This window comes from Caloenas nicobarica, chromosome 3 (genome assembly GCF_036013445.1).
Source record: "Caloenas nicobarica isolate bCalNic1 chromosome 3, bCalNic1.hap1, whole genome shotgun sequence".
Taxonomy (NCBI): domain Eukaryota; kingdom Metazoa; phylum Chordata; class Aves; order Columbiformes; family Columbidae; genus Caloenas; species Caloenas nicobarica.
Window position 1 is genome coordinate 26,394,577 of NC_088247.1, and position 111,549 is coordinate 26,506,125.

Below are 111,549 nucleotides of genomic sequence, written 5' to 3' on the forward strand. Positions count from 1 at the left end.
CAGAAAGCTGAGCACCACAACCTTGATGGTTTACACATCTCAACAGCCTCAAGAGTGCTCAGTAAAAATGAAGTTGCTGCCTTTGGGGTCCAGAAGCGGAATGAAGAACTGACTAAGCTAATGAGCAGATACTGCTGAAGCAGTTTTGGAAGATTTGCCAAAGAAGAAGGCCCCATGCAGCTGGAATTCACGCCACAAATTCCTTTGCGAACTAATTTTTTTGCAGTCTTAGGCACAAAATGCAGTATTGGTGGTAAAAGGTAATGATGTCAGCGTTCCCTTTTACCTAAAAAGCTGACTGTTAAAGACCAAGATGCGATAACTTGGGGTTCAGAGCAGCTTGAGGGGATTACAGCCCACATCTCCCACGAGTTCTTCAGCCATTAAGCTAATGGCCTTCATAATCAGAAGCATATTTTCTCTCCTACACAAAGATTTAAGTATGCTACTGAAAGAAGAACAATCCTGTCAGACAATTTTAAGACCACTTTATCCTAAAATATCCTTCATAACTGAAAGCCACCTTGCAATACCTAGTTAAGGCATATATAGCTGAGAATGACAGGTTATATGCTGTGTACCTGGGAAAGCAGAGAGGCTGAGGTGGAGCTGCAGGAATAGTCCATGGGTGGAAGATGACGGTGGCTGCCCAGACTCCCACAGGGTGGAGGCGGCTGGGCTGGATGCTCAGCTAAGTCTGAGGAAGATCTGGCACTGTCTGCTTCAGTTCTTGAGTCACCTGCTACCACAGAGACAGTTCTGGATGTGCAGTAGCTCATGTGATACAGTCAGGTGATTTGATCTGCAAACGGGAGTCCAACTTAAACTTCTCATGAGCAAATAAAGACAGATGAAAAAATAAAAGTGCAAATCTTCCACAGTTTAAGTGACTAGAAACTGAACCTTCGCAACTGCTGTCGTGGAGAGAACATCTTTGTTCCTGTGTTCTTTATGTGGTCTAATCCAGCATGCTCTGATGCTGTGTTTCCACAGCGACCTGAACTAGCTGATGGTCCTGCCTGCCCTTTGCTCTTGCTCTTTCTACTGCACTGACTTGAGCATTTGACCAGCATTATGTTGAGCACAGTCAGCATGCTGAGGAAACAGCTGCCTTTTTTCACATCCATTTTCTGTTGGATTTGCCTGCTGAAGTGACTCAGCCAGAGAGGTCCAAATGAAGTCTGAAAGGGAGAGGCCAGGACTCTGGCGAAGGGTGGGACCTTGGTACCCAATAGTTATGTCAGGTTATGTTTGCACACCAGCCCGTTGAACCAGCCAAGGAAACAGGTAGGGATTGCCTGGGCTTTGCTGTAAGTGTAAGGCATCTAGCTACTAAGCAAGTGTAACCAGTCCTAGAGCTCTCAAGGGGAGTTATTTAAGCACTTTCAGGGAATTTCACCAGAAGAAATCGGACTTCAGGCAACCTAAGGATTCAGTGATGCCTCAGCTGACATTTTTCTGAAATCACATTGGGATGAAGATGTTTTTTGTAGCAGTTAAATGGCATTTGGTGTCCTAGATCAATCTGAGGTTTCTAACTTCTGGTATCACAGCGACTTTTAAAAATATTATGAGTATCGCTATTATGCATAAGTATCTTTCAGAATTTTAGCCCCTATATTTCCAAACCATTCAGGGATAATTGTAAATGCTGTAATAACTTCTGTGTTTTACAGGTGACTCCTGACTCCAAATGCAGTATTGCAGTAAGTACCATATTACGTAGTATTCAGCTAGAGCTGTCTTGGAAGACAGGTTATGATTGTCACAAGTTCCTCAGAGTAGTCTTTTCTGATATCTGTCATTACTATAGTGCTAGAAGAAGCTGCTGAAAAAGATCTAGCTATGAATAATTTTTTAATGATATAAATTATAGTATTTATTTTATTAACTTACTCTCATATGACTGTGTTTCTTGCTTCGTAAGAAAGAAATTATAAAAATCCCAATCTGTAATGTCTTATTCTCTGTAAGGCACTTTCATCCAAATCTTGCGTAGATGTCTCTCGCTTCCTGAGATCCTCCCTGGGCAAAGGCTGCAAGGAGCAGAGGCAGCCAAGTTTGCCATTCCCATACTTTTATGGCATACTTTTACTTTTTTATACTTCAGAACTTCCTGAAGAAGTTCAAAATGCAGGTATAGAAGTCACAGCACAAATGTGGTAGCCAAAAGGACAATAGAGGATCATATGTTTATGCATTTTCATGCATTGTAATTTATTATTAATCATATCTTCCTGTGGATGTCCGAGCCTCGAGAAGTGAGAAAAATTCTAAATATCAGGTGAAAAAACATAAGAGGAGGGATTCTACCTTCTCAAAATCTATTTCAAGAGCAGTAAAACAGAAAAATTGATGGGACCCAAAGAGAGAAAAGAGTTTATACTTGGATTCTAATCAGATTTCCATCACCTAGTAAAATTTTTAACTTATAACATATATAGCCTTTTATCAAACAACAAGAGTAAATTTAGAAATCATAGAATTAAAGACTTTTGATTGCCAGTACTACTCATGGGATTAAAATCTTGGCTTTTTGCATCTTTCATTATTTGTCATGGAGATATATTCTGGTTGTTGGATAAATTCCAGATCCAGGTTTCCTTTCTGTGTGCACAGTATTGTCATGGTGTGCTGTGACGTGATAGCATTCCTGGCCAAGGGAGGTGACTGTCACGCTCTGCTCTGCACTGGTGCGGCCTCACCTGCAGCACTGTGTGCAGTTCTGCATGCCACAGTATAAAAAAGATATAAAACTTCAGGACAGTGTCTAGAAGAGGGCTACAAAGTTGTTGAAGAGTTTGGAGAGGAAGCCGTATGAGGAGCAGCTAAAGCCACTTGGTTTGTTCAGCCTGGAGAAGAGGAGACTGAGGGGAGACCTCATGGGGCTACAGCTGCCTCACAAGGGGAGGAGGAGGGGCAGGCACTGATCTCTTCTCTTTGGTGACCAGTGACAGAACCCAAGGGAATGGCAGGAAAATATGCCAGGGGAGGTTTAGGTTGGACATTAGGAAAAGATTCTTCCCCCAGAGGGTGGTGGAGCACTGGAACAGGCTCCCCAGGGAGGTGTCACAGCTCCAAGCCTGGCAGTGTTCCAGAAGAGACTGCACAATGCCCTCAGACACATGGTGTGACCTGTGGGGTTGTCATATGCAGGGACAGGAGTTGGACTCGATGATCTTTGTGGGTCCCTTCCAACTCAGGACATTCTGTGATTCTATGACATGGGAAACCTTCATTTTTCATTGCTGCAGTGAGATGAGAGTGTCAGATCTCCAGGTGATAGCAGTCAAATATAATAAAGCTGCTCCAAAATGCACAAGATGCAGATATAGCCCAAGGACCAAAGCTTTGTATCTTATGCATGACACCTCAAAGTAAAGTCATATCTGGTAGTAACAAAATACAATCCAAACACTGTTGTTTTCATGCAAAGACACTGCTGCCTTTTGACAATGTGAATTGGAACTGATACATGTGGACCAAATGCCTGTGCTCAGCGATCCCAAAATAAGAGCAAAACTTGTCTGAAGGAGAACAGGGCAGATATAAACCCTGTGCTACATGTGTAGTCCTTCAGGGAGAAGACTTGTACCTTTGAACACGCTGTGCTGCATACACTGTCTGGGAGAAGCCACAAATCAGCCAAGCACAGATGCATTGTCCAGGGTGACCTGGATTTTTCCATCTGACCTTTACCTGTCTTCCAGGGAATTCAGAAAGATGAGAACTAAATGTAGAGCTTGAGACCATCACATTGTGTTCTGGCCTTTCCAGTAGTATGCTGAGTCCACAAACCAAATAATTGCACTCAACAGCACATTGTTTATTTGATATAGATTGAGTGAAAAAAAGCTGATGTGCTTTTCAAAGGCCAATCTATATCCTAACAGGATACATTTTCTTTATTTATACATGCAAATAAAGCACTAGAACAATAAACACCACATGTAAAAACACACATATGCAAATACTGAGAACAAATGCTAACAAATAGATACCTAAAACCATTTTGCAACAATAGTGTGTGAAGAGGAAAATGAAAGATGGCAGAGCAAATGGTCATTCCTGGAAGGGTAAAATCAGTAAAGGGAGAATGATCATGACTTGGACCTTGTACCCAATCTCTTGGCTTAATACGATGTAAATACAGAAGTAAGTTTTCATAAATATTCCGCGATATTTTATGACAGACTGATCTAGAAGAACAGACGCTACTGTAGAGAAATGGATGTCTGCATTGCCACTCTGCATATGATAAGAGATGATATTGCGTTTTCTCATCTTCATCCTCTCTTGAACTTTGTACTGCTCACAACCCACTGGTTTTACCTTACCTCTATAAAGCTTAGCTTGAAGAGCAATTTGAAGGAAACGGGAAGCAGATTTGTGGATCAGGTCATGGAGGACTGTGATTAGAAAAGGTACAGGGATATTCATATGAAAAGCAGGCGGTTGTACAAGATTGCCTGCAAGGTTGGCCTCTTAACAGCTAGCGTGAGGAGAGATGTGCTAAGAAACAAGAAGACACTGGTCAGACAAATAACTGTTCAAAAAGGCCCTAGTATGGAAGGTGGTGATTTTTGATTGCCAGTTCAACAGACAAATGACCTAATGTGTGCTAGTGCAACAGACACAGGTGCAGACTGGAGGCCTTGATGGTGGTGGGGTTGCACTTCAAGTGCTTAGATGTCCATGCATGGTAGATTCCCTAATGTACATGTATTTAAAAGACATTATGGTTCACTGATATTAACAGAGTTAGAGGCTGGAAAGTTAAGAAAATTAAGACAAAAATGTTTCTCAGGGCATGTCTGATCTTCCTTAAGGGCTTTTGGTCCCTTAGGATGTTCTGAGTCTACCTTTTGTTGTGCAGGAGATGAAACAAATATGTATATCTGAAAACCCAAACGAGAAATAAACTCATCTGGGGATATCACCTCACCAGTGTTTAATCAAATAGTCTTCTTGCTCCAAGCTATTTTAAGATAGTTCTCCTCTTTCTCATGACCTTTTAGATGTGGTCTACAGATACATCTAACTTTTTTTTTTCAAAAATAAATGAAGGAATGGGAGCAGTGAGTATTTTGATCCAGTAAGTTCACCATGATTTTGGAGATATGCTTCCAAAGCGAAAAATTGTGTGTGTGCGCATAAGCCCCAAACCCTTCAGTTTCTAGTGATGCTCAATAAATACCCCAACGGAGCTTTACAAAAGAATATTACTATAATCACCCATATTCCTGTCTGGCTTATTCACTCATAGACCAGTGTCATCAGAGAAATAAAGATCAGCACCACTGCAGTGTATATTTAGGCATTTATTTCTGTTATTTAATGTGCCTTGCATTAGCATGTGCACGTCTCTAAAGAGTTCTGCAGTGCGATGAATTACCCCAATATGTCACTGATTAGACAAAATTCCTCTCAGTTTCAGTAAGCCATCAGCTCTGCATGTTATGTTTCTCAGACTTTTTCACAATATGTTGAAAATTCAGAGAACAAGAACGGTAGCATTTCAGATACTGGAGAAAGTCACTTGAAAGGAATTAATGCAAAAAAAGTAGGTAGCCTGAGCAAATAACCTCATTTGGTAATTACTAAAAGAGTTCTTTAGGATGGAACAAAATATTACTTTGAATTCAAGTGAGCACATCGGGCAAAAAATCAGAAAGGAAGAGTCCAGAAAATATATCCTATGGCATGGATATGCAAATAACACATACGCACTTACATGACTACAGATGTATCCGCGTGCCTCGTTATTATTCAGGTATTTATCCTCTTAGTTCTCCTATGATGTTGATAAATGTTGTTATTATTGTATTACATATAAGAACTGAACAAAGTAAACCTATCTTTGAAGATTTTGGCCTATCACAAAAAGAAGCATATGGTAGACTAGAATTCAGAAACAAACCACCAACACCTAATGCCAAAAAACCTGGATCTGCTCTGCTCAACAGATTTGAATGTCAAAATGTCTCACAAACCTAATTCATTCCACTCGTCCTTTATAAATGCATGACATAGATATGGAATATTTGTTTTCCAAAGTTTAATAGTGAATCAGTGACAGAAGCAGGGAAACAATCCAGACCTTCTGACCTCTTCTCTTTCTCTTGTACAAATGAAGTACATGACTCTGGTTTTATGCCCTTGAAACTATATCTTAAGTTTTAATAATTTACATGAAATGAACTGGGTATGTGACTTCAAATATCAATCCACAACCTTTCCAAAATTAATTGACTGAATAGTTTTGCTAGTCAGCTTCCAGTCACTACTGTTTTTTCTTTACTGTCCAGACAAAAATGGGAAGCAAAGACCCATGTGTACTAGAATATAGCCAAGGGTTAAAGCAAATATGATGTGAAAACTATGCAAGTGGACTCCTCTAGGAAAAAAGCTCCAACCATTTTTGTTGACTTGAAGGTCAACATCTTTGTGCATAACGAAGAAAAGGTTAAATAAGCTTAAAACATTACTAGCTGGACTGTATTTATCCTGTGGTAGACTCTTCAAACTATCTAGCATACGATCTTGACCTTAGAAAAGGTTAAGAAGACAAGTGCTGTCGGTGGCTCTTACTCATGCAAAACTTAGCCAGCATCAAAAATGTCAGTGGAACCTTTTCTATTTTCATTTAATTCTCTCAGCGTTTTCATTGGAAATATGTGCACATTTCAATATCAGGTTGCCAACGTTAATGAATTCTCAGCTCTGCACAGATTACTGTACTTCTCAGTATCTAGCACAGTTAATCACTGCACTGTGTCTTCAGAGCAATGCACGAAGCAGAGGAGCAGTCACCTCTTCGCAAAAGTAGGTCCCTCAGAGCTGCAATGGATCAAAGATAAAAACACTCCTGACAGGACATTAGTCAGAAGATGGTGCTATTATAACAGAACTTCTAAGGCAGCTGGGCCTCTACAGGAAACCAAAGCATACAAGTCAGGCTCAAGAGAAAGGAAACCCCAAGTGTAAATTGAAATTTTATTTCAATGTGAGCTGATGCTCATCATCTTGCTGAGTACACTGTACAGAAATGTTCTCACTGAAATGAAAGACCCTTTGATTTCATGCTTTGGCTTGCTTGCACTATTCACACCAAAGGGGAAATGCAGAGAAAAACACAGATTTCAAGTTGCCATTCATGAAGTTTTTCAAAATGTTTGGATATTGCCAGCTCACTTCAGGGACAATCCAGCTCACTTCAGTGACCCTTGAATTATCAACTACCATTTAGTGTACTTTGATGTCAACATAAAGGTTCTGACTCAAATGCTGCTGGTGTTGCAAACAACCTGGAATTATGCAGTAATACAGTTGCACTGCCTCTGGAGCAGGATTAGCTCCAGTAGAACTCCTGTTCGGTGTCACACAGAAGTAGCCTTAGAAATACTTCCTTTTCTCTTTTTAAGGGAAAAAATGGAGGTTGCCCAACTTTTCATGAACAGAATACTACATTTTCTGCAATGTAAAAAGGTTAAAGTGTGATTGTGAAGGAAAAAAGGCTGCCGTTGGTAGGAAAATGAGCAAACAAGAATATAATTACCAAAACATCTGATTGCGTGTAAATGAGTGCAGTAATTACCCACATAGCAAATAGGTGGTTAGAAATGCATGAAATTAGAGTAGTCCACAGGAAAGTTAACTGCAGTAATTGATATGATGAACAAGATGAATTCTGCAGGCTTTGGGCAATCGTGGAAAGTAGATTGTAGAGAAAAAGGCAGAAACATTAAACAGAAAACACCACAGATGGGTTTTGCTCTCTGACAGAGTTCTTTTCATTGGTAGAAAAGCCATAGTGTTATTTTTAATATCTAGAATATAAAGAATGTACATAATGAAAATCCAGCTGGGGACAGGTGTCCTCATCACAATCCAAGTATGTTAATGAAAGAGGTTACCATTCCTGGCTGCAATCCAGTACCCTTCTGAAGGATGTTACTGGGTTGAGTAAATGTTTAGTGGAGCAATATCTTTTTAAAAAATGCATAAATACTATTTGTGAGCTGAAACTGATTGATTTGTGTGACATTGCTTGAACGCTCAAGCAAACCTTTTTCCTGGAAGGTTGATGGGCCACAGTGCTCTGAGTCAGGGCAGTGTCTTGTAACTAATGACTGTAAGGAGTGGGATATAATAGCTGTGTATTACATTTAGTTACTTAATTAAAAGAATGTAAATACATGCATGTCACCTGCTTCCTGTCTTGACAATTACTGTTTGGCTCATTTCTAATAGCTTTTTCAACAGCAGAGGTCAGTTAAGGGAAAAGATTCGGAGGAGTGAGAGGAAAACTTTGTAGGAAGCATTTTGCAATGCTACTTATCTATTCTAGAGTAAATCAGGAGGAACACTACTGCTTCTACTGCAGTGTGTATTTATACCATGAGAAAAACTAAGAGAATGGCAAAAAACTTAGAGACAGTCAGTGGAAATGGGGTGTTACATGTCTGAAGAGAGGGGTCAAATTCTTTCCTGCCAAACATGAGCAAGCCCCTGTGAAAATGTCAATGAAGCTTCACTCAGAAATGTCAGGAGAAATTTTAGCCAGTGTGGGCATTTCACAATTAATATTTTTCTGTTGTTGAAATAGAGCCATATCTTTAAGCACTTGTCTGATTAAATGCAGGCATTTTCAGCAGGCTCTACTGTACATCATTCTGCCTGACACCTCTCCTGTTTGCCCACCTTGGATAGAGAGATGCAGAGCTCCTGGACAGCCCCTGTGTCTGAACTGTGTCAGAGAAGGGAACTCAGCAGCTTCTAGGCTCCTTTCCATGAATGTGGGAACTCGCAGTCCCCAGGGTGGCTGGCTCCCTGGCCAGGTACATGGGTGGCCCGTGGCAAGGCCCCTGTCCAGCTGACAAGGCTTCTGCAAGGTATAGACACAGTCTGGGCTCCTTTGACCCAGTGGGCACTTCCATGGCACTGGTGTGGACTCTGCAGATCAGCAATGATCTCTTTTTAAACCTTTTGAAAACTGTTTCCATTTCATTTTTTAAAACTTCAACTTGAAGTTTGGAAATTTCTGCATTCAGTTCAATTCCAAAGCATGAAATTATTTCCCCAGAATTTTAAGTCATGAGCTTCAGCCATTTTTTCTTGTAGACGGGTGAGAGGAAAGAGTAAAAGCATAAGGACTTGTTTATAAGGAGAAGAAAATTGAGAATTAAGCAGTTAGTTGTATTCTGGCATGAATAACATTCTCATTACCTCCCTGTCCAATACGGATAAGCAGAAAGAATCAGAAATATGTTCATGAATATTTCAAGGGCACTGTTAATTTTGATAGTTTTTGTATTGACACCAATGTATCTGAGAATAAAAATCTGGTCCGTGGATATATGTCCTGAGGTAAGCAATGTAGGTCCTGCTAATTAGCATCTCCTTAATTTTGACTAAATTAATAGATTTCAAAACATGAAATATAACCAGGCTCAGTAGTTTGCTAAAAATTCTTTCCTTAAGGGGAATGGAAGTTTTTTACTAGGTATATCAATTCCATTTTTAAAAAGGAAACCAATTATGATGTTTTGTTTCTTGCTAAATGTGCAAATACTTTTCACAGGAAAGTTTTGTAGAACTCTATGCACCTGCCCACGTATCTTTATCCATAAGAATTCATACCAAGATAGAAAGCAAGAAAAACCCCAAATGCATGTGAAAGAGAAAGAAAAAGTGAGCAAAAAAGATTTCTCAAGGATTTACATCCTAATTAAACAAGTGACTGACTTGGCATGTCTTGTCTTTGTTACATCTCTGCAGCACAGTCTAGGAAAGAGCATTCCCTGGGGGAGCTGTTAGTCTTGAATAATAAAACAGAGAACATGCAGGGAAGGCTGAAAAGAGCTGCTGCAGAGGTTAAGGGAGAAGCACTAATTTTGAAAAGGAATCCCAGTGATGGATGCATAATTGCCCCGAATAAAAGGGAACAAGCTTTCTTGTGGCAAGTTAATATGAGCCAGCTAAGCAACCAAGAAAATAATCAGGCATGAAAAGCTTTGCTTCCAGCTACATCAGTTTAGGGAGTCTGATATACATGCCATGTTTCTCCATCACGTCTTGTCCAAATTTTGGTCTCTGTACAGTTGAGTAGCTCTGGGTTTGAGCCTGGATTTCTCTATTGTGGAAGGACTTATGAGGGGCAGAGATGCCAGAAGGAGTCCCCTCCAAGTCTTCTCCTCACAATTTAATTAAAGAGCTTTCTCACTCTTACAAATGTTTTTGCTCACAAGCCAGCTGGAGATCCAGAAGAGACCAGGACAAGTTATACAGAGGAGATCCTGCTCCTACATCTCTTCTTCGATGTTACTCTGCTAGAGAGCTGTTCCCTAGGAAATATGATGCTTTCATATCCCTGGCCAACATCTGCCCTGAGATCCCCTGCTACACAGATGTTAACACAGTCTCAGCCTTAACGCATTGCTGAATTTCCCACAGAGCAGGGGGAAAATGTAAGAAAAGCAAAGGATGTGTCACTGCCTTGAGCTCTACTGGTGCAGATTTATGACACTGTTGAAAAGGTGCTCCAAGATCTGATTCAAGTACATCTTGGTTGGTTCCATAGAAGTATCACCCCACACAGGAAAGGTGTGGTCTGCATCCTGCACATGACCCAGTTTTATCAGTCACTGCCCAGGTTTCCACAAACAATCATGAAACTGGAAAAGTACTTGGTAACCCCTAAGATTGTCTATCATTCATTAAAGTCATGAACTGCAGGGACAGGAGTGTCGAGTGTAGGCGTCACGCCAGCAACAGTGTGGGACAGGCTAGAGCATGGAGACACTAGAGATCTGGTTGTCTCCCCTATACTGCCTCTCATCTGCTTTTATCTTAGGCAACTCTCTTGACCTTTCTGTACCTGCAAAGTTGTACTAACAACACATACTTCTTTTGTAAAGCATTAACATCTGCTAAAGCAATGAAAATATCTTCATTCATATTCATAATAATAATTGATGGCGCCCATCTGGAAGCAAAAAAAAAGCGCAGGAACTGAACAGAAAGTATTTATCTGGATGTATAACAGTCAGGAGAAGTGCCTATGTCATGTGTTGTAAATATGGAAAACAGAACACAAAAGGCCCATTTAATTCACATGAGATTCCTAATCCCTCATGTACCATGTTTGGTGCTGATTTATTTGAATTAAGATGGCAAGAAAACTTTCTCTTACTGTTTTTTGTTGGATTTTTGTTTAGCTTTCTTTTGTTTTTAATCAAGCTCTTGCTCAAGCCATGTGAGTAAGAATTCAGTAACACGTTGTAAATCACAGTTTGCAAGTTCCGTGACTGCAGATCAGATAGTAAAAGATAATGCTGTATAATTCACATGTGGCTTGTTCGTCATTCAGGCACCACATGTCAAATTCTCCCTATGCACAGCAGAATGTGTGAGCAGAAAAGTTGGTAGAGATTGCGAAGAACATAATTTTAAATTCCCGGTGTTTAAAATCCTTTGGTTATTGGTGAAACAATTCACAATCTTATGAGTACAAGCCTAAACCCTTTTTTAACCATCTTTGAGTCAAAGTCAATTTACTATGAAACTGTTTCAAAAGAGGAGTGACAAAAAAAAAAGCAGTCAGCAATATAATATTTTCCAATTAAATGGTAGAGAAAATATTTCAAAATTGAATTTTCTGACATGCCATCACGATAACAAAAGATTTCTCAGAGCTCTGCATCCCAATTAAACACCCTGTTAAACTTTTTCAACAATGTAACATTATTTTAAATTTCTCAGCGATTGTAACTTGCTACAGTTGCTCAGACAAGGTCTGTGGCAGAGCTATTGTTCTAAACCCACTTCATGGTTTTTGGAGAGAAACAAATGAATTGGAATCCAAAAGTGCAATTTTTCTATGTTGTCCCTAAAGTCTTAGTTCCAGTGTCTACAGCATAGATGTAATTTACAGAACTCATGTATATAGCATTTAATAAAATGAGGCCCCAAATGGTCTGACATTTGACTCCTATCATAATATAAAGACTGAATACTGTTATATAGTCCTACAGGTGCCAACATACAAATAAACAGCTGTGCAGTCCTGAAGATACCTGAGCTCCTCATATGGCTCCATTTATATTACCTACCCAATTAATCAACACAAATACATATTTACCTAAAAGCCGAAACAGGCCACCTCAGGATGAAGAGTTATGGGGTTGTAAAGGGCATGTGAGTCAGATGTCTCTTCAGATACCCTTTGAATACCCTTCAGATGGATACACAACAGAACAAGGAATGATCACCCTTTTTGTTTGAAGACACCAATGCCAGTGTTTACCTGAGATATCTCTAGCTGAGTTTTGTACTGATCAGGTGTGTTGCTATGTGGTCAGCTACCAGCCAGCTTTATATGAATTTAATTTTCAGCTTTATCTCATATCAAAAAAAGGGATAATGCAATCCGAACAAGCATGTTTTTGACTATTAGCAAATGTCTCCCACCCCTGATCCCTAATTAATGAATGTGAAACCTTTGGTGAAAATCAGAAAATCTTGACCCCATAAATACTTCATGGAAATGGGCATCCAGATAAAGGAGAGATGCCCATCAGGTGGTCTAACCAAAGGAAAACTGTTAAGTGGGTTCACAGCTTAGCATATCAGGTAACTTAAAAGTGCCCCATACTTCAGTCAAAGCTCACCTTGTCTTGGACATCAAAATCACACTCGTAGAGCTACATTCTTTTAAAGGAGATGAAATCATTGCTGCAATATGATTCAACTCTTAATTCTGACTTCCATAGGGTGAATGCTCCTAAGTCATAGAAGTTGTCGCTAGTAATTTCATCTAAACATTTGATTTTGGCCCAGAATGTGTAGCAATGGTGTTAACATTGAGTAAGTTAAAGACTTAGAAGCTCTGACCCATAATGTAATATTAATTCTGTACAGAGCTGCTTCTGTTTTTCTGGTCTTAGTCCTTTAGACTTTCCAGTTTTAAGGATGCAGGAAGCTTAAACAACTTTAAAAAGAATAAAACTCTTACGTCCTAAACAATAATGGAATGGTCTTCATAACTATAGAAATAGATATAGCTATATATACGGGTAAATATTTAATATGAATTAATATAATGGCATACATGTTAATTATATATCATACATATGTCTATATTATGTATAAATATATAAAAAATAACAGGTATTTTTTAGGAACTAGCAAAAGAACAAAAACCCCTTTATTAGGCACTACTAGAGAAGGACTTACCTGAACAATTTTACGTGAAAACACACATATATACACCTATCCAGAGCATGCAGAGGGTGTGGTGCCACTGTCACAGAACCACAGAATCACACAGAATGGTTGGGGTTGGAAGGGACCTCTGGAGACCATCTAGTCTAATCCCCCTACTAAAGCAGGTTAACCTAGAGTAGGTTGCACAGGATCACATCCAGGCGGGTTTCGAATGTCTCCAGAGAGGAGAATCCACAACATCTCTGAGCAGCCTGTTCCAGTGCTCTATCCTTCCTTTCAGAAGATGAGTGACCAGTTAGGGTTTTGTGGATATTTGTTAAAACTATTTCTACTTCTTAGTATATTTTGAGTGGAGTATTAACATTTGGAGGTATGATTTGGAGGTATGACTTTCATTAATAGTGTAGATGGCTCAACAGCTGCAACTTAAGAAGTAGTTAAATTAATTTTGCAAAATGTCTGTATGAACTGCAACAAAACCTATCCATAACTATTAGTGATCTCTTGCTTTTACCTTTACAAGAATATATGAAGCCAGTGTTAGTTCGTCATGTGTCTCAGAAGCAAAATCACAGCAGAAGAAATAGTATTACAGGTTTATTATGTCTCAAAATATAGAAATATATTCCAACAGCATCTTTTAAAGAATAATATAACAATAATCTTCAGTTTCTTATTCTCAAAATGGTACACCATTATTTAAAAATATATTACTTAATGTACCCAAAATTTAGTTTCCATCAAATTCCATTTAGAATAAATTGAGTTCAAAAAAACATATCCACCTATGCAATTTATACAGTAACCGGCAAATTTTTTGAAGGCAACCCAGGAATTCAACTGTTCCAAAATGGTAATTCAGTTGGAGACATCATATTTCACTATATACCCTTGTACATGAACTGCAACTACATGTAGATATGTAGGTAATGTCAGTATAAAATAGAGATGCAAGTGTAAAAGGGAACTGTTGTATTAGGGGAAAGAGTTCACAAAACTGAAATCAGAACTGTTAATTTTTTAAAAAATCTGAGTGTATGCATAAAAAGGATTTATGTATTACTCCAACAGCAAATAAAATAAGTTAGTTCCTGTAAAAGGACAGTTGCACATTCACATGCATACGTACAGTCACACACACATGCTAATTTTATCAGTCTGTAACAATCTGTGTTTTCTGAAATATGCTTTAAATAACAGGAAAAGACAGATTTTATGTGAATAGACTGTCTAAGGACAAACTGATATATCCTATTCATTTTTTACCAACAATCTGAACTGTCTAAATGAACCATTTTTAATCAAGGCAATTCATGATAAAAGCATATATTAGAATTAGCCATGTAGTAAAGAGAAAACAGAGTTTCTATTTCCCATTTCAATAACACTAAAACAACAGGATATCCAAAAACATTAAATGTGATAAATTCAAAATAAACATATGGATAGTGGTGGTGAGAATCATAATCTGTAATTAATTGTGCAATTCACAACCACAGGATTTCATTTGAGGCCAGAAATTAAGGGAGATCAAAAATTGTTTATACGGATTTAAGAATTTTCGAAGTTATGATAGTTAATGCTAAAAAAAAGGGAAAGATAACCCATCTTACATCTCATGATTTAAGCCAATTTCCAGCTGATAGAAAAGCAGATGGGACAGAAAGTGGGCTGCAAATTACCCAGTGGCTCACTACAAAAGCAGGTTTTCATCTTTGCCTGAAAACAGCCACCATCAGAGACAAGAGTTTCAATTAAGCAGGTGACAACTGCTGCAACCCCTGTGCCTTCCCTTGCAGACTCAGAAAACATGTTCAAAAGTGGAAGCTAAATAGATCAACGCCTGTCCATACCCTGTCTTCTGTGTATTTTGTGTGTATCATCACTTGTGTATACAATGAGATGGCTAGTGTGGTTTGTTTGTTTGATTTCACCTCATGCTGTTATTATAAAAATATTTGCCAGAGCAGTCTAATAGATAATAGACTGATATGATTTGAGGTAAGAATGTTGTAGTTCAATTTTTAGTGTTAGCTTGGAAAGTCATAGAGGTGAGAGTCTGTTTCCACATAATTCCCAAAGCTTTGAGCCTTTTGCGAACTCTGCAGCCCACAAGCCAAGAAGTAACATACTCCTCCAGTTACACTCATCTTGCTACAGAAAATAGTTATAACAATTATGTGCAATCTTTTCACTTCTATTTTCTACCTACTATTTATTTACTTAAACACTGTTCAACATTTCACTTTTTCTACTGGAGCAGAACTTCTAAAAGAAAAAATATATTTAGCCAAGAAGTTTTGTTTAGTTTTTTTTAAATTTTTTTTTTGCGGTTGTTGTTGGTGGTTGTGTTTTGTTTTATTTTGTTTTTTCCTGTGCCTCTTTCTAAATAAATACCCCACCACAGTTTTCATTGGCACAATAACACCAAATGTATTTTAGTTCCTTTAACAAATGTATTTTAGTTCCTTTAACAACATGAAGCAGTTACAGAAGTTCTGGAGTTTCTAGCTTTAAAAAAGTCTATACAAAGGCTTTACTTAAAAATATTGAAATGGGATAAATTAAATTCCAGTATGGTAAATTGGAAAAATTAGTTTGTGAAGTTCTCTTGCATATTAAGGTGACCCATAGCATAAATGATCTTGAAATTTTTCTCGTACAAAAAAAACCTATATACTTTTAAATAAATAAAAGCTACTATATACATTATACTGTACATTTAAATGAGAGATGACATGAAATGGAATAAATTTAGGACTGTGTTTTCATCAGCAGGGCTCATATCTTGACTTTATTACAATTGTGAATAAAACCCTCTGCTTTAGATTATTTTTTTTTATTCTAGTGGCAGCCACATGAACGCACGACCATATTCCTGTATTTTTTTAAAATAACATTGGAACTGTCATCAAAGTAGAGCACGGAGATTGCGTTCAGTTTTGTTGGTGCACAGCATGGCTTTGGTACATGATCAGGGAACATCAAATGAACCTGAAAGACAGATAAATACATAGCTCATATATCAAACAGAGAGGTACAAGGACGTCAGTGCAAAACATGTCTGCAATTCAGAGAGTGCTGTGCTCGCAGATTTTCCTCTGTTGGCAACTTGAAAGCACAGCTTACCTCCAGAAAGTTGCTCTGATTTCAATCGCGTGGGCAGATATACAATAATAGCAGATGCAGAGATAAATGAGGAAGAGTGGCCAAGAGAGAAAGCTGGTTTTCAGATGAAATTTAGAAAAGGATTGGAGTTCGGCAGCTGCTCAGGAAAACACTTAAACATATTGCTAGGACCATCTCTGCCGAGGACAGTGCTTAACACGGAGCACAGGCTCAAGTCCCGAGTCCCACCGGGACCCCAGCATGTGCCAAAGTGCTTTCCTGTGTCAGGGTCTTGGTGTGAAGGAAAGTCTGTCACAGACAGCAAAGGCTGTGCAGGCAAAGGCTCATCCTGAAACTGTTTTCCGCCTATGAAATGATACAACGTGGGTTCTTAGACAGCGTGAATGTATCTTAAGGTCTTATCTAAGTATCTGTGGATCCAATCCTACTTCTACTGAAGTCAATTCATAAGGTGGGTGCCAGCTGGACAGAGGGACTGGGGAAAGGACTGAGGCAGAGAAGGCTTTGTGTACACTAGGCTGAAATATATCAATGAAAGGTTAAAGAGAAAGAAAAGAGTTTTGAACAGCATCCCAGAATGAACAAGATCTAGTGGAAATATCTGAAAATGGGGGATATACAAGTTCTTCCTACTTGAAAGAAGGTTAAATGTAATATTCTACACATGCTGAAGACTTGGAAACTGGGAAGCCCAGAAAAGAGAGAGTAGTAATAGAGAGGGCAAGAGATTATTAAGGCATGGATGAAGACTTCAGCAGTAATAGGTTTCATTTGTATGTTAAGTCTTTGTAAAACTGTTAGAGCCATCTGTCTTGCAGTGATATAAACCCAGAGCCTTTGCCAGACAACAGAGAACAGTCTATCAGGAAACGATTTTTACATAACTGTTACCATGAGAAGGTCTTTTGAAATGAGCAATAATAAATCCTGAAGTAGCAGTTTCGTAAGGGTTTAGACACACATTTAAAAACAGTTTAACAAATGAATAGCAAAGCACTGGAGAAAAGAATGATTGTGCCTCGTCTAGGCAGATGTTTGCCCTGCTGTAACTCCTGGCCCCACCGGCCCCTGCCACCCCGCTGGGAGCTTCATGGCTCTGCTAGCCCCGCATGACAGCGATGCTCACAGCCTGTTCAAGAGTGAGCCTGGAACTCAGTGCAAGCCAACCTGCTGATCCACTGACTTGCATGACCAGGAGGTCAATGCTGCTCTAACACCTGCTCAGAGACTGACGAGAAACGAGAGAGGAGAGGAAAGCTTGTATAACTCATTAAACACATTCTATTTGTATTTATATGCATCTATATCATCTATCTGCCTAAGTTCAGCCTCAGAAAAAGGAGAGAGGTATTGGCCCAGCATTTCTCCTATTCTTGTTACAAAAGAAAAAAAAAATGCGTCAGTAAATTTGGAGGGGTACCAAGGAACAGTTACTTCCCAACCCAAAGACTGGGCTTTCTTAAAATGGTGTAATCAGTATGGCTGGGAGATGATTACATTTGGATTAGGGTGGGGTGTATGAATAATTGTTTCCCAAGCCATCCCCATGTGCACACCTTGTGCAAATCTGAATTTTGTATAATTTAAACCAGAAAGCATTCGACTACTGTTATCTCATTTAATTTATGTGCAGTTAAAATTTAATTAGCCTCATGATTTTTTGGCTGCACAACTGAATGCATGTGTAGTACATGCAGAGGGAGACACACAATTCCAAAAAGGCCATAAAAAAGAGGGAAAATTTAAGTATCCATTTTAAAAAATAGGACAAACTAAACGAATTTCTGAACAATGTGAAGTTAACAATTTTTGGAAAGGATAGACACACAAGAGAAAATAGTACTGGACCACTTCTTTTTAACAGTCCATAATTATAGGAAGGAACTCTAACCTGGGGATCTCACTGATATTGGCAGCTTTTCTGGACAATGTTTGCATAATGCTAAACTATTGCTTTGCTGACCTATTTCTTTTCAGCTCAAGGCAGCATATATGCTATTCTTCATTGTCTCCCAGGCACATTGCTATATTCTTTGCCAACTGGCATTTGCAGTTCCCTTTCACCTGAACCCCTTACCACACTTTTATTTATTTCCAGCCTCTGACATTTTGCCTTCTTTTTGTAAATCTTGCTGATTCAAATTATAGTATACAGAAATAATGTTGCACTGGTGGCTGGACTTGGAGAAGGTGAATAACTGAAAAGTTGAATGGAAAGGAAAAGGCCTCAGCACATACTAATGTTTTAAAAATGTCTATCTCATGTAGAAATACCTGGCAATTTTCATAAGCAGAATTTGTTCTCTTTCAGAAATCAATTAAACTTTGTTTCTTTGTTTCTGAGGTTTTTTTGGTGTGAGGTTTTGGGTTGGTGGTTTTTGTTTGCTTGTTTCTTTGCGGGCTTAGGGTTGTTTGTTTGGTTTGTTTTGTTTTCCCAGGAGGGAAATAGCTACACTCATTTCTGAAGGGGTAAATTTTTTAAACTGATGACAGGAAAGTATCCTGACCATCAGACTGTGTTGAGGAGTCTTTCCATGGATGGTGATAATTTTCTTTGATTTTTCCCATTGAAAGACTCCTCAGCACAGTCTAATGGTCAGGATACTTTCCTATCATCAGTTTAAATTAGAGGGAGCCTTAAACCCTTGTTTCTCTAATTGTAGCCTAGTGCCTTGACCTTTCCAGAAACTAATTAGTGATAGCAACCCTTTCCTGTTCTGATTTCATACTCCTACTCCCTCCTAGTGTACTATCTCTCATTCCTCTGTTTCTTAATCATTTTGCTAATACTGATGCTGTTCAGAACCAGTTCTTCAGCTGGCACAGGTGAAAAATCATGGCCAGATACTGGACTCTCAACATTACACTTAGGCATAGTCTAAAGGTCTTGATTTCTGTAGATGCTGTGTTTTCCAAACCATAGCTGAGTGCTGCTGGGGCAGAGGAGACCTAGCCAGCTGTTTCAACTAAGATCATCTTTTTGGCTGCTCCAGCTGATGTACAGGACTAACATAAGAACTAGTGGAGGCAGAAAGCTGGCTGCAAATCCCCTTTTACATGTACCAGGCAGAGCAACAGATCCAAATACACTTATTTATAGATTGCATTTGTTAGCCAGGCATGACTGAACACAATTTCTTAGATGTAAATGCATCTGCATGCAAAGCTTCACATTAAATTACAGTTTAACTATCTCTGCCAACAGTTGACAACAGAGGTCTACAGAGTGGCCAAGTGTCAGTATTTCTGGAAGGTATAGCATGTAGATGTTAACACAGAGCTTCAATAAGCTGCAAAATGCTCTTGGAAGTGGGACCAGGGGCCCCTTTGGTTCCTGTCTACACAATTCTCCAGTAATATGACACAGTTTTCTCATGTGTTATTGCACTTGAAATGGAAGGGAAACCTACCGCTCTGGTCACCAGTCACTCTCCAGTGTAATCTTCAACACATGTCTTTGAAGTGGCTTATCATTTAAATAGAAATAACCAAAATCCAATAGTATCAAACAGAGAGGAAGATACAGCCCCTGTCCCAAGAGACTTGCAACTGCAAAATAGGCAAATAGAAAGTAGGCAGAGGCATACCAGAGTCTGAACAATGGCATGGTTTGTTGCATTCATGTGGGCATTGAGGGGGAAGGAACACTCTCCGTCGCAGTAAAATGCAGCATAGCCCTCTGGTGCAATAATCCAATCCTAAAACAAGAACAAATAAAAACTCTTGTTTGTTTGTTTGTTTGTTTTTTCTCACTCAGAGAATTTAAAACTCTATCAAACTAAGTATGAGTTGTCCAAGGACAAAATGAACTTCAGAATGTGGCATGTTAAATTACATTTTCTTTGCCAAAAAAAGGAAGTATTTGTTTTGTTCATGCAAAATTCAGACTAAAATTAAATTAAACTTAGAAATCTGTACTGAATACCAACTAATGAGGCTGTAAGGCAAATTAAAGGTCCAAATATGGTCCAAATATGTTTGTCAGAATACTTTTCTTCCTAGGCTAAAAATCTTGAGCACTTCTTGGTGCAACAAAACTAATGCAAATGCATCTTCTTTCTTCAGCATTCTCAATACTAATAATTATATTATTGTGTGAGACTGAGGCTTGCTAGAAATTACCCATTGGAATGTCACTGAATAAGTCATTTTGAATATTTCTGGCAACACAGCATGGGGAAAAGACCACAAGAGGGGAAATATTTTAAAATGTTAATGAAAGCTATGTCTTTAGTTTGCTGAATTCTTCCTTTGACAGGCAAAGGTAATGGAGGCGCTGTGGGAAGCGCAGAGAGGATAAAGTACCTACTTCTTGCATTTTGTTTCTTTTTATCTCATTCGACTATGAGTTTCACTGACTCAATATCATATGGTGCAGCTCTGGCTTTCAAACCAAAACTTTGAATTCTTCAAGTTTTTTTTTGTGAAAAAAATAGTTTTTCTTTTCTCTGTGGCCAGCTTGAATGACTGATCTGAGAGCCTTTCACATCTTGGGGCATATCAGAATTTACTGTTTCAAAAAATGAAAAACCTGGTGATACCTGGAAAAATCTGTGATCTGCAGAGAGACAATGCTTCACTTGTTCAGTAGCCTGAGTTCAAGGCGATACCACAAGCCTGCTCTGTGGCCATGCACAGGGTGATTATGCTCTGCAGACTTGGGAAAACAGTCTCTGCCTACTTCTTCAGGCTGCTGTGAGGATAAACATACTACAAAAAGTCAGGCAGAATAATGAGGCCATATGAGAAAGCTATATTTGTAAAGGATGAGCTGTCACTAAAGAGATAGCACACTTTTTCTCTTCATGGACTTGTTCTGCTCATGGAGAATTGTTTTTAAATCTTTCAGAGAAATGTGAAATGCACAGCCAGCCATCTCTGAGTTCTTACCTACATATGCAATATGTCTAGGTTATAGGTTGCTGATAGCCTTCTTTTTCTTTCATTATAGAGAGATCTTTGCTTTCTGGAAAAAAGAACCCCTAGGTTGATTGCTATTTGCTCTTAAAGCCCTGCCTCCCTCTTTACAACCTTTTACTACAAGTACCTTCTTTTTTTGTAACTGTATGGCAGGACGAGTTTTTCCTAGAAATGATATAAACTTAGCTATGCTGTTATAAAGACCACTAAGCAGTGAATTAATTTCTTATGGACCCTACCCCACTGAAACCTTTCTGACCTGCAGCAGACTGCACTGAATGAAGGAGAGCTCAAGTGCAAATTTCAAAAGTTCCATTGCTCAGTTGTGGGGGTTTTGGTTTCATTTACAACAGACCTGGTCACATCTTGAGTAATAGTTCAGATTTACCTTTATGTGAATGAATCAAGATCGTAAAGCTATTAATTTATGCAAAATCTTTGAAAGAACAGCAGACAAAAAAGATAAACCAATAGAGATAGGGATTAATTGCAAAATGCACTGAAAGAATGTCTCTCTTCAGTGAAATACTAATTACCATGAGGAAAATAAACTGTAAATAATGAGGGACTGTAAAATAGATTATCCTAATTAGAATTTATAGGAAACAGCATTTATAACCATACCTGCCATCCTAAGTCTCGGAAACTCACGTAAAGTTCATGTTTCTTACATGCTTGCTTTTGCTCGCTTGTGTTATAATCTACAGGAAGAAAATGATAACAAAAAATTGTTTAGAAGCATTGTTAGAACTAACAAGATTTAGGTATTTTTGATCTCCTGACCAAACTGTACAAAGGAAAGGAACAAGCATACTGTAATTTCTATTCCTAGGCTTGTCATTTATATTCCTAGGGCTAGTCATAAGGGCAGTATAAAATACGAAATTCAGAATCAGCAGTGCCAGCCTGATATAATTTGTGTGCACAGACAAAATGATACATTCAGCATTAGGGAAAATGGGTTTACAAGATACCTGTTTGCTGGCTAGCTAGATAAAACCTCTGATAATATGTAGACAGATAATCAAAGGAGGACAAGTCAGATCTTGATAAAAGAGATGGGGAAGTCATCTATATGTTGGCACAGGTTTAATCGCCAGGTAAAGAAAGTAGTCCAATTGTAAAGATAAATTAGCAATGAAAAAAATTGTCCTGAAACAACAGAATTTCCAAGTCTGTTATTTAAGCATTAGCATATTTTGTACTCTTTCATTTGTTACCGTATTTTCGGAAATATTCACCACTTAATGTTCTTCAGTTGGTAACACTAATGTAAACAAGTAGACTAACAGATGCTTTTTAAAAGCCTGAATGTTTCTGCACTGTCAGAGGACACGCAAAGCCTTTCATACATGCTTCTCCAGAACAATCTTAATTCTTGAGAAAATGAAGTGCCTGTTCCTTACTGCCCCTGAGTAACACGAAAGGAAGGGAATGGGCTCATGCCTTCACCACATCAGCACCCCAGCGTTGGTTTTTAGTGCTATTCTAGTGATGCCATCAGTGAGGTATGTAATGGAGCAGAGAGAACAGGCTATTTCCTCTGATTCCATTTAAAAAAATGCTGAAGTGTTTTTTTTTGACAAAAATAACCATTCCAGAAGGAAAAAAAAAAACAAGAACAAGAACAAAACAAACAAAAAACCCACAAACAAACAAACAAACAAATAACAAACCAAACCAACAAACAAACACAACAACAAAAACCAACAAACCAAACCCCAAACAAACAAAACCCCACTCTCAGCTGAAGCTCACCATAACAAAAACAAACAAAGAAACAAACAAGACATGGAAAAATAAACAAAATCTTCAATTTCGTGAACAGCATTTTTTTAGGAACATTTTTTTCTAAGTTAAGAGCCTGGAGGCTGGGATGGTGTCATGTACTGATGAGGATAATGGCCAAAACACTGTGGCAAAACCAGTTCATGCAGCCACAGGAGATGATATATTCAGTATAGGGTGAATTGCAATTCACATATCAATGACAAGCTAACGAGCCACAGCCCAGGCCGGTTGGCCAATACCAGAGGTGGGGAACGTGCCGGAGGGCACACAGCTTCACTTTCTGATACGCCCAACATGGCACAAAGGGAAAAGCTGAGACCCTTCAACATGGCCCAAGACTTGTCTATCTTTCGCAATCACCCCTTCCCCCAGGCTTTTCTCTCTTTCAGAAGAACACCTCCACAAAAGACCAAAAGTTATGCAAGCGGGCAACCCAGAGGGCTATAAAGGCCCACCTTGTGCAAGCACTGGCGGCGCCCACCCACCATCCTGAGGACCACTCTGTCCACCAGTCTCATCACATGAACTGAACAAGACACCAGAGGATGCCGCATATCACTGGACCCGAGACTGTGAACTCCATCACACATAAAGTGGAGCCATAAGGATGGTGAAAACTTTCTCTCTCTTTTCTTTCTTTCCCATACTTCTACCTTTTTGCTTTCCTTTTTATATGTAACATAGTAATATAAGATTTATAGCCCCGCATATGCCACAAACTTTTAATGTTTACTGATCGAACCTACAATAACATAAATCCTTCTGCCACCGAATCATATACCATTTGGGCCAAGCTGCAAAATAAAAGCCTTTTGTTTGTGGACCTCAAGTACTGTGTGTAGTGTTTTCCAATTGGGGGGGACCCACAAACCTGAGTCACTTCTCCCCCCACTCATATCTGAGTGCAGGACAGGACAGATGGGGAGGTCTCTACTTAAAAATTCCTAGAAAATTAAGAGAGAGGATTATTTTATATAAAATGAAAGGCAAGGAGTTCTACAGTCTATGAGAGAACACATTGTAGTGTTATCTATCTATTCGCTATCCTAGTAGAAAACTCTTCCAAATATCTGGCTTAAATGAGCTTTTCTGCAAATTTACCAACTGTTTCTTGTCAGCTGTCCTGATCTATGCTATCATTTATCCTCTAGTTTCTCTTCAGTTTCTCTGTGTCTTTCTGAAGATGTGATGGCCAAAACAGAACACAGTGCCAAGTAAACTATTTCCTACATTTCCCAGATTATTTTCTAGCAGTATTTCCCAGAACAGGAGTTTTGCAGCAAAACCACACTGTCAAATGATCAACTTCACATATATGTGTGTATATATATATATATAAATATATATATATATATACACACACACACACACACTCTTTCCTAGTCACCTTAGATTTATATTGTATTTATGCAAATCAATGACTAAAGAACAGGTTGAGGGTGAGGATGCTGATGAGAACTACAGTATGATTTGTCTGCAGCAACCATGATATCGTGGAATTAGCAGGTTCTGAGAGACAACCAAGATCAACAACAGCATTGCAACCCTGGACTTCAGGAGAATATGTTTCAGCTTGGTCAGAGATCTTCTTCACATAAACTCATGGGAGACTGGCCTGGAGGACAAAGGAGACCATGAGAGCTGGCTGGTCTTCTGGAGCAAACTTTGAGAGAAGCACAAGGTAAGTCCACTCTCATGTCCAAAAGGTCAAGCAGGTGTGGCACAAAATCACAGTGGCTGAATAAGAAACTCTTGACTGAGTTTGAATTCAATTAGGAAGTAAAACTACTGTGGGATTGGGATGAGTTATACAGCAATAATATAAACACACTGCTTGAGCATGCAGGGATGGGTATTAAGAAAGCCAGAGTTTAGCTGGAGTTGAAAATTGTGAGGGATGTGAAGGTCAACAAGGACTTTTATAGGTACATTCATAGCAAAAAGAAAAACTAAGAAAAATACAAATTCATCATTCAGCAAGGCAGAGAACCTAGTGGCAAGGACTCAGAACAGATTAAGATACTTGGTGCCTTCTTTGTCTTGATGGAGCCCCGCTTTCTTGGAGACGACTGAACACCTGCCTGCTGATGGGAAGCAGTGAATGAATTCCTTGTTTTGCTTTCCTTGTGTGCAAGGCTTTTGCTTTACCTATAAAACTGCCTTTATCTCAACCCACAAGTTTTCTCACTTTTAATCTTCAGAGTACTCCCTCTTATCTAGGGAGTGAGCGAGTGGCTGTATGGTGCTTAGTTGCTGGCTGGAGTTAAACCACGACATCAACGTCATTGCAAAGTCACTCCCTACCATTTTTGCTTATTAATAGTGACTGGAGGATATTCCTGATGATTCAAAAATGGAAAATATCACATCTGTCTTCAAGAAGGACAATCAGCTTAACCTCAGTTTCTGGGAATTCTATACAACAAATCCTCCTGGAAGCCATGTCCAGGCACATGAAGAACAAGAAGGTGTTTTGTAACAGTCAGCATGGATTTACTACACCAAACTGTGCTTAACAGACTTAATCATTTTCTGGAATGAGCTGACTAGCTTTGTGGGCTTGTGAAAAGCACTGGATGTTGTTCGCTTTGCTTTTAGGAAGGTTTTTGATACGGTCTCCTGTTTGTTTCTTATAGCCAAATTGGTCAGATATGGTTTGGATAGGTAAAGAATATAATGAGTGGAAATTTGCCTGGTCTGCTGGGCTGAAAGGGTTGTGATCAGCAGTACAAAGTCCAGCTGGCAGCTGGTTACTAGGGATACCTCTAAAGGATCAGTACTGGTGCCAACAGTGATTAATGTCTTTGTTAGTAACTTGGACAATAGAACAGAGTGTGCTCTCTGCAAGTTCACAGAGGATACCAGATCTGGGAGGAGTGATCAATCATCCAAATTATCAATAAAACATTGGACTGGATCAGATCCAGAAGAGACTCAATGAGATGTCATTCAAATTAACCACCCAAATTTTACTGTTATTGGTAACATGCTCTTTGAATCTGCTTTTTTTTTTTTTAAACAGGCTATGTAGCCACTTTCTCTTTAATATACGGCGCCCCAACATGTGTCCTGAAACTGTCTCAAAACCTGTGCACAAGTCAAAATATATTCTTTTGCGGTACTAACTTGTTCTATTACCACTAGGGATGTTAAGTTAGGCTTTCTAAGCTATAAAACCCCAAATCCTCATTCCTTTTAAAAGATGAACACTACCTTCTTTCTTATGGTATTTTCCTAGCCCTTCATGGGCTGATTCTCAGTGACAGTCATTAAAAGTTCTCCAGAGGTAGGTAGTTATTTGCTGCTATCTCAGATACTCTCAGTTGCCACAGAGCATGTAGGGTCAAAATATATACCCACATCCTATGGGAGTCCTGTGTCTTTCTGGATTAGCCACTGGAAGCAAGGCAGGCTATCCTAAGACATCACAAGTTTTAAAAAATCTATATGCCTTTAAAAAACCAAAACCTCTTAGTCATACTTTGTGATGAGTTGTCTGTAATAATCTAGTATGTTCTGCACACACTTAAGATGTAACTTGAAGGTAGTGGAAAGTAAAGGAACTTGGAAAAAAAATGAACTGTGTTTCACTGATCAGTCTTCACAAGGATCTGTATACTGATTTTGACTAATATCAGTGCTCATAGCAGGCAAATATTGAACTCTTCTGCTTCAGCTGTTAGCAGGGATTTAAAATTCAGTCATATAAAATGCAAGTCACTTTGCAAAAAAGCTGTGACTGAAAAACATGGGAAAGATGTGCATATGAGAAAATCAGGAAAGTCACAATCCAGTTTTAGATAGCACCCAAGTAGGCAAACAAAGGAAAACTGAAGAATGTGCTTTTGCCAATTTTCTCTCAGTCATGACATTTTCATATTTAAGAATATGTACAGAAGGTTTACCACCAGAACATAGCAGAAGTCCCTACAGTTAAAGCAGACAGGCTGAATAATAAATATGCAAGACATCGCATAGATGTCTTCATTGTCTCGATACTATGAATTATTTGAATACAGGTTAGGCAGAGGTGGATGAGCAGTCACACCACAATACCTGATATGATGGTCTGAGTTTCATATGTGGGCATGTATCTGCAAACCATCTAGCCCACACACGTTCAAAGAAAGGGAGACTTGAGCAAATCTGTATTCTTTCCTTGAATTCTTTCATATAAGACAAACGTTATATGTAATGTAACATTTCATATAAGTATCAAATGTGACATTCATAATAAGATCTGGTGCCAAGTATCCAATTACACATACTGTAGCTTCAAGGCCCATATGCTTATTCTGTCAAGAATCAAAACCATAGAGTACTGTGACTAAGAAAACATTGTTTTGCTGCTATTCAGAGACTGCAGTTGGGGTCCAAACCCCTACATAGCAGAAAGAGCTGTGGAAGGGAGAAAATATATTTATAAGAAATTTAATAAAATATTTATTAATTTAATAAAATATATTTATAAGAAATTTAATGAGGATTTTTTTTTTTTTGCAAGGGAAATAAAGACACATAGACATGCCTATATGTACTATCACAAAGTACTGTGTTTTTAATTAATTAGTGCGACACCAACCAATTAAATACAGGAAATGCAGAGTGAAGTATCGTTAAGTTTAATTCTCTCTATCTTTGCACTGCACTGAGGTCATCTTCTCTTGAAGTTCTTAGCAACAAGGGATGCTGAACTTAAATCTGTCAACATTTGCACGGCTCTTATAATAACTGACACATATAGATTTTATTTTCTTCATGTTGTGTTTGTGTATATCTTCATGAATAATTCAAAAAATGTGTTGTCCAGTGGAAGGGAAGAACTGAGTTGCCCAGTGGTGCTTTCCTTTCAACATACTGAGAATACAGTAAAGGTAATCACTGAAGTCCAAGAACTTAGAAAAGAAGTCAGCAAAAGTAAGATGACAAAAGGCAATGGCAAAGGGAAGGAGAAAGAGAAAAACAACAACAACAACAAAACAACAAAAAAATCCCCACGCAAAACCAAAAAAACCCCACACAACAGAAAATGAAGAAAAAAAAAGCAAGGGGAAAAGGAAGGTATGACTGTAGGAATGTTTGGATTGACGTGCAGAGGGAGGTATTACAAAAGCCTGTGACATATAAATGGCAGCATACCTATCTAGGTCTGCCTACATAACCTCTGGCCATGTAGATGAGCATTTTTCACTGCCAATGTCTGACTTAGATGCTGTAGATATAAGAATATGGAACAAGCTTAGATACAAGATTATGGAACAAGCTTAGATACAAGGACCCACATCACACAATTACGTTTGCCCATCACTATGTCATTTATGTCAAGTGTCATGCATCAGGGGGTAGATGAGAACTGAATATGGCCTATTGACAGGCTGCCATGAGGAAGGTGATGGGAAGAATTACTTGGGTTTTTCTTTGGTTTAAATATGAAGAGATGAATTGTAGTTTTAAAGTGCTGCTCGTTACTGGAACCTGTAGAGAACTGGGAGAATCAGCCTTCTCCCACAAGCCTGCTGGAATGGAGCATATTCATTGCAATTGTACAGATCCTGGGACTGGTGAATAGGAGGAAAATGGAATAGCGTTTCCCTGATTAGAGGCTCTTCTCGTGGAAGGACTGCCTGTATTCTATGAAGACATGACGATCTGGGAATAAGAATATGTTCTCTCTTTCATGCCTTTTTTGCACCCTGGAGCATCTGGATAGAATCTGCACGTTGCCTTTGTAGATGTCAGTGTGCTCATCTGCAGATTTTAATGAGCACTGTTGCAACAGTAATTAAAAGAAAAAGTGTTTTGAATCACTTATAGCATGGAAAGTCCCACCACTGATCATTAATGGCACCCAAATTAAAGATGTTTTTTGTGAGTTGGGGACTGTTGAGGCAGACTGCAAGGCAAGAACATGGAAGCTGATTTGCCATGGTGCGGGAGCTACCCCTCCAAGCAGTTTTGCTGTGGAGGACTTTGCTGTGTGAGGTTGTGGTTATTTTTCTGCCTTCAGCTTTGCCACCTATTCCAGCCTGCCCATATCTTGCTGCCTCTGTCTTTGATGCAACTGCATATGCAGTTGCTTCTTAACCTAATTTTGTTTTAACAGTATGGTTTTCTTGAACTGCAACATTTTTTGACAGAGAATCTGGCATGGATCAACATACACACTGATGCAACTCTAGGCTTACACAGACTGTGGGCCTAAAGAGGTTAAGAGAAAATTTGTTTCATAATGCTCATTTCACTAGAGATGTTCTGATTTTTCTTGTTTTACAAGAGCTCTGAAGCATGACTGGATGAATAAATGAGGTTGACCAGTGCTTTGAGACATACAGACAGCTCTTCCTGAAGTAATTCTCATGCCGATGCAACTTACTGGCATGTGTTAAGGTTGACTTTTTCCCAGGTTAAACAAGAAGAGAGCTTGTGTTCTGCTTTCCTGCTATAATCAAGGAGGCTTAACAAATCTGTCCAATTCTCATTTCCTCAGGGAATAGAAAGATGGGATTCAATCTGAAAGTATTATATTTAGCTATCTTGTGTGTACAGTGCACTTTGATGATTTTTCCCTCTCTCAAAATAATGTAATTCTCAAAACTAGTAGACATTTTCCAGGAAAAATATTTTGGGTTTTTTGGTTCGGTTTGGGGTTTTTTGTTGTCGTCATGGTGGTTGTTTTGTTTTGTTTTGTTGTGCAAACAGAAGCTTACTGACCCTTGAGGTAAGAGGCTGGAGTTAATGCAGTTGCACAGATCATGTTTGACTGTATTTAAAACAAACAAACAAACAAACAAACCCCCCCAACCCTCTTACCCTCTTCCTGTGACAAGAATCCAAAGCCCTTTAATGAAAATAGGGAAGTGCATCATACAATAGCAGTAAAACAGAAGGAACAGTTTCTGCAGAAAATAATGCAGATTCGGTTCTACTGAAGTCAATGAATTTAGAATGAGCATTACCTAGCAAACTTAACTGATGTGCATGCTTAAACCATGTCTGAATTACCAGATGCTCAGTCAATTTTTAACCTTCATTGCTTAAAAAAACTGGAAGAAGTTTAAGCAGTTAATGAAGACAGAGTATTTAGTCAATATCACTTTATAAATAATGAATAATTTTTAAAATGCCTTTCTGCTATAGAGCATATAATTTCTTTTGTTGTTGTTGGGTTTGTGTTGGTTTGGTTTTGGTTTGGTTTTTTGTTTTTGTTTTTTACTAGTGAAAAGCTAAAACTGTCTAGTTGGGTACTTCTTTCATTGTTTATAACTGCTTCCCTGCAAAATTTACTAATAATAAGGGGTTAAAATTGTGCAGATGTGCTGTTTGTGGTATAGTTACACAGAATATCAGAAAAACTTGACAATACTCAACCTCAAACAAAAAACAGTTGTAAATAGAGATTCCTGGTGCCTCAACAAGTGTCAGGGGCTTTTCAAAAGCTAGGGTCCTCAGAGGGAACATGTGCGTCTCTCTTAATCATCTACCTCAGAAAAAACTGTGCTCCAGGTCCTCAGTGGAAACTAGAGAAATAGCACAGACTTTTTCCTACCTATACATCATATGCAAATAAAAATGAGCCCACTACTGAAGCAGTAGATTTCTCAGGATATGTTTTAATACTCATTTTTAACCTTAAAGTGGGATTTTATTCCAATACATCACCAGGTAAATTTTAAATTAGTCTAGAAACATAAGTTATTAAAATAATTTCTATGACTTCTTTAGCAACTCAATAGTAGTTTGTGACTGTTAAGACAAAATTCCTCTGTGTGCAGAAGATCAGGGAAAGGCTTTTGCATTAGATTAGAGAGGTCTCTACTGTGCCACTTTTGAGATTCTGAGATGGATATAAGCAATGCATAATGCTCATAATGGTTCCCCTCAAACAAATGTGTTCCACTCCACCGAATTGTTTCCACTAAATACTAATTTTCTTACTTGTAGGCATCCACGGGGCTTAAGAATAGCATCTATATCAAGTTTTGATATGCTTGTATGAGATCTGCCATGCTTTTAGAAAGAAACATTTTCTTATCCTGTCCCTGAAAAGCAGAAATATTTGTTCAAAAATGAGCATATTTAGAATGTGACTTTGTGCCTTCAGCTGAAGTAGCAATTCAAGAAAGAATTGGAGCAAAGCTTACTCCAGGCTCTAATGGGACTAACAACATTTTCACATGCATTACTGTCAGTACCTTTCAGGTAAATAAGGGATCGAATTCACTCTCATTTAGGGATACCTTGTGTATTTACATCAGCATGTGCCAATACATTAAGTACTTCCTTATTTCCAGTACTCAGATTTCTGTGTTACATCTTGGCTTCTTCAGCTGAGAGGCAGTTAAACTGCCTTTTGCTGAGGCTTCCTAAACAACCAGTTGGGGTGCAACCCTTCTCTATACTCTCTTTATGATTTTGTCATGCGTAGCAAAGACCTCATCCAGTTGCTTACTACATGGGACTAGTTTCCAGCTCAGATACAGCCTTTCCCAATCTACTTTGTAATTTTACCCTCCAGAAGTTCATGATACACATAAGTGACCTGACTCACAGAAGGTAGATCATGCTCAGGGACAACATAAAAAAAGACGTGAAAGCAAAGCTAAAGGGGTAGGTAGAAACGGAGCAGGAACGCAGTTTCTGACAGTTCAGACAATGAGCAGTATCTTCTTGAGCTGTTGGACTCCACTGCATTTGAGCAGGTGACCATAAGTCCTATAAAGAGGCTAGTAAATCATAGCTTCATCTTACCCGCAACACTTGGCATCCTAGAAGACTCCTGATGACTGCTGGATTTGTTGCGGTTCTGATTTTTCCTTTTATTGTTGGCTGCTCGGACAGAACGGAAAAGCACTTCACTTGCCTTGAAGAACGCAACCATGAATGGTTGCTTTGACTGAGGCCCATGTCTTCCAATTAAGCCGGCAGACTTAACATTGATACTTCGACCTATAAAGTAATGGAAATCGTAAGTTGAAAGGTAAACTTCTGCCCCTCCTGAAGCCACAGTGGGAGTTCAAATGCTAACTGAAGCATGACAAGGATTTTGCCCATAGTCCTGAAGTTACACGACTAAAAATCCTAACTGCATTTTGTTGAATGGAATATTGAAGACAAAAAGATCACCAATTTACAAGAGTTTCAACATCATTACAGGTAGTTTGCGTTGCATAAAATTGTGATCTCTGTACACTGTATATCTTATTTATTACTCAGATATTTTAATTCAGTCTCACATACAGATCTATAGAACTGAAAAATAAAGGAGCCCCGTTAAAGTCTGTAAGCTATCGAAAGGGTAATGTAATGTGGTCATCTAATTTTTGCATCACTTAAGTGTGAAATGTGGAACCTTATATCCCCAAAGCAAATCGGTAGCAAAGAGAAGTGTAGATAATAAATATACTTCTGCTTTAAAAATAAATATTGTGCAGTGTTATTCAAACTGATGTTCATTCACTAGTAAAGGTAGGAAGGCACTCAGTCATTCAAGAGAACAGAGTTTGAAATATGTACATTATTGACTCTGGTTCTGTTCCCAGGGGATGTGCATATTTCTTTAAAATATTTGTTCAGTCAGGACTGTGTGGTAACCTCACTATATTATAGGATCTAAACCTCACTAAAAGAAAAGAAAGCAAAACAAGTCATTGAAACTGCATCAGTGACATTTTAGCAAATAAACCCTTGCTCTTAACAGAATTTATTTTGGCAGCATAAACACTTTTGTGTGTACGTGTATTATGCAGAGCCCTTCAACCGTCAGAAAATGAGACAGTGTCATGTGAAGCTGTGCAGCTGTGCTGGGTGGGGGACACAGAGGTCCCTTAAACGGGAAGGTACGGGCACAGGCACCGCCTGCGCTGTGCAGCATCGGGGCGCCTGGGGATGCTTCTACACCAACTGGAAAAGTTTGCTGCGCCGGCAAGGAGGAGCATCTGCCTCACAAACGTATAATGCTGCTAACTCAATCATCCCGAAAAAGAACTTGCAAATAAGCATAGGAGTAAACCTTATAGAAATAAGCATATAGGTTTCCTTTTCAAACACAAACTTACAGTGGCTGTACGCCAGAGTCTATATTTCTTAGAAAAACTCTATCACTGGCGTAAATGAAAGAGGCAGTTTGATTTGTGGTTAAAGCAGTTTCCATTCTACTTCCACTGTAACAAATGTATTAATTCAGCTCAGACTTCCTCCTTCTGGCAGCCCTTTTGCAGTAAAAAGAGAAATTAGACGTTCCAGCCAAATACCATACCTTGAACTGACCCACTTCAATACATAAACACTTTTACAACATGTTTATTCAGGTGTAGCACTTTAAATTGGTTTAAGATGTTTCCAGTGACAGAGAGCCCAGCAAAAGCAAGAGAAGAACTGAGAAAGTTAGCAGTCATGGGGCAGAGTAATTGGCAACATATTCTGAACAATTTTGATAATTACTTTTTTGACTGCAAGGGAAAATATATTTGTTGAAGCTTCTGATTTCATTTTAAATGGCTTTTTAGTCTTGTGCTTCTTTAATTCTTCTTTTCATGTGTTTGAGTTACTATTGAATAATTCAGTAACATTAATTTCTATATGTTCCGATCTTCTGTTGCAAGTCAGATATGAAAAACTGTACAGACTATTCTCTATTCATTGCAACATGGACAAACTAGCCTCTTACCACAAAGTTCCAAGTTTCCCCTCATTTCTAGAGGGAATATTTTTACTATTTTTCTTTGTTTTTTGTTCCAATGACTTCCAGAATTTTAATTTTATCTATAAAAGACTAATACTTTACTGGTAGACATTTTAAGAATACTCATAGATTTATATACTGAGGGTTGTAAAGATGTGTGGAGGTTTTCTGAATTTAAATCTAGGTTCTTTGAATTTACAATGGTGGATATTGTGTGCGAAGCAAAATATCCTTCAAACCAACGTGAACTCCCTTTAAAATAACTTTTAATATTATTAAGTTTCCTCTGGGTTTCCTTTAGACTTCAGCAATGAGGTGGCTATTAAGATTCCACAAGTTAAGGCTTGCTTGGTTATTCAGGGTATAGAGATATACTATAAAAAAATTAATCCTGTAACCCACAGACTTTTTACACACAGAAACAGCTTATGTGACTTTATTCCTTTATTTGCGTGATCTTTTAAGCAGCCAACCTGAGTTTTTAGGACACATTTGTTCAATTCATGAATGGTATATGCTCTGAATCTTCTAGTGCAGTCAACAGGAAAACTTTTATTGACTGCCGTGGGTTCATCATTAAACTTTTCTCTATCGGTTTATCATATACCTTAGCTTAACTGCAACTTTCAGAAAATGAAGCAATCAAAATATACACTGCCCTTGAGACACTATATTTCTACCATGGAGGACCTCTGAGCTGTTTGGTTTGGAAATTCAAACCACATATGTTGTCTCCATTTTAGGTTGCTTCTGTGCAAAAGAAAGTTTGCATTTACAGAACTTCTATTATGCTTCAATTAAAAAAAAAAAAAAAAAAAAAGTGTGTGTGTGGGAGATGTCCTTCAGTCTAAGACCACAAAGCTTTCCCTCTTCCCAAACAGAAGGGATTTCAAAGTATACTGCCTATGAAATGCATTAATCTTTCTGCCACAGCAGTAGCTCTGTGTGCTACAGTCTTGTTAGGTAGTCCATAGTGTGGATTTCAGAATACAGTAAGAAAAATCTTACCCTACCCTGAACTGGCCTTTGTAGCAAGCAGTATTCATGGACTTCATTTTTAGCGAACAGTTTTAGTCTGTTATTTCTTGTAAGCATTTAGAAAACTCTCAGCTTTGATGACAACTGAAAATCCAGGTCTCTCCAGCACACAGTTCTTCCATACTATGGTATTAGAGCAATATTTTCTAAAATCAGCTGAATGACTCACGCTGACCTGCTTAATTACACCTTCTCTCAGAGCTTCACCCACATGAAAGTGGTAAAACAAAACCAGCAAGGTGTGTCTCTCTGCTTGTCTTGAGCATCTCTGAACAAGTATTGGATGTGGTCAAGCATTCTGAAAAATAGATTTGGTTTTATGCTTCCATTGTATCTTTAATTCTGAGGATTTCAATGACTTTTCTTCAGACTTTAGAGCAAAAGAAGAAGAAACTGCAAGAAACCAACAGTCAGCTAGTGTCTGCTCTATTGAACCTAACCACTGCATTTGCCCCTACACGTAGGAAAAAACAAATAAGCATAACAGATGGAGTTACTCTGTCTGGAACAGTCAGAGTTTTTGTATTCCTCACATTCTGGCACGCGCTTCTCAATCCTACTATGATAATTTATTATCTATTCTCCATATTGACAGGTAAATTTGGAGACTAAGACTTATTTAAAGCATTATGTGCCAAATCTGTTGAACTCCGTAGTCCTTATTCATATGATTTTGAGTCTTTGGCAAGATGTATTTGTTTGACTTGGCATTTGAACTTATTTTTGGCTTTCATTGTATTTGATAGTAAAATGCCCTTAGCAGTTTGCATAAGAGGTTGTCTGGAAGTGCCAGTTTGACTGACTGAACAGAATGAATATTATTTGCCTTTGCACATTCTGTCCCCTTACAAGAAAGGAACTGCTGCTGCAAAAATAACTGTAAAGTTCAATAACTGTGAAGTTCAGCTTATAAAAAGGTGCTACTCAACAATCCTGATGATTTTCTTCTTTTTTTTTCTTTATTAACCCACAGAATAGGAATAGCAGTCAGGATCACAACTGCAGAGCTATTTGCTGTGTCACTATGTCCATTTTTCTACTGTGACATGCAGTCATATCATACAATTCTTTTCATGAACTGATCAAGTTCCATCTTAAAAGTTCATTTCACCCCCCAGCTGCTCCAAATGGAAATGCAAGAGCCCTTCAAGCTTTCAATAACAATCTGTTTCGCAGTCCTGACCTGAAGACATTGCCTCGTTTTTCATGACATTCAGAAAGCTGACTTCTGAGACCGCCAGTGTGGATGCCAATGACGGTGGTAAGATTTGTGACTTGGCTGTCTCTCCTCAAGCAACATATATTTTATGTACGGCATTCAGCAGACACTAATTTTGCAAGAGATTTCAGCCATTATGCATCTTGGCCAGATTTGCACTGGCAACACAGGACAATGAGTGATTCCAAGATCCATTATTTTGTCTTGAGTCATCCAACTGCAGCAAACCACTCATTTTGTTATGAAAAACAAGCACTTATTTATTTTCAAAAGTGTTCAACAGGCCACAGAACACATTTTACAGATTAACCACTATTGCTAGGTCACAGTAGTTATTTTGGTAATAATTGTGTATATTTGTAGATAGAAATGAAAACTTTAGTGATGCTGAGAATTCATTTTTAGTTTGCTGAAAAGAAAAAAATTCCAATGCCACATCTATACTTTCCTCCTTGTGGGGATTGATGTCTGAAATGAGGACTGAGAAGGGCCTTTTGTAGAAAGACTCTGAGTATACAAGCTCCAATAACATCTAATAGTTTAGCAAAAACTGCACTGAGGCTCTGAGTCTGAAAGCTTGCAAAGTAGCTTTCAGAACTAGATAGAAACTTTTGTGGTTTCTCATGCCTGAACAGTGCTCTTGAGAGCAATGGAACTTCACAGAAAAAGAAAAAGAATTGAGGTTGAGTTTGGCTACCAAAGCTTAAATGAAGGCTTATTAAAAAAAAAAAAAAAAGAAGAGAAAGCTTAGCAACACAAATGTGATGCTCTATATATAAGATATCCTCAACACTCCAACTCAGAAGTATTTTATACTGTCTCTATTGTATCATCTACATAAACTGTTATGCAAACTTTTCCTGGTGGGCATACTTAATGATATAAACACAAAATATGCTTTTGAAACAAGCTTCATGTGTTTTATTAACTCTTTTGCTCCCTGGAGGCTTTAAGGAATTTTGAAAAATGGGTGGTCTTCGATGGTGAGCTCTGCGTTTCCTAGGCTTCACAGCTTTAGTCAAAACAAAAGATTCAGCACTTTTTTTTTATATCTTACATCTTGTTGGTTTTATTCAGTTTCGCTGAAGGAATTTTGCCTATCTTTTTGTGTCGATTTTGGTATTCATAAAGCTCTTGAAGAAAGCACTTGGGAACATGTCAAAAGCCATGGTATGCTGTATTAATATAACATGGCAGTACCATGTATGCTTACACAAAAAATCAGATGTGATCATACAAAAATACATTTGCTAAGTGCTAGATATATCCTTTCAGTTTAATCCACTTCAACCATGAATGGTTTGTAGGAGTCCTAAGGCTTTTCTGCACAGTTAAAAATGTGTTTAGGAAGACAATAAAACAAGCAGAGATTAGATTAATTGGTCATCCACCAAAGAACAAAATGGATAAAAGCCTTCTGAATGAAATGAAACACAAGTGTGGTTATTTCTAAAACACTAGTGCTGAGAAGCAGATGTATCCTTCACCTGTCTGGGAAGTAGGGTGGAGGTGGAGTTGTACAGCCAGGACCAGTATGCACCAATATGCAGTGGTGGCAGGAGAAGGGGTAGGAGCCCATTTCACATCCCTGACCCTCCTTACTAACAAAGAGTGGGAGGGTGCTCCTGGTGCGATTACATCCTACGCCAGCTCCGAGTGCCCAGCACCCCAAGGCAGTCCTGCAGCGACCTCTCCCAGGGGGGCAGCTGCCATGGGGTCACCCTGTTTTGGAGGCTGAGAGAATCATCCCTCCGGCTTGGTTCACATCACGGTATTCCTGAGCATGTTTAATTTACTAGCGCAATTTTGGCCAAAGTCAGCTCTGGACCAGGACTCATGTAGCTGTACTTAGGCAGTGCTTGAGCCCAAGCTAATAAAACCTGCTGAGGGGCAGGATATATTAGCTTGGGTTCAGTGCTGTTCTAACATGGCTATATGGCTTCCAGATGGCTCAGAATTTAGGCAGAGCTATTGCCTGCCAAAGTCCATACATACAGCAGTATAAATATATATATATCCTAAATTCCCCCACTGTAAGGACACTAATGAAGGTGAACTCACTCCTGATACTTTGCCTTATAAATACCAGATCCACCAAGAGACTAAAAAGTAACAACCCAGCAGCATCCTCCAGAGTACCTGAGGGCTACCATGGTCATGCAAGTTAGGAACCAAGGTTGACTAGAGACAACCTCAGGATGAGATTTGTAATATTTAGTGTCAAAAGGTAAGGTCAAGACCAATGTAAAGCATGCAGCCAACTACCTGAAGAAATCAGGGTGCTGCCACATGTTGCTATGGGTTGAAAGCAAGACAGCCACCCTCTGCAACATAGAGAAAGTGGCCATGCTGCTTCTCTGAAGGTTTTGTAGGAGAACTTGGAAGGCCCAGGCTGAAAGGAGGAGAGGCTAAAGAAGAGAAGAGTGTGTCACTTAATGTCTCCACCGTCATCCTGGGAGAAGGACCTCACCAATCCTTCCTGCGGCATGTGGGATTAGAAGCCAAATCCCCCTCCAGAAGACACATGTCGGAATGTACCCAAATACATGCTGGAGAGAGAATTGGCCTTTCCCAAGCTTCACTTGGATCAAGGAACCCATTTCATTCAAGTTTCCCTTTGCTCTGAGGAAATAAAATACCTGAGGTAAGAGTCAGAGTCAGGGAGCTGAGGATTCTTGCTGCCTGCCCACCTCAAACAGCAAGAAAGTCCTAAGAAACCTTCCACAGGACTATGTGGTAACAGAAATCACCTCAATCACCTTGGGCATTTTGAAGTTACCACCAGTTTCTTCCTCTCTGATGCACAGGCAGATGAAAAATAACTGAGAGCTGCAGTAATCTAAGAAAAGGCACAGACCTACATGGCTGTGGGGGCTGTTGTATCGAGAGTTGTGTATTTGGAACCCGTGTTATTCTATGAATCATCAGCAGTCATCATTACACATTATCTCTCTCTCCCATTTTCTGTAGACAGCACTAGGTTCTGTTCAGCAATGATACAAACAGCAAAAGGATTACCTTTGCAGCTATTCATACTCTTCCAGTAAAAGCGATGTTCAAACCATTGCTAACTTCCAATTATAAAAATGTAAAATGTTAATACAAAGGTGCTGATTCACTGGAACATGGTTTAAGCCTTAGGACACATATGGTATATATACAGGAAAAGCATCACATGGAGCTTTTCGAATTGTTTCTGCATCTGTATTGATTTTATGCTGCAATTCATCTAACACCCGCACTCCCATCAGTGTGAAAATGATCACTTCTCATTTTAAACACCATGGAGAGTTTTGGTGTCAAAAGGAGAGAATCAGCCAAAAGGGGATGCTGCAAAATGTTAAGGAAACGTTCAAAAAAAGTACCAAAAAACCTGATCCTTAATTTACCACAGCCCCAGGGAAACAGTGCATTATATGTTGACAGCTTCCATATGTGTCATGCAAACCTTTATTCTTACCGTTCAAAATAAAACGTCCCATTAAGAGAAAAAGTCTACATTTCATGCTAAAATGAGGCGTATGATACCAAATACTGTCTTAAAGAAAAAAGAAAAACACATTCCAATGTCATGTGGCTTTTCGTACTTTTTCAGCATGTTCAAAGGGGGAAAAATATGAATTACATCAACCAGACATTCTTCCACAGTTGTTTTTATCACACCGTCATAATAAATAGTTACCATTTTTTTTATTCCTCATGTAGACATTATTATTATAATATAATATATAATATTATATTATAAATAATATATGATATACAATATTATATCATATCAATATAATTAATAATAATAATAATAATAATAATAATAATAATAATAATAATAATAATGCACCATCTTCAGGGATCACCAAAGAAATATATCTACACAAGTAATTGTCTAAATAGTCTCTGAAAGATAACTGTAAGAAAGATTATGTTAATGGTAATTATAATAATATGTGGCACCCCAGAGTCTCAGTAATTATCAGCATCCCATTTTAAAGGCGCTGTATAAATAAATCTAAAAATTAGTATGTATTTACAGACTTGGTTATCCAAGGCCCTGGTGCAGCACCTGAATACCTCAAAGAGGGATCCTCTGACTTAACAGAATCCCATTTAGTTTAACAGTCTGCTGCAACAGTAAGGTTAATAGATCAGGTCTTATCATCAATATCTCTCCAGTTATGGGGGCAGAACTCCTCTACCTCCCATAAACTCGATGGACAGCTGGAGGCATGAAGAAACGTGCTTCAGACCTGCAAGGCCGAAAGTTCACTTGAGCCAAGGGAAGGTTTTTCAGTTGATTTGAAGCGGTCTCTGCGCTTTCATAAAAAACTGGTTGGAAGGAAGGTGGGTGGGGTTCTCGGGGTTACCATCAGAGTCCACTACATACTGAGTCATGTAGAAAAATTCATGTTCCATCTGTACACAAACATGTCACTCAACTGTTGGTGCTTCTAATAGCTTCCAGAAGTAAGAGCAACCCAATGAAAATAATCAAAGCCTTAAGAGCAAAATTGTAAGAGCATGAAAGTATGATTTTCTTTTTGCTAAGCCAAGTGGTATAGCACAGGTCTTCCTATAGTTTTGAAAACTTTAGTCCCTAGAAGGGCACTCTTCTTGCATGAATAAACTGAAAAAGGAACAGAAAGTGAGGGAAGAGGGGAATTCCCTCCTCACTCAAGCAGCTGTGTTGAGAAATTCAAATAAGTGAGGTGCAGAAGGTAAAGCTGCCTGTGGCTTTGGAATTTAACATAGAAAATAATCTATCACCTTTCTGATCTTGGGAGAAAGACAAGGGAAATATTTACATAAAATGTTCCCTTACAGTTTCTGCAGTGTATTAATTTAAAGGTCTCCCTTTACTCATACAAACTTTCCTGTTGTTTACCGAGCAGATATAATTTTGAGGCTAGAACCAACAAATTGATGGTTCCAGGGCTTCTTAATGAATACCTTTCATGGATATTTAATTTTAAAGAATTTCTGTATTTGAATCTCCTGGAAAAAAAAGTCAAGGTTGGAGTTTACTCTGCAATAGGAAAGCTGGCCAGAGGCCAATCCAACTAATTTGGATGTCTGACGGAGGTGTCACCTCTCCAGTATATTAAGGGCCTGAAAATGGCCTCACAAAACCAGGCTGCCTTAACAGAGCTGCTCCCCACACAGCCAGGCTCAGGTGCGGTGACTTTGAAGGCTGGTTGAACCCAGCAACAACATGGTCCACTCTGCATCGCTACCTCCCTTTGCCACTGACTGTACTCAGGCTGTATAGGCAATATTAGATGAAATGGTCGTCTCCTCTGGTTCAAGCCTGCCAACTCCCTTTTTAAGCATCATGCTCAAAGGACAGTTTTTGCATAACTCTTCAGCAGCCAGAGCACTTGTTGAAAAAGTATGAGAGGCTTTGTTCACAGCCCAGCTGAGCCTGAGGGAGAATTCAGTTCAAAAACAATGAGAAAAAGTAGCCAGAACAAAGAAAGAAGAAAAAAATATTAATCCTTACACCAGGGTTTCTTCTGCTACTCATTAACATTATGTCAGCTAAGGTTTAGATTAACTGGCATCATAGATCCCTTGACCTCTGACATAAAAAGCTTTTTTGACAAGAAAGAGCTAAATCTGAAAGTTTGCTTGTAAAGTATTATGGATTAAGTGAACCATCACAGAAAAAACAGTATATAAGTCTCTTTTTATTAGTTCCTAAAGAAGTTTAAGTAAAGAACATTTCTTGTAAAAATATTGTTTTGCATTGAGATGCATTTTCACTTTTTAGTGAAGAGCATAACTGCAAATAATGTAGTAGCCTAATAAATTTGTACAAAAACACCCACAACTCTGACTTCACTTTTGATAGTCTTCTTTCTAATTTTCAGCTAATTAAAATTTTAAAGATTTCAAATTTTTAACCCATTTCAAGATAAAAAAGTTTGGCAATTATTTTTTTTTAAAGGATAGAAAACCAGTTCCCATATTACCCTATTGTTAACATTTCTCCAGTAAGAGTACTAGTGGCTATGAGGTATCTCCCTAACTGTCCTGAGCTTTTATTATACCTTTCTCTGTGCTTCATCCCAGAAAGATTTTTAGAAGCTTTCTAAACAAAAGTTTACAAATCTGCTTGATTTTCCTGAATATAATATTCAGTGGAAGAACATTAAAATAGAACTTCATTTTGTATGCAGGAGCTTTTATTCCAAACTTCCTTTATTTTAACATGGTTCAGCTAGCTTTATAATTGCCTTATTCTTCAGAATTACGAATAATAGAAAGCTTGCAGACTATGGCTATAGCAGGATAAGACTTGCGTCCTTTACTTATAAACTCTCAGTGAGTTGTCACCCAGTCAATTTAAAAAACGCCCATCCAGAAAATGTTCCCAGCAAGAGATGACAAGAGCATACATGGAGTTATGATTTACAGTTCTGATCTTACCGTCCCCGGTTTCAGCGCAGAGTTGCAAGCCCAGATTGTTCTGCGGGTTAATCACCCAGTGATTGCTGGTCACAGTAATGTCAAACACAAACCAGCCCACATCAGAAGCTTGAGCCCTTCTTGTGTCTAACAGGAACAAGTCTGCATCCCTAAGTTAAAGAAAATAGAGGGTTAAGGCATCCAAATATTATTATTTTTCCTTGCTGGCAATGACTTCCTGGAGTTCAAATGAATAATCCTTCAACATATCCTCATCATGACATAGTACAACATGTGCTGTAGCTAACATGTAATTGTTAAGTATTATACAGGTATTTCCCCTGAGAGACCTCTCTGAAATGAGTCTCAGCATATGAAAACTACAGCTCTGGAAAATCTGAAAAATCCAGCTTCCTGATATAAATACACTAAATATATAATTGAGGCTGTGTGTAAAGGATTCGTCTTCCAGCACTAGAATATCTCAGGAAGATTAACTTTTATAAACCATTCAGTGTAAAAGACAAAAAATGTCAAAATCATGTTCCAGTTTCAACTAAAATTCAAAGGCATAGCGTTGCTAAAAAAATCTGTTATTAATAACATATGACAGCAGCTATATCATATGACAAGACATGAATAGATGACAGTTCAGTTTCATATTAGTACAGATGTTTAGAAAATAAATCTCTATATCAAAGTAGAAGTTATATGTCTATTCAATAATGTAATTATTACATTTTAACCCTCGGTTCCCTGGTATATTCTCAAATTTGTTCCCATGAAATCCTCCAGTAATTCAGAAGGGCTGCTCAGGGGAGTTAGTATAATCATGTAACTAAATGTTTAGCATGGATCACTTATTTGTTCTGTTTTCATAAATCTCTTGACACAATTGGTTCCAGAACCACATCTGTATTACAAATAGTTTACTACAATGACCACACTATACCCGAGATGCTAAACTCTCCTTTATTTTGTTTCACATGTTTCTACAAGGCAGCATGCATTGTTTAAAACTGTTCTCACCATTTAGCCCTTTAAACCTAAATCTATAGTTACAGAAATCTATTTCTTTTCTGCAATAAATAGTAATCAAAACAATAATATACACGAAAAATATTTTATCCTCTATTCTGACAGTCCAAGTCAACTAAAGACAGGCTTGGCTTACACAGAGCTGAGAATCGTATTGTTACCTTACAGACAGCATGAATATATGCCTGAAGAGGTAAGAGACAGAAATAATGGGCTTTGTGTATAAAAAGCAAATTTAAAATTACGATGGTCCTGTGATTCTATTCTTATGTTGCTTAATCACAATGACATCATAGGAAGTTACTGTACTGCACCTAGAAGGTTTGACACTGAAAAAAACATCTCGTGTAGCACTTGAAACTGTGGTGGTTCAACACTCAGGAAAATAAGAGCAAATGGGCTATGACAAGCATATGTTTACACACTTGTGAGAAATACCTGCAGAATCAGGTTAAAGAGCTCAGAAATTATAAAGGAGAGTTTAAAAAAGTAAAGGGTATTCTTTCACGTCACCTTTTTTTCCTTCTGTTAAAGCATAATCTTTTGTCGGACTCTTATCACTTCCATTCTAGTAGAACTGTGCTAATGACCACACAAGGGGAAAATATTCATACTCCCTCTGGAGCTAACATGAAAACAATGCTACAATTCAGAAGAGCCTGACCTGTTATGCTAGCACTGAACAAATTAACAACGTACCACAAGCTTATAAATAGTACTCTCTGGAGTCTTAAATGCCAATTTATTTTGGTTTTTTTTAAGCAGTTTTATCAGAACTTTAAAGCTAAAAGGTTTCATTCTGAATGTGACAGTCTTTAAGATGTTTATTTATAAATACTTTTTGTATTATTCAGCAGATGTAATAGAAAATTGTAAAATTGTTTGGAATATAAAATATTAAAATATCACAGTACTATAATTTCACATTTGTCTTGTCTCCTCCTGGAATACATAATTGTTCTCCCATATAGTTTCTCTTAGCTCCAAACTTTGCTGTGACTGATATGAAATGTTCTCAAAAGTCAGGATATAGAATGTCTCATATGCCAAATCAGAATAGGGCACTACCAATGGTACAGTACAGAAATCTCTAAATAGGACAAATTTCCCCTGTGGATCTCTCATACATGTGACTTTATTATTTTGTGCTGCAGCAGAAACTCACACCAAGGTGCCTTGGCATTGATATGTCAATCTTCTTCTCTGCCTTCCTACAAGCACAGTGATCTGATTAAGGCAATAGATTCAAAGAGGTAGATTGTTCTTACCCCTTAGCAAATGAACCAAAAATCAGTTGTCGGAAAACTAGAACTGATTCTCAAGAACACATAGCAGAATAAAGAAAATGTCTCTGGACCAATGCTAATGATTCAGCCCACATAACAGCAATTTACTAAAGAAATTCAAAGCATTTGTCAGGAAAAAAAACCCAAATTTTTCACAATTTATGTAAACATAGGGTGAAAACACGACCCTTGAGAAGGCAGTGGGAGCTCTGGGATCAGGATTCCCCCATTAGCTGGTGTCATTCACTCAAATTTCTCATTACTTTTCTGACAACTTTAATTTTAAAATTCTCCTTTATTCTGTGAAAAGAAAAAAAAAATCACACTTAAAATGAAAAACAGCTGCAAATTTTGGCTCTAATTTTAAAAAATATTTCTATTTAAAAAATAGCCCACAACACACAATAAAAAAGTAAGGTATTATGTCGTAAATAGCCTGAAATGCAACAGTGAATACATTCAGGCAGAATACAGCTGATTATCTTTACCTTTATGGAGGCTGTTAAAGTTTAGTGATCTCAGTCTGGTCCCAAACTGTCAATTGTCTACAGCAGAAATGCTACCATAGTCCAGAATTTCAGCAAAGAGGCTGCGGGCAGAACATCTAAGAAGCTCCAGATCTCCTGGGTCACTTAAGGAAGTAAAGGTGGAATAAACCATCTATATGTTCCTTGAAACCCAGCAAAGTTTTCGACCAGATCAAATCACAATTACTGTGTAACAGGCCATCCCCATAATGCTGCTTCACCTCTCTCCTCATTCCAGAAAGCTGCTTTAGTATCTTAATGCCACTTGAGGATTCCCTAATGCGGGAAGAATCCTTGGGGTTTAGGTAAATTAGTGGCTAGCTGCCACCAGATCATGAACAAGGATTTGGCCTGTTGGACTGTATTACTTTCGTCATGAGAAAAGATCTGGGTAGGAGTACCTTGGCAGGGCTGCGTAGGAAAGTTTGCCTTGCCATGGGCTGTGCTTTACACGCTTACTTAGAACAAACAGAAAACTTCAATCCCAAAGACTGTCATTTCAGCAAACTCTCAGCAAATTCAATACACACGCACTTCAGCAACCATGCTACCACAGACACAGAAAAATGTCCCAGACTACAACATAATCCCTAGCCTGCAACTCAGAAACCATAAACTCTGACCACTCCTTGCCTGAAAGCACATCAGGGCTGCTTTGGGGATTGCAGAGGCCTGTCAGACACTCACTCCTGTTCAAAGCAAAGCAGGGTGGAGGAGCAGGATCAAACCCACCAGTTTTGCTGTGGTATGGCACTAGTAAGGAGTGTGCGGCATTATAGAATCATAGAATGGTTTGGGTTGGAAAAGACCTTAAAAACCATCCAGTTCCAACCCCCCTGCCATGGGCAGGGACACTTTCCACTAGACCAGGTTGCTCAAAGCCCCATCCAACCTGGCCTTGGACACTTCCAGGGATGGGGCACCCGCAGCTTCTCTGGGCAGCTTGTTCCAGGGCCTCACCACCCTCACAGTTCTCTCACCTTCACATTCTGCAATTGCAGCTTCTGCAAATTTTGCACCTAGAATCTCATTTACCTATGTAGGACAAACCTGAGGTGACAAAGTCAAGAATAACACTAATGAAGTCTGAGGCCCAAAGTAAAAAAAAATTCTGTTGAGTTTGCAGGTGAAGAGCTTTCATTGCCCTAGCCTTGACTTGTGCTCTTTAAAAAGATGTTTTGTTCCTTTCCATTTCATTCCTTCCTCCAAGAAGTTTCTTTTAGAACCTACGTCAAAAGAATTTTTTCAAGCTGAATAAAGAGGTTAAAAAAAATCCCACACTTGTTTTGCTCTTGCCCAGATTAACCAGGAAAGCAGAAGATATTCTGGAAGGATGAGTGCTTTCCCTCCTGCTGGTTCTGCTCCATTGATATAAAATAACTCCCTGTTTATAGCCATAAAAATTTTATAACTTGATGTTCACAGATCGCACCTATAAGGTACAAGCTCAAGCTTCTGTCAGCAGAAAAGAGATTTGAACTCTGGCCCAGCCTTTGAGCTAACTGGCACTTTTTTCTTCCAGAATACTCTGCAAGTTTAGGTTGCCATCTTCTTTGCTTTTGCTAAACATGCTCTGGTTATAAATGTTTTATCTGTTCCGAGACGAGCAAGCATTTTTGTTTATCTCAAAACAAAACTTTCCCCTCCTCCCCCTTTTCTGAGAAAAGACATAAACTAATTTAATTTCAAAACCCGTGCGTATGTAGATTTTTTTCAGAAGCATCTTGGAATTGCTAGTAGTTTTTAATGGGAATTTTCAGGTATTTAGCTACTTTGCCTGGTGAAATCTGGTCATTTACGCAGGTCTGGAAGACTCTCGGAAATATGTCACGCACAGAGCTCTCCAAACTTAGATTCAGAGATTTGCTCATGCGTAACGTCATATTTGTTTTAATTTTCAGTTATGGTGAGCAGCATGTGTTAAGTGTGTATATGTCATCTTAAAGTTGGTCCATGACTTCATTCTTTAATTACATTCTGCAGAATATTAAAACACATGCAAAAAAGACATGCTGCTTCAGAAGTAAACAAAGTCGAAAAATCTATCTGCCTTTAAGGAGCTAAATTAATTTTGGTGGGTAGTACCTCAGTGTCAGCAAATGGTGTATTTCCCAAATCCAGATGCTTATATTGTGTGTACGACTCCACCATTTGCTCACTGAGAACATGAACCCTCACCCCCTCTGTGCATGGGCAGATTATTTGGTGAGATTGGACATGTGACTCTCCATGAACCTGGAATAAATTACTTTGAAGATAAGTCTCATTCTTGCACAGTATTTGTTGTCGTTGCCTAGGAATTAATACTGCACAAGCCACAGTGATAGCAATGATGCCTTGCTGAGGGTATGGTTATGATTAGTTATTGTCTCCCGACTTAAGATAGAAACACGAGATGTTATTCGACATGTGATATGTTTGTACAAACAGGGTACCTGTTTGGATACTCCTTGATGATCTGATATACGCTAATCTGAATTGTTTCGTTCTCAAAGCGGCTGTTGCTTCGATCTTTGTATATCCGGAATTCAGCTGCTGTCACTGCCTCTCCGAGTGGGATTTGAGTAAGGTCAAAGCGAAACTCTTTGTAGTGCCTTCGTTGGTGGGAGAAGTCCTTGTCCCTTTCAACTGTGAGAAAAAGAGTTGACTGTAAATTAAAGAGGTGAAATGAATGCCCATTTCCCATGATTAGTGGAGTGTTCACTGTGCTTGGGAATAAACAAACAGGACAATATAAAACTGTGCAAATAATAAAACCACAAGCCCAGACATACTTCCAGTTAAAGGAAATTCCACCAGTCCAGTGTCTTCAGTTCAAAAGAAAAAACCCTCAGTGGCTTTTATACAAATTCCAGAAGCTGGAGTGGAAAGAATATCAAAAAAGAGCTGAAAGAGGGCATGTTGTAAAGTAACTAGAAATATGGACAAACTAAAAGCTGCAAAAGGATTTAGGACTTGGGTTTAGTCATAAGCGCAGCAGGAGTAATGTCAGAGGCATAGATGACTCGGAAAACGCTAATTGCTGCTAAGAACCAGGCAGATGAGAGGAATGCTGCTCATTTCCACTTAACATCATAAATCCTGAAGTGGTAGTAAAGTGCACTGCAACTACTATATATTTAAGAAGCAGTTACGTAATATAAATTAACAGAGGTTGGTTGTACTCTAATGGCGTAAGCGTCATCTTGCCAGTGGTCAGAAGAAGGAGCCATGAATCAGGGCTGAGTGGTTCTGGCATCCCGATGCAAAGAGAGCACCAATCCTGGCATGAGAAGTCCCCTCAAACCTGTTGTGGGTGGGCAGGGGCAGCTCCCACTGCTTCTGACACTGCCGGAATTTAAAATAAAATAGTTAACCTCATCTTTGATTCATTCAGGATTGCACAGAATTTTAAGGAGCAGTGAACAGAGGATTTTAGCTTATTTGGGTCTATAACTGATTTGGGGCTAATTCCACTGTCTGCTGCAGTTCTGACCCTGAGTTATAAGTGACTTTTGCAACGGAATATGTGTTTTGATGTGGCAAGGGAACCTACAGGACCCTGTACTAGCTGATAACCATTTTATGGGATTAATACTTCAGATTTTACAGATGCGGAAAGGAAAACGAACCATGGTTTCCAGTGCCACAGAGTAGTGTATCACTGACCTGAGAAGAAGCTGTGGTCTGTGAGAAGAGAGAACTTCTCACTTCTGGGGAAGCTCTGCCTGTCTCACGAGATAGCTGCTTGGTTTTACTGGTGGTGGATGAAGCCTAAAACACTCAGAACTGGGATTCAGTTTGGATAACCAGCTAAACATTTATGGCTGCAACCAGCTCTACTAAATGCACCCTCCTATAACCCCTGCTTTCTTATTGCATTTTAGTATTAAGAGTCCTGAGATCTGAGGAAGGAACAATGTCAGCTCTGAAAAAACACATATTTAGATTACCAAATGTTACATGTATAAATAATAAAATGTGTATGTTATTACAATATATATTTATACTTATATGCTCATGTCTATGTGTACACCCAAGCAATTTTGTCTACATACACAATGTGCATGTGTTTTTGTGTATAAACATATATTTTTTATATATAAACCCACATGCGTGTATTATTATGATATATATGTGGTCTTGCAAAATAGAAATGCACTAAAAGAAAAAAAAAATTTGGGATTTGCCCTATAAGGGTACAGTTACACACATATTAAAGTGAGAGCTATTGAAAGAAAAGTATTTACATTATTTTCAGAGCAGTAGTTACTAGTTAAGTCACCTGTGGCCATGTAGCTAGACCCTTACAGTGTACTTCCCTTTCACACTTCCAAAAATCTAAACTATGCTTGTTTTTGCTAGCATATTTTTAATGTACAAATCAATGTTGTCTTAAGAACCACCAAAATAAAATATATAGGCTATAGGAACATTTCATCTTCAGTGAAAATGAACTTTCTCCTGGCTGACAAAAGGAAAATTGTCTGCTAACTGTGAGGTTTACTTGGCTTAAGTGTGTATTTAGCTTACTTGGGTTTGTTATCGTACACTATGTAGAAAAAGTACATGCAGAGAAAATGCAGAAAAGAGGCAGAAGCATGTAAACTGGCTGCTCTGTACCCGAAGATGAATGGGCTGCTACTGAAGAGAAACAGGATACAGGCTATTTAGCAGCTCGACTGCTCAATTCTAAACTCTGAGATATATACAGAGATCTGACTTGAGGTTTGGGGTTTGTTTGCTTTTTTTTTTTTTTTTAATGTCCACATAAACCCTTTCATTTCAGAGAAAACTTGGCAGAGATGGACATATGCAAATACACTGAACCAAGGAGGATTTTTTGTAGTGCAAAGAGTCTGCTGCAAGTTTCTAAGGTTATAACTGAGCATTTTGAAGCTTACATGGAACAGATATGTCAATAACCTTCAAATGAAAAATATTTTAAAGGCCAACTTAATGTAAAAATCCTTTCTGATGTCTCAGGTTGGTATTTATTCAAAAGCATTTACTAGCATGCATGGGTAACTAAGCACTACTCACTACAAGTAAGCATTGGAGAATTAGATGCTGAATAAAAGGCTTAAATGATGGAACTCCTCTTTCATTTTTATTTGGGTTTGAGTCTTCCTTTTGTCTAGTTTCTTACAAATACCTTCTAATTAATAACGTTAGTTTGGAAACAGCAGTTGTCTTCCTATATGCTATAGTTTTGACAGAAACCTGTACGATACTCTGTGATAGCATCGGTAGGGTTCTCTCAGGACCACTCACAACTGCTGAACGAATACTGATCACCACTTCCTGACTGGCCCAAAATTAATTATTACAGCTCACACAGAGAGTTCTAATCTGTGTTTCCGTGTATACTCAAGGAAGAGACAGCACTGTCGTCTGAAAGGGACGCAAGTTCAAAATGTCCCTGGGCTGAGACAGTGCGTACACGCCGACAAGACCCGGGAGCAGCGAGGGCCTGCAGAAATGGAGGGTGCAGCACACAGGCACCGACCGCCGCGCAGAACCTCAGCCCAGGGAGGTCCCGCTCTCCACAATGAAGCCAGAATCTCAAACTGCCAATTTCTGCCAGCCAAAGTACAAAACATAAAAAACAATTTTAACAAATTTAGACAAGTTAAGATCTTGCGTTATACAGCAGACTGTAAAAAAAGCAGTGATGGTGATGTTGCAATAATGACTAATGGCTAGAATGATAGCCAAGTTATAAAAGCAAAAAGTTATTTAATGATAGTATTTTAATACCGAAAACAACACACAAATCTTGATCCCTTTTGCATCTAATATATGCCTTGTCAGGGAAGACTGTGAATGCTCAGTAGGATATCTCTCAGGTCCTTTGTCCTACTGAAATGGCATGAGGTACGGGGGGCACCATGTCTCCAATATTTTTATTTCGCATGCGAGAGTTTTTTCAACACTGGCAGCCCAAAAAATACAGGTTAGGATTTTTAAGTACTCAGTTCTTCCAGAGCATTCTCATGTCATTCCAGTTCTGCTCAGTTCATCTGCCAAAATACATCTCTGTGGGACCGATCATAGCATCTAAAAACCGCTTGACCAGAAAATCAGGAAGTCCTTTTTTAACCATTGGAAGAATATAGTTTTTCTAAACAAAATAGCTAGAATTTTGTCAATGCTGATTACAACAATTTTTTTCATTTACTCTCATTGATCAGGATTCTTAGCATCAACTTTTTAAAATGCTATTTTTGTAACACGTGAAACTAATATATTCAGCACTATGGTTACATCAGACAAATCATGGCTCAGGGGAACATCACAAACACCTGTGTGTAAGATGGGAAAAAACAATGTTTTCCACCCATGCGGCAAACTAATGAAATATTCATACTGCATTAACACTAAGCGCAACTCTAAGAAGAATGAAGACAAATTTATACCAAAAAGATATTTTGGCAAAGGGTCATCTTTTACACCAGAAGAAAATATCGTGCACTAATTTTCATTAACAAAAGGATTTGTTTTCTGGAAAAAAATACAAAGCACATATATGGATAGACAATACAATAAGTAATTGGTATTTTACCAGTTCATCTATAAATGTCTGGTTAACTGTTGACTGAGCTTAAAAAATGAAAAAAAGTGCTAGCAATGAGTTTAGGTCATAGTGCATGAGGGCCTATTAGATGTGCTCTTTCTTTAGTGATTAGGTCCCCAGTGACATGTGCTTTGCCTTTCCTGTAGTGGTTGGTATGTGGTGACGTAGGGAAAGTGGAAGCTTCTTTAGGGATCAAAGCAGTGATATGTTGTAATAAGATATTTTACGAAGTAAGATCCCAGGATGCCAGATGGATTCACAAACAGAAAAACCTCACTATTCAACTTGATGTCACTGTTTAACTACTAAATATACATGCCAAGGCAAAACAGAGGATCTTATAGACTGTGTAAGTATGAGTGGCCATTTACACTAATCTCACTGAATTTCACTGTTTGACTCTGAATTCCTTGTATAAGCACTAAGTAAACCAGTCAGTTTTAATCACATCAAGGTGATAAAGGTTACAGTAAGCTGATACACTACAAACGACACTCGTTTACATCTTGAATATAATGAAATGATAGTTTATCTACAGTGAACACTTGTGGTTATCTGACAAAAACAGGTCAAAGGTTCCAGGCGTTTTCTCCTGAAATTACTCAGTGCTGCCTCTAATGACTGATAATTGAAAGCAGAGGCTGGAAATATCAAATGTGGTAGGTGACAGATAAGCAACAGATTAATGCAAGTACTCTGTTACAGGACACTAAAAGGTCAGAGGCCCTAGGAATTAGCTATTGTGCTACTGTGAAAAGACAGACACCAAATAGCTGTTTACCTCATTCTTGCTCTTCTCCCCAGCGTTCAAAATCTAGAACCATATTCTCTCTTCCGTGATTAGACTATTCAAAGTGACTCATTTTTTACTAAATAAGGTAACAAATGCTTTGTAGACCATGTGGATAGGAGAAAAGATGTGATCCTAGAGCAGAATGAAGGATTAAAAAAAAAAATCAAACACACAAACCAGCTGTGCTAGGCGTAAATATTTTAATTGCATCAGAGAGCAATTAAGAAGCACATTCATCACAACATCATTCTCAGTTGAGGAGACCAGATAAAAAATTTTTAAAATATTTTTTAAAGCTTTGTAACTTTGGGCTTTTACAACGTAGAAAATGAACATCAATACTAAAACTTAGATTAAGCTTATCTCAGCAAGTATATCTTTCACTTTTTTACTCTGAAAGTCTTAAAAAAAAAAATCTAATTCGTCATTTGTTGAAGTATATGGCAGCCTTTTCATTCTGCCCATTGGCCTTTGAATGATGATAACAGTCTTCTAAAAAAGATTTTAAATCAAGTGGATTTTTAAGGTACCTGTGTGACAAAAAATATTTTCCCAAAGTTATATTAAAAAAAATAAAGGTGGACAACGTAAATACTTGTCTAAGCACTACTTCTTTAACAGGTTTTATCTGTTTTATAGAATGGTAAGAATCCTGATCTGGATTCATGAAATCTATTTTGAGTTACACATTGAAATTGATAAAAATAGTCACCTGTCCTTAAAGGATTGTTTCAGAGAGAAGAGATGGCTGCCTGATACAGCCAGTGGAGAGACACTTCTGTTTGTTAAGGGTCAAATGTCTTGCACCAGCTAGTAAGAAGAACAGAGGAGTTTATCTGCATTTCAGAGAATAAGACTGAGAGATAGCTCTTGCTCAGCCAAAGGACATTTCCATCCCTATCAGCTGCTGCTGCTGCCTGTATCCTAACTGCCAGGTGCTGATTAACAGTGGGACATCCTGGGCCGCTGCACAGAAGTGCAGGAGTTGGGAGTCAAAATGAGAATGAAATAAGTTTTTGTTCCCACATCTGATTTTTTTAATTAATTTGAGATTAAGCATTTACTAGATAATAATTCAGCTAAGTGTTTTAACTACTAAGCTTCAGAGTCAGATGCCCACTGTCTTGTTCTCCCTTTAGTACCAAGTCTTCTGCATTTCTTTTTACCCATTTTGATTAGCAGAGCAAGGGACGGCTGGTGCCTCTCTAACTGTTCTGCAGCCAGTAGTAAGGGAAAGTGGGCGATTTAGTCTTAATAACCCTTCATTTCCCTCTTCATCTCCTTCTCCAGGCTGAGGTGGGAAAATACATTGCACAGGTTTCAGTCATGTCTGTCTATGTGTCTTGGGGATGTTCAGATTTTACCTTCTCGTCCCTAGTTAAAATGGATCAGCCCATACTCAAAGCCAAAGAGCAGACATATAAGGATCCCTTAAGTCAAAAATGTCAGCAGGGTTTGAAAATAGGTGTTCCCAAAATTACATTCCACACATACCCCGTCTCAAACACAAAACTCATTTTCAGAATCTTAATCCAAATTCTGATCCCCTTCCAACTGAGGCAAAGCTATTTCCATAATCAGTGAGAATTTTGCTTAATTAGAGAGGGCAAGTCTGCAGAAACTTTACTATTTTTTTCATTGCAACAGTTCTGTTTCTTAAGAACTGCTTTATTGCAGTACTGTATATTTGAGTTTCTCTGTATTTATTATTACTATACTGGTTGTATTTAAAGTAATTATAGGTTTACAGATGTGGTTTTGAAAGAATGATGTAAATTGCTTTTACATAAAATATACCTTCTTATTAAAACTCAAAGCAGAAAGCTTGATAGGTAATATTCTGAAGCAAGTTACAGTGCTGTAAATTTAGTTATTTCACTACACTATTTATTTTCAGTCAGTTACTGACATCAAAGAGCAAAATGTGGCTATTTTATTTAACTAAATTAGGGACAGTTTGAAATTGTTTGATGAAATACTGTGCAGTCAGTGGCACTTTCTAGAAACGAAAAATTATCTATTGTTTGTTGAATCCAGACTTTTAATGGTAGAATATTCCTTCCCTAATTGCACAGAATTACTGAACTGTATGAATTGCAAAGTATTTCAAGTCAAGGTAAAGTCAATGAAACACCTTCAGCGACTGCAACAGAACACAGAATAAGAACAAAAAGGAAAACCATAATTTTAAAAAATAATAATATATTGCCTGAACTTTTTTCAAGTACATACCAGTTTTCTTTCTTTAACCCTCATAGAAGAAATGTGTTTCAATGTCCCATACTTTATAAAAAAATAAGTTAGAAAATTCATATGTCTTACGCAAGCATTTAGTATTACATCTTCTGAGAATGACCAGGAAAGTATGGTTGTATTATTAAAATTTTAAGTTCTTAATTTTGGTGTTGTACTCAATAACACCTGATAGATTCTTACCAATTAAAAACATCTATGTTTGAAAAAGTCAAAGTAGTTCGAAACACCAAATTATTATTAAGGTAGACTTTAAAATTATGTGATTTCTACTTTCTATTCCCCTCAAAATGCACCGGCAATGTATTCAACTTTAGTAAGTGATGGCAGCAACTAGCAAAATAACAGAAGATGTTACAAAAGCATGGTAGAATATAAATGAATATGTAAAATGATAAATTTTTTTTCATGAAATATTTTAAGGATTAGAGCTCAGTTAGTAGACAAAAGCTTTCAGCTTTCACCTTCAGCAGGAAGGAATTCCCAGGAACCACGTAACAGTGCCTACCAGCAACTTTTGTAAGCATAGACCTAAAGAAATGCCTCAACCAAAGCAGCATAACTGAGCTCAGCTCTCTCATGCCTGGTCTCCCAGGTGCTCTAGACACCGTGACATTACCTATGATGCCTTCCTGTTACTTCCCACTGAAACATGGGACAAAATCGGCTATCTCATTCAATAGCCAATGTTTTGTTGAAAATCTCATTGGTAAACATGTGTTATTCATTCAATTTACTTTTCTCTATATCTTCCAAGTCAAATTCACTTGTTCAACAAGTCAAAACAAGTGTTACGCTGCAGCTGCTCTAATAATAATGAAATGCTGGAAGGCTTTCGGAATAAGTGGAGAAGCAACACCCTGCTTTTCTCATGCTGGTTTGATCCTAGCCAACACAAGACTAAGAATAAGTAACAAAAATAAAGAGTTCGAGTTTTGGAAGTGAACAGAATTATAAAAATCTAAGTCTGCGTATTACGACAATCTTAATATAAAAGATAGTTTTCAAAGTGATTCCTCAAAATCTAATTTTTCTCCTGGTTTCTACAGTATACTGCATTGTAACCTTCAACTTCCCGAATGCAAAACTTTTGCTCTAGTTGTTCAGTCGTAGATACACTGCATATATATGCTTTTTAATTCTACTAACAATGGTAGAATAAATCTCAGCTGAATCTTCTTCTATAAATTTTAAAGTTGAAAGTCCAGCTGGACACAGCTTCTAGGATTAACAGTAATAGGTTGTATTTGGACCTATTTTGTGCTGTCAGTAGTAATGTGTGCCAAAAGATGGAGACATCACAACCAAAGCCCTCGGGGGAAGCAATGAAGAAAAGATCACGTGCAGTTTGCTATTTTGAAGGTAATAAGTAAGGACTGTGTGATTTCTTCGTTGTTTTAAGTCATACTGTATTACAAAGGCACTCTAATCACAAATACTTATGTTAAAAATAGATTTCTGTTTGTGTTCAGTTTCATCAGGGATAAACAAAACTTTACTGGATAAAACAGATTAGAGAAAAGATAAAAGTATTACGAAGTTCTGAGCTAATGCATAGATAAGTTACCTCATCCTTACACCACCATGCCTGAGATTGTTAATTCTGTCTGCATTTTCAAAGATGTCTGTTTTGGCTGGCCTTTGGCAAAGCCAGTACGTTTTGATACCATCTGCCAATAGACTTCCATTTTTTCTCATATTTAATTTTGGTTTTCTCTAACCACAGATCTTCACAAAGAAAACTAACAATTATTCCCAGGTTTCTGACTGTGTGTGAAAGTCAGGATGTCAGATCAACACAACCTCAAGGTTAACAAATGACAGAAAAAAAAATCCCTCTTGGGTTCAGCTGCAACTGAATAGGAACAAAAGTTATACCTCTGGGATGCAATGGTCAGAAAATAGGTGTAAGTTATAACTGTTTTGACACTGTAAAAGTATACAGATGGAACATAACTTCTGAGAAGGGTGAAAGGGCGTATATCATCATAGGGCAACTGGCAGGGGAGTAAAAGCTAAACATTAAAACCCATTCTATCTACCCACATCTCCTTAGTTCCTGCTCATGTTAACCCTCTGCTCACTTCCACCCAGAGGTGGTGAGTCACTCCACCATTTAACATTTGCACGTCTTCTAACAAACTCCATCCATTTTCCACTGTGGAATCTGTCAGAAAAGCTTCCATGGAAGTTGTGTCTGCATGCTGAACTGGACATGACGATCTTCTGCTTAGCATGTGCTCACATCTGAGTATTTTAATATTACCCATACTCATTAACACTGACCAAACATTCCATAAAAAACAGTCCAGCTGTAACAACGAGGGAAGAAACCCTCAAGGACATCTCATTTAGAGAGTAGAAAAATGCTTTATTACATATTACAAATTAACAATTATTTTTGGTATTATAGAATCATAGAATGGTTTGGATTGGAAGGAACATTAAAGATCATTTAGTTCCAACCCCCCTGCCATGGGCAGGGACACCTTCCACTAGACCAGGTTGCTCAAAGCCCCATCCAACCTGGCCTTGAACACTTCCAGGGATGGAGCACCCACAGCTCTCTGGGCAGCCTGTTCCAGTGCCTCACCACCCTCATGGTGAAGAATATATCCTTATATCTAATCTAAATGTACCCTTTTTCGGTTTAGAGCCATTACCCCTTGTCCTATCACTACATGCCCTTGTAAAAAGTCTCCCTCCAGTTTCCTTGTAGTCCCCATTTAGGTATTAGAAGGCTGCAACAAGGTGTCCCCAGAGCCTTCTCTTCTCCAGGCTGAGCAGCCCAAACTCTCTCAGCCTGTCTTCATAGGAGAGGTGCTCCAGCCTTCTGAGCATCTTTGTGGCCCTTCTCTGGACTTGCTCCAATAGGCCCATGTCCTTCTTATGTCGAGGGCCCCAGAGCTGGACACGGTACTCCAGGTGGGGTCTCATGAGAGAGGAGTAGAGGGCCAGAATCACCTCCCTCGACCTGCTGGTCATGCTTTTTTTGATGCAGCCCATATATAATATGCTGTATTACAGACAGGTTATTAAATGCATTTGCAAAAAATAGCTGATCACAGGCCATGTGCTTAGCCACTATGTCAGCATGGCTCAAATGAATTCAGAGTTCCTCAGATTCATACTTTCTGTGCACAAGTGTATATGGAGCTAATCACTGTACTGAGTCATCACCTTAAAAAAATTAAAAATCTAAAGAGACTGGCATTTCATCTTATGTAAATTGTTAGCCCTCATTTTGAAGATTTGCCCTGTGCATGCTTGCTGTTGGCCAAAACTGAGGATCCACCTAGGAAACCTGAAACAGTGGAGCCAGAAAACAGAGTTACGGCAGAGAGGCACATCAGGGATGGGCCCTCTGATTCATTACAACCGGGAGCAAACAGGAGGAGGATGAGGAGGAAGAGCAGCCAGGAGACTGGGCAGCGGTGGTGAGGAGTGGTACTTTAAGGCAGCAGGTTTTTAACAGCCGGTTTGGGAGCTGGCTGTGATTTTAACAGCTTGTTACACTGATTCAAATTGCACCCTCTGCAGCTCTGGTACTCTAATCTGATCATGATTTATTCAACACAAAGTGAGATTATTTCACCCACACATAACCCACCATGTGGAATAAGTCCCCCCGACAAGAAGGAAAAAACACCTGGACTGTTTTTTTCATGAAAGAAATTGAAATCTTACCAAAGTTAATGAACATTTCAACCTTCTTTAAGGGCAGAAACTCACTGACTGTTAGTGAATTAAAAGATCTCTGGATTGGCCATCCAGCATTACACATGCACTGGCAGAGGAAAGGAAAAGCAGTCTTCACTAAAAGTATTTGTGCCGTGAAAGAGCTCGGATTAGCTCCAGGTAGCGTGACAATAGGTGGTGATCCCTCACAGTAGGTTACTTAGGACAGACTTGCGGAGAGAGACACAGGTGTCTCAAAATGATATAAGAAAAAAGAAAATAATTTTCAAAGCAGAAAGAAAAAGCATGATACTTTGAGCACACAGAACTGTATATCCAGCAATTGCCTGAGCAAGATCATCACTCCAGGACTGACGTAAATGTGTAAGACGAGAGCAAGATCCCCCTTCTCTGTAACCACAGAATCCCAGAGTCACATCGTGGCTGAGGGACCTCAGGAGGTCATCTAGTCCAACCCTCCTGCTCAAGTAGGGCCACCTAGAGCTGGGTGCCCAGGACCATGGACACGCTTGTATGATTCCTGCATTTTCACTGTTGTTCCACCTGGGACTCCATTTCTCATACACTTTGCCAAGTTACGAACACAATATCCAGGTTGATTGTAAAGGCATCTATGGGTGTAATACATCTCTGAAACAGTAAAGATGATCTCCTGAAGCTCATATTATATGTTATAATAGCAACTTCTCTCCATTCCTAATAGTTGAGCTGATGTGCCTCAGACAAAATTTGTGTGTCTTTCTGAGCAAAGGGTAAGAATGAGCTGGGACCTGACCACTAACATAGTGCTTTTATTTCAAATTCAATCTTTTTGGAACAACACTATTAAGAATATTTGGCATGCATTTTACAGCATCTAATCAACTTTTGCCTTTGTAGATGTTTGCACTAAATCTTTGTTTCTACTAGGGTGAGAAGCAACTACTGCCCTGATCTTTGGTGATAGGCCTGTTTTTTCTTTTTCAAGTAATATAGAAACATCTGTTGCCCATCCCTAAAATAGAAAGCATCGCAGTCTCTTCTTTTGGGGGCTTGCTTTCATCCCCATTTTGATGAGAGCACACTCCCCGCCTGCGGACAAGCCGAAGCAGCATGTTTTAATGGAGTCCATGGCAAATCTCATTGACCCAAGCTGATATAATGTTAATAAAAGAAGCTTCACTCCCTTACAGCAGCAGATGGCAATGTAAACACAGGATGAATAGGTCATAACTTATTCAGAAACTGTGCCTATGGAGCCAAGTTTTAAGTTCATGCATGTGCCTGTTTCATTGACTCGAGTTCTGTGTGAACTCCTTTTACATTAGGTCTCTCTCATACACACACATGCTAGTAAGCACATCCTTTATATTTTTCCATTTCTAACAAATATGTACAAGTATAGAGAAAGCAAAACGCAACTGCTGGGAAACTAAAATGGGGGAAATACATTGTTAATATTAATGACATTAGTCCCTCCATTATGCCACAGGGATTGCAACATGAACTCAATATATTTAGTATTAGTAATATACATATACATACATATAGATATAGATGGGAATGCATTTTATAAAATAGTATTATTTAAAATATATTTAAATTAAAACTTTTACATATATTAAAAAAATCATCTCCTTGTAAATGTGGTCTCATTATGATATATAGCCTTGCTAAACATGACTCATGCTTGATGATCAACCATTTACAATAATGCTACAAATATGTGTAGGTCATTACCACAGACAATTAATTTTTCATGGCACATTTTTTTCTCCAATAAGTCTAAGTGTTTTAATAAAATAAAATTTAATCTATATTCTTTTGCCCTGTCATTCTTAAAGTCCTAGAGCTAGATTTTAACTTAGTATTTATCAGCACTGTTTACTAATATAGCTGAATTATTTACATCAGCTAAGGATATGTGTGTATGTGTATTTATATGTGTGGATATATACATTTGAAGTTGCCTTCTGAGCCTTTAGGGTGCCCATTTTCAAGAAGTGCATCTGTTTCTGGATGTTGATTTGTTTTCATTTTTGTTTTTCTGCAACTACAGGAGATAATTGCTGCTCTTGAAGGAAACACGAGATGTGCCCATAAATCACCAACTCATAGAAAATCTCATACCAAATATTATACAACTTGCAATAAGCTTATGGGAACTTGCAATTGTGGGGAAGCATGAGGAACTCTGAAGTTCTGGAAAACCACAGTCATCGCTTATGACTCATCTCTTTTATCTCATCATATGTGAACTTCAGCCCTTGCAGTGCTATTGATGCACCTCTCACTCCTTCCTTGATCTCTTTAGAGAATGCTCCAGGCTGAGAGTCAGAGAGGAGAAGCCCTTCTCAGAACAAAGAAAATTGTGTGATTTTATTCCCAGAAGTACCGAGGATCTTAAATGGAAAAGGAACCTTCTCAGGATCCAATTTTGCAATCAACTGGACAAGGCACAGCTTTTATTGACCTATCTACAAGATTACTCAGCACCTCACACCACTGAATTCTGCTGCTGTTTCAGTCTTCGGCTCTTTGGAGCAGATCCATAAACTCTCCTCCTTATTGCAAAATGTTACAACAGGATGTAATTAAGTACAATTAACAAGGAGGTCAAATGGTCATCTGATAAACACTGGCCCAAACAGGCAGCTCGAAAGGTCAGGGCTGCTAAAGCTACATAGTATTGATGGGAAAGAATATTATGATTTAAGGGGGAAAAAATCCCAGTGACTAAAACTGAAGAGATTTACGTGCTTTCTATATTACATACACAAAGCCATGCACTGATACGCATGCACGCATGCCTCAGAGAGGCACAAGTCTGTATTCTGAGAACAGGAGCTAAACTAGTCACACAGTCTCTCCATGGCATCAGATCTCAAATCTCAGTTTTGGCACTTCAATTCTGGTGTTTCTTTTTTCTTTTTCATTATTTTGTAAAACTGTCTGCTTTAAGAACAGTAAATAGGCTTGTTGCCCTTACAGAAGGGCTTTTTTTAAAGCCCTTTCTAAAATAATGCTTGAGGGTCACCAGGAGGAAAAACAAGGTGTTCGAGGCTCTTGGGAGTGTGGTATTTTACAGAGCACATAGGCAGAGTAAAAAGAGGCTTCACATGAAGAAAACTATTCTAGTACTCTGCAAGGTGAAAGAGGGAGAGCACACAGAAGTGAAGATGAACACAGAAGCAGTTGCTCATCTGCATTTTATGGACTGGAAAACAGGGCCACACTGTTTTCATTCTCTTTCTGAGGATCTTCAGGTTTTTCCTTTTTGGCTGCTCAGACATTTCACTCTCTGACTTTCAGGTTTAGACAAGGCTGGGGCCATGATATATTTGCTGCAAAACATTTGCACACATTTTGTGTACAAGGCAGCAAGGTAACCTGGTCATGAGCAGCAGATTAACCTTCGGGATCACGAGCAAGTTGCGACTTGTAGTTATTGACAGATACCCCAGCTGAGGTAACCTTGGGAACAAGCTTCCCAAAACTATGCTCCTGCTGGATTTCAGCCATCATAAATCACCACAAAGACTACAGCTGTCATGGGGTTGTGCGCTGGGCTTGCTCTTGCTCCCATGGTTTTATCATCCATACTACTGTTCACCCACTCTTTTAATTTCTCAGCTAATGCTTTTGCAAACCATACCACAAGAATCTCGTGGCTCCAGGCACCAGGTGTCATCAGGTTCCATCTGTCCACTGCTCCAAAATCAGACTCACTAATCATTCCGTGCCCATGCTTTTTCCTCTTCTAGAGTCTAGGTTTGACAGGACAGAACCACCTCCAAAACTGATGCCATTTACATTGTAAAAGTCCAAGACGGTATCTTTTTGAAATTATTTTGCAGTATCTTATGGTTGAATACCCCACCTATATTTCCCTCTCACTTTTAAAAAAGGATTATTTTAAATGGATATGTCTAGGCAAACTCTTACTAATTTATGATAATTAATCTGGATTATGGGTACAGCTTTTCCAGATAGTATGAATATAGCTTCATCATTTTGACTACAGTCAAATACATGAGAATTAGAACAAAAATAATTTCATTCAATAGACACAGTCTACAAAAGGATAAAATCACAGAATCATTGAGGTTGAAAAAGACCCTCAGGTTCTCACGGGGTCTGAATGGTTAATACTGCTAAGTCAGATAAAGATAAACCTAACAGAAATTTCAGCTATTCAAATTCCTACTTCTTCCTGATTCTCCTCCAAAAAGAGAGCTGGCAGAATTTTGCTTCTGCAAATCCACTAGTTCTGAGCTGTGGATATATATGATATATCAACACTAGCTGTCCTGATTAGTTTTCTAGGCTCTGATTTGTTAATAATTAATGTCTCAGTTTTCTCTGAATTACAGTGGGAAAAAAAGTGAAGCCACATTCTGGCAAGGTACCACACATGCCATTGAGTTGTATAATACCAGTTGATAAAGCCAAGTTCTCAATCTGTTGTACCAGAGCAGTTGCTCAAAAAGAGTTGAGAACTAAACATTCCGAGTCAACTTTTAGAGCATCATTCAATAAGAGTGTGAAGTTTCTGAATGGAGAGCTGAGATGTAAAACCTCTCCTTTTCTACTTGTTTTTGTATAGGAACAAATTCATAAGTCAGTACAAAACACAAACCAGCTCCTGCTTGGTGTACCTCACCCACAAACTTAAATAATGTAGTTGTCAGGGTTGACAAGTTCTGCCTGCTGTAGCATTTGTGTGTTTTATAGGAAATTTTAACCAGGGGTGTTATTTTAAGAGATGAGCAAACGGGGAAACCCCATGGCCTAGCCAATAAAATATGAACTTTAGGTGCAATGGAGCACTCATAAATATGACTCAGAACAAGGGGATTCATTGTTTCTCCCGACCCCTTTTAGCTGCTCCTCTGATCTCAACCTCTCTGTGTGCGTCATGGCAGTCCTCATCCTTTAACCTGCGGTTTCTAAAAGCTAGCTTCTATGTTATTTATGGCTGCAAATGTTAGTTGCCTGTCTGTGTACACCCTGCACACACATATCGAAGGGTGAGGGGAGCTGCATTTTATTTTGCAAGGATGAAAAGTTTTGCCCAGGGAGCCAAGTGCCTGGGAAGGTTGAGGTATTTGCTCTGCCACGAGGAACTGAGAAGAAAACTGTCCCCTTCACCTGCAAGGCTTACTAGGAGAAGAAAACTTTACCTGGATTCATTTTTTCTTGCATTTGCACGTTATTTTTACCATGTTCTTTGCCCTTTCTCTGTCTGCATGCACCTTCATCTCCCTACCATGATGAAGTTACCTCCACTTTTGTAACTCTGCTGGTGTGGGAGATGCTTTCAGTGCTACACCACCGCATTCCATGTGAGGCACAGAGGAGCTGGACTAACTCTGCCAGTAATACCTGTTCCTGCAGAGGCTGTTTCTCTGTTGTGAACCTTTCCCACGTCCACCAGGTCTGTGTCCAACCCCACGGATTGGCCGCTGCCTATTGAGAAGAGGAGGGCTGTCCTCCCTGCAAAGCTTGGTCTGTGCTTTGCCATTTTTCTCTCATGCCTCTTCTCATTCCTTCCCTCTCCACCTCCTGCGCTGTCGCCTAGTCTCGCCGTTTCTTGGCCTTTAATCCCTTCTGCAGCCAAATGCCACTGACATAAAATTAAAGTTCAGTGACCCTGCCTAGACGGCAGGGGTTAGAGACAAGGGAAAGGACAAGTAGAAGAGGATGGGGAAAAGTGTGGGAAATAATTATAAAGTCTGGTAACAGCCAGAGCTCTCCTGAAGCCCTGGGGAGCTTTCCCTGGGGAGCCTTTCTTTAGCTGGAGGCTGCAATTGGCACTTCATAAACTGTTCATTCTCAGCTATGTGGAAACACCAGAGGACACCTAGAATGATCAGACTGTAATCAATCAATTTTCTGTGAAACTCCATTAGTTTGTGGGCCTATGAAAGCAAGCTGAAAGGAACCACCATGGCTAAAAAGAGAAGAGAAAGGAACTGCCCATGTGGTAATTACTTCCATAACTCAGGCAATAAGCAGGCAGGTAGCCATGGTAAAATTCTCTGCATAATTTAACTTTCAGAGAAAATAATAACAGGAGCAATAAGTGCAGGAGATCACATATATGGCAAAGTTGTCCTGTTATCTAAGCAAACAATCCAGGAACCCGGGGCTTAGGAAGAGAAGCAAGAGGCTCTTCATCCACTCCATGGCAGGCAGATTCCTCCCCTAACACCCTGCACACGGAGGCGTCTCCAGAAGCCTCCCTCCTCTTTCATGGCTAGCCACAGTCACTCCAAGATTGTTTTTTCCTGGGAAAATATGTACTGTACAATACATACAATCCCCACAACCCCACCCAAGTCTGTGTTTAGTCTGGAAAGGAACACTTTCTAAAGAAGAAGCGGAACTGGGTCAGCCACTCTTCCCAATGGGAAAAATATTAATAATAATAATAATATATATTTTTATATATCCATACATACATATAGCTTTTCACCATGCACGTCTAACCATCTGCTAAATCAGTTTCTCTTCAGTTATCTGCAATTTCTGTCGGCAAGGAAAGTCAGACAGTTTTATACCCCAGTTAATGGAGAGCTTGACATTTTTTTGGCTGGGTAGATACAATAATTTACTTGGATTTAAAGTGTTAACTTTGGCAAAAAAATTAATTGACAGTTATAAAAACATTATTTTGTTAGATGATATTTATGGATTGCACACAAACCTATTTTAAGGTAGAGCTATATAGTTCATAAGGTTCAGGTAACATGAGCAGTTTCAAAGGAAATATAACATATTTCAACATAAAACAACAAATATCATTCTGAAAAGGAATATGGAGAATATTTCTTGCTCAAAATCACAAACAATCCCTAACAACCTCCTCCGTCATCGCACCAAAAATTGGTTAAAACTGCCTAATGAATTGTAAAAATGGGGTGAGGATTTTTAGGAAATGTCATCCCATGGGTAAAGTTCTTTTGTTCAAGAAATTATAAACATATTTTGTGAAAATATGTCTTAGTATTTAATTTTACCATAGAAAATTCATCATTCATATTTATTTCTGATGCTTGATTGCATACCTAGGTCACAAGAAATTGGTTCAGTTCACTGATTGGGTGACCAAAATTTTATTAAGGGAAAAAAATCTTAGGATTTCAATGTGCCAGTGAGGTCTATTTTGGGTGAACATTAAATGAGAACCCGCTTGATCTAACTTGTTTTAAATTTTATGTAAAAGAGTTTAAAATACCATCTTATTGACTTTGTGTTGCCATTCAAAAAAACTTCAGTATTGTTTTCTCATTTTTTCTGAGTATTGATCCAACTCCACAAATAAAGACATGGTATCTATTTGTTATTTAACAAGTTTTATCTTTGTAATAGCATCCCTCTGTCCAAGGCAAGATAATAGCACTATTTCCGCCACTTCAGTTAAGGCTGTGTCAATATTTCATTAGAAGCCTGCATTTTACGGACAAAAACTGTACCACAGCCAAGGAAATTCATGTCAGGTTAAAATTAAGGCAGCAACATCTGAAATCCAGTGGAAAAAAAAGAAAGGAAGAAAGGAAGAAAGGAAGGAAGAAAGGAAGAAAGGAAGAAAGGAAGAAAGGAAGAAAGAAAGAAAGAAAGAAAGAAAGAAAGAAAGAAAGAAAGAAAGAAAGAAAGAAAGAAAGAAAGAAAGAAAGAAAGAGAGAAAGAGAGAAAGAAAGAGAGAAAGAGAGAAAGAAAGAGAGAAAGAAAGAAAGAAAGAAAGAAAGAGAGAAAGAAAGAAAGAAAGAAAGAAAGAAAGAAAGAGAAAGAGAGAAAGAAATGCTAATTCCTAAGCTTTGAGGAGAGAAGTTAATGACCCTGAGGCCTTTTTGCATGTATCCTTCAAACTCAGCTCCCTTCCACAGCTCCTGGCATTTTATAGCTTAGCACTCCATATCCCTTGCTGATGATATGTTAGCTGTGAGTGGAAGGTTGTAGAAACTGAATTAGTTTAATTTAAGAAACTAGCTACTATATACGCTTAAGGTCTGATTGCAGTTAGGAATCCTTTCTTTTTTGTGTGTAACAAAAATATATTTGTACAGGTATTTGGTGTGGATTGATGTATTGTATGTTTCTCAAAGCAGATGTGTAAAAACTGTTCTCTGCCATTTTAGCATTCTCTGATGAACATAATGGCCTGTAAATCTTATGAATTTATGTATTTGCTTAGTGATTCAGGTTTTAAAGAATAATATAATCTTCAAGACAGTGTACAAGCTTGGGGTAGAAAAGCTGGAGGAACATGAACAGTCTTCTGTGCCTCAAACAGGCAAAATTTATTTTTATTTCAGTGTCTGATTTAAGAACAGATCACAGCACGTGTTGTTTGAGGATTATTGAAATTAAGATTGTGGAATCACATTGTATGTGAAGAAGAAAAGGGGTCTTTCTGGGGTGCATCGGTTACTTGAAAAATCTCTATAATATTGCCTCCTTTAAATCAGCCTGCGTAGGTCACAGTCACAAATTTTACAATGATCTTCACGTTTGAGTTTTAAAATTAGTTTTATATGCTAAGCAGGAAAACATAAGAGAAAACCACAAAACTTGTATCTATTTATCCCCCATCATAAAGAGAGTTCATATCAGTTCATAGGAAAATATGGAGAAAGAAAACAGAGTTGCTTAGCAAATGCAGCAATCTGTTTCTAGAAAAATTTACAGACGTGTTGTAAACAAGTGAAAATACAGACCATTCAAATTGCATGAGGAGGAACACTTAAGTACAGTGGATTTAATGATCACTTTGATGCTAATGGAAAATTCAGTCCTTGGAATACTTAAATGTAGTTTATAAAAGTGCTGCTGTTTCTCCAAGACTCACTCATCTACATATTTTTGTATTCAATCCCCCTTTTATGGTGAGAGGTGAAGAGTGGGAACACTAACATTTATCTTAACAAAGTCCTTCTCTAACTAAATTCTGAGTGAGCAGAAAAGTGAACAGGACAACATGAGTATTATTTGCCTGTTCTCTGAGGAACAGGGTATCCTATATATGTCATTTTGGGAGACTGGCCAAAAAGAAGATGCCAGAACTCTAAACGGTCAGGGCTTTGCAAGAATGTAATAAAATATAACAACAGGATAAAAAAAACACCCAGTGAGAAAAACAAAGTCCTGAACGTGTAGGTGATATAATCAGATCTCTGAAAACCCCGGTGTATTTAGTAGAGGATTTATTCTTTGACTGCTGGACAAACCCCAGTTAACTCTTCTGTTACACTCATCAATATTTATGGAGAACTGCCAATGCACACAGCCTCGTACAAAATATAGGACGAGGCATAGTCTCTGTCTTGTCGTATCTTTCAAGAAAGAAAGCGATGGAAATTCTGGTATAAATTCCAGTATAAAGAGCAGGTGTTTACAATTTTAACTTCAGGATAAGTGAATGCGGTCTTGTTTTTCTCCCTTGTTGCTTGACAGAATTATAACTGCAGTTCCCTTGATGATTATTTTTCAAATTTGTTTTTGAAAGTGATGTATTTGCAAGTCTGACAGGTTGATTTTTGTCAAAATTACCATATAAGTTTCAATTTATATTTTTAAATATAAAATTATTTGTCCTCGTCTATTTTTTTACTTTACTTTTAAATCTTATTCAGCCTTTTCAATCTTTCGCTTAATAATCCCTAGCAAACATCTCAGCTATGTATTTCTTGTTTTAATATATGACTTAAATTATTATAACTATATAGAAAAATTTCAATTTAAAATATCATGATGATTAATAAAGCTTTATAATTACACCTTATGTAATTAATGGTCTGCAAGTATGAACATGCTGAATACTATTTCCAGAGGAGATTAATTTGACTCAAGTTGACTGAGGCTTCAAGTCTAAAACCGGTTGAGTTATTACTGTTCTACATCAGCATTTATTGATTTTAAGGTACAGTGTTAGCATTCACTTATCACAGGATATTTTTCCCCGTTGTACATTAAAAGAGCTTGCCCTCGTCTGTCACGATCTTATATTGCATAAATCATATAAAATGGTTACCTGTTTCCATGATTTATTTCATTTTTATGTTAATTATACTGAAACATAGGATTGTTTAATAAAAATGTTGAAGCTAATCTATATTGGTCATCAATATTTCTTGTGAATGTTACATGGTGGAATGTGTGATAAACCACAATATCCAACATGTATGGAAGGGCATTCGAAATGAACTAGGATTTAGCCCCACTTAGAGCTGAGAGACATTTTAATTTTACAGAGGCCAAACAAAACCTGATATTTTAAGCAAGTTAATTGTGTCTATTAATTATAATCACCAGAAAAATAAAGCATTTCACCTCCCCATTTTCAGGGTTTAGAAATGTAAGGTGAAAGACATGCTCTAGCTTCTCCAAAGGACCTTCTTAAGGCAACACCGGTTTCCCAGCAAAATGAGACAAATATTAGGAACTTCCCAATTAAGGTAAGACACTCAGAGGAAACTTGCATCCTTCCAGAGAGGGTTTTTGTCTGGGGAAGAGCAGCGGGATCAGGCTAGGACAGATCTGACACTGAGCCTTCAAGGTCTCATGCTCAGGGCCTGCAAGAAGTCCTCTTGAAATCAAAGATGTTTCATGAAATAAAAGGCCAGGTCCTGTGTAAATAGTCCTCAGGGCTGCTGATGATCTGTGACATATTAGTATTTCTCAGGACCCACAAGGAAAAGTTTTGCAGGATCAGGGACGTGACTTGCCTGGGAGATCAGATAATCTCCTATTTTCCTTTATAACATTGCCATTTTAAATTCAGCTGACTCCAGACACTCTTGGTAAATTGAGGCATACGACGGTAACTTGAAAATAATAAACAGATAGTATGTAATTCTTTCTTAAGGATGAGGAACACGTTTTCCAAAAACAAGGATTTCATTTTCTTCTAGTCTGTTATATCAGGAGCAAGAGCTACAAGCAAACGTATTTAGTATTGTGGACATATATTACTTCTAAGAAAAAAGATTTTAGAATTTAACACCTCTTGATCTGCCAAATAGTTAATGAAAAGTAATATTGTTATTATGACAACTAAACTCTAGGGTGTCATTTTCCTAGAAGTTCGAGTTGTTGAGGATTTCAGTGTTTGGAAACATTTTTAATCCTGCAGCAAGGATTAAAGACCTGGTAGACATAAAAGGTACAGAATGTGTGTGATAATCTGAAGGTACTTCAGAACATGTGTCGTTGTTTAAAAAATTTCTACAGAAAGTACTATCATGGAAAGCAAGAGTTCATCAGATTTTGTACCAGCTTATTGAGAAACTTTAAGTTTTCAATTAAATCTCTTGCTATTCAGATCAAACGAGAAGGATTTTTTTTAGCTAACTTTATGAGTCCTGCAGCATTTTGAATACTTATAAAAATAGTAAATACATTTCATGAATTATTTGCAGCTTTCTTAATGAGATTTTGAGTTGCCTTCTACGAAAGAAATCTGTAACTGCTTTTTTAACCACAATGTAACTGGTAAGCATGTTTATTATACTCAGAAGCCAATATAATTTATTTTTATCAGGTTTTGTGTCTGAATTGATATAATTTTCAAAAACATTCTTTGCTTGCATGTTTCCGGTGTTTAATACTCTACTTGTTATTTAATTTATTTATGACACAGAAAATAAGAACCATTGCAGACTCTGAGTGCCATGGCAGTATAATAAAACACAGTCTGTGGTTATTAAATAGAAATAACAAAGAAACATTAACAGATTATTTCAAATCTAGCCATCCAGCTGAAAAGATAATAAAAATCTGACTCTTACAAACAGAAAAAAAAAAAACAAACATCAACAAAACTAAATAACCTATTTTTTTTTTCCAGAAATGGCTTAACTTTTCCCTTTTCATAATATTCTGGGCTTTAAGATATTAACAACTGATGTTTGTTCATGTCTGAGCTTTAAGCAAAACAGTGAGGGAAATAATTGAGCAATAGGCATAAGTGTTTGATTTTTTGAAATTTTTTTAAAAAAGGAGTTAGTTGGCCTAAGGCTAGAATTTTCATTACATCAATGAAAGAAAGAAAACAGAAGCCAGCAGAGGGGAGTTATAGAAACTGACTTTATATAAACAGTGAGAAAAATCCTTTTCCATGGCCACCTACAACGTAGCCACTTTACCATCAGTATGACTTTTCTTTTACCAGTGGCAGAGCAGCCCGGGCCCAATCCTGCTGTTTCAGAGCAGGTTACAGTCCGGCCGAGAGGTCTGTCTAGCAGTTTGTCAAAGAGAGCAGAAAGAAAAGATTTTTCACGTACCTAAATTGACAAAGCTCATGACCATGTCAGCATCATTCAGAAAGTTGGTGTCGTGCAGGCTGGCTAAGGGAGGATTCTGTGTGGTCAGGGGGGTCATGCGAGATAATTGTATTCTCCGTGAATATCCATTTGGAGAGGCAGGGTATCCTTTCCGCATCCCTCTGCTCTCCCCTGCCATTGATTCCTTTAGTGAATAATCCAGCTCCTCCGTATCCTCTTCATTTGTCATGGCATTATACAGGTCCAGCATGAAGAGGGGTGCAGAAGAAGCCTGCTTTCCTGGTGAAAATGGTCTGGGTCTGTGAGGTAAACCCAGGATAGAGAGAATCTCTCTCTGAATCTCCCTTCTCTCATGGTTCCGCAGCCTCCTGTAAATAAAACTTGAATGGACATGATTGTCTCCTAAACTTCCCTGTGCGTGACCCGCCAGAACCCAGCAATTCCAGAGCAAGCCCACGAAAGCTTTGAGCACAGGTAGGTTCATCTTTGAAAAGAAAAAAGAACAAGGAAAAAAAAATCTTTTCTCCTACTTGTTCTGAGTTCCTATGAGGTCTGCTTTCCCAGTGGCTGAAAAACAAAATTTACCTATTCTTCATGTCAATGTCATCTCTAAATGTAACATCTTTGGTGATTTCTCTCCCCCCACCCTGTTTAAATATTATGGAATGTGTCAGGTTGCAGTTATTTCTAAGAAAGCTGAAATTCAGACTTCCAGTTTTCCACTGTTGTTATCGTTTTTTCTGCATTTATGGAGCAGAAGACCAGTATTTTGTCAGCTGACCTAGGCATTCCTATATAAACCTTAGATAACCAGGTCTTTGGTGGGGAGCTGTATTAGCAAGAGCTGTTCTTCTGACACATTGTAGTTCCCAGAGTTATCTTCCCTCGTTATTCTGAGTTCTTCGTACACCTTGCGCTCTTCCCAAGATAAAATCCTGAGTCACAGATTTGTCTTGATCTGTACCTTGGTGGTGTAACACATATTTGTCCAGCAGCCTGGTGATAACTTTAACATCTTTTGCATCGCTTGAGTGTAAAGTAATTCTAAAGCATGTACTAATCAAATTAATGTGTTGCCATGAATTTACTTGCAAAAAAAAACCTTCTGTAAATCCATTCAACCCTTTTCAGCTTCTGAACTGTTATTTCCAACTCTAGCAGGCACAAATATAACAGCTCCCTTCAAGAGAGATCTAAAGACTAATGTAAGCACAACCCTGCTGGGAAAGAAGAGGCTTCTCATTGTAATTTGAAACGGGTATAGCAAAAAAGTCCTTAACCCTTCTCTCGCCAGACAGAGCTTTAAACCCTCGCGCTCCCCCCTCTCCTTTACAGTAATATACCTAATTTTGGCTATCGACTGTTTCTTTCCTAACAGCTTGCAGAATCGATTCTAACTTTAACAGTTTTTGGATATATAGATAGCTAAAGCATGGCGTAATGTGGAAGCTCTTGTGAGTCTCCTTATGACTCTTTGGTTTAGTAAACTTGAATAGGAAACTCTCATAACAGACTAAAATAGCGTCTCATTAATTCGAGAAAAGTTTATATTTCAGGTAAGTTTAGCAAACAAAGGTGACCTTTTTAATAAACTCTGTAGGAAATTTGGTCAGTTAGGCTTGATTCGCTCTTTTTAAAAAATGTCGGGAATGCAATCTGACTGAAAACAAATTTATTCAGCAGGCGAGATTTCAAGTTGTGCATAGCCAAAGCTGTAATTGTGGTTATAGTCACAACTTTCATAAACTGTAATTTGCAATGATAATTTATTCAAAGTACATTTTGACTTATGAATCGCTATACTAAATTTCCCAGTAAATATCAAAAGCTAAGATTTAATCCCACAACCTGTTATTAACTAGGGAAAGAAACAGCTTAACTGAAGAAATAAGAAGTATTAAACAGACTTTAAAGCTGCTGCCCATGAATTTAAGGTTCAGCTTAGAATTTTAGGACAGCCAGCAACTGGTGTTTTCCTCTCACTAAAATGAAATCACAGTGTTAAATTTCATATTGCTCAGATTATTGGTCATCATTTTCCCCACTTCTGTAATTTGCCTTTGGTCTTAAGGAGACTTTCCTTTGATGAAGGGGAGAAAAAAAGGACAAAAAAGGTTAACGCATGACGCTAAGGAAAAAAAAAACCAACACAGATATATAAAATGCATCCCGTTGGGTTTTGCCTTATATGACTAGCACCTACTCAGTAAATCACACAGTTCTTGAGTAAACTTGGGAGTGTGACAGCAAGTATAGTCACACCTAAGAAGCCAGAAACAATTTATCTATGAAGCACAAATGAGCTTTTCTCATATATTGTGAGCCCTAGTCTACATTTACAGTCTAGTCCAGCTATCATTAAAATATAGCTGATTCTCTCTCATAAATCAGCACACGTAATAGACAATGCTTCTGCCAAGAGAGGCTTTATCTCATATTAGCCCTGCTGAATTAACACTGAAATTAATTACTAAGCTATCTAGCAAAAGTCTTGTTCTTCTCAGCAGAAGAGCAGTCAGAATTTGAATATTTTTTCTCTCCTCATCAAGGTTTTCCCTCAAAATCCATTTGTTACAAGAAAAGTATTATTTCCTGGTTTTGTTTTGCTTTCACTTGTCCTGCTCAGACAGTTGCAATGATACATGAGACTTTACCATACATACGTCTTTTCTGAATTTGGCCATCACATATTCTGCAAGAAGGTTTATTTCTCTTTTCCAGCAACATATTTCCTTTTTTTCCCTAAGCGTTCATAAAATCCAGTGGATTGATTGCTCAGAGGATTTAAGTCCTCAGTCCATCAGTACATCCAGCAATAGAAGCTTCCTATATTATCCCATTAGATTGTCTGGAGTTCCACATTCAGTTGATCTTTTCCCATTTAAATAGCCAAAAATGCCCTAAGTTCGAAGATGTTTTTAGGTAGCAAACATTTTTCCAGACAGTAACTGAGTAAGAAAACACATAAACTAGTAATCATATGTTTGACAAAACCAGCTCCTGTTATTTTCAGAGTCACAAACAAGCATGTAACCTAAATACAAAAGATTATTTTACATTAACCTACCCTACACTGAGGCACCAAATGTCCTTGACTTGAACACAAAGATAAAAATAATTTTTATTAATATAAACACAACGTGCTTTTGTAATAAGCCTGTTTTCCAATCATTGCTAACATGGATATCTCATACATGGGAGAGATAGCCAGCTCTAAAAATTAAAGCCTTTGCTAAAGAAATGAAAGGGATCTGTAACAGCTGATGGGTCCGATTTTGTATTTCCAGTACGAATCAATTCACTTCTAAAGAAAAAATAGCACATACAATGTCAGCATGTCAAGATATTTTATTTGATAATATACAAAACCAGATTTGCACAGATGTCTGGATGTAGTTTAGGTTAGGGTTCAGTTTCAGAGTCACCTTAGATCTAGGTTTCAAGTTTTACAACAAAAAATTATTCTGAGCTGTTTGCATAATACTGAAACTTAAGAGAAATTCCATGTTCACGCCATTTTTAGATGCACTCAAACCTAAATAACAATTGATGTCAGTATAAAGTATTGACCGATAATCAAAACCAGGGGTTTGAACAAGATGCCCCAGAGATTCCAGTTTTACCCTGCATCTAAAACTGAAATTTTGAAATATAAAACCTACACACAGACAGACCTTCTTTTTTCCCCAGATGCTCAACCTGGAAGCAACATAATAAATGACCTGAACAGCCCTAGTCCAGTTCTTTTTTTAAAAAAAAAAGAAAAAAAACCAACAATGACAACAACAAAAACGGGCCAGGTCTCAGAGGCAGGAGAGCAGCAGAGCACTGTGCAGGTGCCCCTGGCAGGGCCAGATAGGAAGCAGTATATGTATATGATTAGTGAATTCAGAGCTTAATATGTTTGTGCTAACCTAAACAATGTTAGAGCAAATATCATAAGGGACATAATGAAACCAGGAATCCAGCTCTCACCGATCTCGGATTCCAATGGATCATAATGCTGCAATAGTGAAAAAATTTATAGCTACCCAGCAGGTCACTGCAATCATGGAGGGTGAAATTCTTTTTATGAGCAATGCTCACTAGTCAAAAATATATAAAATCTGCAGACAGCTACTGAATGCAGAATCCCTCTTTCTTCTCAATATCGCATAGAGAGTGATTTCCTACAGCAATGGTTCTCTGTAACTGTCTGACAAAACAGACTAAAATGCAGATCCTCTCCAAGATATTGGCAGTCTAAATCTGAAAACTACACTTGTACACTGAATTATTCTGCTGGCTCTTACCCTCTTAATGACGAGCTAAATTTGGCATTTGGATCAATGTTATGCATAAACAGACAACATGGCATTAAAAATGTGTCCTCGTTATCTCTCTGCAAGGCTATTGCTGCAAAAGGTACATGGAGAAAGACTTTTATAACAAGGTTTCACGAAAGCAGGAAAATCGCTAGAGGTTAAAACTACAGATTCCCCAGCAAAAAGAAAGCAAATTGTCTGGACTCTGCCTGTGACAGAAGAGTTACTCAGACACCACAGGTAGGCATACCTGATATATTACCTGCATCCACATTGGATTTACAATGGTATGGACTGCATGAGGTGTACATTGAAGCCTTTGCTTGTAAGTATGCATATGTTCATATGTTCCAAATGCCCAATCAACAAAACATGTATGACATCTTTTACTCCATTGTTTGGGGTTTTTGTTCTTGTTGTTGTTAATTTAATCAACCTGGATGTTGTATGACAGTTGTATTCTTACCATGCAAATGTAAGAAAGAAACACAAACATACTTTTCTGTATCAATCAAAGAAATGTCTCCTAATGCTAAGGAAATTCCATTTGTAATGGACATAGTGTAAAAATTGGTAGAATTAGCTGCAGAAATTGGCAGTTGAGGCATAAATTGAGTACAATATTTGTAAATGTGGCATATTGACATAAACCTCTTTTATTCTGAATAATCTCACAGTGTTTGCTAATTGACAGACCGGATTCATTTCAGATGCAGAAACACTACCATTTTTGGAACAGAAAATTTGTTCAATGTTATTACTTTATTTAACTTCACATCAAGATGGAAAGAGAGCTGTCCTGAACCACAAAAACAGCTGTGCTTCTCAACCATGGGGGAATTTAAGGATAACCACTGGGGTTTCACCTGATGTCTATATGCTTTAACAGGTATTCCCCGGGGATTGTTAAGCATTATATAGCAAGAGTACTTCCATTTTATGCTGCAGGCAGAGGAAAGCATTGCAAGATAATACTTGCTATGTGGAAGTGTTCAATACTTAGATTACAGTGCTATTTATTAAGTTACCAACCAGTTTCCTGTAGCAAAAGAGTTTTTCATCCAGGATTTCAAAAGCTCAGGCAAAATCACAAATCATCCTAGGAGGTAAGTCATCAAGCATTTTATAGATGGCATTTAATAGAACACTTTGTTTAAAATTTACAGAAAGACCTCCAGCTTTAAGTATAATCATCTGTGAAGTTTGTTCTGTTCATAGTACATGCACCGTGTTGTAAAGCTATCAGCACAGAATAGTCTATAGCATTAAAAATACACTCAAATGTTAAGAAAATGGAGAAAAATCATTTTGCAATCTGCCTGAAGATTTTTTTTTAAACTTATTGTGTTTAAGGACTCAAAAAACCAAACAAAAACCCCCAAAAAACCTTGTTTCACATATACTCGTCAGAGCACATGAACCACAAAATATGCAATTAATAATATTATGATCCAACATCAGAGTGCTGTCATTTGCATAATTTACAAACTCAAAGAGCTCCCAGAAATCCCCTTTGGTTTACAATAAGCCTCTAATTAGTTTAAAAAAAAATAAAAGAAGGGAAAAAAGGAACTACACTGAGGCAAATACAAAACACTTGGACAAGAGCAACATTTTTAAGTGGCAAAGCATAGCACTTTTTAAGATTATTCTTGGCTCAGCTTGTAGAAGGGTTTTATTGTGCCCCAGTTGCAGACTGGTACCTGCTGGTCTCACCGCTCCCTGGCTGCAGCACAGCCACAAGAATTTCATGGTGTTGCTGGACTGGCCCCAGAGCTTTTTCAGAGAACCTCTTCTGCCTCTTGCTGCCTGTCTTTCTGGTTTCAACTACAGATATGTATAGAAATTCATTCCTAAATGGATGCCTTCTAGGTAGCTTCATCGCAGTATTGTTCGTGTCGTGAAATACTCTACCCATTTAAATGTAGGATTTATTTCTTCCCTTGAGCATTTGCTACTGAGTTCTATAGCTGTGGCTTTAGCACCTCTACTGGCAAGAGGATGATGCAGCAGTCTCTCAGTCTCTGTAAATGAATTTGGGGGGTTTTATACCTTTTTCCTGTGCTTTGTTTTATATGCATTCTCCCTCTCTCCTATACTTCCTCCCATTACGTCTCTACATTTGGTCTAACGCTTGGATGTGCTGTCTCTGATCCCACATGGCCTTTATTTTTCAGATTTTTAAACTTTAAGCCCTTTCCCCCCACCATCTCCATTTTCACATTTCTTCTTTCCCTCCCCACATATCTGTAGACAGATGTTATTTTCTTCTTTTAAAATGACTTCCTTTGTTTAGCAATGTTTCCCCTTTTGTAAGAGATCAGCTGGCCTCTCAGGCAGTAAAAGAGGAGCTGCTGCTCCAGTACTTTCAATTAAGTGAGCACTACCATGAATCATGCAGTCCTTGAGAGACCAGTCATCCCTTGCTGTTGGAGGAAGATTGCGAAAGAAAAAGATGTGCTTGGGACCATTGCTAGACTATGTGCACCCTAAAATCTTCAGTGTGTGCTGACTGATTTTCCTATGTGGAATTTTTCAGGTGTGGGGATCCATCAGGGAGGCAGCCCAGAGCCAGCTGAGAAACTGGCAGCAACCCAGCTGCAAAACGCTGTAAGGTCTTCACCATAAGGGCTTTTTCAGGAAAACAGACAATGCCAGCATCAGCTAAGAAGCAGCAGTACGATACCAGGGATTTTGTGAATTGTCCAGTAATATTAGCAAATGGTCTTCTGCTGGTACTATTTCCACACTAGCTCGGTCAGAAAGGACATTATTTGTATCCTATGTGTTTGTACTAATTTATCATCATAAGAACCCCAAAGAAGGTAGCAACCAAGCTGCACTGGGACAGGCAAGTGTGTGTGAACACATCACGGAAAACATTTAAACTCTCCAGGGTCTATTCAATCGGCCAACATGCAGTAGCAGTGTGGTGGGAACGTCCATAACACTAGTCAAAAAAACCCCTTTAAAATAAAATACTGGTTTCCTGAATTTCTCTCATTAGACCATACTCCTTTCTAGCAAATAATGCCTTTATCTTACAGAATGATTACAACTGGCCACAGCTGATGAATTTTCTTTAATCAACAACAGGTAATAGTTGCGAAAATTTACTACAGGTCCGTTCAAGCCAGAGTTTGTTAAGCTGGCAAAGGAATAAAATGAAAAGCCAGTTTATGCTGCTGGCCTAGAAAACCCCTTTGTTTTCCTCAGAGCTTTGTTACAGTGATCAAGAAAAATGAAATATTGGAGAAGGTATTCACCTACTTGTACTAAAATCTGTACATTGAAGCCGAAAGATCATTTTAGCTGCTAAACTTTCCTTTATGTAGCTGGAGGTCTGACAAAAGAATCTGCATGATGTTTAATAGTGTAATCCATGTCCCCCGTGAAACAGGCTTAGGCAAGAGGAGCATGATTTACATCACAACGTTTGTATCCAGAACAGCATTGTAATCTCAACATGGTAGACACATGAGCAGTCCTTCGTTTCTGCCTTTTTAGCTTTACTACCTTCAGCGCTCCTTCCTTAGCATTCAGACCTTTAATTTGGAACAAATGGTATTTCCTGGAGGAATTCTAGTTAAGCCATGTAAATTATAAGACAGCTACAGATGCAGGCTGCGACTACAGAGTGGTCTTTTCCTTTGGGAAGTCGATTCACAATGATATTTTCATAGGTTTTCCCATTTGTTGTTCAGTGCTACGCTTCAGAAAAAGTATCTGCCTCTCTAGAAACTCAGAATCTGATCATAAAAATAAACTGGATTTTGTTCATTCATATCTTAGAGTGATCCATGGGGAACTTATTTCGTTTACTCAGTCGTTATATCAACAATGCTCAACAGGTCCAGCTTTGTTCTGCACAGCCTGAGCACACAGGTGTACTTTCTCATGGCAATTTTTCAGAGAAGATACCCCATATTTCTGTGCTCATTTTCTCCTCTTTATCACCCTTTGGTGATAAAATGTGCACTGGGACAAAGTAGTGAGAATTTTCGATGACATTCAGACAGATATTTTCCTTATCCTCCTGTGAGCATCGCTAGAAGAAACAGATGCAATGAGCTGCTGGGAAAGCTTCAGCCTCAGCCTTGTTGTCCACCTCTGAGATGCTGTTGCCTCTGGCTCTGGTCAAGTCTTCATTTGGCACGAGAAAGGGGCTGGAAAGTCGAGATCAGCCCCATGGCAGAAACATTTACAATTATTTATTCCAAAGCTCAAGGTTAACAAATTTCTCTCTCTTCTCATTTCTTCATTGTAATTTGAAGCTAACCAGATTTCACTGTTTCCGTAAAGAAGGTGAATTTTGTTTTCTTCTATTTATGGACCTTCGAATAATTTAAATCCTCTCCTTCCAAGCCATGAAGGCTCCTCTTGATGCAGACAATAAAAGAAAATATCTTTATCCTACAGGATGGCCAGAAAGCTTCAAAACCATAAAACTTCTGGCTTCTTTCGTGCTCTCCTAAAAACCATAAAGATGACCAAACAGATTATTTGTTTTTAAAAACAAAACAAAACAAAACTTTTTGGTCTAAGAATTTCTTTGCCAAGTTTCAATCTAAAATTATTTTTTATGGCTGTGTTATAAATTGTTTAAAAACAGGGTTTATAATGGAAATGGTGACAGACTTAACTATGGCGGCACTAGCAGGCGCCAGCATAATTACAGTCTTCTCAAGACATAACTTACTTATTACAGGCTACACAGCAGAGCCAGTATTTTGTATTTTAATTAAGAAACCTGGATTTTGTTTGTAATAATTGACTGTTATGCCGCCCCTCTTGCCAGGACACTCTTGTAAAAGAGACTCTTGCCTCTAGTAGCCTTTCTTTGTTAAATATTTTAGATAAATTTTCTATTGTTGACTGGAAGATTGCATGCATTTTATGGGTCACTATTAACTGTCTTTTGGTGACTTCAGTCGCTCTGCACTTTTTAATGGAGACTTTTGTTCCTCTCATCTGCGCCCAGGAAAAGTTTACAGGTTAGGGCTCTGTGAAGTGTAATTCTCTAGTATCTGCGCTATCTGCTTTAATCCGTACCCCGCGGGCCAAGCCAGCTCGCTGCCGTGCCCTCCCGGACAGGCACCGCACGGCACCCGGCGGCACCGACACAGACCTTTACACCGGCCCGACCGCGGCGCCGCCGCAGAACCGCAGCTCCCGGACACGGAGCCGTGCTCAGCGCCTGCACGCCAGCTCCTCTTGTTCCGCGCGGCTGCGATGAGCGCAGGGCAGGCGGCGACCCGGAAACACCCGCAGCGGGCGGCGCGGCCGGGCCGGCCGGGGCACAAACGGGCGGGCGATGCCGCCGCGCCGCTGCCCCCTGCCGGCAGCGCTGGCACATGGCGGCCGCGGGCGGCCCGCGCCTCGCCCTGTCACAGAACCACAGAACCACAGAATGTCAGGGACTGGAAGGGACCTCGAAAGATCATCCAGTCCAATCCCCCTGCCAGGGCAGGAACACCTAGGTGAGGTTACACAGGAAGGCGTCCAGGCGGGTTTGAATGTCTCCAGAGAAGGAGACTCCACAACCTCCCTGGGCAGCCTATTCCAGTGTCTGTCACCCTCACTGAGAAAAAGTTTCTTCTGAAATGTAAATGGAACCTCCTGTGTTGCAGTTTATACCCATTGCCCCTTGTCCTATCATTGGTTGTCACCGAGAAGAGCCTGGCTCCATCCTCGTGACACTCACCCTTTACATATTTATAAACATTAATGAGGTCACCCCTCAGTCTCCTCCAAGCTAAAGAGCCCCAGCTCCCTCAGCCTTTCCTCATCAGGGAGATGCTCCACTCCCTCCATCATCTTTGTGGCCCTGCGCTGGGCTCTCTCCAGCAGTTCCCTGTCCTTCTGGAACTGAGGGGCCCAGAACCGGACACAATATTCCACAATATTCCCCCCACCTCGCCCTGTCCCCCCGCCCTCACCCTGTCCTCAAGCCACAGTTGCTGTCACGAACACCCCACGTCAGTTTTTGGGCTTTGCCTTTGCATCTCGGTTTCTTTTTTGTTCTTCCCGTTGCTGGAGTGCATGCACCCTCACAGCCAACAGGAACAAAAGGCACCAGCTCTTCATGTGCGTGGTCCTCAAGAGCCACCTGTCCAATTTTCGCAGGAAAGTTGGAGTGGTTATTAGGTATTCAGAGATGGACCTCGATATGCACAAAATTGAGTAGGTCACAACAGCATGTGTGGTTTAACGTGCTGTAGTATTAGCACCGCACAGGCACATACACAAACAAGACCAATAGAAGCGTTTAACATTTTTAACTGAAAGGCAACATACAAATTGAAGCAGTCCAGGACTAAAAGAACATGTCTCTCAATTTTAATTTTTTTTTCTATGCCTGATTGGCACTGGGTACAGCAAAGTCTTGGCTGAAAACATTGCTCACCGCTGCTTGCTTCTTCTCTGTTTGGCCTCAGAACGCTATTGCTCTAACAAACACTATTCAGTCATTTTCCCCCAAGACTATCTACCAACTGGAGAGATTATCAAAGTTAATTACATCACTTCCCTTCTTTTCTCCAACACACTCACAGGCTAAGAGAAGAGATAAAGGAGTCAGCCTTACCAGCAGATCTCTCCCTGCTTCCTCCTACAGAAGTTTTCCTCCTGCCAAGCAGACCTTCAACAAGTTTTTGTTGCCTTTGGATCTTCCAAGTGAAGCACAGGGAAAAGGACATAGGAGATAATCTACCACTGTATGGTTTGGGGGAAAAAAAAAAAAAAAGGGGGCAAGAAAATAATGGCATTGTCTTGTATTTCATTTTGGGTCCTGAAACAGCTATTGGTATTACATTACCAAAGACTTGTAACTATGGCCAAACAGCTGAATGAAATTGAAATACAGTATTTGTTTTTATTTTGTGTCCTTGGAGAACAAATGCAAAGTGAAGAGAAATTTGAGGGAGAAGTACACAGCAAGAAAGTTGATAAAATATGCACAGGAATTATATCACAGGTCTTTCTCAAATATCTATATTTGAGGTTTCAAATATCTCAGATATCATTCTTCACCGCTTTTTTTATTAGGTGGCATTGGTTTCAACTGTGTGAGGGAAAAAAAGGAAAAATGCTTCAGTGATAATGCTCAGGCAGAAAAACCTGCTATAAACTATGGGATGAATGGAAAGATTGAAGTCTGAGCCTAGGATGACTGCATCTAGCCAAGGTCCAGTAAAGTCTCAAGGAACAGCAAAATACAATTGATGTGGTGGTAGATCATTTTCTGGATCCCAACTTGCACTCTGCTTTTAATCATGAGAAAGAGGGAAGCTTTTAAGGTGAGGTTTCAAGCAAGTTCCAATCAGCTGATGCAATGCAAGGGAAGGAGCACTCTTGGCTGGGTTGTCCAAGGGGAGAGGCAGCCACCACTGCCCGAGCAGGGTTGTGGAGGCGAGACAAAGGGAGCAGGGTGGTGTGTGATTGAGGGGATTTAGAAAAACCAGTAGCTTGGAGGACTGATAATGAAGAATTATTGCAGTAAATGCTACTGTAGGTTCAGTTCCAGATTTTTTTCTCTGATTGGCTATATGCTAAAACATCCCTTTATCTGATCCTCCAAATACAGCTCAAGCAATATTTCATCACGCAGGAAATGAGAGGGACCAACAAACAGTCTGTGTGTGACAATGAAAAAGAAAGAAAACACCAGCCCCATCATCTGACTCCTTTATCCAAACTGACTAGACTGATTGCCTTGACATCATGTTTATCAATTCCACATGTTTGGGGGGCTTGGGGCCTTTTTCTAATTCCCAGAAAAGGATGCCTACAAAGGTGAAAGAAGAAACCAGTAGAGTCTATCTCCTAGGAGTATGTATTTGACTGTAGCACTTTTGTTATTTTGTGCTGTAGAAGGGAAGTTAATAAAGCATTTAAAAACAGAAAAGAATGTGAAAAGAAAGATGTATTTCAGAAATAAAATTTACAAAAAAGAAGGTGTGGCAGAAAAAACAAGTAGAAGAGAATGATTCTGTCTTTTTTGGTCAAGAGAAGGACAGCTACAGACACAGAAGTTCTTGAAAACCAGGAGTTTTTAATCTTAAAATGTTTGGTAATGTGAACTTGAGGGTTATTGTCAAGATTTAGGCTATTCAAGAGGAAAAGAGAGATAATAAAAAATACTATGGGGAATGATTGCTGGAAACCAGAATTAGGTGTCAATCTCACAAGACTGATACGCAAATACGAAACTAATGAAACTAAAAGTCTGCCATCAAATATCAATGACAGAAAAGAAATACTAAGCAGAATACAAGATTAAGGTTTTCTATTGGAAATAAAGTATTATATTTACAGGATTTGTCAAAACAGAACTTGTTCTACAAAATGTACAAGAGCTAAGAGCAAAAGCTTTGTTTTGTTTACCTGACAGGGAACCTTTTCTATCTCCTGTCATTGTGTAAATACAAGAGTCATTAAATCCAAGAGCTCAACAGGAGCTGAGCAACGGGATTATGTAGGATCATTAGCTATCGTCAATCCGTGTGCAGGTTCTGCAGTCATCCTCCATTTGTTCTCCAAGTGAAGTGTGGAGCATGACTGCTTCTCAGCTGGAATTGTTCTGATGACTTCTGTCATAACACTGGAATGATAGGAAATGTTGGCCAAATCATGCAGGCTTTAGTCAGGCAGTGCACCTAATTAAGTCAGTGGGAGATTTTCCCCTCATGCAAACTGTGGAAATTGGCCTGCTTTCCTTATTCACTTGCAGATCATGATTCCCGTCTCTTTTTCTGTGTGGCACTGGAGGATGTTTTGAACGCTGTCTGGGTGTTTAATACAATATCAATCCAGTCCACGATGTACCAACGACATCCTGTGTAGGGACGGAGTCAGATTTAAAGGTGCGTGTTACAGTGTGCGAGCAAATTCATTCTAGCTGGCAGTAAAATGTACTCTGGCCCCATTCCAGCAGAGCACTTAATCATATGCTTATCAGTTAAAAGGATGACTCAAATACTTCAAATTATGAACACGCTTTTTTGCCTTGTCGCATCACACCCGGAATGTTTGCACCATTATCCCAGATTAATATTAACCAGAGACTGAAAGAGATGAAATAAGAGAGAGAGGTTCAGAGCGAACTGAGATTCCAAACACTGCAACACATAACTGTGGTATTTTGATCTTGCTAATACTTTTCAAATGGTTTGTACAACCACCTGCTTAACAGATGAGATCTCTGATTAGAAACTTAAGTCTCTGATCTTCAGGAGTATTAATTTTTTTAAAAATCAACCTTGTTTTTAAGTCATCCCAAAATATGCCACTTGCATTTAAATTGCTCTCATCAGTATTTTGGCTTCCTGAGCTGCATAATGAGAAATTCCTAAGGTCCTTCCTTTTGCTAAAACTATTTCTCTTACTTACTGTGGGTGGCAGAGTATCCAAACACTCAGGAACTCCAGCAGTGGCATGATGCAGTCCCAGCTGCCCCTGGGTGATGACCACATGAGGTTACCAACAGCGTTGCTGATCAGACTCCAGACTGGCACAGGGGTTTTTTCGCAGCCACGTGCACCTTTTGCCTTCTAAACCACGGGCTTGCCCCATTTTTGCATGTTGACTTCCTTCTAATGGAATAATACAAGAGGTTGAGAAACATTCGTATTATAAAGTAGTAAAGAAATGAGTGCTTTGTATGGATGATATAAAATAAGTTAATTTTTTAGTTACTGTGTTGTTTGACAAAAGGTAATGAAAGGAATGTATCAAACCAGGTAACTTCAAGCAGTAAGACTCAAAATGAAACAGCTACAGACAGTTCCAGTTGCACAAACACATACACAAACAAGAAATAATGATAAATACAATTTCTTCAAAAGGGAGAGAATCAGGAGTCTGATAAAAACAGAAGTAGGAGTGAAAAAGGGGAGGGACTCCAAGGATTCCTAAATGAGAAGATGACATTGCATAGAAAGTGTTTCACTGTACCTCAAGAAAACACAGGGAAAGTCTGACCATATAAGTAATAGTTCAGAGTAAGTTTCTCAGAAAAAAAAATGACAGCTGATATTTTGGCACAAAGCTTTGCAGTTGCTATTACTCTGAAAATGTCAAGTTTAGGTTACAAACAGATATTTTTCGTACACCCTTGAAAAAAGGAAAGTTAGCAATAACTTGTAAAAGCAAGTCCTCACCACGATTTTTAGTGCTAGTATGAGGCAAATACTAGTGAGAGTGCGTTCACTCCCTTGCTCAGTAGACATATTTATCAAAAGAACCGAGAGTAAAAGCAAAGACAGCCACACACAGTCTTAATTAACTAATAAATGAGAAGTGAAAAAATAGCAGTTGGCTTTTATGTTACATTTATGCTTATGAATGAAGCTTGCACATATACCATCATTGCCATTTCCTATTTCACCTCCCAGTTCCAGCAAGGTGAAATACTTGCCATTTTATATAGATTATTGCTAGCTAAATAATCTACAAACATTGTCCATGACTTACATCTCCTCTTATTTCCCAGAGAGGTGGCTTAAACAACTGGAAACTGAGCTCTAATTTTTCCTCTTCACATCACCGTTACAGTGTCTGACTTGGTTTGACAGAAACATCCCAGTTCCCTGGTGATGACTATTAGGGAACTTTGTAGGACAGACAACAATGTCCACTGCTCAATCACCTGGAGGATATGTGACTTCTGTCATTGGATCATCATCTCTCTGGAGGTGGTTTGAGGTAGTATCCATCCTGTCTAACGGCAAGCACTCCATGAGGCAATGAAGCTGGTGAAGGGTCTGGAGGAGTCATGAGGAGCAGATGAATGGGTGTTGTTTAGCCTGGAGAAAAGGAGGCCGAGGGGAGACCTTACCACTCTTTACAACGACCTGAAAGGAGGTTGTAGCGAGGAGGGTGTTGGTCTCTTCTCTCAAGTAACAAGTGATAGGACGAGAAGAAATGGCCTCAAGCTGTGCCAGGGGAGGTTTATATTGGACATTAGGAAAAATTTCTTCACCAAAGGGTTGTCAAGCATTGGAACAGGCTGCGCAGGGAAGTGGTAAAGCCACCATCCCTGTAGGTATTTAAAAGACATTTAGGTGCTTAGGGACATGGTTCTATGGTGTACTTGGCAGTGCTAGGTCATCGGTTGGACTTAATGATCTTAAAGGTCTTTTTCATCCTAAGTGATTCTATGATCCTATTATGATCATGGAAAGGCTAGGCTGTTCACAGTCAAGAGTGAGAAACAGGTCTAGCCAGGAGGTATTTCATGCTTTGGGCATCCTCATCTTTCTCCAGGAGTTACAAGCCACTAGGATTCTGTGATCTGTAATTCTCCTAAAAGGACAGCACTGTTCCCCAAACACTCTTCACCTTTTCTGTCTAACAGGAGGTGGGTGTGTGAATTACTAGGCAAAACCAGTTGTGCATGGATTTCTATCAAGGAGCTGTAGGAACCTCCTGAACTGTGTGTCTATCATGTGATTCTTCCATAAATACAAAGGGGAATCAATGACATATACCATGTCAACGATTTGCAGTAGCAGAAAGCATCCATCTATCTGACTTTATCCAATACATTCAGAGGTAATTTTCAACCCATGTGTGCCATTTATTGCTCACAGTACAATTATCTATGTATATGCAATACATCATTCTTAGTTAAACTAACTGTGGTACGCTTACAAACTGGATATGTCTAGAAGACAGGATAGTAATGAAAATTAACAATCTCTCATAAAAGTCACTGACATTTTGATGAAATTAATTGAAGAAACTATTTACTAAATATCTCAGTGAATTATTAAACCAAATACATCAAACATCTAAAATCTATAAATAATGAATCTTAAATCTGTCAGAGTATGGGTTAGATATATTATATGATAAATATTATTCAGCCCCACTAATAAATTTTTTTAAACAATCTTAATCCTGCTTGCTGGTTTATGCTAGAATAATATATGGCAAGCAGTGGGGTTTCCCTTAGAGCTTGGTTTTGTACAATAACAGAACTCAACTTTTTGGAGAAACAGATTTACTATCAAGGAGACAGCTATATGACAATCTTGATAGAGAAACTGGTCATAATGTGGGCAAATTTAATAAAGAAATAAATCAAACAAAATAATTCTCTGAGGAAACTTACTTCATTTGAGGGAGAAATAAAGGTTCACCAGTAACCATAGTGAGTTCATATTATTGCCATTGTTTTCATAAGTTGTTGCCATGACTTTTTTGACTTTTGGGCTAGATTGGACTTAAAACACAACAGATGGCTACAATTATGTGTCTGTAACTTTTTTTGAGAATAACTAAACAGAGCACAATAAAATAAACAGGCTTATATTCCAAAGAGACTCTCAGTTTAAGAGAGCTATACATGGCTATTAAAAAAAAACAAAACCAAAAACAAACAAAAAAAACCCCAACAAAACAAAACAAACAAAAACCTCTAGACTCTCTATACAACAGGAATAAAGCATGAATGAGAAATTACTTTAAAAACGTGCTGTTTTCAGTAAGCATGTGATTCATTCCTGTAGTCTAATTTCTTTGATTAGCAATTTCAGGAGCACTGAGTAATCATATTACAGTTTTGTGATTATTTGGGGTCCAAGTGTGCATTCCTTTCAATGGTAGATCTTCCACTGGATTTTGTCTCAACAAGAATTGCTAGTATGAGTTTTTATAGGAGAGTTTTTAAATTCGTACAACTTAATTGTAGTATTTATTCTATAGAATGAGTGTTGAATTAGACTTTGGATCAACTCCTTTTTAGAAAAATAAATTTATTTAATTACCTCATGGTACTTCAATTTGTGTAGCAGTGGACTTTGTAAAAGACAAAAAGAAAGTTTAATAAGGAGAAAGAAAAAGGCATGAAAAGGAAGAGAGTATTGGCTAAACAGCACTCCACTAAATCAACAAATCAGTGTAAGGTGAGCATCGTTATGTCTTTGAGACTGTGTTATGTAACATAGATTAACACAAGCTACTTTGGAGATTGTAAATGGCCTCAACTATTGCACAAAATAGAGTATATCTGACATAGTTCACATTAACCTTTGACATTTCTAGCATTGTTTTTTAGTATTTTATTTTTAAACAAGTCTGTTTACTTTTTCTCAACAGCCTTTAATAATAATATATTTTAGATACATGTGTAGGTTACTTAAGACTTTGCGTTCTGTTGGCAATGTCTCGGTCATGCTCTGCCTGAGTAGGTCAGCAAGGAAACATCCATTAGAATAATTTTGGTTGAATCAGGATCATTGAGCCCAACCACAACCTAACTCTAGTACTAAACCACGTCCCTGAACGGTTTGAGGCTTTAACCAGGGCAGTAGTTTTTTTACACTTTTAACCTTGGCCCCAGCAAGGCAGTACTACCTTCAAAAGTGGGACACTCAGGCCTACATATTGAGCCTTCTGTTCCCTTTCACAACCCACCTTTTTTGCTTTGATGGAGCTGTTTTTGATGGAGGATGCAGGGTGACCCTGTCACCCCTTACCACCTCGCTCAATGTGGTAGTTTGGTTCTGCTTGCAAGGCCACATACCTACCCCAGGCTGTTAAATCCAACCCGTACAGCTCAATCCCACATTTCAGGTGCCCATCTATGACCCTGAGGCAGAAACTGTTTTTTTCAGAAATCGCTGTAATCCATTCAGTGACTACATGACCATACCTGAAAGACTGACATAGAATCATAGAACAGTTTGGGTGAAGGGTTCTTTAGAAGTCATCTAGTCCAACCCTCCCGCGATGAGCAGGGACATCTTCAAGACATGTCAAGCTGAAGTTTTGCAACCTAAAGTCAACAGCTTTTCCCTTATTAACAACATAGTTGCTAAACTCCATGGCCTGTGGCTCCTGTGGACACACGCACATAGCAGAAAGTTAGATTAGTCTGAAGCACCCACGCTATGTGCATGGAATCTTTCACCCCTCCTACAGAAAGCAACCTTTACTTGCCCAAGAATGGTACTGTGGGGATCTGGATTCCTAATGGAGCAATGTCTTCACTTCTGCATGTTCATGGGACTCTGTCCTCATCCTTGGGCACATTTAGCACATTTCCAAATAAGCTTGGAACGGACGTCACTGAAGGTTTTTTGACATGATGGTGGCAGCACACTGAAGGAACAAGCTGGTTTATAAATGCCTCATTACCTCAGAAGATAAGAAAGCAGTTTCTTGTGTTTGGTCCTATTGACCCAACAGTTCTGATTGATCTTCTCTTCCTTTGTTTATTGTCCCTGCTGTACACACCTTCCGTGGGACACATTTTGCTTTATAAAGTAAAATTTTACACTACTTATCAAGAGCAAAGAGAATTTTTAAAGTAGGAAATTATCTAAGCTGTGAAAGCAAAGGTGATAAGCATGAGAAACTTAGGAAGCATAATAGAAGTGTGATAAATCATAAGACACAAGCAAGATGTCCAGTTCAGCAAAGCCGCCAGCATATGCTAACCTTTAAACATATGCTGGAATTCACCGAGGCCAAGTCCTCTTAAGTACTTTATTGGATTCAGAATAAGTTGCAGAATACAGTAAGTAACAAAAAAGGCCAACAAACACATCATATTTTTCAAGATTTATTTCCACACATTTACTAAAACTCCGTATACAAACCAAGATAATTTTGCATTCACGGTGTCCACAGCTTTCAAGTTATTATGATATCAAGCTCACATTTGCTGTCACACTCTAATTTTAGTTAGAGTAAAAATCTTGTAAATCTAAATATAGACAATTTATTCAGTCTGGGTATATATATGTTAAAAAATGACAGGGAAATTCGGAAATCAAATTTTCTGTACCACTGACACTTTTTTCAGAAGTGTCATAGAAAACTACAAAAGGTGAGAGGAAATATCACTGTTTAAGGTCAGCTAGACCAAGACTGAGATGGACAGCGATTAAACTTAATCACTCCTAAACACTGGAATTTATAACTTGACTGACATGTTGTGAGCCTGATTAATAGAAAAGGCTTTGCTGAAGGATATTCACATACACTGTACAGAGTCGTTTTCTGTATTCAGTATTCCTTGAACTATGAAGAAGTATAGCTTTTGTTTAGTTTGGTTCATTCGCAGTTTAATACTGATTTCTGATGTATGGAACACGTTTTGTTTCTTACTTCAGTGGTTCCTTGAAAGTCACCTATTCATTTTGACTCTGGCTAGTTAAATGTTTTTAAGAATCTTTATAAGCAGTTGAGGACTACATGAAAAAACACCAAGGACACCACATGAAAAGAAAACTCTGCTCCAGTTCCTTCAAACCAAATTCCATCAGTTTCTGTTGAAATCATGAACTCACCACTTTCTTTACGAGAGTAAAGCTGACATTCTTGAACCAAAACATTCTCCAGAAGCTGGATTTTATAAGACCTGATGAAGGATGAAACAGTGAGGTCTTAGGTTTTTTTAACAGGTTAAGAGATATGACCACACCAAAGTGTAAACGGGAATAGCCAGGTTGGTGCAAAGAGTTTGCTTTCAGTCTTGCAGCACTATTTATGTGAGACTTCTCTCTCTCCTACAAGAAAACTGATGGGGGGGTTTTCTACAACTTGCTCAAACACTTCATGGAAAGGAGATTAGTTTGGCTTTAATGTAACCAACTAAATTGAGTGTTATTACTGGAAACAGCTCTAAGCTTTTCAATTCCCCTAATGAGGTCCAAACTTCCATGGATGCTATCACCTGAGACTACTGTAATATTTTATTTGGATTTAAATCTTTAACTTGGCAGGACTGCTGCGTCTCCATGGACACCTCTCATTTTAGTTTTATATTCTCCCAGGTGGTTGATTACTTATCCTCGTAACAGGATTCCTTTTCATATCAAGGAAGCTCTGACCACCATTCCAGCACCTTACTGAAATTTTAGCATAGGATGTTGATTTTATTTGTTTTGTTTCACTATCAAGACCAAACCATCCATTGTATTGGCTTTATTTGACAGATTTTTCAAGGCACCTTAATTTGCTGAGCTTCTATGATTCTTAATGTCATTTGGAACTAATCTCTTCTGCTAACATGAAAGCAAACTGAGAGCCAAAATTTTTATGGGAGACAGGAAACGTACATTTAAAGGAGTGCTGTGTTATCTTTTACAGCAACAACAAAGGGAACATAGATCCAAATATACCCCCAAATGACATAGTCGATTTTTTAACTGGTTTCAAGTGTAAGTCTTCTTGGAATATTTATATGGTATCAACGAGAGCATTAAAACCTTAGAACCACAACCACAAAGGAGCATTACTGGCTACCCTAACCTGCCCAGAACTTGAGCAGGTCTCAGATCAGTTGGAAATGTCATCAGACGTAGTTATTTTGCAGAAGGAATTATTAACACTTCCCTTTGTTTAACACTTTCGCTCTGTTTTATGTTTAGCAATAGAAAAGTAGAAAAAAATCATCTATGCAATCATTTCAATGAAATTCTTATATATATGTGTGTATTTAAACAACTTTTAATATACAAGAAAGGATATTTCTAGACCACGATGCTATTCTGTGTGACAGACCCCAGTGGAACAGTTCCCTAAAGCAGTGTAGAGGTGTAGCAGTGTAGGCATTATATTGTCCAGAGAATCTTCTTCTAATTTTGGAATAAAGTAAGTTTACTTAGACTAATTGGTCTCTATGAACTGCTGAGGACACATTGATTCCTACAATGATATTAAGATATTGATATAATAAACATTTCTCGAGCTATATGATTTGTGAAATAGCAGATCTAAAAAATGCTAGCTGAGAAGGCGAGGTGGAGCTCGCTTAAGAAATATAGTTAAGAGACAGCATATTGCTTCTACAAAAGACAAGAGTCATCAGTTAAAGCAAGGGAAACAAGTTTGACATTGTTTCTATTTTCTGCCTAATAAAAGGATGAAGAAAGGAGAGCATAAAAACTCCCAAACATCCAAAATAAAGAGTGAGTTTTAATAAGTTAAAAAATATCTTCCTTGTATGAGGACATCATTTCAGTAGTTTAAAATAATAAAATAGACTTCCACGAACTACACAACAGAGGGAAGGGTGTCCTTCAAAAAACCCTTTGTGTTTTGTTCTTCTGTAAGCAAGGTAAGAACTCAAAGGTTTTGGGGTAGTGTTACAGTAGTTTTCTCAGGCTTCACTCTGCACGAGACAATTCTTGCAAGAACACATTGTCCTTCCTAAGACTCATGACAAGCTGGAGAGAAAACAGCTTTGTTAAATTCCAGCAGCGTATCTCTGTCCTTTATTTTGGTAACTGTTTCCTTTCATCCAAATGAATCTTTAATCTTTTATCTTAAAAGAACAAAAGAGACTTGTTCCATTCTTAAACACTTGTGGTAGTTTAGGAGTTCTCGGGGAACAGCAAATTGTTATTCAAGGTGGACTAGCATACTCCAAGCACACCAAGCGAACTGCTTTTTTCAGGAACTGGGGGACAGGATTTTCACTAAGCTGCTGGAGCTACTCTGGGAACAGTGCCTGATGCCAAAAGCACAGAGATGTCTTTGGGTACTGTTAGAAAGTCTCTGTCAAGCAAAACAAAGTACCTGAAACCAATTTATGCTGAGAACATGCACCTTCTTTATGCTCAGCCAGCCCCAGTTTCCTTCTCCAGAAATGCATATCCTGTTCTCTCACTGGAGTTGCTGTATCAGATTCATCCAGATTAGAAATATATATATGTATGTCTATATATATCTGAGCTAGGTTACCCCACCCACTGGCAGCAGCTCATCTGGAGAGTTTAAGAGGTGATATGCATTGTGCCTTAGCAAGCCTCTACAGGGAGCAGCACACCGTGGCTGGTGGAGATGCAGACATCTGACACGGGAAGGGATACGGCCAGCCTGCTCCTTTCCTTGCCTCCAGCTGCAGTCCCGGGGACTCAGTTGCCTGCAAAACGTTGCACGGACCAACCTGACACACGCGGGAGCAGCCACAGGGCAGCGTCCTCACTCGTGCTGCGTGGGTGCTGCGTGCCCGCTCTGGCACAAGCGTGCTCTTTGGAGACATTCGCTGGGAAAACCAAGGGAGATTAAGCAGCCTGTGTGCAAGGAGCAGTTTTTCAGAGACCTGTAACAGATTTTCCCATGAGTAGCAAAGGTCACATTCTGACTTCAAATTACTGTTACTTTCCCATTCCTCCACAGTGTAATTTCAGATCTTAACTTCACAGCATCAGACAGGAAGAGTCATTCAAAGAAAGGATCCCAGACTTTTTCAAACATGGAATAAATAAGTCATTTTCCCTAGGCTTTCTTGGAAATGACTGAACCTTCTCAGCCAAAAATTTACAAAAACTTCAGCCTGAGGCACAGCCAGGATATAGAACTACTACCCTGAAGAAACGTTACAGTTCAGAAAATCATAAGGTGCTGAAAACTGGGAGTTAGAACTGCAAACATTAAAAGTATGGGTGATTCTATTAATCTCAATAACATACAATTTACATAATATCTAGGATATATTTTAAGTCACAAGGACAAGTTAACTAAGTATCAGCTAATTAAAGCAAACTAACTGAGGTCCAAGTGTTATACTATTTGGAAACTTTCTGCTGATACTCAGCAGTTCATCTGTTCATGCAAATGTTTTGCTGGAGTTAAGATCTTCGATACCCTTTTGCTTTCCACTGGATGTTTCAGAACCCTCAGCCTGAGAGGTAGCCAGGTTTTTCAGTTTTTCCAGCCTGCAGATGTTATTGAAGCCAAAGTTTTCTGGAAAACATTCACAGTAAACAATGGCATTAGCAACTGCAGTGTTTGCCTGATGGTCAGAGAAGCACTTAGGGAAAAATAAGTCAAAGCATAGATCGTATTTACATACAAGTGTGTATGCTAGAGAGAGGGGGATTTCAATGTCTATGTGCAGTGCATACTTGCTGCATTATTCAGTGAAGATTCCAGCTGCTGGAACTGCCAATGCTCTGGGAAGAGCTGACAAAACAAGGATTACTGCTTTGTCAGTGTTGTACCAGAGCCACATTAAACTGGACATCCATGAAAAGGTTAGTGAAAACTATTACTGGGTATAAAGCTTGCCACACAGCAATTCAATATGCTACCTAATATAAAACACTTAAAATACATATAGCATATTATAAATACAATCTCAAAACATGATACACGTTGTAAAGGAAACATTATAATTATAGTATTCACATCAGTTTCATTGCACCTTTGCAGCTTCTTTTGGATTAGTAGCTTTTTCTATGTATTTATCTCATACAGAAATTTCTAAAACCTGTGTATGATTTCAATGCCACAACACTACAAGAAAATTTTGTAATCAAACGTTTGTGATTTAATTTTAACATTTATTTTCAGGGAAAATGGGCCTATATACTCAAAGAAATCTGGGTAACGTATGACCAGATATAATTTTAATAAATAAAATCTCTGCAGTTGTGGGCAAAACTCAGTCTTTAAATGCAGTAATCGCAATTTTTGTATAAATTGCTGAATATTCTGTTCCGAAGTCTCTTCTGCCATCTAGTGGGCAGTAGGCCTCAGAGGCTGTCTTCGGGCAAGGTTCTTCCATGCTGCTCTGGGAAGCAAAAGATAAAAAAATCTTGCACTGATTGGAAAAGCAATTGTAATTGTTATGCATTTAGCAACAAAACAGGTTCATTTCTGAAATCTTCTTTAATATAAGTATTTCTTCAGAAAATTTTTCATTAATGTTCTGTGGATGAAGACTTTAAACACTGGGTATGTTTAATACCATAACTTTATCTCTTGAAGTACTTCAGGCTATACTTAAAGTTAAGCATATGAGGTATGTACCAAAGGCTAAAGTGCCATAATATCAGGCAATCTGAAGGAGGAATCCAAAGCAATAGTTTCCCTTTCAAGGAAAAGCCTGAGATGGTTTGCTATCAAATTCCAAAGGACTAAAAGACAGTGTACCTATTTACTGGTTAAAACCAGTACAGTGGTTTCAAAAATTCTCCCAGTTACTTGTAGATTATTACATTTAGGATGTCCAACTTAAAACATATTTACTCCAATATATGATGAGATGAGAATCTTAAAACATTTACTCCAAATAAAACCAGAAGACATCGTAAGAGTACAACAGCTGATCATTTGTTTTCCTCTTAGCTGGGCTTCAAAGGAATTTAATACTTCACATAAACAAATCTGAACTCTTATTGCTACTGAGTCATAAAATATCTCTGTCTTGGGTATTAAAGCAGTAATCTAGCCCTCTCCTCTGTGGTCATCTTGTGAGCTCTCTCTAATCCTGAATCAGAGACAAGAAAAACTCCCGAAGCTCCTGTTTCTGAACTTTTGTCTTTACATCCCTGTATATGCCACAGCTGTTCCTTCCAGGAGCAATCCTGTTTCAGGTGGCCAGGTAAGGCTGAGGGTTGAGGCGATTCACTGAGGGCACACCAGAAGATGGCTTTCACTAGCATTGAAGTCTAGCAGTTAACATTCAAATGAGAATTAGCCAAATGCCCTGCATGCCAAATGGAAAGAGAAGATGAAACAAACTGTCCTCTATTCACATCTAAACTTCACATCATATATTTCTCCTAACAGAAAATGAGCAGGAAAGAAAGGAAAGGACAGCCAAAGTTGCATTAGCTTAGGTTTCAAAGCCGCCGTCCTCTCAAGTCACATGGGAAGGTACACTTTCCACTAAGGAGCTTCTCAAGCAATTTACGGTTACTGTCATTTACAGATGTAACATTATAAAAAACACCCAATTCGCTAATGGAGCTCGAACTTACCAGCTTGTTCAGAGCATACTTACAGCCAAAGGTCAGCACAGAAATATGTGGGAGATTCATCTGGCGTGTGAATACCTGCTACAGCTGGCACAGCTCATGCTTGATTTAGAGCAGAGACTCAACTGCCAACCTTCCACATCCCTTGTGTTTACTACTATTTGCTATTTTTCACTGGCTGAAGAAAAACTAGACATTAGCTACCTAAGCATCTGGCCTGAATTAGGATTTTAGCTCCAGAAGAAATATAGATGAGGAGAGATCTAGATCTGGCACAAGCACAGCAGATTAGGAATAGCACCGTGATATTAAAGTTCTTTAAAAATATAGACCAAGATGAATTTACAGCTAACTCTACTAGCGAAACATAAAAGGGAATCCAAGTTTAGCATTAAGCCTGCAGAAAAATCAGTATTCTTTTATTTTTATCATCAAACTCATGAAGAGTTCTATTTGGTTTCAAATCCAAACACGAATGGAACTACCTTACCATTCAAGGCTGATTACAAATCTTCAACAGAGAAGCACAAACAGCCACTATTCACAGATAACATAACGAAGTAAGTAGATTAAAAACATTTTCCCCAAAAAAACTATGTAGGAACAAAATAATGGTAACAAAACAAAAAAACAAGCCTGAAAATAATAAAAACAATTAGTTTATTCTAAGATCTGGAAGGTTTTTCGGTTTATGCAGCAAGATTCTGGATGGATATGTCATTTTGATTTTCTGTGCCTCTGAGACCATTGTTAAATGCCGGTGTTGCAACCACGTCTGGTATGTCACGAAGCTTCATAAGATAAGACTTCTAAAATGTCTTAAAATTGACCAACAAGAAAAGAGAGAAATCAAGACTTCATGGCTTCCAGTCTTAGCCTTTGCCTCAGACAAAAAGGCAGCTCCGTGAGAAAACAAAATGTGTCGGTTTATTCCTTGATTAACTTGCTATGATCGCATGGGTATATTGGAAAAACACAGATTGCTGCCTTATTTTAAAATTATAATGTGATCATAGAATTAGAGATAATATTGTAAACCATTCTGATGAGGAAGCAGAAGATCTATAAAACTGACATTTTTATCTTGATTCTTTTGCCTAATCAGACAGCTTTAGCTTTTTCTTACATTTATAATTAAACAACACTTCGATTGGTAGCATGTTTTTTTCCTCAGCACCTCAGCAATCAGGTGCAAAGCATATTTAATAGGGACAAGATAAAACTGTCATAGCGAGATGGGGATCTAGGGAGTATTCCTTCTTTCATTAGGTGGTACAAACGTTCACTGATTTCCTGCACTTGTGCAACCACACCTTCATATCCTCATATGCAGCAGGGACTGGCTTCCTTAGAAGTATTAATTATCCCAAAACAGAATGTAGAAAAATCAAAGCAACTCCAACTCTATCTTTCTGCAGCATGTGCCAAAACATTTCTCTGTGTTGAAAATCACTGTCTTTTCAAGGGTCAGCTTTCTACTGAGAGTTTCAACCTGACTGCAGCAAGCAACTTCAGGAAGAAAAATGGGGAAAGTTTGAATATACAATTCACTAGAAGTTTACTTTAGACAATAATTTTTTGTAAAGGGACTGGAAGAACTGGTTTGTAGTTTTTTTATTTGTGCAGTGCTTACTCCAGCATATATGTAATAAATAGTAATAACCACTCTAAGTAATAGCATAGACTGATCATTAAGCTCCACAAGAGTCGTACTGAACAAGAGCTGGTCATAACTGTATTTTTAATTACCTTTTCTTTTTAATTACCATGTAATCAAACAAATGTCTTTTATAGTACTGGCCACATCCTCTTAAGCAATCAGTGCATTGTTTTATATACAAGCTTAGCAAAAAGGTCACAACAAAAGTAAGCCATTAAGTTATCACAGATAAGCCTGGAAGTAATTATGTAAAGCCAAACAAATCCTGACAGAGGAATTAAACAAATCAATGTTCATTGTTAGAAAGACTAGAGCCTGACCCAGTAACCTCATGTGTTTGTTCCTCAGATTCCTTGAGAAGAGAAAAAGAGGTCCTCAGAACCCAAGATAAGAAAGATTAGTATTAAAGATGTTTATTGGCATGGCAGTTCTTCATGACCAAGGGGAGTTGGACCCCATTGTACTAGGCACTGAGCAGCAAGTATATGGCCATTGTCAGAAAGTCCCACTATTATAATAGCTTACCTAAAATTTAACCAAACTTGAAATCATTTCTTTAAAAAAAGGCAACTTTTAAAAACTTCATTAGAATAATTTAAAAATCCTTTAAAGAGAAATTCAGAAGCAATCCCAAAATTAAGTTTTAAAGAGGGATTGCTCCCTTTCTCATCAGACTGGATGTAATTGGGTGTGTGGTATAGAGTGGGTTGTGTGGGGTGGTGTTTGTTTTTTAGACACTTTAGATTTTTATTAATGCTTCAGAAAAATATATGCATTTATATAAGCCTTTATTCTTTTTCCTTTTTTCTTTTCTTTTCTTTTTTCCTAATTTCAGATTTCCCAGATTTTTATCAGTAAAATCATCATATGATGCCTATCATGTGACAAATGTAATATTTGAGGAGCCGGTTTTACTAGCTTTCATAATACCATGATGACCCTAGATCAACCCTTATGGAAGAGACAATAACATAGTCTAAAGAGCTAATACAAACTCAGAATTGCTTATTATGAGACCAAATGAAAGTAACTGTTCAAAATCTACTGTCAATCATACTTTTTTAAAGATGCAGATGCAATTTGATCAAACTAGATGTTATGAACCAAGCATTTACTTAGTTTAAACCAGTGAAGCATCCTCTAAAATCTATAAAGTCTGGGATGAAGATCTGGCCCTCTGTTTTTAAACTTCCCTTTGCACAAGGTACAAACAGTTAGGATACTTCACCTCAGTGCAGTGCCTGTCTTATTAATATAAGAACAATTTAATTTTGTAGGATTATGTTCACTTTCCTCTCTTAGCTGAGAAATAAAACTATTTAAATGAAGTACTTCCATTGCATGAATTCACAAGGGTTCATAGAAGCTTTTACAACACACATTGAAAGGGACAGTAGGTTTTAGTTCCTTGAGGTCAGTAAGTTGAATCCAGGAAGTTAGTTTCAAATGATGGAAGATTTTTTGCTCAAAGACATATATTTTAAATAGTAAAGACAAATTCAAAATTTTGTACAGCAGATGGCAACATATTCTTAAAAATGGCTGTATGAACTGTTTCATGGAGATCATTAGATCACTGCTGCTTATTTTTGAGTGGTTTATTTATTAGACCATACTGATTAACTTGTCCCTGCAAATGAGACCAGCCCAGAAGACATTGATCCAATTGCTCTGATGAGCACATCTGACTCACCACCTGGAAGTCTCAAAGACCTTCTTTTCAATAGGGTAGAATTTCAACTTCCTCTTTCAAAGGGCAATTTCTAGTATTACATATTCCAACTGCTTAGGTTGAAATTTCAGATTTATATGAGCAGTTCCACTGTAGGCATTTTTTATTTGAGAATTTCTAAAACAGTCTAATGAAACAGGATGTTCAAAACAAAAAAGTTGCAGTAAAACAGCATTAGTGTTCAGCTGGAAGTCAGCAAGTTTACAGGGGTTCCTCTGACAACATTCAACCTTGTACTAAACCTTGTCATCCCTAAACTGTTGTCAAAGAAAGGTGCCTAGCAACATTCAACAGAAGAAGAGGTCAATGAATTGGTTTTAGCCTTGTTCTTCCAGTGGGGAAGAAAACTGAAATGAGTCTTCAAATACAGTAATGAGAACTAGACCATTGCCCATGGAGAGAAATCCAAACAAATATTTGTTCCAGCAACTGAAAATTCACCATCTCCAGACACAAACGTTCATGGGATCTTTGTCTCCCAGTAGCAGGGACTTAAGTGTCATCAGACATTCAGTGTGGATCCAAATTCTCTTCTAGAGTCTTGGTCAGATATCAGCTTTGTACAGCGATGGCTGAGAAACTTGGTGATCGTCTCTTCCATCCATTGTCTCTTCATCTTAGCCACCCAGCTGGAAGCCAGTACTAATCCTCCTTCTCACAACAGCTCTGTTCCTGTGCAATTGCACGTTCCTGTCTTTCACCACTTTTTATCAGCTTCACCTAGTCAGACCACAGCCTTGCTTGCCACAGATTCACAGCTTGTTCTTACATCTAAGAGTGTATACTTACCTCTTTTTCAAAACCCCTGAGGAATATAGTATGTACAACCTGAAAGTAGATCATCATGGCTATAGGGGTGGGGGAAATTTTATGAAGTTAAATCCACTGCAGAGGTCTGTGAAACTTTCACTCACTTGTAAGACCATAGAATGAATAACCCCCCAAAATAAGTTCAGAAAATAAAAACCTCACCAGCAACTGAAGTGCTCAGCTATCAGCACTTAGTTTGAAAAAGTCTAAATATGTAAGTCATAAATACATGTCAGAAATATAAGTAACTGATGTTTTTGATTCAGCAGCTGACCTCCTCCCTGCAGCTGAACACAGAGAGAGGTGTCCACCACCTGTTTTGGGTCACTCCTCATTTTGTTGCAGGGTTTTGTTCTCCAGGTTGCCCACCCTGTTTACAAGTCATGTTGCTCCTGGTGTGACTTTATGTACTAACAGAGTACCAGTCAGTCTAGGGATGCTGCAACAGATTGCATTGGTGGGACCCCAGCAGTTCTTTCTATCTGCATGAAACAGTTCCAGGTCGTGTGAAACTATCCTTCAACAAATAATAGTCAGAAAATCTGCTAAGAATGACAAGATAACCTTTCAAAGTTTATCAGATGCCCTCCAAATGTAATAATTTTGAGACTAACCTAAATCAGGGTTGATTATGTCTTTAAACTCATCTTCCTTTCAGAAGTAGTCAATTCCAGGAATAAGATACCAGGAACTGTTGTTAAGGTCATGATGCACCTCTCTCAAGTCATGACACATTTGTAGGAGCACCAGATTACAAAAAAAAAAAAAAAAAACAACAAACCAAAAAAAAAAAAAAAACCAAAAACAACCACCACACACCCCCCTCTAAAATGAAAAGCTATGCACAAAGATATCCACTATTTAAAAACAAAACAAACCCAAACTCCCAAGCAAAACCTTGTATTTTCAGAAACATGCTCATTTTCCTCCATTTTTAGCATATATTAACAAAGATGATATATTTTTTTTAACTATGAGTTGTATGGGATGCCATCTCAGTTTTGCTAATGCAAGCACTGATACTTACTGTTTACTTCAGCCAATACACAAATAACTTTGGATTTCACTGATATGAGGAATTATGTCTTACAATTATTGGCCTAAAAATGCATTTATGTAATGAATGATTTTATGTGCCTGGACAGTGGAAACTACATATTGTTTTCAGCTAATGTATACATATGTTGTCCATATGCCTAGAAGTCTTAAGCCTGTCCTGAACATTTACAAATATTTTCCAAGGAATCCCACACGTTATTCACCCTCTCTGCTCTTCCTAATAAAGGGATTCCATGATTTTAAATTAAAAACTAAATATTTTTAAAGTGTCAGTTATACATACCATTTCCTCCATGCTGCAGTATCTTTAAGGGATTTTTGATGCATTTTTCTCTTTAGATGTTTAATCAGAATTCTACCAAGCCTCAGAGAAAGTTCAGCCTCTGTTTTCACTGAATTACAAGTTAAATTGTTCAGAGATTTGACTTTAATGCCATAATAGGTGTTGTAATAGTTATTTATCATCTAGGTTATTTTCCAAACAGGGAAATAAATACCTGTTAACAGAAACTGAAAAAACAAGGTACACACAGTAAGTATCATGTGCAATTTCATTGCAATTCTACTGATTGTGAAGGACATCTAAAGAGTTTATGTCAAAGAAATAAAAGCTGTGACTGTTTTAACTTTGATCTAACTCCTTTGTCTTTATATACTTGTAGCAGTCCAGAATAAAATTTGACCAGCTACATATTACAGCCAGAGTCTAAACCAGTTATATTTTCCTTCCATCTTGTGATATTTCTGACCTAACAATATTTTCTTCTAGCCCTAACAAGTACAACCAGTACTATAGGTATACTGGTATATTAAGATAAAAACATTGCATAACTCACAGCATATTTTGGTTATGCCTACCTTTACCGCTTCAGTAGGACATTCTCGAGTCCTAACCTACTTAAGCACTTATCACAGTCAAACTGTAAAGACAGGGAGCTTAAGTTAAAAGGCAAAACCTGGCTGGGAACCTGCTTTAAAATGTTGGTAATAGATTGGTACCACCATTGCTGCTGTGGCTGAGGCTGTTATCGGTACCCAAGCCAATTACTCTAAGCAAGCTCAGCTGTGACTGCACAAATAGGCTCTCATTTTAATTGCATGAGGATCTTTAATAGTTTGACCACCTATTTTTAAAGTACTGGTGAATAACTGAAGAAAATGCTGAATGAAATTCAGTAAGCTAGGTTTGACAAGTTCATACTTGCTAGAGCATTTCTCCTTTTAAAATTTCACTCTTTATTCTCAGGTCTCCTCCATTTAGCTCTTCTTGGTGGGTAGGCTTTGCCAGAAATAGCAAAATACTCTGGCAAATAAACTTGCGGGGTCCCATTATTAAAGTTGCTCATGGCTCGGGTAACCTCCACTTCTGAATAACCGATTCAGAGCATCATAAAGTAACCTGATTTTCAGAAATTTTGTGCATTTACCCACTCCTGCCACTACAAGTCACTTCTTTTAAGAATCTGAAATTGGTTTTGAAGGATTATTAGTCACTCTAGAGAATATGGGCCTTTTGTATCAGGTTTTCTCAAATGGAGGCTTTGTAGAAGAGGTACAACCTGCCCCTTTAGAACCTGCCCCTATCTTCATTTCATAGCAGATGGTCATTAGGAAATTATTTTGTACCAAAGAAATTACCATCATCTGCAATTTACCTCAGCTTATGGTGATCAGATACAGTCTGCAAAAAGAGAAAACACTGTGTTATTAAAATGCATTATTTTAATAGTAGAGAGAGATTGTCTATCATGAGGCAAATGACTGGACCTATGTGTGCAGTGCCAATTCTGGAAAATGGTACTCAGCAATTTCCATTTAGATCAAACAATGTAACATTTCCTAAGTAACAAGGCTTTAATTATTTCAGAAATCAGATATTCAAGAAAGACGACGTAATACATTTAGCACTAAAAATGCCTGTTACTTTCCCAGTATATTTTAGGAAAGTATTTCAGGACTATATTGCACCACATTGTGAGTTGTAGTTCACCTATTCTGATGCCCTTGACCACTGCGTTTTAAAGGAGAAGATTTGTAAGCACAGCTCTAGAGCCCCTGGTGCAAGCCGGGCTGCAAACAACTGACTTCATTGCTGAATGTTTTACCAACAAGAAAAAATTGCTAGTCTCCTTTGAAGCAAAAGAAGAAAACATTTCACTGGAAATTATTTTGCTTGTGAAATTTAAGTTAAATGGTACTGACCGAAGTTATTGCACTCCGACCTGCTAAGTTTGTATAAATCATAGCAGTAGGTTCAAGTGCTTGAAAAACATCTAGAATGTAGTGAAATCCCTCATCAACTGAATCCCACAGCCCACATGAATGCTGTAATTTCCCTTCCTTTTGTTTCTACATTATTCTGAATTCCCTTACCACCTGCAAAAGCGTTAACAACGCTTCCCTGAAGTGAGACAGTTCACATCACTAAACTTCAAGCAAATAGCTTCGTTTTGCTAACATCTGTACAAGTCTAAGAGAGAGAAACAGGCACCTCCAAAGCACAATTCTGAACAGGAGCAATGGGTTACCTCCTGTAGTAGTATCTCTCTTTGGCATGGGAGTTGAATTTAAGCTTCTATTTGAATTCCTTCCTTTCTCTTATGGTTTCCTACACATGGGAATATAGGGAGGCTGCCCTCTTACTTAGCTATTTGAGTGAGATGACTACACTTTGACAATGTGGAATGAGCCATATGTTCCTCCCTATGGTGGGCTGACCCTGGCTGGACACCAAGCGCCCACCAAAGCTGCCCTATCACTCCCCTTCTTGGCTGGACAGGAGAGAGAAAATATTACAAAAGGCTTGAGGGTCAAGATAAGGACAGGGGGAAATCACTCAGCAGTTACTGTCACGGGCAGAATAAGCTTGGCTTGAGGAAGTTAGTTTAATTTATTACCAAACAAATCAGAGTAAGATAACGAAAAATAAAAACTAAATCTTAAAACACTTTCCCCGCCCCAGCCCTTTCTTCCCAGGCTCAGCTTTACTCCCAGTTTTCTCTGCCTCCTCCCCTCCAGCAGCACAGTGTGACAGGGAATGGGGGTTGTGGTCAGTTCATCACATGTTGTCTCTGCAGCTCCTTCCTCCTCAGAGGAGGAGGACTCACACTCCTCCTCTGCTCCAGCCCGGGATCCCTCCCACAGGAGACAGTCCACCATGGACTTCTCCAAAATGAGTCCTTCCCACAGGCTGCAGTTCTTCATGAACTGCTCCAGCGTGGGTCCCTTTCACAGGCTGCAGTCCCTCAGGAACACACTGCTCCAGCCTGGGTCCCCTGTGGGGTCACAAGTCCTGCCAGTAAACCTGCTCCAGCCTGGGCTCCTCTCTCACCAGGGCCACAGGTCCTGCCAGGACCCTGCTCCAGCGGGGACTTCCCACAGAGTCACGGCCTCCTTTGGGCACCCACCTGCTCCTGCTTGAGTTCCTCCATGGGTGCAGGTGGGTCGCTGCTCCACCATGGACCTCCATGGGTTGCAGGGGCACAGTGGCCTCACCATGGTCTGCACCACGGGCTGCAGGAGAACCTCTGCTCCAGCTCCTGGAGCACCTCCTGCCCGCCTTCTGCACTGACCTTGGTGTCTGCAGAGCTGTTTCTCTCGTGTATTCTCACTCCTTTCTTCCAGCTGCTCTTGTGCTGCAGTTTTTCCCCTTAACTGTGTTATCCCAGAGACATTACCACCATGACTGATGGGCTTGGCCTTGGCCAGCGGCAGGTCTGTCTTGCACCCAGCTGGCACTGGCTCTATTGGACATGGGGAAAGCTTCCAGCAGCTTCACACAGAATCCAGCTCTGTTGCTCCCCTCACTAACAAAACTTTGCTACACAAGCTCAATACACTCCCCAAAAGATATTCTAGTAATATAGACTATTTCTTGCATTTTCATGGCTTCAGTTCAAGACGCTTTCACTGGCTAGGGATATTATGACATTCTTTGTCATCATAGCAATATATAATTTTCCTTTACAAGTAAAATAAAGTGGTTTTTTGGTCACAATTTGTTTCTATCGTTTGCTAAATAAATGTTCAATTTAATAAAAAGTGAAAGAGGAGATGACATTATAATGCAGGTATATCCCTATAACAATTTCATTCTAGTCTTCAAAACCCAGGTGAAAGAGCGACCTTCATCTACTTCTACAATAAGGTTAGTTCTTGAACCTTCCTCTTAAAAATGTGTAGGATTGCTCTGTAAATGTAAGTTTAAGCAACAAATATCTTGATATAATTCAAAATTAACTTGCGGTGGTTCACGAAAAAAACACTGAAAATGTATACTTTTCGCAATCTTCTTCTGGAACATTGCTGACATTTCCTACCTTTCAGGCACTGATTTCTTTGTTAATGTTGGGTTACAGTTGCCTACATCTGTATTTTGCTACATGAGTAAAAAGCCTAAGTTCTAAGCAACCAGCATTTCCAATTAAATCAGCATATTTGGGAAAATTTTTATTATGAAATAAACCATCTTTAGTAACAAAAACCCTGATCCTGGTGCTCAGGGGCATAGTTTGATAACAACACCCCGTGACGCAGCTGCTACTTCTGAGCTCTTGGCCAGGAAACATTGACCCTGAAATCTGTAACACGTTAAGTATACGGGTCAGACAACAATGTTTCTATGTTACAAACGCAAGTGTTTAGTGCATAATATATTAACTGTACATTGTTAAACAGAGCAATGGAAGCACGCATCTAACCACGTATGGTAAAATAGAGTTTATATTTCAGTTCATTTGCAAAGTAAGGGAAGAGGAAGAACCTACAATAAACACTTGTCCAGTTTGTTAAACATCATCAATAAATGACCCAGCAGTGCAGTTCCTATTTAAGGGTATAATGTTCTTATGTATAGTCCCGCGACAGAACAAAGTCCAATAAACTAGGGGCCACTACACACTTCTCTTGTCTCCTGTCACTCTTCTCACTGATGTCCACATATAACCACATTGGCCTGCTGCTGGGAACACCTATTGTCCGGGGTGTGATTGCTTCCCAGCGCAGCACAGAAATCAGTGTTATCACTCAGCAGAGAAGGCACTTTGCCCATAACAAGTATTTAAGAACCAATGAAAGGAAGTACTTTTTCACACAACACATAATTACATTTTGGAACTCGTTGCCACAGGATGTTGTTAAGGCCAAAAGCATAAACGGAATTAAAGAAGAGACTAGACAAATTCGTGGAGAAAGGGTCCACCACTGGCTATTAAAACATGATGGTCCAGATGCTGCCTCTAGCTCAGGAAATCCCTAAGCCATTGATTGCCAAAAACTGAGGAGAGAGTAAGGGACATACAACAGTAAGATAAGGCTCAGTACCGGTGTGTTATTTTTTTGTCTGAATGCTTATAAAAAAAAATCAGTCCTACCCACAAACTTTTGATCTCAAGGTAACCACAAGTTTAAAAAATTTGGCAAAGAGCTCATGAATTTGGTGGAAATAGGCATACCAACAGAAGACAGATTTTTTTTAATGCCTCTAAGCAGGAGCATCAGCTCAGCTTTTATAAAATATCTACCAAGACACAAATATGTAGGAGATCCAATTGCATTGAAACTCTGTTCACAGAGCTGTGTGCTATTATAACTTATAAATATTGCATAACCTATTGAAATAATTGCAACTGAATGAAAGCTGTAGTGAAGCATATGATGAATCCTTAACATTCAATGAAGATTTATGGCCACATTAAAATAACTAAATAATCCCAAATCCAGAGTTAATCCAGCTGCTGAAATACATATGCCATGAAATAAAGCAAGGAGACAAACCACTCTTAAAAACAATAAGAAGAAAAGTTGTTTAAATTTGATAGTCAAAATGTACATTTTGCATTACCATTCATTTCCAGTCTCATGCCATAAAGTCACATCTGCACCAAATGTTCTACTCCCTCTCTTTGGACTCCTTTGAAATGTTTCCTTGGTCTTTTTAAAGGAGTGTAAATATGGACTCAGACAACTAACTCAAGATCTGTTTTGTTTCTTGCCAAGATTTCCTTCCAGATAATTAAGAGGGCCTCAAAAATTAGCTAAACAAAATAATATTATCAGAAAAAAAATAGCTTTTCCTTTGAAAAAAACATGCTTTTTGTCAAAAAGGAAAGGAAACTGATACAAGACAAAGACAACAACCGAAGTACTTCCTTATAGAAATAGGCATGTATAAATGTCAACACTGACTCTTTTTAGTCAGCACACATAATAGGAAATTGTATTAACTCTTAATGTATTGTAGAGTGTATATGGCCAACCACTACAGATGAAAAAAAAAAAACCACACACCACAAAAACAACAAAACAAAACAAACAAACAACAACAACAAAAACCCCCCAATCAATCAAACAAAAACAACACCAGAACATTTGCAAAAGTCAATGCTGGTTTTTGACTTAACTTTTTATCCAGCAAAAGCTCCTCACAGCATTTCTGAGAGACCTAGAGAGTTTATAAAAGATAGAAATAAGCATCTTTCTTGTTAGAAATTATTGCCCATTGGGGAAACTCTAAGCCTGAACACAAAGCATGAGCATAGAAAGACTACAATGTTGGCTGGAAAACAAACATGCCTATGGGAATGCTTTTTGGATTGACTCTGACTTAAGCACATTTATTTCTGAATCCGAAAATTTCTAGCCAGTAACAGTCCAAACCCACAGTATCATCTTTTAATATTACATCAGAAATGTTTCATATACCACCCAACTTACAGTATGTTATAAACAGAAATAAATCAATGAGAAAGCCCTGAAGACCCAACTTATCAAATGGCTCAACCTTAAAGCTTTTGCTTGTAGTCTCACTGAGTTCGCTAAGGCAATTCATATGTTTAAGTGCAAAGGCTCAGAACACCCTAGGGAAAATGAAGAGTAGATAATTGTTTCTAACATAACATTTATGTGTTGTGAGCTATTCCCAACTGGCCACAGGGAAGTCTGTACTAATTTATGGCTTCAGACACAGAGAGGTAAGGAGTCTGGATACTAACCTGGCATTTGGGGAGTACTGAATGGCAAGACTTGCTTGAGAGAGTAAATTTTTAATTTTTTTTTTTACAAAATAATGAAAATTACATCTGCAATTGTCTATGTCAGACAATAAGAGGAAACTCTTTTCGTGGAAATGTAATATTGAAACTATTTTAGGAAAATAACCATTCTGGTGCCTGAAGGGGTCAGTGAGGGTATCACTATGTGTGCACAGGGCTGTGTTCTTGTGCCAGTACCAGCTCCTTCACACTTCTATACTCCAAAGCTGACATCCCCGCCTGAGTCAGAAGGAAATATTTAATTAGACCTCCAGTCCATTCACTCCTTAATATTCAGCAACAGCAGCACTTAGGAGAAACCACACATATGTCATTAAGATGAAGACATGCTAAGATACTCCTGTAACATTTTACATTTATTTCAAAAATAACTTCTACTTAAAGTAAAAGCCCATCAATTTCCAGTCCTCTAGCAATCATCTGATTGCCTGATGTAAGCCCATTGGAGTCTACTGGAGTCTTTCCAACTGCTTTAATATGCCTGGGGATGACATTTATCAACTGAAGTGACTAGGTAGTAACACCAGGGCAGATTGCCTGGGACTCCAGATGAGCTTCCCGACAGTTTCCCACAGCTCTCCTCCCCAGACAGGTCTCTGATTAGGAAATGGCAACAGCTGTACTCCACTGATTTCGCGTGAGGCAATAAGGCTGTGACTACTGTGCACACACTGTGAGCTGAAGGCTTCCTTTTGATAAGTGTTTGAAGAATAGTAGCTTAATTATTTTCCAGGGGCTTATGTTAAGAGCATAGATGAAGACATGGGAATAAAATATAAGTCCAAAAGGCAACAACAAGTTTTACGAGATTCTGTTTCTCAAATAAGACATTTCGCTAGAATAAAGGAAAACATTTTCATTTTTTGCCCTAATACAAATGGTTCAATTTGCTTGTCCTCACATAGGCATCTAGCGCCATTTGGGATATGCAGAAGTCACTGTGTGGTCTTGGCAGCAGAGCAGTATTCTTCCTTTTGGAATAAATAATGCATTTAAGATGACCATATTCTGAATTACAGAAGAATCAAATGTCAGAGTAACGTTTAAGCAAGTAACATTATCATCAAGAGGTAATCCCATCATAAGTACCATTACTGTAATACTGATATTGCTGAGACCTGTGCTGGAGAACAACTGAAGTACTGACCACCTGTACTTTCCAGCATATTAGTGCTGAACCTGAAAAATAATGCCCGCTTCCCACAGCAGAGGTGTTTTTGTAAACTATGTTCTAGAGAATAGAATATTTATCGCATTGCTGTATTTACCTGGCCAAATATTAAATTTTACCCAAATACTCTCTATGTTAATAATAAAACAGCAGCTCAAGTAACACCTTCAACAATTACATTTTAATTGCACCCTCAAGAAATCTTCAGTTAATTACTACAGGCCCACTTGAGGCAAAGTAATCTAGTGTACAGTTTGGGTGTGAATATGTGAATAACTAGGTAAAGTCATGCTTACTAATGGGGAAAAAATGTAAATTATGAAATTTTTCAGCCTGATGGGGCTCCATACAAATACTGAAGCCTACATGTATTCCTGAATGCATACATACACCTCTTCAAAATTTGGCTTAATAAGATTAAATTCAGTTGAATTTAAAAGTTTATCTCCCTTTTGTAAGGAAATGGTTACGTTAAATAATTGTAATTGCTCATTTCAAATATTCTTACACTGATTTTGGCTTCAGTTTGCATCCCAAGGATTGACTTTATTTAAATATTCCAGAATATTGATTGAATGATGATGACAATCCCAAAGCTTCAAAATCCTATTACGTAAGATACTTCCAATGAAATAGACCTGTCATCTTGTCAATTGAAACTGAAGCAGCTAGCACCACTGCAATAGATGTATGATAGTTAAAACTGATAGTATAACTGATGTGTTAGTATCACATACTGTAATCATCTTCGCAAAAGCCATTGTTCAACACTGATTTTGCAAAATTACCAAGTGAATATTGCATATACATCTGAGAAAAAAAATGTTTGTCCAGCAATTTACAAAGCAAACTGAGATAAAGTTTGTGTTAAAATAAACTCCTGAGAAATTTCCATTGTCTTAAGTCTGTTTCTGAATTAAACCGTGCTAAACCAAGAGGCCTGATCTTGCAAACTGACTTAACCTGGCAGACCAGAATCAGATACATTGACATCTATGCTACTCTTCATGATCCTTTATGTGTCCTTTGGCCAGCTGGTGTCTTTCATCTACACTAGTAGCACCCTCAAGTGCATACTGGCCGCAGCTCCACAGGTCCTTTTGTCTGCTCATATCCAGGCCTCTTCATCTCACGCTAGGCACATCATGGACTTTTACACAGACTACTCTTTAGACTTCTGGGTCTATTTTTTATTTCAGGAACTGTTTGCAGGCTGAACTGAAAACCTCCAGTGAGAAGTCACCCAGCAACTTATCCATAGGTGACAATATTGTGGACTTCTGCAGTTGCTCACCCTCCCTCAGATGTAGGCCTTTGGTCAACTTGTCTTTTGCTGGTCTGTGTGACCTCTCTTTGAGAGAGAAACATTTTAACACGCAAGAGCTAAACCATTTCAAATGTTATGTGTGAGAGAACTACATGTTCCACTCCAAAATAGATCTCAGATGTTTTCTAGCATGTGTGCTATATTATTTCTAGATAACTCTGGAGGATCATGGAGAGATCCATACTGATGGGGTAGGTGTACAACACATATGTTTGTCACTATAGGCACAGAACCATTTAAGATCACAGCATGATCCTATTAGAACATCATCTCAGTTTGCCAGAAAACTGTTATATTGCAATGGATCCTTGAACCTTGTTAATTTTACAATGTAGAATGGAAGAAAATTACTCGTCTCACTCTTTGCTTCATGGAAATAGGCAAAACCAGCTAGTACCTTCAGCTAAGCTGGGGGTTTTTTGTTGTTTTGTTTTGGTTTGTTTTTTTTCCATAAGCATATGCATTCATCAGCTTCAGATTCTAGTTACATGGATCCATTCAAATAGGATATAAAACTAGAAATAAAATACATACAAATCCACCGAGTTCTGGCTGAATCAAAGTAAGTTTTATATAAATATTTTCCCAAACTATAAATTATTCTCTGGTTTGAACCAAGTCCAGTTTCCAGAGTACTTAAAACTTGGCCCCAACTTGATGGAATGTGACCAAGAATCACCAAAACATTGGCAAAATCTAGGGAATCTAGCCTGAGAATATAACAAAAGCCAAAGCCCAGAGAGGCTCACATTGACAGGGTGTCAGTACATTTTAATGTCACCAAGACAGCGACTGCCCCCCCACATACTTGCTTTCTTTTACAGATTGTAACTTGTATACACCTGAAATACACTAATAGAAAAGGAATGCTAAATGTTATCATAAAATGCAA

General features: G+C 38.4%; 1 protein-coding gene across 1 annotated transcript; it reads right to left on the reverse strand.

Annotated features, from left to right (window-relative positions):
* Positions 1 to 13,956: 13,956 nt before the first annotated feature.
* On the reverse strand, positions 13,957 to 71,997 carry BMP5 (bone morphogenetic protein 5). Its single transcript, XM_065630935.1, has 7 exons — positions 70,823 to 71,997; positions 47,694 to 47,886; positions 42,429 to 42,577; positions 31,816 to 32,013; positions 21,901 to 21,977; positions 19,944 to 20,054; positions 13,957 to 16,221 (listed from the first exon to the last, which is right to left on the reverse strand). The coding sequence occupies exons 1-7, from the start codon at positions 71,304 to 71,306 to the stop codon at positions 16,072 to 16,074; spliced, it is 1,362 nt and encodes a 453-aa protein (XP_065487007.1). The 5' UTR covers positions 71,307 to 71,997; the 3' UTR covers positions 13,957 to 16,071.
* Between the last annotated feature and the right edge of the window lie 39,552 nt (positions 71,998 to 111,549).

Excerpts from the sequence above, each read along its gene's own strand:
- BMP5 (XM_065630935.1), bottom strand. The coding sequence starts at position 71,306 with ATGAACCTACCTGTGCTCAAAGCTTTCGTGGGCTTGCTCTGGAATTGC. Across the intron at positions 42,578-47,693 it reads ATCAAGGAGTATCCAAACAG|GGATGCAGACTTGTTCCTGT; the intron begins GTACCCTGTTTG and ends TCTTTAACTTAG. Across the intron at positions 20,055-21,900 it reads TCCGAGACTTAGGATGGCAG|GATTGGATTATTGCACCAGA; the intron begins GTATGGTTATAA and ends TTCTTGTTTTAG.